The sequence below is a fragment of the Marmota flaviventris genome, chromosome 3 (genome assembly GCF_047511675.1).
Source record: "Marmota flaviventris isolate mMarFla1 chromosome 3, mMarFla1.hap1, whole genome shotgun sequence".
Taxonomy (NCBI): Eukaryota; Metazoa; Chordata; class Mammalia; order Rodentia; family Sciuridae; genus Marmota; species Marmota flaviventris.
In genome coordinates this window covers 113,202,428-113,346,606 of record NC_092500.1, presented here as the reverse complement: position 1 = coordinate 113,346,606, position 144,179 = coordinate 113,202,428, and the positions used below count along the sequence as shown (strand labels likewise).

The window sequence follows — 144,179 nt, the reverse complement described above, 5'->3', positions numbered from 1 at the left end:
ATCATACAGGCCTGGGGTTGTGACTCAGTGGTAGAGCTCTTATCTCACATGCAGGGGGCACTACGTTCAATCCTCAGCACCACATAAATAAATAAAATAAAAGTATTATGCTCATCTACAACTAAGAACAACAAAAAAAGTCTTTAAAAATGTATCATACATTTTTTTTTTACACTACAAAATACTTTAGAAATCTTAGAAAAGTTTGTGTAATTTTGATGGCCTCATTTCCTTGATTTGCTGTTTCCATCTTCAGCTATCATACAAAGGGGTTTTTTTGTTTGTTTGTTTTTGTTTTTGTTTTCCAATGTAACTTATCTATGTTGAAAGATTCTGGGTTTGTTTCACCAGAATAATTTTCTAACTTTTACTTTGATTTTATTATGTCCTTGATAAGTTAATAAAATAAAATTTCTCACTGAGGAGAGAGCTAAACTTTTTTACAGTTCCTGTCCCTTTCTAGGTTTATTCTTAAATGTCTCCTTCAAAGAGGAAAACAAGTGTTATTTCTCAAGCACCCATGGCTCTAAATTAAGGGCTCACACTGAACAGTGTTGGATTTTCACCTTCCTCAAATCAGTCCTAAAGGTGGAATAAAAGGCTTGGTGTGGTGGTGCATGCCTGTAATCCCAAGCTCCAGAGACTAAGGCATGAGGATAGCAAATTCAAAGCCAATCTCAGCAATTTAGGGAGGCTGTAAGCAATTCAGTGAGACCCTGTCTTAAGTAAACTATAAAAAAGGGCTGAAGATGTACATTAGTTGGTAAAGTGTCCCTGGGTTTAATTCCCAGTACCAACAAAGAAAAAAGGGTGTGGAATAAAACTAATGATAGCTGAGCTCATCAAGAAAGCCCATTGAAACATCACAAAATCTTTGTGACTCTACCTTATAAAAGCAGGTGCCAGAAACATCAGGCCTCTTTGATAGGATTACTGATGAATTGCTTGTGAATAAATGAGTGTTTTTTCAATGTTTATTTCCACATTGAAGTCAAAAGAAGCATTGTCTATAGCATACCTTTCCACCTTATCTGGTTTTGATTTCATGGAAGCTATTTTGCAATTCTAGAAAATATAGATATCTAATAGCAAGGCAAAATAACCCTCATCTATACACAGTTATATTCTGCTGTAGCCGACAGGTTCAGCTAAGATTCCTTTCCAACCATTGAAGAAGCTTATTTGAGCTCTATCTGGGATTCTGTTTTAACTTTTCTTTGCTTTATGTAAGTCTGTGCATTTTGACTTCTCCTTTGAGTCAGTTATAATCTGCCTAGTTTTCTCATTGATTCAGTGAAAATCCCTAGAAAGTGTTCATTTTATATCTGTTTGAAGGTCATGGTTTGATCTTTATAAAATATGTTTTCAAACAATGCATAGGATAAATGTTAATTAAAAACAAGGCAAACCTTAGGCTTTAGAGTTTAATTCTCACCCTTAACCTTGGTGGGAAATCCCTAGAGGGCATTAACTAGGTGGAAAATTCTAGAAGGAAAGATGGCTAGCTGGATTAACCCCCAACAGCTCTGCAGTCCTACTTCTATCTGCAGGGAATAACCCTTGGGCATGTCACTTTACTCCCTTCCACTGTACTCCTAGGTGTGGGGAGGTGACAATAATCCCTTCACCTCCTGGATTAAAGATGTTGTCAGTCATGAAAGTGTTATCATCATGCTTATGCAATGTGATCTGGACGAAGAAGCGGGTGGGCTTGTTCAGAATTGTTCTATTATTATTATTTTTTTTATGAGGCTTTATAACACATGAGTTGAAATGAGGGTTGCATGAGATTTAGACCAAGAGATGAAGATTTTTGCAAAAACTTTATATTGATGTAACAAAGACATATTCTGAATTGAACACACTTGCCAGGGGTGGTGGCACATACATGTAGTCCCAGCAGTTTGGAAGGCAGAGACAAGAGAATTTGAGTTCGAAGCCAGCCTCAGCAATTGTTAGACCATGACTCAAGAAAAGACCACTCACTCCAGTTAAAATCAAATTAAAGCAAGCTTTTTATTTTGACCGGCCAGGCTGCCTCTCCCAGCAAAAACCATGGGAACAAGACAGCAGCCACAGGTTTCTTGCAGCCAAGCTTTATAGCCCAGAAAGTTATACAAAGTGGGGATTACAGATAACAAAACTCTGAGGAGCATATCATAAATGTTAGTTTACATTTTTGCTGGCCCTGACATCAGAATTTATGAAAGTTATTAGAGCCTCAGAGAAGGTCCTTATCTGGCCAGGGAAGGCCAGGATTTGTGAGGCATCATTAAAGTTTCAGAGAGGGCTGCTATCTGTTCAGAGAGAGCCAGGCATGGGTGAGTTCAAGGCAGGGCAGGCATTCCAAGCAGGTTTAGAATTTGCAGTAATTTTTAGTGAAGCTGAAATTAGCTTTTTATGGCTTTGTGGCAAGAAGGCTCGCAATTTTAAGAGAAAATCAGGCTGGGTCTATCATTCCCCTCTTTTCTTTTTATTTTTTTCTCTATTATATAATTTTATTTTCTGAAATGATAGAAAAGAATAAGATCACTTAATATATGTTTATTATTGCCATTAAGATAAAATTTAAGGGTAATTTATGTTTCAAGAATTGAATCTTTGCTTTTCTTTCTGATTTGATTTCTGCCTTCTTATTGCTGTGTGTACTAAAAGCAAACTGGATTTCTTTCAATTCCTCAAGCACTCCATGACTTCAGCCTTTTTCCATGTCCTCTGTCTAGAAAGTTCTTGCCAGTCCCCATTATCCACAACAAAGTCTCAGGGATGTGGGGATGTGGCTCATTGGTAAATTACCCTTGTCTTAAATACCTAATACAAAAAGAAAGAAGGAAAGAAAACTAGCAGCTAAAGGATAGATTATACAATAGAGCAGAAGGATATTTAGATGTCCATTTGCAGAAAAAATAAGTTAGAAATATTTTTCTTTCTTCAAAACCACAGAAAAATTGTAAATGGAATAGAGATTATATCTTTAATAACATTTAAAAGTACTTGGAAAAAATAATGGAAAAAAATTTATAATTTTGAAGTGTGGAATCATAAGCATGTTGTAAACTCTAGAAGTCATAAAGGAAATTTTTGAGAAATTTGGCTACCTAATATTTGAATTTCCCGAGCAAAGACACCAAAAAAGATAGTTAAAGGGAGGTCTAGGGAAAACATTGCCAGCACCAATAAAAAGCATTTACATTAGTAATCAGAATATACAAAAAGGGGGGGGGGAAATAGAAGGGAAAAGTATTTGAGTAGGCAAATGCAACCCAATCTCACTTCTAAATAACAGCACCTAAATAAAACCAACAAGAAGATACCATTTTGTAGCATAGGTTGGTTTTAGTAAAAAAAAAAAAAAAAAAAAAAAAAAAAAAAAAAAAAAAAAAAAAAGTTGTGTTGGGGAATAGCGCTGTACACCTGGGTCTGTGACCTCAGGTCCTGCCCCTACAGAAGTATTTTATATAAATGACACCTCCTCCAGCAATATTCCAATGCAGACAGTGATGTCATAGTTGGGAGCGCACTGGCTCATCTGTGGTTTAGTGAGAGTTGAGGGCAGTGTTTGCCCTATGGACAAAAAATAAAGTTTCCCTCGTTCTGTGATTGCCCTGCCAGGAATCTAGTCTTTCCAGAATACATAAATATAGGGACTGGGAATGTGGTTCAGTGGTTGAGCACTTGCCCAGCACATGCAGCCCCTGGGTTCAATCCCCAGCACAGGGGAAAGAGAAAGAAAGAGAGAAAAGGAGAAAGAAAGAAAGAAGAGAGGGAGAAAGAGAGGGAGAAAAAAAGAAAAGAAACATGGTATATACAGCCACCCTCCCCCTCTAGCGCCTGCACTTCCTCAAGTGCACTGACCTCCAGTAGAAGGGAGCAAGAAGGTCTCAAAAGGAGTCCTCCACCAAAGCCCACTACTCCCAAATCCACAAGTGGTAAAACGCCCTAGTCATTGGCTACAAAAATCGCTTGTAAGGAGCGCCCTCTATTGTAGACACTATGAAAACTCAGAGTTACAGGCCCAGTGTTGTGGTGCTCTGACATCTAGTTTGTACACTAAGTTTCAGATTCATTAACTCCTCTTCCAGCGTCTAGTGTGAGAAACTCCTCCGATTTGAAAACAGATTTGTGCTTCCAAAGGGCAGGTATCCCGCTTTGTGGGAAGCAAATGAAGACTCTCTGGTTGTCTTTTTAGAAGACACAAGTAAGACCTGTGCGATCCATGGCAAACGTGAAGTAGTTATGCCAAATGAACTCCAAATAGCACTCTGACACATTGAGACCTTATGTAAGCACCTACTATGGGGCTGGATGTATGTGTAGCTGTGTGAAAGCCACCCATGCACGAGGCCCTGGATTTGATCCACAGCATCTCAAAAACAACAAACCAAACCACTCTTGGTAGGTCTGATGTTAAACATCCCCTCTGTCCCCATGGTGTCAAAAGGTGCCTCAGTGGATGATTATAAGTAGAAAACTAGGGGAGAGGAATCAGGTATTGGCAGCTTTTCCATTTTTATTTGTGTGTAGGTTTTTATATAAATGTTAAGCATGCAAAGCAGGAATGCAGATCAAAATGTTTCAGTGAACAACTTTTGGCGATTCAACTGTATAATGATTATAAAGGTCTGCTTTTTTTTCTTTTTCTTTTTTTTTCTTTTTTTTTTTTTTGACCATGGCAGCATTTAGATTTTTTTAAAAAAACTAAGTTAACTTCTTACTGACAGCCACTGAATGTCGTTTGTAGAATTGTGATCATATAGTGGATTTCACTCACTATGCCTTTCTGAGTTGTCCTACATGCTAGTGCAGATTTTTAACACTGTCCATCTTCTGGGCTGCTTTTATGAATTTGCTATTAAAATATAGGAGGCCAGGCACTGTGACACATGCTGGTAATCTCAAGTATTCCAGAGGTTGGGGCAAGGGATTGCAAGTTCAGGGGCAGACAACTCTGCAGCTAAGTGAGACCCTGTCTCAAAATAAAAACTTATAAAGGACTGGGGATATAGCTCAGTTATGGAATATCTCTGGGTTTAATCCCCAGTACCTAAATAAATAAATACATGAAACTGTTAAAATGATATATACACAAGTATGTTCTTGAAGCATGTTTTATATTGTGGAAAAAAGAAACAGTCCCTTTGTCCATAAATAGGGCACTGTCTGCATAAATAATGGTATACCCATCCACAGGATACTTTGCAGCTCCTACATGGAATAAAGTAGTTTTATGTGTACTCACTTTCATAAACTTTTTCCAAATTTTTAGTGATCTCCCAAGATTTGATGCTAGGACTGAGGTAGACATGAATTTAAAACCAAAATATTTATTATTTGATACCAGGTTTATATTTTTTCTCCATACATAGTAAGAATACAGGGAATATGTAGAGAGGAAATAGGAAGTGTCCACCATGCTATGGGAACTGAACTGGAATTATTGGGTAGAGGAAATTAGTGACAGGGAGGAGTTTGATGTTTTACATTTTATACTTTATTACTTTGTGCTCTAACATAACAAGAAATCAAAGTGTGTGTGTGTGTGTGTGTGTGTGTGTGTGTGTGTGTGTGTGTGTTTCTAATCTTAAATTCATAATATTAGGCAACCAATCCCTAAATTTGAGCTATAAGAAGTTTTGTGGATATAAGTATTCTTTGATAATTTCCCAATGAGCTAAACTACTGTGGAATGTCCAAGCAAGTAGGAGAAATTCAATGCCTTCTTTAAATAAACCCTTCCTTCTAGCCCAGCTCATCTGGGCATCATAATCCCCATGTAAGCTTTTTAAAAATTAGATTCTAGGGTCTGGGGTTGTTGCTCAATGGTGGAGTGCTTACCTAGCATGTGCAGTATGCTGAGTTCAATCAAATCCTAGGGATAGGATTTAGGGTTGTGAAATAAAACATATGGGAAGCCATTGGTTTTGCCTAGGCTCTGAAATAGAATAAACAGACCAAATCAACATGGAGTCCCATCCCAGTAGCTGAGTGCTATGGATCTCAAATGGCCCTAAAGGCCATGGGCTGCAGGTTGGGTTGCCAGGCTGTGGTACCACAGGGAGGTGGGAGAAACATCAGGAGGCAACTTCAGGTAGAAACACATTGGAGAGCATTAGGTCTTTGGGATTGTGTGCTTAAAGGGAAGGGCTAGGTTAGCCCTATCCTTAACTAGCCTTAACCTTAGCCATAATTCGAGTCAATCACTAACTCGGATCAGTAACACTGATCCTGACTCTGATGGTAACACTAACTCTATCTCTAATCATCACCCTAAACTTAAACCTAATCTACACACTATATTAAGACATAATGCTAAACCTAATACTAGTCCTAATCATAACCATAGTTCTAACATTACCTGTAGTCCTAAATAGCCCTAAACTAACTCAAAACCTAGACCTAATCAGAGCCCTAACCCTAGCTTTAACCCTAGCCCTAACCCTAGCCCTAACAATTAAACTAAACCTAACCATAAACCTAAACCTTGTTCTAACCTGAAATCTAACCCAAAACATAGCCCTAACCCTAACCATAATCCTAGCCCTATCCCTAGATCTAATCTAATCTACTACCCTAACCATAACCAAAACCAATTTCTAACCCTAGGCCCAACACTAACCATAGCCCTAACATAACCATAACCCTAGCCCTAACTGTGGCTATAATCTAATCTATTACCCTAAACATTACCTAAACCGAATTCTATCCCTAGGCCTACACCTAACCCTATCCTTAACCCTAAACCTGTCCATTACTCTAAATCTAATCTTAAATGTAAACCTAACCGTATCCATTATTCTAACCCTAACACTAACCCTAATCCTAATTTGAGCCCTCAGCTTAACCTTAACCTAACCCATACCCTAACCCTGGCTCTGACCCTAATAATACCCCTAGCTGTAAACCTGACCCTAACTTTCAACCTAACACTTACAATAGACCCGGTCATAATCCTTACCCCAAAACTATCCCTAAAGATAACCCTAGACCTAACATTAGCTCTATCTCTAATCCTAGCCCTAACCCTAACACAAATCCTAGCCCTAATCATATCTCTATGCCTACCCTTAATCCTAACCCTAACATTAACCCTTGCCCTATTCCTAATTTTATGCTTTGCCCTAGCCCTAAATGTAGCTATAACATCATACCTTACCCTAACCCTAATGCTAAACGTAACCCTAACCCTAAACCTAGGCCTAAACCTACCACTAACCATAGCTCTAAACTAGCACTAAATTAGCCCTAACCCTAAACCTAACACTATCCCTAGCCCTCAGACTAACTGTAACTCTCTCCCTAGCCCTATCCCTAGTTCTAAACTTATCCCTTACCAAAACCCACACCCTATCCCTATACCTAGCCCCAACCTTAGCCCTAACCTTCAGCCTAGCACTAAACCTTTATCTAACCCTAACCTTAAGCCTAAAGCTCACTATAACACTAAAACTAACCCTAATCCTAATTGGAAAACTATCCCTAACACTACCCTAGCCCTAAAACAAAATCGAGCCATAAGCCTAACCCTAACCCTTAACTAAACCAAACCCTAAACCTACACCTATTCCTAAACGTAGCCCTAATTTGAGTTCTAACCTTAACCCTAGAAGTAACCCTGACCATTATTCGGACCCTAACAGTAACCACAGCTCTAAACATTGACCTAACGCTAACCCTAGAACTAGCCCTAATTGGAATCCTAGTTCTTTCATTAGCTGTCGCCCTAATCCTAACACAAATCCTAGCCCTCTTTCAAGCCCTAAACCTAGGATTAACCCTAAACTTAACCTTAACCCAAATCCTAACTCTACCTCTAACCTTATCCCTTACCCTAAGCCAAAACCTTACCCTAATTCTATACTATTCCTAACCATAATCCTTAGTCTACACCAAAAACCTGTCTTTATTACTAGTCCTAACCCTAGCTCTCATTCTATCTCTAACCCTAACTCTAACCCTGAGCCTTATTCTGAACCTAACACTAAAGCTAGGTCTAAAACTGACCCTAACCCTAAAGTGAACCCTAACCCTACCCTACCAGTAAACTTATACCTAAACCTAACAGTAACATTAGCACTAGACCAAACCTAATACTAAATAGAGTCATAAATCTAGCCTTAGCCCTAAACAAATACCTAGCACTAGTCCTAACAATAACTGTTAACCTAATGTAAAGACTAACTCTATCCCTAGACCCAATGCTAGTCCTAAATCTAGCCCTCATCCTAAACCTAAACCTATCCCGAACAATGACCGTTACCCTAAAACAAACCCTATCACTAAATCTTAACCTAACCCCAAACCTAATCAAAACACCAGACTTATCCAAAACCCTAACACTAAAACTAGACATAACCATATCCCTAGCTCTTACATTACTCATAGCCCTAATGCTAGCCATAAACCTCAAACAAAACATAGCCCTTATGCTAGTCCTAATCCTAGCCTTTATTGTAAACCTAACCATCAGCCTAGACCTAACTATAACCCTAACCCTCGCCCTAACCCTAATTCTAGCTCAAACTCTAACCTTAATCTAAAAACAACCCTAACCCTAACCCTAACCCTAGCCTTGACTCTAACCCTAAACCTCATGCTACCGCTAATCCTAGCTCATATGCTAACACTTACCCCAAACCTAACCCTGAAACTAACCCTAGGCCTAACCCTAACCCTAGTCCTAATTCTAACTTTAATCATAGCCCTAACCTTAGCTCCAACCCTATCCATTATCCTAAAGATAAGCCTAAACCAAATGCTAACCACAGGGCTAACACTATCACTATTGCTAACACTAACCCTATTCATTACTCTAAACCTAACTTGAACCCTAAACTTAACCCTATCAATTACCCTAACCCAAACCCTAACACTATCCCTAATGATAATTCAAGCCTTAACCCTAAATCTTAACCTAAACCAAACCTTACCAAAACCCTGACCCTAATAATATACCTAGCTTTAAACCTGACCCTTATCTTAAACCTAGCCCATACACTAGACCTAGCCATATCCTAACCCTAAAACTAACTGGAACCATAAACCTACAACTGACATTAGCCCCAGGCCTAATCCTAGCCCTAACCCTAACACAAACACTAGTCCCCATCTTAGGCCTATTACTAGCCTTAACCCTAACCCAAACCCTAACTCTAGCCCTATCTCTAATTTTATCCCTCAACCTAAACCTGAACTTAGATATAACCCCGTCATTTCTCCTAACCCTATCACTAACTCTAACCCTAACACTAACCATATCTCTAACCCTAACCATAGACCTAACCCTAACACTAACCCTAGAACTAATCCTAGTCCTAATTTAGCCCTAACGCTAACTCTACCCCTTACCATGATCTAAGACTAACTCTAAATCTCCCCCTAGCCCTATTTATAGTTCTAGACCTATCCATTACAATAAACCTAATACAAGCCCTAAACTTAGCCCTAACCCTAGCCCTAGACCCTACCCTAGATCTAACCATAATTCTACATTTGACCCTAACCCTAAGCCTAATCCTCAACCTACCACTAGACCTAACACTATTGCTAATCCTAAAACTAGCCGTAACCGTAGCCTTATCCCTTAAACATTGTCCTAACTCTAAATGTTAACCTAAGCCAAACCCTAACCCTAAACCTCGCCATAACTTTCTAGCTCTAATTCATTAACTAGTCCTAAAATTAACCCTGACCCTGACTTATATTCTAACACAAAATTTAGTTCTAAATATCACACTAACCCTAAAGATAATGCTAACACTAGATCTAGACCAAATACTAACTATAATCGTAACCTTAGTTCTCATATTATCCATAGCCCTAACCATAGCCCTAAACCTAACAGAAAAACTAGCCTGAATCTGAGCCCTAACCCTAGCCCTAACCCTAACCCTAACCCTAACCCTAGCTCTAACTCTATCACTTAACCTAAGACAAACCCTATCTATAATGCTAACCTTAGTCCTAATCCTAATCCATAGCCTAAACCAAACCCTAACCCTACTAGTCCTAAACCTAGCTCTAATTCTAGCTCTAACACTAACTAAACCTTATCCTAACAAAAAACATAACCCTAACACTAAACCTAGCCATATCACTAACCCTGAAACTAGCCATAACCATAGGCCTAAACCTACCTCTAACTCTATGCATTACCCTAAAGATAACCCTAATGCTAACCCTTAACGTAAATCAAACCCTCACCCTACACCTAGCCCTAACCCTAACCCTAATTCAAGTCCCAATACTAAGCCTGACTCTGACCCTAACACTAACCCTAGCTCTACACATCACCCTATCTCTAAACCTAATCCTAACACTAGACTTTGCCCTAAACCTAACCCTAAAACTAGCCCTAATCATAATGCCAGTTCTTACATTAGCCATAGCCCTAAACCTAACCAAAAAAAGCTAGCCCTAATCCAAGCCCTTACCCTAGTTTTTACCTAACCCTAACACTGGCCTTAACCCTAACCCTTACCCTAGTCCTAAACCTAGCTCTAACCCTATTTTTTAAACTTAGTAAAACGCTCAACCTATTGCTACCCTAGTCCTAACCCTAATTCTATGCCTAGCCCAAACCCTAACTCTATTACTAGTCCTAACCCTAGCCCTCATTCTAGCTCTAAACTTAACCCAAATCTTAACCCTAACCCTTACCCTTATTCTGACCATAACATTAAACCTAGGTTTAAACCTGACCCTAACCCTTATCTAAAACCCAACACTATCTCTACCGGTAACCCTATACCTAAACCTAACACTAACAGTAGCCTTAGACCTAAACCTAATCCTAAATATAGGATAACCCTAGCCTTAGCCCTAACAATAACCTTTAACATAAACCAAACACTAACCCTACACCTAGACCTATCCCTAGTCCTCATTCTGGACCTAAACCTAAACCTAATCCTAACCTGAAAACTAACACTTACCCTAACAAAAATTCTAGCTCTAAACCTTCTCCTTACCCAAAAAATAAACCTAAAACTAGAAGAACTCTAAATCTAGCCATAACCATAACTCTAGATTTACATTACCCATATACCAAACACTAGCCCTAAACCTCACACAAAACCTAGCGAAAATTATAGCCCTAAACCTAACCCTAAGAGTAATTCTAACCATAAACCTAGCCCTAAACCTAACTCTAACTGTCAACCTAGCCCTAACCCTAGCTCAAACCCTAAACCTTTCTCTAAACATAACCCTAGCCCAAAACCTAGAACCTCACCCTAACCCTAGGCCTAATCCTAACAGTAACCATATCCCAAACCCTAACTCTAACTCTATCCATTACACTAACCATAACCCTAAAACTAATATTAACTCTAGCCCTACCCATAACCCTAATACTACCCTAACCCTGATTGTAAACCTAATCCTTGCCCTAGCCCTAAACCTAGCTCAATCCCTAACCCTTAAACTTAACCTAACCCTAACACTAACCCAAGGCCTAACACTAACCATAATCCCAGCCCTAATCCTAACCTTAAAACTAGCCCTAACCCTAGCTCAAACCCTACCCAATACCCTAACTGTAAAACTTAACCCTAATGATAACAGTACACCTAAAGCTAAACCTATCTTAACCCTAAAAACAAATCTAACCCTAGAACTAACAGGGAACCAAACCCTAACCCTAAACCCAAGCTAGCTCAAACCCTAAACCTAATCCTAAACCTAAACCTAACACTAACCTAAACCTAACCCTATCTTTAACCTGATATCTAAACCTACTACCCTAAACCTAATGATAACCCTAGCCCTAACCGTAACACTAACCATGACCATAACCCTAGACCAAACCCTAAATTAACCTTAGCCATAGCAAAAATCCTAGCTCAAATCCTAAACCATACCCTAAACCTAATCCTAACTGTAACCCTTGCCCTAAGCTGGACCCTAACACTAACTCTAGCCCTAATCCTAGCCATAACCCTAACCCTATGCCTAATCCTAAATCTATCACAAACCCTAACAATATCCATTACCTTAAACCTAACCTGAACACTAAACCTAACACTATCCATTACCCTATCTAATTCTAACCTTAATGCTAATTTGAGCCTTAACCCTAAACCTTAACCTAACCAAAACCTGAAGCCTGACCCTGACCCTAATACCCCACCTCTAAATCTAAATATATCACTTTAAATTGACCTAGCCATAAACCTAACCCTAAAAAATCCCTAACTATAAACCTAGACCTGACATTAGTCCTAGCCCTAATTCTTGCCCTAAACCTAATACAAAACCTAGCCCTAATCCTAGCATTAAATCTAGCATTAATCCTAAACCTAACCATAACCCTGGCCCTAACCCTAAAGCTAATAATAAAACTAGCCGTAACCCTAATCATAGCACTAAAACAAAACCGAGCAACAGGCCTAAATCTAAACCTAAACTAAAACCAAACCCTGGCAGTACACCTAGATCTAACCCTAGCCCTAATTCGAGTACTAATCATAACCTTAAAAATAACCCTTAACTTGACTCATATCCTAACACTCATCCTAGCTCTAAACACAACCGTAAACTTAAAATGAACCTTAACAGTAAGCCTATCCCTAATTTGAGTCTTAACCCTAACCCTAAAACTAACCCTGACCTGACTGATATCCTAACACTAACCCTAGCTTTAAATATCACCCTAAACTTAAACCTAACCCTAACACTTTACTGACCCATACCTCTAACCCTAAAGCTAACCATACTTTAACCCTAGTTCTTATATTAGCCATTGCCCTGACATTAGTCCTAGCCCTAGTCTTTAACCTCACACAAAAACTATCCCTAATCTGAGCCATAAAACTAGCTTTAACCCTAACCATAAACCAAACCCTAGCCCTAACCCTATCCCTTACCCTGAGCAAAACCTTAACCCTAACTGTAACCCTAGACATATCCCTAACCTTAGGCTAACCAAATCCTAACCCTATTAATAGTCCTAACCCTAGATCTCATTCTAGCTCTAACACTGTCCCAAAGCCAAACCCTAACACTAGCTCTAACCCTAACCATTACTCTAAATCTAAACTTATCCCTAATGATAACCCTATCCCTAACCTTAACTGAAAACTTAACCCAAACCATAAACCTAACCCTAGACCTAAACCTAAACCTAAACCTTGACATAGCCTTAAACCTAACTCAAACCCTAAAACTTATTCTAAAACCAACAGTAAACCTAGCCCAAAAAGTAAACTTAATCCTAAACCTAACCTTAACCATAAAGCTAACCTTATATCTAAACCAATCTATTAACCTAATTATAATCCTAACCCTAATGAAAACCCTAGCCCTAACCCTAAACCTCACCTTAACCATACCACTAAACCTAAATCTCGTCCTAGACCTAACCCTAGCTCAAAACCTAACCTTTACCCTAAATCTAACCTGAACCTTACCCTAAGCTATTGTTACTGGGCCCAACCCAAATCCTAACCTAACTCTAGCCCTAATCCTAACCTAACCCTACCCTAAACATAGCTCTAACCCTATATACTATCCTTATGAAAACCCTAATCTTAATGCTAACCCTAATCCTAACCCTAACGCTTTTGTTAACCCTAAAGCTCTCCATTGCCCTAAACCTACTCTGAAACCTAAACCTAACCAAATCTATTACCCTAACCCTAACCCTAACCCTAATGCTCATTTGAGCCCTATCACTAAATCTTAACCTAAAACAAACTGTAACACTGATCCTGAATCTAAAAATACACCTAACTCTAAACCTGACTCAAGCCCTAAGCCTAACAGTTAAACTAGACCTAAACACAAACCTAACCCTAAATATACCGCAAACTAAAAGACTAGACCTGACATTAGCCCTAGCACTAATTCTATACCTTACCCTGCAACAAACCCTAGCCCTCATCCTTGCCCTAAACCTAGCCTTAATCATAACCCTAACCCTACCCTAACCCTAGCCCTAACCCTAATTCTAAACCTCACCCTACTTCTAAACCTAGCTATAATGCCATACCTTACTCTATAATTAAATATAACACTAGCCCTAACACTGGGCCTAAGCTGAACACTAACCCTAGCCCTAATCCTAGCCCTAACTTAGCCGTATCCCTAAAACTAACCAAAACCCTAGGCCTAAGACTAACTCTAACTCTCACCCTAGCCCTAGCCCTAGCCCTAGTTCTAACCCTCTATGTTACCGTATCCATAACCCTAGCCCTAATCCTTGCCCTATAGTAAGACCTAGCCCTAATCCTAGATCTAACGTATACTCCCAATCTAACCCTAAACCAAAGCCTAAGCCTAACACTAACAATGGCCCTAACCCTAACACTAATTTTATAACTAGCCAAACCATAAACCTAGGACTAAAACAAAACTGAGCAACAGCCCTAACCCTAAACGTTAACTTAAAACAAACCATAACACTACACCTAGATGCTAACCCTAACCTTAGAAATTTATTCTGATCCTGACTCATATCCTAACACTGACCCTAGCTCTAAAGACCACCCTAAACTTAAACCAAACCCTAACAGTTACCCTAGCTCTAATTCAAGTCATAACCCTAAACTTAAAGCTAACCATTACCCTGACCGATATCCTAACAGTCAGCCTGGCTCTAAAGAGAGCCCTCACCTTAAACCAAACACTAACAGTAACCCTAACCCTTATTTGAGTCATAACCCTAACCCTAAAACTAACCCTGAAGCTGACTCATATCCTAACAATAACCCTAGCTCTAAATATATCCCTAAACTTAAACCTAAACCTAACACTAGACCTACCCCTACCCCTAACTCTAAAACTAAGCCTAATTGTAACCTTAGCTCTTACATTAGCCAATGCCAAAATCTAGCCCTAACCCTAACACAAAATCTAGTCCTAATCCAAGCTCTAGACATATATTTAACCCTAACCCTAACCCTAACTCTAGCCCTAACCCTAGATCTAAGGCTATCCCTTAAACTAAGAAAAACCCTAACCCTAATGGTAACCTTAGACCTATCTCTAATCCTTAGGCTAACAAAACCCTAACCCTATTAATAGTACTAAACCTAGCCATCATTCTAGCTCTAACCCTATCACAAAACCTAACGCTAACCCTGACCGTTATTCTGACCCTAAAACTAACCCTAGGTCTAAAACTGACCCTAACTCTAGACCAAACACTAACAGTGGCCCTAGACCTAAACCAAATCCTAAATCTAGCCTTAACTCTAGTGTTACACCTAAACAGAAATCTATCCCTAGCCCTAACAATAATCATTAACCTCACTCAAACACTAACCCTCCCCCTAGACCTAATTCTGGCAGTAACCCTAACTCTAACTCTAACCCAAACACTGGCATTGCCTTTAGAGTAAACCTATCTATAAATCTGAACCTACCTGAAAATCTAAACCTAACACTAGACCTAGCCATAACCTTAACCCTACAACTAGCCCTCAACATAACTTAGTTCTTAAATTACCCATATCCCTAACCCTAGACCTAAACTTAACACAAAACCTAGAGCTAATCCTAGGAGTAAACCAAGCCTTAAGCATAACCCTAACCCTAACCGTAGCCTTAACCCTAACCCTAACCTAACCCTCGCCTTCGTCCTAACCCTAGCCCAAAGCCTAAATATTACCTTAAACATAAACCTACATCTATCTATCAATCTAACACTAAAGCTATCCCTAATCCTAAACTTAACCCTAGCCCTAAACCTAGCTCTAAACCTACCCATTACTCTAAAACTAAACCTAATCTTATTGACAATACTAGGCTTAACCCTAAACTAAACCTAAACCTAACTGAAAAACTAACCCTAGACCTAACCTTAAACCTCACAATTGCCATAGACCTAACCCAAGCTCAAACCCTAACCCTTACTATGGACCTAAACAAAACCACAGCCCTAACTCTAAGCCTAAACCTCAATCTAATGTTAAACATAGCTCTAAATCTACAACTAATTCTATACATTACCCTAACCCTAACTTTATCCCTAATGATGTCCCTAGCCCTAATCCGAACTCTAACCCTATGAGTACTCTAATCTTATCCCTAGAAGTAACCCTAAACCCAACCCTCACCCTAGCCCTAACCCTAGCTCAAAAACTAACCCTTACGCTAAACCTAATCCTAAGCCTAACCCTAGTATTAACCCTAAACCTAAACCTAATTCAAGACCTATTCCTAACCATAAACCTAGCCTTAAACTTAGCTCTAACCCTATCCATTATACTAACCATAACCCTTACCCTAATATGAACCCTCAGCCTATCCTTACCCCTTTTGCTAACCCTAACCCTATCAATTACCCTAAACCTAATGTAAACTCTAACAAAACCCTCTCATTACCCTAACCCACACCCTAACACTAATTCAAGCACTAACCCTAAACCCTAACCTCAACCAAACTCTAACAATGACCCTGACCATAATAAATCTCCAGCTCTAAAGCTGACCCTTACCATAAACCTAACCCTTACAGTAGACTTAGTCATAAACCTAATCCTAAAACTATCCCCAACCATAAGCCTAGACCTGACATTAGTCATAGCCCTAATCCTAGCCCTTAAACCTCACAAACCCCAGCCCTTTCCTAGCCCTAAACCTAGCCTTAATCTTAACCCTAAAAATAACCTTAGGCCTAACTGGAAAACTAACCCTAGCCCTAATCTTAGCCCTAATTTAGTCTTTTTCCTAATCCTAGCCTTAACCCTAGTCCTAAGACTAACTCTAACTCTCAACCTACCCCATCCCTAATTCTAACACTATCTCTTACAGGAACCATAACCCTAGGCCTATCATTAGCTCTAGCCCTGACCTAGATCTAATTTTAACTTTAAATCAAACCCTAACCCTAAGCCTAACCCTAACCCTCACCCTAAGTCAAAATCTAACTTTAATCATAGCCCTAAAGTAAAAGTGAGCCATAGCCCTAAACATAACCCTTAACCTAAACCAAACCCTAACCCTAACCTTCTCTCTAATTCTAGATTTAAGTGAAAAACTAGAACTAACATTGACCCGGACTCTGACCATAATACTAACTGTAGTCTAAACATCACCCTAACACTATCCCTAAACGTAACACTAGACCTACCACTAAACTTAACCCTAAATTTAGCCCTAGTTGTAACCCTGGTACTTACATTAGCCTTACCCCTAACCTTAGCACTAACTTAACCTAAAACTTACCCCTAATCCAAGCCCTAAACCGAGTTTTAACCCTAACCCTAACCCTAGTCCTAATAAAAAAACATAACCCTAGCCCTAACCCTAACTCTAACCCTATCCTTTGCCGTAACCATAACCCTAGGACTAAACCTAACCCTATTCGTAATCCTAAACCTATGCATTATTCTAAACCAAACGTAAACCCTAATTATCACCATATCATTACACTAACAATAACCATGAGGCTAACTGAGCCCTAACTTTAAACCTTAACCTATCCCAAACTTCTAACCCAGACCTTGACCCTAATAATACCCCTAGCTCTAAACCTGACCCTAACTCTAAACCTAACCTTTACATTACATGTAGACATAAACCTAACCCTAAATCTATCTTTAATCATAACCCTAGATCTGATATTAACCCTAGCTCTATTCCTAGCCCTAAATCTAAAACAAAACATAGCCTTCATCCTTGCCCCAAACCTAGCCTTAATCATAACCCTAACCCTAACCATGACCCTAACCCTAATTCTAACCCTCACCCTATCTCTAAACCAAGCTATAATGCCATTAATTACCCTAAACTTAATCCTAACCCTAACCCTAACGCTAGGCCTAAGGTGAACACTAACCCTGGCCCTAATCCTTGCCCTAATTTAAATGTATCCCTTACACTAACCTTAACCCTAACGCTAAGACTAAATCTAAATCTCACACTAGCTCTATTCCTACTTATAACTCTATTCATTACCATAATCCTAACCCTAGTCTTAACCCTAGCCCTGAACCCAACCATAACTCTTGCCTCATCATTATTCCTAGTCCTAACCCTAGATCTAACCCTAACTCTAAATCTAACCCTAACCCTAACCCTAAGCCTAACATTAACACTAACCCAAACACTAATCATAAAACTAGCCCTAACCCTAACCATTGCAGTAAAACAAAACCAAGCAATAGCCCCAATCCTAATCCTTAACTTAAATCAAACCTTAACACTTTACCTAGACCTAACCTGAGCCCTAATTCGAGTCCTAAACTTAACCTTAATACTAACCCTAACTCTGACTCATATCCTAACATTCACCCTAGCTCAAAACACTACCCTAACCTTAAACTGAATCCTTACAGTAAACCTAGACTTAATTCCAGAACTACACCTAACCCTAAAACTAAACCTGACCCTGAATATTAACCTAACACTAACACTAGCTCTAAATTTCACCCTAACCTTAAACCTAATCCTAACACTAGATGTTTAACCCCTAACCATAACCCAAAAACTAACCCTAAAAACCCTAGTTCTTACATTAGCCATTGCTCTAACCCTAGGCATAACCCTAACACAAAAACTAGCCCTACTCCGAGCCCTAAACCTAGCTTTAACCCTAACCCAAGCCCTAACCCTAGCTCTAACCCTACCCTTACCCTATGCCAAACCCTAAATCTAATGCTAATCTTAATTCGTAAACCTAATCCTTAACCCAATCCAAACCCTAACCATATGACTGGTCCTAACCTAGTCCTCATTCTAGCTGTAACCATAACCAAAACCCTAATCCTAACCCTGACCCATATTCTGACCCTAACACTAATCATATGTCTAAACCGGAACCTAACCCTAATCCGAACCCTAACACTAGCCCTACTGGTAAACTTATATCTAAACTAGCCCTAAAACTAGCCCTAGTCCTAAACCTAATCCTAATCCATCCATAACTCTAGCAGTAGACCTAAAGGAAAACCTAGCCTTAGTCCTAACAATAACCCTTAGCCTATAGCCAAACACTAACCCTTTCCTAGACTTAACCCTAGTCCTAATTCTGGGTTTCACGTTAACTATAACCCTACACTGAACACTGACCCTGACACTAACACTAACCCTAGCTCTAAATATCACTCTAACCCTAAACCTAACCCTAAAACTATACTTAGCTCTAACATTAACCTTAAAAGTAGCCCTAATCATAACAAATTTCTTATATTTGCCATACTCCAAAACCTAGACCTAAACCAAGCTCTATTCTAGCTTTAAATCTAAAGCTAAACATAACCCTAACCTTAGCCCTAAACCTAAAACTAAGCCTAACACTAGACCTAATCCTAAGCATAACACTACCCCTATCACTAGCTCTAACCCTATCCATTACCCTAACTATAACCCTAACTCTTCCACTAACCCTAGGGCAAACAATAATACTATCCCTAACCCTAATCCTATCCATTACCCTACAACTAAACTGAATTCTAAACCTAAAACTATCATTAACCTCTCCCTAACTGTAATTATAACTCGAGCCTTAACCCTAAACCTTAACCTAAAAAAACCCTAACCTGACCCTGATGCTAAAAATTTCCCATAAATCTAACCCTGACCCTAACAAGAAACCTATCTCTTATAATAGACCTAGCTATAAACCTAACCCTAAAACTCTCCCTAACTGTAACTCTATACCTGTCATTAGCCCTAGCTCTAATCATAGTCCTAATCCTAGTCCTAATCCTAAAACAAACCTTAGCCAACATCCTAGCCATAATCCTCGCCTTAATCATAAATGTAACCCTAACAAGAACCCTAATTCTAATCATCACCCTGGTCCTAAAAGTAGCTATAATCCCATCCCTTAACCTAAACCTAAGCCTAGCCTTAACACAAACACTAACCCTAGCCCTAAACCCAGGCCTAATACTAACACTAACCATAGTCCTAATCCCAGCCCTAATTTAGCCTGATCCCTAACCCAATCCTAACCCTAGCCCTAAGACTAACTCAAACTCTCACCCTAGCCTTATACCTAGTTCTAACTCTATCCCTTACCATTACCTAGCCCTAAACTTATCCCTAATCTTAGCCCTATCCTTAGCCCTATCTCAAAGCCTAGATCTAAACCTAACTCTAAATCTAACCCTAAACCTAATCCTAAACCTCAAATTAAAACTAGTCCTAATCCCAACATTAATCCTGAAACTAGCCCTAACTCTACCCCTAGCCCTAAAACAAAACCAAATCATAACCCTATCCCTAACACTTAACCTATACCAAACCATAACCCTACACCTAGCCCTAATCCTATCTCTAATTCTAGTCCTAACCCTAACCTTAAAACTAATCTGGACCCTGACTCTGACCCTAACATTAAACCTAGCTCTAAACACCATCCTAACTCTAAACTTAACCCTAATACTAGACCTAGCCCTAACCCTTACCCTATCACTAGCTCTAATCATAATGCTACTTTGTACATTAGCCTTAGCCTTAAACCTAGCCCTAACCTAACACAAAACCTAGCCTTAATCTGTGTTCTTAACCTAGCATTTTTTAAATATTTATTTTTTAGTTTTTGGTGGACACAACATCTTTATTTTTTTGGTATGTGGTGCTGAGGATGGAACCCAGCGCCCTGCGCATGAAAGGCAAGCACACTACTTATTGAGCCACATCCCCAGCCCCTAAACCTAGCTTTAACCCTAAACATAAACCTAACCCCTAACCCAAAGAAAAGCACTAATCCAATACATAATCCTACTCCTAATATTAGGTCTAACCCTATCCATTAGCCTAATGATAACCCAACCCTTATGGTAACCCTATGACTAACCCTAACCCTATCCATTACACTAAACCACACCTAAACCCTAAACCTAACACTTTCATTACCTTAACCCTAACCCTAAAGATAATTCAATCCCTAAACCTAAACCCTAACCTAACCCAAACCCTCATCTTGATCCCGACACTAATAATAACCCTAGCTCTAAACTGACCCTTAGTATAGACCTAACCCCTACACTGGACCAACCATAAACCTACACTAAATCTATCCCTAAGTGTACTCTAGACCTGACATTAGCCCTAACCCTAATACTAGCCCTAACCCTAACATAAACATTAGCCCTCATCCTAGCCCTAAACCTAGATTTTATCATAATCCTAACTCTAATCCTAGCCCTAAACCTAATACTAACACTTGCCCTAGCCCTCAACCTAGCTAAATCCCAATCCCTTACTCTAAACATAACCCTAACTCTAACCCTAACCCCAGGCCTAAAACTAACACTAAAACTAGCCCTAATTTAGCCCTATCCCTAATCCTAACCCTAAGCCTAACTCTAGCCCTAAGACTAACTCTAACTCTCATACTAGCCCTATCACTAGTTCTAAGCCTATCCCTTACTATAATCCTAAACCTAACCCAAACCCAGGTCCTAACCCTTACCCTATGCTTAGCCCCAGCCCTAGCCATAGATGAAAAACTAACTCTAAATCTAACCCTAACCCAAAGCCTAAGCCTTACCATTATAAATACAGTTATATTTAGACTCTGTGTCTACAGATGTTGGTTTCAATTATTATTTAGAATATAGACATTAGTTTCATAAAAGGCATAGGATTTCTGGCAGTGTATGGAGAACTGAGGGTCAGGGGTAGGATGCTATGTTAAGGGGGAAAGGGTGAGAGTATGGAATTAATCTAACTTAGAAACTTTGGAGGAGAACTCTAACGAATAGACAGGGGTAATTTATGGAAGAATGTATAAATTCAAACTCCTTATCTGTATTCATTAAATTAACCTAAGTATAAATAGTAAAAGTTAGGAGGCTGAAATTGGGATAGAGGGAGAAAGAAAAAAAGAGAGGGAGAAAGAAAATAAGAGCAAATAAATGGGTGGTGAGGTGGGGCCTATGCAATTCCTCTATATTATACTATTCTGATGATTCAGTTCTTAAAGTCCAATTTCATGGATAGGTCTTGGTTTCACATATGTTGAGGTTGTGAGAGCCAGAGGGGGGAGGGTAGAGGAGAATGCACAAGAAGAGCAAGAAAAGAAAAGTAAGAAAGAAAAAAAATTCCCTCAGAACTCTGTTTTCTTTTCTTGCAGTAGGTGGAGTTTTCTATTCCTAGCTTGAATTTCTGTGCTCAGAGTGGTGGAGGTAGCCAGGGTAAGAGGTCTTGAGCTTCTAACTGGAGCTTCCCTACTCTTAGTCTCTGAATTGGAAACCAGGTGCCTATACAGTTGCTGATCCACATTGATAGCTACACCCCCCAAAAGTTTGTGAGAAAAATCTTGAGTTATCACAGCTGGAGTTAGGGGAGTTGGAAACGAGGTACCTGATAAGCTGTAGAACCAAGCTGGTAGCCACGCCCACCGATAGATGGCAAGATGGATTCCATATATTACCCATGTATGGTGTTTGGTGTGGTGGGTGGTTCTGAAGTGACCTTGTGCTGTGTCCAGAGATCGGTCTGATAACCCGCAAGCAAAGCCTCTGTGTTCTGTGCTACCCTCTGTCTGCACAGAGAGCGCCCATGAGGCTGAGACTGCTTTCTGCACCCAGAGCAACTGTGCAGCCCAGCCTTCCATCTGCACCAAGAGCACCCATGCGGCCCTAGTTTTCTTCAAATTTCTATGATACTTGGCAGATTCATCTTTTACTTAGCCTTACTATGCTCCACAGGTTTGGGACTTCTCGGTTCAATGGTTCGCTGTCAGGAACAGTTTGAATTTAAGGGTTCCCTTCATTATGGCTTCTTGATGTGAATGAAAATTGAGCTGGAAATCAAGCAGGGTAGGCAGAAGGTTCTTGAAACTTCACACAATCAGTTCTCAGTGGGCACTCTCTGGTTTCTTTCTTTAGAAGGTAGGCCAAAGATGAAGCATGCAAAAGCAACTGTATCCGAGAGCCCTTAAGGAGAAAACAGAGAAACATGTATATACTGAAATAAGTCTCCTCAAAATTTGATCATATTTCTTTGATACTGTGCAGTATTCTTAGTATACTCCCAATGTTTGGGCCTCCTAGGTAAAAGGGTTTGCTCTCAGGAGCAGTGTTAATTTTTATGTTTCACTTCATTTTGTCCTATAGGGGTGAATGGAAATGGATCTGGACTCAAACAGTGATTGTGCTAGCTGCATGAAACTTCACACACTCAATCAGTTCTCAGTGCACATTCTTTCATTTCTTTCTTTTGGTAGTAGCCCAAAGCTGAAGAAGAAAGAAACAGCTTTATCTGTGAGCACTTTAGGAGAAAGTTTTATTTATTTATTTTATATTTTTTGCATGGATTACTTTGATACTGTACAGGATTCATCCTTTTCCTAGTCTTATCCCAAACTAGGATCCCCAAGTTTGGGTTTTCAAGGTTTGCCAGTTCACTATCAGGAACAGTTTGAATTTTTAGGTTTCACTTTATTATAGCCTATATATGTGAATGAAAATGGACCTGGAAATCAAACAGAGTTAGTACTAGCTGCTTGAAATTTTACACACTCTATCAGTTCTCTGTGGGCACTCTCTGGTTGTTCCTTGTGAAATTACCTTAAACTGAAGCATGAAAAAATAACTTATCCAAGAGCACATTAGGAGAAAACAGGGAAATATGAACGTACTGAAATACCTTCCCCCAATTATTTGGTCAGATGGCTTTGATACTGCACAGGATTCATCTGTTAGCTTGATCGACTGGGCTCCCTTATTTGGGGATGACTATAATCAATGGTTCTCTAAACAAGTTAGGTTAGATTTAGTATTAGGTTAGGGCTAGTGTTACAGCTAGTGTTTGTTAGATTTAGTTTTCTTCAAATTTCTTTGATACTGGGCAGGATTCAGCTTTTATCTAGACTTACTATATTCTCTAGGTTTGGGCCTCTTGGGTCAACATTTGCTCTCTGGAACAGTTGTATCTTAACTTTTCATTTAATTTTGACCTATGCATGTAAATGGAATTGGAGCTGGAAATCCAACAGGGTTGGTGCTAGATACTTCAAACCTCACACACTCAATCAGTTTTCTATGGGCATTCTCTGTTTTATTCCTTCTAAAAGTAGCCCTAAGCTGAAGCATGAAAAGCAACTTTATGTAAGAGCTCTTTAGGAGAAAAAAGGGAAATATGCATGTACTTAACTACCTCTCCAATTATTTGGTCAGATTTCTTTGATAGTGTGAATGATTCATCCATTAGCCTACCCAACTTGGCTCCCCAAGTGTGGGACTTCTAGGATCAAAGGGACTCTAAACAGGTTAAGGTTAATGTTAGGGTTAGTTTTAGGATTAGACCTAGTGTTAAGGTAAGAGTTAGTTTTGTTTTCAAATTTCTATGATACTGTGAAGGATTCATCATTTTCCTATTTTGACTATACTCCAAATGTTTGGGCCTCCTACATAAAGGGTTTGCCCTCAGTAACAGTTTCACTTTTCATGTTTCTCTTCATTGCCCTATAGGGGTGAATTCAAATGAAGATGGAAATCAAACAGGGTTTGAGATAGCTGATTGAAACTTCAAATACTCCATCAATTTTCAGTGAGCATAATCTGGTGTTTTTGTGGAAGTAGCCCTAATATGAAGTAGAAAGAAACAGCTTTATCTCTGAGTGTTGTAGGAGCAAGCAGAATATCCATGTACTGAAAAAGCTTTGAAATTTTTTAGTCAGATTAATGTGATACTGTACAGGATTCATCCTTGACCAATCTTAGTAGGCTCCCCAAGTTTGGGACGGGACATCAAGGTTCAATGTTATAGTGTCAGGAACATTTTGAATTTTTAGGTTTCACTTCACTATGGCCTATAGGTGTGAATGGCAATGGAGCTGGAAATCAAACAGGGTTGTTGCTAGCTGTATGAAACTTAACACACTCAATCAGATCTCTGTGGGCACTCTTTGGTTTTTCTTTGTTAAAATACCTTAAGCTGAAGCATGAAAAACACAATTTATCCAAGAGCACTTTAAGAAAAAAACAGGGAAATATGAATGTACTGAAATACCTCACCCAATTTTTCATCAACTTTCTTTGATACTGCACAAAATTCATCTGTTAAGTTGTGCCGCTAGGCTCCCCAAGTTTGGGACTTCTACGATCATAGGTATTCTAAACAGGTTAGAATTAGGTTAGGGTTGGGTTAGATCTAGTGTTAGAGTTAGAGTGAATTTTGTTCAAATTAATTTGATACTTGGCATAATTCATCCTTTACATAGCCTTAATATTTTCCCCAGGTTTGGGCCTTCTCCCTTCAATGGTTTGCTGTCAGGAACAGTTTGTATGTTAAGGTTTCCTTAATTTTGACCTATATGTGTAAATGGAAATGGAGCTCAAAATCAAACAGTGTTGGTGCTCCCTGCTTGAAACTACACACACTCAATCAGTTATACGTGGGCACTCTTTGGTTTCTTCCTTGTGAAAATTTCCCAAAGCTGAATCATGCAAAAACAACTTTATCCAAGAGTACTGTAGGAGACGACAGGGAAATATACATGTACTGAAATACCTCCCCAAATTATTTGGTCAGATTTCCTTGATACTGCACAAGATTTATCTGTTAGCGTGCCCCACTTGGCTTTCATAATTTGGAACTTCTATGAAAAAAGGTTCTCTAAACAGATTAGGGTTAGTTTTATAGTTAGGGTAAGGGCTAGGTTTAAACTTAGTGTTGGGGTTAGAGTCAGTTTCGTTCATGTATCTTTGATACTGGGCAGGATTCATCTTACCTAGCCTCACAATATTCCCTGGTTTGTTCCTTCTCGGTTCAATGGTTTGATGTAAGGAACAGTTTGTATTTTAAGGTTTCACTTTATTTTGAACTATTTTGGTGAAGAAAAATGGAGCACAAAATCAAACAGGGTTGGTGCTAGCTGCTTGAAACTGCACACACTCAATCAGTTCTCTGTGGGCACTCTCTGGTTTGTTCCTTGCTAATATTGCCCTCAGCTGAAACATGCAAAGCAACTTTATTCCAGAGCACTTTTGAAGAAATCAAGAAAATATATATGTATTGAAGCACTTTCCCCAATTATTTGCTCAGATTTCTTTGATAGTGTGCAGGATTCATCTGTTTGCATACCCCACTAGGCTCCCTTCATTTGGGACTTCTATGATCAATGGTTCTCTAAACAGGCTAGGGTGAGCGGTAGGGTTACGATTAAGGATAGATTAAGAGCTAGTGTTAGGTTTACAGTAATTTTGTTCAAATTTCTTTGATAGTAGACAGGATTTATCATTTACCTAGTCTTACTATGTTCCCCAGGTTTGGGCCTTCTAGGTACACTTGTTTGCTGTCTGTATTTCAGGTTTTATTTTAAGATTTCACTTTGTTTTGACCTATATGGGTAAATGGAAATGGAGCTGGAAATCAAACAGGGTTTTTGCTTGCTGCTTGAAACTTCACACACTCAATCAGTTCTCTGTGAGGACGCTCTGGTTTTATCATTGTGGAAGTATCCCAAAGATGAAGCATGAAAAAACAACACAATGTAAGAGCATTTTAGGAGACAACAGGAAAATATGCATGTAAAGAACTACCTCCCCCAATCATTTGGTCAGATTTCTTTGATACTGGGCAGGATTCATCTGTTATCTTGCCCCACTAGGCACCTAAACTTTGAGACTTCTATGATCAAAGGTTCTCTATACATGTAGGGTTAGGCTTATGGTTAGAGTTAGGTCTAGTGTTATGGTTAGAGTTTGTCTTGTTCAAATTTCTTTGATACTGGGCAGGATATATTTATACTTAGCCTTACTATGTTCCCCAGGTTTTGGCCTTCTTGGTTCAATTCTTTGCTGACAGGAATCCTCAAAATTTGTGTTTTATGGATTCACTTAATTTTGACCTACATAGGTAAATGGACATGGAGCTGGAAATCAAACAGGGTTGGTGCTAACTGCTTGAAAATTCACACACTCAATCAGTTCTCTGTGGGCACTCTCTGGTGAAATTAGTAATAAGCTGAAGCATGCAATACAAATTTATCTGAGAACAATTTAGGAAAAAACAGGGAAATATGCATGTACTGAAATAGCTCCCTCAATTATTTTGTCAGATTTCTTTGAAACAGCCCATGATTCATCTGTAAGCTTACCCCTCTAGATTCCCCAATTTTGAAACTTCTATGATCAAAGATTCTCTAAACAGATTAAGTTTAGGGTTAGACTTATTTTTAGGACTAGGTTTAGTCCTAGTGTTAGGGTTAGAGTTAGTTCTTTTACAATTTCTATGATACTGGGTAGGATTCACCTTTTTTCCTATTTTTACTATACTTCAAATGTTTGGGTCTCCTATGTTAAAGGATTTTCTCTCAGGTACAGTTTCAATTTTCATGTTTCTCTTCTTTTTTGTCCTATGGGGTGAATGGAAATGAAGCTGGAAATCAAACAGGGTTTGTGCTAGTTGCTTGAAACTTCACACACTCAATCAGTTCTCAGTGAGCATTCTCTGGTTTGTTTCCTGTGAAGTATCCCTAAGCTGAAGTAGAAAGAAACAACTTTATCTCTGAGTGCTTTAGGAGCAAGCAAAATACACATGTACTGAAAGACCTTCAAATATTTTTGGTTTGATTACATTGATACTCTACAGGATTCATCCTTGACCAACCTTAGTAGGCTCCCCAAGGTTGGGCCATCAAGGGTCAATGGTTCAGTGTCAGGAACATTTTGAATTTTTAGTTTTCACTACATTATGGCCTCTAGGTGTGAATGAAAATGGAGCTGGAAATCAAACATAGTTGGTGCTAGCTGCATGAACCTTCACACACTCAATCACTTCACTGTGGGCATGCTCTAGTTTGTTCTTTGTGAAAGTACCTTAAGCTGAAGCATGAAAAACAATTTATCCAAAGCACTTTAGGAGAAAAGAGGAGAAATAAGCATGTACGGAAACATCTCCCCCAATTATTTGGTCAGATTTTTTTTTTTATACTGGGCAGGATTTATCTGTTACCTTTCCCTACTTGGCACCCCAAGTTTGGGACTTTTATGTTTAAGCTCTATAAACAGGAAAGGCTTAGTTTTAGGATTATGGTTAGGGCTATGGTTAGAACTAACGTCTGGGTTGGGGTTAGTTTTGTTAATTTTTTTTTGGTACCGGTGAGGATTCATCTTTTACCTAGCATTAACATGTTTCCCAGGTTGGACGTTCTCAGTTCAAGGTTCGCTGTCAGGAACAGTTTGTGTCTTAAGGTTTCAGTTTTTCTTGATTTCTATGGGTCAGCGTTAGGTTTAGGGGTGTGGCTCATTTTTGTTTTAAGGCTAGGGCTAGGGTCAGGGCTAGATTTTGAATTAATGTTAGGGTTAGGGCTAGTGTTAGGGTGAGGTTTAGGCTTAGGTTTAGGGTTACATTTAGAGTTAGGGTTAGATTCAGGGTTAGGGTTAGAGCTATGGTAAGTGCTATGGTAAGTGATAGGGTTAGAACTAGAGAAACGGCCAGGACGAGAGGTAGATTTAGATTTAGGAAGAGGCTTAGGGTTATGGTTAGTGTTAAAGGTAAATTAGGGCTAGGATTAGGGCTAGTGTTTGTGTTAGGGTTAGGACTAGGGGTAGAGCTACGTTTAGGATTAGCATTGGAGTTAGGATAAAGTTTAGGGGAATGGGTGGGGTATAGCTAGCTTTAGGGCTAGGGTGAGGGTTAGAATTAAGATTAGGGCTATGGTTAGTATTTGGGTTAGTATTAAGGCTAGGTTTAGGGCTAGGGTTTCTGTTAGGCTCAAGCTAGAATTAGGGCTAGGGCTAATGACAGGTCTAGGGTTATAGTTAAGGATAGTTATAGGGTTAGGTTATGGCTAGGTCTAGTATCAGAACTATGTTTAATGTAAGGGTCAGGTTTAGAGTTAGGGGTATTATTAGGGTTAGGGTCAGGGTTAGCATTTGATTTAGGCTAAAGTTTAGGGTTAGGGCTTAAATTAGTGTTAGCTTTAGGCTTAGGGTTAGTGTAATGGATAGGGTTAGGTTTAGGTTTCAGTTAAGATTTAGGGTAATGGATGGGTTAGGTTTAGCAATAGGGCTAAAATTAGCATTAGATTAGGGTTATGTTTAGTGTAATGGATAGATTTAGAGCTAGGGTTAGGGCTAGGTTATTGTTTAGATTAAGTCTAGGATTAGAATTAGGTTTAGGGATAGGGCTAGGGTTTTGTTTACAGTAAGTGTTAGGTTTAGGGCTAGGGTTATGTTTAGGTTAGGGTAAGAGTGTTTGAGTTAGGGTTAGTGCTAGGACGAGGGTTAGGATTACATTTAGATCTAGGGTTACATTTATGGTTAGGATTTGGTTTAGGGTTCGGGTAATGGCTAAAGTTTTCATTAGATTTAGGGTTAGGTTTAGGGTAAGGGATAATATTTGATTTAAGGATAGGGTTAGGATTAGAGTTATGCTAAGGGCTAAGTTTAGGTCTAGGATTATGACTATGTTTTGTGTTAGGTTTAGGGTTAGGGTTAGGACTAGGATTAAGGTTAGGCCTACTGTTAGGGGTAACATTAGGGTTAAAATAGGGTTAGGGCTAGGGTTATGTTTAGGGCTAGAGTTAGAATTAGGGTTATGGCTAGGTCCAGTGTTAGGACTAGGTTTTAGGTTAGGGTCAGGATTAGAGATAGGTAAATGTTAGGGTCAGAGTCAGTGTTTCAGATAGGATTAAGGTTAGGTTTAGAGAGAGAAATATGACAAGTGTTAGGTCTAGGGGTATGGTAAGTGTTTAGTTTAGGTTAGAGGTTATGGTTAGGGCTAGAGCTAGGATTTTGTTTAGGTCTAGGGTTAGAATTATAGCTATATTTAGGATTAGTTTTGGATCTAGATCTAGTGTTAGGGTTAGGTATAGGTATAGGGTTACTGATAGGGGTGGTGTTAGGGTTTGGTTTAGGGTTAGGTTCAGGTTTAGACCTAGGGTTACTGTTAGAATCAGAATAAGGGTCAGGGTTATGGTAAGAACTAGAATGAGGGTTAGGTTTAGGACTAGTAATACTGTTAGTGTTTTAGTTAGGCTAAGGATTAGGGTTAGGACTAGGGTTAGCATTTGTTTTGGGGTTTGGCTTAGGGTAAGGGCTAGGGTTAGAGCTAGGGTTAGGGCTAGGGTTAGGGTTAGGGTGAGGGCTAGTGTTATGGTTAAGATTAGTGTGTAAGCTAGGTTTAGGACTAGAATTAGGGGTAGGGTTTTTGTTAGGGTTAAGGCTAGGATTATGAAAATGACTAATGTATGAACTAGGGTTACTATTAGGGCTAGTTTTAGTGTTAGGGTTAAGGCTAGTTCTAACTTTAGGGTTAATTTAAGGTTAAGGTGATGTTTAGAGCTAAGATTAGTGTTAGGATCAGTGTCAGGGTCAAGGTTATTTTTAGATTTACGGTTAGGGCTAGGTGTAGGTTTATGGTTTGGTTTAAGTTAAGGGTTAGGTTTAGGGATATGGCTTGATTTTTTTATGGCTAGGGCTAGGGGTAAGGCAAGTTTTATGATTAGCATTATACTTAGGGCTAGTGTTAGGGTTTGGTTTAGGATTATGGTTATAATTAATTTTAGAGTTAGGTTTAAATTTAGAGTTAGGTTTAGATCTAGGATTGGGCTAGGGCTAAAGATAGAACTAGGGATAGGGCTAGGGCAAGAGTTAGAGTTAGTCTTAAGGCTAGGTTAGGGTTAGGATAGAACTTAATTAGGGTTAGCACTAGGCTTATTGTTAGTGTTAGGCCTAGGGTTAGGGCAAGGGTTATGGTTAGGTTTAAGATTATGGTTAGGTTTCGGGTTATGATTAGGTTTAGTGTAAGGGATGGAGTTCTAGCTAGGTTTAGGGCTAGGGCGAGGGTTAGAATTAGGGTTAAATCTCGGGTTATGGTTTGGGTTAGGATTAAGGCTAGGTTTAGGACTAGGATTACGGCTGTGGAAAACTTCAGGTCCAGCTTTACAGTTAAAGATAGATTTAGGGTTAGGTTTATGGCTACATCTAATGTAAGGTTTAAGGTTAGGGTCAGGTTTAGAGCTAAGAGTATTGTTTGGGTCAGGGACATGATTAGTGTTTGGGATAGGTTAAGGTTTAAATTTAGGGCTTGCATTATCATAGGATTAGGATTAGGGTAATGATATAGTTAGGTTTAGTTTTCAAGGTAAGTTTAGTGTAATGGATAGGGTTAGGATTAGGGATATGGTAAGGTTTAGGTCTAGGGTTAGCATTAGGGTTAAAATTATGGTTAGGGTAATGGATGGGGTTAGAGCTAGGGTTAGAGCTGAGGTTATGGTTATTATTAGTGCTAGGTTAAGGGTTAAGGTTAGGCTTAGGGTTAAAGCTCGGGTTAGGGCTCAGATTAGGCTAGGTTTTGGGTTAAGTTAGGGCTTGGGTTAGAGTTATGACTAATGTAAGTACTAGGGTTACAATTAGGGCTAGTTTTAGGGTTCGGATTAGGGCTAGGTCTAGTGTTATGTTTAGGGTTATTTTTAGGGTGACGTTTAAAGCTAGGGTTAGTGTTAGTGTCAGAATCAGTGTTAGGGTTAGTTCTAGGTTTCTGCTTAAAACTCGAATAAGGGCTAGGGTTAGGGCTAGGTGTAGGGTTAGAATTTCATTTAGGTTAAGGATTAGGGTTAGGGCTCAGTTTTGTATTAGGGCTAGGGCTAGAGTTAGGGCTAGTTTTAAGAGTAGCATTAGGGTTAGGATTAGGGTTATTGTTGGCTTTAGACTTAGGCTTTGCATTAGGGTTAGATTTAGAGTTAGGTTTATATTTAGGGTTAGGGCTAAGGCTAAGGAAATGGCTAGGGTTAGGCCTAGGGTTACGGCTAGGTTTAAGGTTCCAATAAGGGATAGGGTTAGAACTAGTTGTAGGGCTAGGGAGAGAGTTAGACTTAGTTTTAGGGCTAGGGTCAGGGTTAGGCTTAGGGATAGGATTAAGTTAGGGATAGTGTTGGTTTCATTAGGCCTAGGTTTAAAGTTACGGTTATGATTAAGGCTATGTTTAGGGCTAATATGGGCTAAGATTTGTGTTTGTGTTAGGTCTAGGATTATATCTAGGGCTACTGTCAGTTCTAGGGTTATGGTTATGGATAGTTTTAGAGTTAGGTTTTGGCTAGGTCTAATATAAGGATTAGTTTTAACCTAAACATTAATGCTAATTTGAGCCCTAAACCTAAACTCAAACCTAAAACAAACCCTAACCATGATCCTACCCTAATAATTCCCATAGCAGTAACCTGACAATTAACCCTAAACCTAACCCTTAAACTAGACCTAATCATAAATCCAATTATAAAACTGTCCTCTCCTCAACCGCAACCCCACATCTGACATTAGCTCTAGTCCTAATCCTAGCCCTAACCCTAACAAAACCACCAGCCCTTATCCTAGCCATAAACCTAGATTAATCCTAAACCTAACCCTAGCTCTAATCCCAATAATAACCCTAGCCCTAATCTTAGCCCTAATTTCACCCTATCCCTAAACCTTACACTAACCCTAGACCTAGGAATAAATCTCACTCTCACACTAGCCCTATCACTAGTTCTAACTCTATCCTTACCATAACCCTAACCCTAGCCCTAAACTTAATCCTAACCCTTTCTCTATCCATAGGCCAAGCAATAACCTTAGATTATAATCTATCTCTAAATCTAACCCTAAAACGAAGCCTAAGCCTTACCCTAACACTAGCCCTAACCCTAACACTAATTCTAAACCTAGCCCTAGCCCTAAAACAAAACCGAGCCATAAGCTCTATCCCTAACCCATAAACTAAACCAAACCCTAACTATACACCTACCCCTAATCCTAGCCCTAATTCAAGTTTTAAGCCAAACCCTAAAACTAACCCTGACAGTGACTCTGACACTAACACTAGCTCTAAACATCACCCTAATCCTGAAACTAACCCTAACACTAAACCTAGCCCTAATCTTAACCCTGAAATTAGCCCTAATCATTACCCTTGTACTTACATTAGCCATAATCCTAACCCTAGCACTGACTTAACCCAAATATTAGTCTTAATCAAAGCCCTAACCCGAGCTTTAACCTTAAACCTAACTGTAACCCTAGCCCTAGCCCTAGCCCTAATCATAACCATAACACTAGCTCTAACCCTATACATTACCATAACAATAACCCAAACCCTAATGCTAACCCTAGGGCTAAACCTAACCCTATCTCTAATCCTATACTTATTCATTTCCCTAAACCTAACCTGAACCCTAATTCTAAGCCTATCATACCCACACCCTTACCCTAACACTAATTTGATCCTTAATTTTAAATCTTAACCTATCCCAAACCCTAAACTAGACCTTCACCTTAATAATACTCCTAGCCCTAAACCTGAACCTAACCCTAAACCTAATCCTTACACTAGACGTACCCATAATCCTAGCCCTAAAACTATCTTTAAACATAATTCTAGACTTGAAATTAGCCATACTCCTAATCTTAGCCCTAACCCTAAAACAAACCCTAGCCCTCATCCTAGTCCTAAACCTAGCCTTAATCATAACCCTAATCCTAACCCTTATTCTAAACATAACCCTACCTCTAAACCTAGCTATAACACCATCCCTTACCCTAAACTAAATCCTAAATCTAACTCTAATTCTATGCTTAAACTGAACACTATCCATGGACCAAATCCTAACCCTAATTAAGCCTTATCCCTAAACCGAACCCTAACCTTAGCCTTAAGACTAACAATAATTCTCACACTAGCCCTATCGCTAGTTTAATCCTATCCCTTACCATAACCCTAACCCTAGCCCTAACCCTTTCCCAATCCTTAGTCCTTGACCTAACCCTAAGCCTAAGCCTCACACTAACACTAAACCTAATCTTAACACTAATCATAAAACTAGCCCTAACCCTACCACTAGCAGCAAAACAAAACCCAGTGATAGCCTTAACCCTAAACGTAAATTAAGCCAAACCCTAACACTACACCTAGACCTAACCATAGCCTTAATTTGAGTCCTAACCCTAACCTTAAAAGTATACCTGACACGGACTCATATGCTTAACTCACCCAAGCTCGAAACACCATCCTAAACTTAAAACAAAACTTAACAGTAACCCTAGCCCTTATTGGAGTCCTAACCCTAAACCTGACCCTGACTTATATCCTAAAACTAACCCTAGCTCTAAATATCACCCTAAACTTAAGTTTAACCCTAACACTAAAACTACCCCTAGTGCTAACCCTAACCCTAAAACTAACCCTAATTGTAACCCTAGTTCTTATATTACTGATTGCCTTAACCCTAGTCCTAACCCTAATACAAAACTTGACCTAATCCGAACCCTAAACCTAGCTTTAATTCTAATCCTACCCTAACCCTACCCCTAACCCTAGCTCTAACCCTATCCCTTACCCTCAGTGAAACCCTAACCCTAATAGTAAACCTAGACCTTTCCCTAATCCTTAGGCTAACAAAAATCCTAACCCTATTAATAGTCCTGACACTATCCCTCATTTTAGCTCTAATTCTATCCCAAATGCTTACGCTAACCCTGACCCTTATTCTGACCCTTACACAAACCCTAGGTCTAAAACTGACCCTAAACCTAGAGCAAACCCTTACACTGGCCATACCGCTAACTTATACCTCAACCTAACCCTAACCCTAGCCCTAAGACTAACTCTCTCACACTATGCCTACCCCTAGTTCTAAGCCTATCCATTACCATAACCCTACCCCTACCCCTAACCCTTGCCCTATTCTTTGTCCTAGCCCTACCCATAAATCTAACCCTATCCCTAAGTATAAGCCTAACACTAAAACTAGTCCTAACCCTAATGCTAATCAAAAAATAGCCCTAACCCTAACCCTATCAGTAAAACAAACTGAGAAATAGCCCTAACCATAAATCTTAATTTAAATGAAAACCTAACACTACACCTAGACCTAACCATACCCTTAATTCGAGTCCTAACCCTAAACTTAAGTCTAACCCTGACCCCAACTCATATCCATACACTCACCCTAGCTCTAAACATCCTACTAAACTAAAACTGAAAGCTAAAAGTAAAACTATTCCTAACTTGATTCTAACCCTAACCCTGACCCTAACTCATATCCTAACACTAACCCTAGCTCTAAATATCATCCTAACCTTAATCCTAACCTTAACATTAGACCTACCCCTAATCCTAACCATAAAGCTAAGCCTCATTGTAACCTTAGTTCTTACATTAGCCATTGCCCTAACATTAGCCCTAACCCTAACACAAAAACTAGCCCTAATCCAAGCCCTAAGCCTAGATTTAACCCTAACCCTAACTCTTAGCCCTAATCCTAGCTCTAAGGTTATCACTTACCCTATGAATAACCCTAACCATAATGGTAACCCTACACCTATCCCTAATCCTTAGGCTAACCAAAATCCTAACCTTATTAATAGTCCTGACCCTAGCCCTCATTCTAGCTCTAATTTTATCTCAAACCCAAACGCTAACCCTGACCTTTATCCTGACCCTAACACAAAGCCAAGTTCTAAACCTGACCTTAACACTAGACTAAAACCTAACACTAGTCCTGGACCTAAACCTAGTCCTAAATCTAGCCTTAACTCTAGCCCTAGACCTAAACAAAAACCTAGTCCTAGGCCTAACAATAACCCTTATCCTAACACAAACACTAACTCTACCCCTAGATCTAAACCTGGTCCTAATTCTGGCTCTAGCCCTAATTGAACTCTTACCCAAACACGGATTCTGCCTTTAACAGTATATCTACTTCTATATCTGACCCTAACTGAAAATCTAAAGGTTTAGGGTCAATATAATGGTCAGGGTTAACATTAGGGTTTGGGATCGGTTTAGAGCTATAGTGAGGGTAGGGTTATGACTATTAATAGTGTTAGGGTATTGGTTAGCTTAAGGATTAGGGATAGGTATAGGGTTACCATTACGGTTAGGGTTTTGCTTTGAATTAGGGATAGGCGTAGAGCTAGGGTTAGGGCTAGAATTAGGGTTAGGGTTAGGGTTAAATCTAGGTTTAGGGATCAGATTAGGGCTAATTTGTGTGTTAGGGGTAGGCTAATGTTATATCAATGGCTAATGTAAGAACTAGGGTTATAATTAGGATTAGCTGTAGGGTAGGTCTAGTGTTAGTGTTAGGTTTAATGTTAGGGTGATATTTATAGCTAGGGCTAGTATTAGGATATGATTCAAAGACAGTGTTAGTTTTAGGGTTAGGTTTAGGACTCAAATAAGGCCTAGGCTTACTGTTAGGGTTCAGTTTAAGGTAAGTGCGGTGTTTACAGCTAGAGTGACTGTTAGGATATGAGTCAACGTCAGGGTTAGTTTTAAGGTTACGGTAATGACTTGAATTAAGGCTAGAGTTACTGTTAGGGTTCTGTTTAAGTTTAAGGTGGTGTTTAGAGCTAGGGTGAGTGTTATGATATTAATCAGGGTCAGGGTTAGTTTAAGGTTATGATTAGGACTGGAATTAGGGCTAGGGTTATGTCTAGGTGTAGTGTTAGTGTTTGGTTTAAGGTTTAAGGTTAGGACTATTGCTCAGGTTTTTTTTTTTTTTTTTTTTTTGAGAGAGAGAGAGAGAGAGAATTTTAAATATTTATTTTATTTTATTTTTTTAGTTTTTGGTGGACACAACATCGTTTTTTTTTAATTTTATTTTTATTGGTGCTGAGCATCGAACCCAGCACCCAGCGAACGCACTATGGCTTGAGCCACATCCTCAGCCCCTATTGCTCAGTTTTGTTTTAGTCCTAGGTTTAGGGTTAGGGTTAGGGCTAGTGTTTGTGTTAGGCTTAGGCTTAGGGTTAGGTTAAGTTTTGGAGTCCATTAAAAAATAATTCATATTTTTTATTACTTGGAAAGGTGTTACATTATAGATCTTAAATGTTCCTTGATGGCTGTATGTTAAAGGCTAGTACCCAGCTGATGACACTATTGAGAAGTGGTAGTACCATTAATATTTGGGGCCTACCCCACATTTATGTAAAATTGAAATACACTAATAAAACCAAAAATTGGTTGGGCCTACTTGAAGGAAGTTGGATCATTGGAACTGTGCCCTTGAAGTGGACATAGGGACCCTGGTACCCTCCTTTCTTTCTCCTTGCTTCCTAGCTACCATGAGAAGACCATGTTTCTCTGCCACTTGCTTCTACCGTAATGTACCATTTTATCACAGTCTCAAAAGCATTGGTGCTCAGTAACCATGAATTAAATCCTCTGAAAACATGAGACAAAATAATTTTCCCCTTTTAAGGTGTTTATTTCAGGTATTTTGTCATAGCAATGCAAAGCTGACTAAAATAAAAGAAAATCATTTACAGGTCTGACTGCTCTACTAGTCTAAATTATAATTTGATCAGGTTATAAAGCTGTTTTGCTCAGAACATGCAAGTACCCATAGTCTTTCCAGGAACAGATTATGCATTGTCTAGCTGTATAAAATTTCTGCTTTGTTTTGTTTTGATTTTAGATGTGAAACTTCATGTTGGAAATTAATGGAATAAAATAAATAGATATTTGGCATGGCTGGGACTTCAATAAAATATTTGGAGTTAGGGTTAGATCTAGGGTTAGGGCTAGGTCTAAGGATAGGGCAAGGGTTATGGCTAGGTTTAGAATTATGGTAAACAATATGGATAGATCTAGGGATAAGGCTAGGCAAGAGTTAGAGTTAGTCTTAGGGCTACGGTTATGGTTAGTCTTAGGGATAGGGCTAAATCAGGGCAAGGATTAGAACTAGGGTTAGTGTTCAGTTTAGGACTAGCATTAGGGCTTGGGTTAGGGTTAAGTTTAGGGTAAGGGATGTGTTATAGCTAGGTGTAGAGGTAGAGTGAATGTTAGAATTAGGATAAGGGCTAGGGTTAGGGTTAGGGTTATGATCAAGGTTAAGTTTAGGGCTAGGATGAGGGCTAGGGTTTGTTTTAGGGTTAGGTCTAGAATTAGAGCTAGGGAAAATATCCTGTCTAGTGTTACAGTTAAAAGGAGATTTAGGATTAGGTCTATGTCTTAGTCTAGTGTAAGGTTTAGGTTAAGGGTAAGGGTCAGTTTTAGAGCTAGGGGTATTTTTAGGTTCAGGTAAGGGATATGGTTTGTATTAGTTTAAGATTTAGGGATAGGTCTCAAATGAGCATTAGGGTTAGAGTTAGGTTTAGGGTAATGGATAGGGTTAGGTTTAGAGTTCAGGGTAGGTTTAGGGTAATGGAGAGATTTAGGATTTGCAATAGGGTTAGGGTTAGGCCTAGGGTTAGCATTAGGAATAGGGTTATCATAAAGGTAATGTATAGGGTTAGGGTTAGGGTTAGGGTTAGGGCTACGTTTAGGGTTACTTTCAGGGATAAGGCTAGGGTTATGTTTAGGCCAAAGTTTAGGATTTGAGCTATGCTTAGGTCTAAGGTGAGGGTTAGGCTTAGGGTTAAGGCTAGGTTTAGGGTTAGGATTATGCTGACGGTAGGTTTAGACCTGGGATCAGGGGTAGATTTTGTGTTATGTTAAGGTCTAGTGTTAGTGCTATAGGTAATGTAAGATCTAGGGTTCTAATTAGGGCAAATTTTAGGGTTATGATAATGGCTAGGTCTAGTGTTAGGTTTAGATTTTGTTTTAGGGTCAGTTTTAGAGCTAGGTTTAGTGTTAGTGTCAGGGTCAGTGTTCAGATTAGAGTTAGGGTGAAAGCCGGAATTGGGAGTATGGTTAGGTCTAGGGGTAGTGCTATTGTTTGGTTTAGGTTATGGGTTATTGTTAGCACTAAGAGTAAGTTTTTCTTTAGGTCTAGGGTTAGAATGATTTCTATATTTAGGATTAGGTTTAGGTCTAGGGGTAGTGTTAGGGTTAGTTTTAGGTAAAAGTTTACTGGTAGGGCTAGTTTCAGGGTTCAGTTTAGGGTTAGGGTCAGGTTTAGACCTATAATTAGTGTAATTGTCAGAATAAGGGTGAAGGTTAGGGTTAGGTTTTGGATTAGGTTTAGAGCTAGAATGAGTGCTAGGGTTTGGATTACTAATAGGGTTAGTATTGATTTAGGTGAAGGATTATAATTAGGACTAGGATTAGCATTATGGATAGGGTTTGGCTTAGGCTAAGGGATAGGGTTAGAGCTAGGCTTAGAGCTTTGGTTAGGGTTAGGTATAGGGCTAGGGTTAAGTTAAGGTTAGGGTTAAATTTAGTTTTAGGGCACAGATTAGGGCTATTTTTGTTTGGGGGTTAGTGCTAGTGTTAGAACTATGGCTAATGTAAAAAATAGGGTTATTATTAGGGTTAGTTATAGGGTTAGGGTTTGGGTTAGGAATGGTGGTAGCATTAGCTTTATTGTTAGGGTGACATATAGAGCTAGGGTTAGTATTTGGATATGAATCAGGGTAAGGGATAGTTTTAGTCCCAGGACTCGAATTTGAGCTAAGGTTATGGCTAGTTGTAGGGTTAGGGTTTGGTTTAGTTTAGGTTTAGTGTTAGGGTAATGGCTTGGTTTAGTTTTAGGGCTAGGGCTAGTGTTAGGGTTAATTTTAGGATTAGCAGTAGTGTTCAGCTAGTGGTAGGGTGAGGTTTAGATATAAGGTTAGGGTTAGATTTAGAGTTATGGTTAGATGAAGGGTTAGGGATAAGGTTAGGGCTATGGTAACAGACAGGTTTAGAAATAGAAATAAGGCTAGGGTGAGAGAGTTATTCTTAGGGCTAGAGTTAGGGGTTTGCTTAGGGTTAAGGCTAAACTAGAGCTAGATTAGTGCTAGGTTTAGTTTTGAGGTTAGGCCTATGGTTAGGGCTAGAATTATGGTTAGTGTTAGTGTTAGGATTATGGTTAGTTTCAGGGGAAGGGATGAGGTTATGGATAGGTTCAGGGCTAGGGCAAGGGCTAAAATTAGGGATAGGAATAGGGTGAGTGTTCAGTTTAGGATTAAGGCTAGGTTTAGGGCTAGGATGATCGCTAGGTTTAGTGTTAAGTTTAGAGCTAGGTTTAGGGCTAGGGCTAATATTAGGTCGAGGGTTAAGTTTAGAAATAGTGTTAAATTTAGGCTTATGGCTAGGTCTAGTGGAAAATTAGGTTTAGGGTGAAGGTCAGGTTTAAAGATAGGTGTATTATTATGGTAAGAGTCTGGTTTAGGGTTTGGTTTAGGATAAGGTTTAGGATTAGGGCTCAAATTAGCATTAGGGTTAGGATTAAAGTAATGGATAGTGTTAGGTTTAGGATTCAGGTTAGTTTTAGAGTAACAAATAGGGTTAGTGTTAGTGATAGGATTAGGGTTAGGCCTAGGGTTAGCATTTGGTTTCGGCTTATGTTTAGGGTAAAGGATAGGGTTAGTGCTAGTGTTAGGGCTTGTGTTAACATTAGGATTTTGGTTAGGTTTAGAGATAGGCCTAGGATTATTGTTAGTGTTAGTTGTAGCAAAAGAGTTAGGGTTTGATCTAGCGTTAGGGCTAGGGTGAGGGTTAGGGTTAGAGTCAGGGCTATGGTTAGGGTTAGGGTTAGGGTTATGACTTGTGTTAGCATTATGGTTAGGGTTACGTTTAAGGTAATAGATAGCGACTGTGCTAGTATTTGTGCTATTGTTACAGTTAGGATTAGGGATAGGTTTAGGGTTAGGTTTAAGATTAGAGCTAAGGTTATGTTTAGGGTAAGGGTTAGAGTTTGAGTAGGGTTAGGGCCAGGGCAAATGTTAAGGTTAAGGTTAGATCTAGGGAAAGGATTAGGGTTATGCTTAGGTCCAGGTTTAAGACTTGGATTAGGGCTAGTTGTGTGTGAGGTTTAGGGCTAGTGTTAAATGTATGGGTAATGTAAGAGCTATTTTATGGTTATGTGTAGATTTAGGGTTTTTCTAGTGTTAGACTTAGATTTTGGGTTAGGATAATGTTTAGAGCTAGGGTTTGTGTTATGGTAAGTGTCAAGATTTAAGTCTAGGGTTACAGTTAGGGATAGATTTAGGTTTATGTTTACGGTTAGATCTAGTGCAAGGGTTAGATTTATGGTAAGGGTCAACTTTAGAGCTACATGTATTATTAAGGTCAGCATATGGCTTAGGGTTTGGTTTGTGTTAAGGTTTGGGTTTAGGGATTTAATTAGCGTTAGGGTTAGAATTAGGGTTAGGGTAATGAATAAGCTAAGGGTTCAGGTTAGTTTTAGGGTAATGGATAGGTTTAGGGATTGTGATAGGGTTAGGGATAAGCCTAGGGCTAGCATTAGGGTTAGGATTATGGTTAGGGTAATGGATAAGATTAGAGCTAGTGTTAGGGTTAGGGTTATGTTAGGATTAGGGCTAGGGTTAGGGTATTGGATAGAATTAGAACTATGGTTAGGGCTATGTTTAAGGTTAGGATTAGGGCTAGGTTTAGGTTAGGGTTTGGGATAGAGCTATGGTTATTTATAAAGTTTAGGCTTTGAGCTAGGGTTAGGTCTAAGGTAGGGTTATGGTTATGGTTAGGGTTAGGGTTAGTTTAGGGTTACAATTAGGGCTAGGTTTAGGCCTAGGATTAGGACAAGGTTTTGTGTTAGCTTAGGCCTAGGGTTAGGGCCATGGGTAGTTAGGAGCTAGGGTTATTATTAGGGCTAGATTTTGGGTTAGGGTTATGGCTAGGTGTAGTTTTAGGATTAGGTTTTGAGTTAGGGTGAGCTTTGGAGCTAGGTTTATGTTAGGGTCAGGGTCAGTGTTCAGGTAAGAGTTAGTGTTGGAGTTAGTGGCAGAATTAGGACTAAGGTTAGGTCTTGAAGTAGGGTTAGTGTTTGGTATATGTTAAGGGTGATTGTTAGGGCTAGCCCAAGGTTGTTGTCCAGGTCTAGGGCTAGAGTTATGGCTAGATTTAGGATTAGGTTTAGGTCTAGGACTAGTGTTAGGTTTAGGTTTAGGTGTAGAATTACCGGTAGGGCTAATGTTAGGTTTTGGGTTTAGGTTAGGGTCAGGTTTAGACCTACGGTTAGTGTTAGGTTAAGTATAAGTTTCAGGATTAGGATTAGGGTTGGGGTTATGGTTAAATCTTGAATGAGGGCTAGGATTAGGACTAGTAATAGGTTAGGTTTTGTTTAGTCTATGGATTAGGTTTAGGACTAGGGTTAGCATTAGGTTTAGGGTTTGGCTTAAGGTAACAAATAGGATAAGAGCTAGGGTTATGTCTAGGGTTAGGGATTGGCTTATGGCTAGGATTAGTGTTAGGGTTAAAACTGGGGTTAGTGCTCAGATTAAGGCCAGGTTTTGGATTAAGTTAGGGCTAGTGTTAGGCCTACAGCTAACATATGAACTAGGGTTATGATTACGGCCAGTTTTTGGGTTAGTGTATGGCTAGGTCAAGTGTTATGGTTAGGGTTAGTGTTAGCATGATGTTTATAGCTAGAGTTAGTGTTAGGGTCAGGGTCAGTGTTCAGGTTAGAGTGAGGGTTAGGGTTAAAGCCAGAATTATCACTAGGGATCTAGGTGTAGGGTTAGTGTTTGGGGTTAGTTTAAGTTATATCATTAGGGCTAGGGCTAGGTTTTTGTTTAGGTCTAGGGCTAGAGATGTGGCTAGATTTAGGATAAGGTTAAGGTCTAGGGATAGTGTTACGGTTAAGTTTAGGTATAGGTTTATTTCTAGTACTAGTGTTAGGGTTCCTTATAGGGTTAGGGTCAGGTTTAGACCTACGGTTACCATTAGGGTCAGAATAAGTGTCAGGTTTGAGTTATGGTTAGAGCTAGAATGAGGGCTAAGGTTAGGACTAGTAATAGGGTTAGGATTTGGGTTACACTAAGGATTAGGGTTAGGACTAGGGTTAGCATTAGGGTTAGGGTTGGCTAAGGGTAAGGGATAGGGTTAGACCTAGGGTTAGGGCTACATTTAGGGTAGGGTTAGGGCTACTGTTAGGATTAGGTTTTGGGTTAAACTAGGGTTAAGTTTCAGATTAGGGCTAGGTTTTGGTTATGGCCAATGTTAGCAGTAGAGTTACTATTTGGGCTAGTTATAAGATTAGGGTTAGGAATAGGTTTAGTGTTAGGGTTAGGTTAAATGTTACGGTGATGTTTAGAGCTAGGGTTAGTATTAGGGTCAAAATTACGGTCAGAGGCAGTTTTAGGGTTAGGGTTTGGACTTGAATTAGCGCTAGATTTAGGGCTAGCTGTAGAGTTAGGTTTTGGTTTAGTTTAAGCTTTAAAGTTAGGGCTATGGTTCAGTTTACTTTTAGGGCTAGGGCTATGTTTAGGGCTAGATTTAAGATTAGCATTAGGTTTAGGACTAGTTAGGGTTAGGTTTAGGCTTAGGTTTAGAGTTAGATTTAAAGTTAGGATTAGACCTAGGGTTAGGCCTACAACTAAGGATATGGCTACCGTTAGTACTATATTTATAGCTAGGATTAGGGTTATGGTAAAAATAGGGTTAGAACTAGGGATAGGGCTAGGACGAGGGTGAGAGTTAGTCTTAGAGCTTGGCTTAGGGTTTGGTTATGTATAGGGCTTAATTAGGGCTAGGAATAGGGCTAGGTTTACATTTATGTTAAGGCCTAGGGTTAGTTTTGGGATTAGGGTTACATTTAGTGTAAATGATGGGGTTAGAGCTAGGTTTAGGGCTAGGACAAAGGTTAGAATTAGGGTTAGGGTTAGGGTTTCATTAGAGTTATGATTAAGGCTAGGTTAAGATCTAGGGTGAAGGCTCAGATTTGTGTTTTAGTTAGGGCTAGGATTAGTGTGAGGGCGAATGTCAGTTCTAGGCTTATGGTTAAGGATAGTTTTAGGGTTAGGTTTATGGCTATGTTTAGTGTGTTAGATTTAGGGTAAGGGTCAAATTTAGATCTAGGGGTATTATTAGAGTCAGGGTCATATTTAGGGTTTTGTTTAGGTTAGGGTTTACGGTTAGGGCTCAAATTAGCATTAGGGTTTGGGTTAGGGTAATGATAGGGTTTGGTTTAGGATTCAGGTTAAGTTTAGCATAATGGATAGGGTTATAGTTAGGCATAGGGTTAGATTAAGGCCTAGGGTTAGCATTAGAATTAGGGCTGTGTTTAGAGTAATTGATAGGGTTAGAGCTAAATTTAGGGCTATGATTATGGATAGAATTTGGGCTAGGTTAGGGTTAGGGTAAGGGTTAGGGCTATGGTTTGTGTTAAGGTTAGGTCTAGGGTTAGAGCTAGGGCAAGTGTCAGGTCTATGGTTATGTTAGTGATAGTTTTAGGGTTAAGTTTATGTCTAGGTCTAGTATAAGGGTTAGGTTTAGGGATAGAGTCAGAGTTAGAGCTAGGTATATTTGTCAGAGTTAGGGTTTGTCTTAGGTTAAGGTTTAGAGTTAGGGCTCAAATTAGCATTAGGTTTAGGTTTAGGGTAATTATAGGATTAGGTTTAGGGTTCAGGCTAGGTTTAGGTTAATGAATAAGGTTAGGGTTACAATAAGGTTAGGGTTAGGCCAAGGGTCACCATTAGGTAAGGTTATGTTTAGTGTAATTGATAGGGTTAGAGGTAGCAATAAGGCTAGGGTTATGGTGAGGATTGTGGCTAGGATTAGGGTAAGGTTTAGGGCTAGGTTTTGGGTTAGGTTTAGGTTTAAAACTAGGGTTAAGGCTCAAATAAGATCTAGGTTTTGGGTTTGGTTAGGGCTAGGTTTAGGACTATGACTAATGTATGCACTACTGTTACAATTAGTGCTAGATTTAGAGTTAGGGTTGGTGTGAGGTTTAGAGCAAGGGTTATATTTAGGGTCAGTGTCATGGTCAGGGTTAATTTTAGTGTTAGGTTTAGGACTCGAATCAGGGCTAAAGTTAGTGCTAGGTGTAGGATTAGGTTTTGGTTTAGGTGAAGGGTAACGGTTAGGGCTATGGCTTAGTTTTCTTTTAGGGCTAGGGCTAGGGCTAGGGCTAGGATTAAGGCTAGATTTTGGATTAGTGTCTGGGTTAGGGCTAGTGTTAGAGTGAAGTTTCGGCTTAGGTTTAGGGTTAGATTTAGAGTTATGGTTGAACTAGTATTAGGGCTTGTGCTAGGGTTAGGGCTAGGGTTAGGGTTTGAAATAAAATATGATTAGAACTAGGGATATATCTAGGGTAAAAATTGATTATTCTTAGGAGTATGGTTAGGGTTAATGTTAGGGTTAGGGCTAAATTACGGCTAAGATAAGGGTTAGGGTTAGTGTTATGGTTAAGCCTAGGGATTGGGCTATGGTTAGGGTTAGCATATGGGTTAGTAAGATTAGGGGAATGGGTGGGGTTATAGCTACTCTTAGGTCTATGGTGAAGATTAGAATTAGGATTAGGCCTAGGATTTTGGTTCAGTTTAAGATTAAAGCTAGGATTAGGGCTAGGATAAGGGGTAGATTTTCTGATAGGGTTATGGCTAGGACTCGGGCTAGGGCTAATATCAGGTCTAGGGTTATGGTAAAGGATAGTTTTAGGGTTAGGTTATGATTAGGTCTAGTGTAAGGGTTAGGTTTAGGTTAAAGGTCAGCTTTAGAGCTAGGGATATTATTCGGGTTACGATCAGGGTCAGGGTTAGTATTTGGTTTACATTAAGGTTTAGAGTTAGGGCTCAAATTAGCATTAGGTTTAGGTTTAAAGTTAAGGTAATGGAAGGGTTTACTTTAGGTTTCATTTAAGGTTTAGGGCAATGTATGGGTTAGGTTTAGCAATACGGTTAGGGTTAGCATTAGGGTTAAGGTAATGTTTAGTGTAATGGCTAGTTTTAGAGTTATTGTTAGGGCTAGGTTATGGTTTGAATTAAGTCTAGGATTAGGGTTAGGTTTTGCAAAAGGTCTAGGGTTTGGTTTAGGGTAAGTGGTACGGTTAGAGTAAGTCTTAGTTTAGGGCTTGACATATGTTAGGTTAGGATAAGAGTTAGTGTTTGAGCTAGGGTTAGGGCTATTGTGAGGGTTAAGTTTAGGTTTAGTTCTAAGTTTAAGTTTATGATTAGAGTTATGTTTATTGTAAGAAATAGGGTTTTAATTAGGTTTAGGGTTAGGGGTAATGTTATGGTAATGGATATGGTTATCGCTAAAGTTTGGGCTAGGATTAAGGTTAGGATTAGGAATAGGATTAGGATTTAGAAAAGGGTTAGTGTTATGTTTATGGTAAGGGTTAGACTTTGAGCTAGGGTTAGGTCTAAGGTGAGATGTTGGATTAGAGTCAGAGTTAGGGTTAGGGCTAGACTTAGGTTTACACTTAGAGCTAAGTTTAGGCCTAGGATTAGGACTAGGTTTTTTGTTAGGTTTAGGGCTAGGGCTAGGACTATGGGTAATGTAAAAGCTAGGGTTATGTTTAGGGCTAGTTTTAGGTTTAGGGTTATGGCTAGGTCTAGTGTTAGGTCTAGGTTTTGGGTTAGTGTCAGGTTTACAGCTAGTTTAAGTGTTAGTAACAGGGTCAGTGTTCGAGATAGGGTTAGGGTTAGGGTTAGAGCCATAATTAGGACTAAGTTTAGGTCTAGAGATAGGGTAAGTGTTTGGTTTAGGTTAAGTTAGGGCTAGGGCTAAGGTTAAGGTTGTGGTTATTGTTAGGGCTAGTGCCAGGTTTTTGTTTAGGTCTAGAACTAGAGTTATAGCTATATTTAGGATTAGCTTGGCATCCAGTCCTAATGTTAGTCTTAGGTATAGGTATAGGGTTACCGGTATGTGTATTGTTAGGGTTTGGTTTAAGTTTAGGGTCAGGTTTATATCTAGGGGTACTGTTGGGTCAGATTAGGGTCAGAGTTAGGGTTAGAGCTGGAATGAGGGCTAAGGTTAAGACTAGTAATATGGTTAGAGTTTAAGTTAGGCTAAAAATTAGGGTTAGGACAAGGGTTATCATTTGGGTTTGGGTTTGGCTTAGGGTAAGGGATAGGGTTAGACCTAGTGTTAGGTCTAGGGTTAGGGTTAGGGTTATAGTTATTTTTGGGGTTAAGATTACAGTTAAAGAGAGGTTTAGGGCTCAGATCTTGGGTAGAATTTGTGTTAGGTTTAATGCTAGGGTTAGGAAAATGACTAATGTATGAACTAAGTTTAAAATTAAGACTAGTTTTATGGTTACAGTTAAGGCTAGGTCTAGTGTTAGGGTTAATTTAAGGTTAGGGTAATGATTAGAGCTAGGATTAGTGTTAGGGTCAGGGTCAGGGTTATTTTTAGAGTTAGGGTTAGGGCTAGGTATGAGGTTAGGTTTTGGTTTAGGTTAAGGGTTAGGGTTAGGGATATGACTTGGTTTTATTTTATGGCTAGGGCCAGGGGTAGGGCAAGTTTTAGGATTAGGGTTATGGTGAGAGGGAGTGTTAGGGTTTGGTTTAAGCTCATGTTACACTTAAATTTAGAGTTAGGCTTAGATTTAGAGTTAGGTTTAGATCTAGAGTAAGGACTAGGGCTAAGGATAGAAGTAGTGCTAGGGCTAGGGCAAGAGTTAGAGTTAGTCTTAGTTCTAGGATTAGTGTTAGGATAGTATTAAATTGGGGCTAGGATTAGTGCTAGGCCTAGTGTTAATGTTAATCCAACCAAGGGTTAGGGTGAGAGTTATGGTTAGGGTTAAGGTTATGGTTAGGTTTAGAGTAAGGGATGGGGTTATAGGTAGGTTTTGGGCTAGGGTGAAGGTTAGAATTAGGGTTAGGGCTTGGGTTATTGTTCGGGTTAGAATTAAGGCTATATTTAGGACTAGGATTATGGCTAGGGATAATTTCAGGTCTAGGGTTACGTTTAAATATAGTTTAGGGTTAGGTTTATGGCTACGTCTTATGTAAGTGTTAGGTTTAGGGTTAGGTTTGGGTTTAGAGCTAAGGGTATTATTAGTGTCATGATTGTGTTAGTGTTTTGGATAGGTAAAGGTTTAAAGTTAGAACTCGAATTAGCATTAGGGTTAGGATCAGAGTAATAATAGGGCTAGGTTTAGGTTTCAGGTTAGATTTAAGGTAATGGATAGGGTAAATATTAGGGTTAGGGTTAGGTTTAGGCCTAGGGTTAGCATTTGGGTTATGTTTATGGCTATAGTTATGGTAATGGATAGGGTTAGAGCTAGGATTACAGCTAGGGTTATGGTTACGATTAGTGATAGTGTTAGGTTTAAGTTTAGGGTTAAAGCTAGGGTTAGGGCTTGGAATATGGCTAGGTTTTTGGTTATGTTAGGGCTAGGGTTAGGGTTACAGCTAATGTATGTACCAGGGTTATGATTAGGGCTAATTTTAGGTTTAGGGTTAGGAAAAGCTCTAGTGTTAGGTTTAGATTTAGGGTTAGGGTGATGTTTAGAGCTAGGGTTAGTGTTAAGTTCAGAGTCAGGGTCAGGGTTAGTTTTAGGGTTTGGCTTAAAACTCGAATTGTGGCTAGGTTTAGGGCTAGGTGTAAGGTTAGGACTTGGATTATGTTAAGGATTAGGGTTAGGTCTATGGCTCAATTTTGTTTTATACCTAGGGCTAGGGTTAGGGCTAGTTTTAGGATTAGCCTTAGGTTTAGGGTTAAGGTTAGGTTAATGTTTAGGCTTATTGTTAGGGATAGATTTAGAGTTAGGGTTAGATCTAGGGTTACGGCCAAGGATATGAATACTTCTAGGGTTAGACCTATGTTTGGGATACGATGCGGCTTCCAGTAAATTATAGGGTTAGAACTAAGGTTAGGGCTAGGGTGAGAGTTAGAGTTAGTCTTTGGGCTAGGGTTAGGGTTAGGGTTAGGGATAGGGCTAAATTAGGGCTAAGATTAGGGCTAGGGTTATTGTTAGGTTTAGGCCTAGGTTTAGGGTTAGGGTTATAATTAAGGCTATGTTTAGGGCTGGGATAAGGGCTAGGGTTTATGCTAGGGTTAGGGCTATTATAATGCTAGGGCTAAAGTCAGGTCTAGGGTTATGGTCAGGGATAGTTTTAGGGTTAGATTTATGGCTAAGTCTAGTGTACGAGTTAGGTATAAGGTAATAATCAGGTTTAGAGCTAGGAGAATTATTAATGTAAGTGTCAGTGTTGGGCTTTGGTTTAGGTTTGAGTTTAGGTTTAGGGCTCGGATTAGCATTAGGGTTAGCATTACGGTAATGATAAGGTTTAGTTCAGGGTTCATGTTAGGTTTAGGGTAATTGACAGGTTTGGGGATAGTGATAGGGTTAGGGTTAGTCCTAGGGTTAGTATAGGGTAAGGGTAATGTTTAGGGTAATGGATACAGTTAGATTTAAGGTTAGGGCTATGGTTATGGTTAGTATTAGGTCTTAAGTTAGGGTCAGTTTGAGGGTTAGAACAAGGGTTAGGGTAAGGGTTATGTTTAGCATAAGGTTTAGGTTCTGAGCTATGGTTAGAGCTATGCTGGGAGTTATGTTAAGGGTTAGGTCTAGAGATAGGATTACTATAGGTTTTGGGTTAGAGTTAGGGCTAAGGTTAGACCTAGAATTACTTCTAGGGTCAGTATAGGGGTCAGGGTTAGGGTTAGAATTTGGGATAGTGTTAGAGCTAGAATGAGAACTAGGGTTAGGTTTTCGTTTAGCCTAAGGATTAGGGATAGGTTGAGGGTTACCCTTAGGTTTAGGGTTAAGCTTAGAGTAAGGGATTGGTTTAGAGCTAGGGTTAGGGCTATGGTTAGGGTTAGAGTTAGGGTTAAATATAGGTTTAGGGCTCATATTAGGGCTAGTTTTATGTTAAGGATAGGGATAGGATTAGGGCAACAGCTTATGTAAGAACTAGGGTTAAAAATTATGTTAGTTTTAGTGTTACAGATAGGTTTAGTGTTAGTGTTTGGTTTAAAGTTAGGGTGATATTTATAGCTAGTTTTTGTGTTAGGATAAGAGTCATGTCTGAGTTCATTTTAGGGTTAGGGAAAAGACTCAAATTATTTTTTAGGGTTTTTCTTAGCATTCGGTTTAAAGTGAGGGCGGTGTTTAGAGATAGGTTGAGTTTTAGGATATGAGTCAGGGTCAGTGTTAGTTTTAAAGTTAGGGTTAGAACTTGAATTAGGGCTAGGGATAGGTCTAGTTTTAGGGTTAGGGTTTGGTTTAAGTTAATATTTATGTTTAGGGCTATTGCTTGGTTTTGGTATAGTCCTAGAGTTAGGTTTAGGGCTAGTGTAATTGTTAAGCTAAGGCTTAAGGTTAGGGTTAGATTTGGAGTTAGGGTTAGATCAAGGGTTAGGGCTGGGACTAAGATAGAGCAAGGGTTTGGGATAGTGTTTGGGTTAGTGTGAGGGTTAGGCCTAGAGTTTGGGTTAGGATTGTATTTAAGGCTATGTTTATGGCTAGGATAAGGGCTAGAGTTTGTGTTAGGGTTAGGTCTAGAATTATGGCTAGGGCTAATGTAAGGTCTAGGGTTCCTGTTAGGGATAGATTTATGGAAAGTTTTATGGCTAGGTCTATTGTGAGGGTTAGGTATAAGGTAAGAGTCAGTTATAGTTAAGTTTATGGCTAGGGTTATTCTTAGGATTAGGTCTTGGGTTAGGGTTAGGGTCAGGGTTAGGATTAAGGCTAGGATTATGGCTCAGAGAAGGGTTTGTGTTAAGGCTAGGGAAAGGATTAAGGCTAGGGCTAATGTCAGGTCTAGCATTACAGTTAAGGGTAGTTGTAGGGTTTGGTTATGAATAGGTCTACTGTAAGAGTTATGTTTAGTGTAAAGGTCAGGTTTAGACCTAGGTGTATTATTATGGTCAGAATAAGGATTATGGATTGGTTTCAGTTAAGGTTTAGGGTTAATGCTCAAATTAGCATTAGGTTTAGGGTAATGGATATAGTTAGGTTTAGGGTTCAGGTTAGGTTTAGGGTTTTGAATAGCCTTAGTGATAGCTATACAATTAGGTTTTGTCCTATTGTTAGCATTTGGGTTAATCATATGTTCAGAGTAAAAGATAGGATTACAGCTAGGGTTAGGGCTAGATTTATGGTTAGGATTAGGGCTAGTGTTAGGGTTAGAGTTATGGTTAGGCCTAGGGTTAGGGTTAGGGTTAAGGTAAATGTTATGGCTGGAGCTGGATTTAGGGCTAGGGCAAGAGTTAGGGTTAGAACAGGTCTAGGGTAAAGGTTAGGGTTAGGGCTACGTTTAGCATTAGAATTAGGGTTAAAGTTATGGTATTGGATAGAGTTAGAGCTAGGGTTTGAGCAATAGTTACAGTTAAAATTAGGGTTAAAGTTAAGGTTAGGGATAGGGCTATGTTAATGTTTAGGGTCAGTATTAGGGCTCAGTTTAGAGGTAGTGTTAGGGTTAGAGTTCTTTGATACAATTCATGATTCATCTTTAACTAATCTTACTCTGTTTTTCAGGTTTAGGTCTTTTGGTTCAACTGTTTGGTGTCAGTAACAGTTAGTATTTTCCTTTTACTTCATTTTTCCTATATGAGTAAATGTAAATGGACTTGGAAATCAAACAGTGTTTAAACTAGGTGCTTGAAACTGCAAACACCCCCTCAATTCTGTGTGGAGATACTCTGGTATGTTCCTTGTGAGTGTAGGCCTAAGCTTAAGCATGCAAAAACAACTTTATCTGAGAGCCCGTTAGGAGAAAGCAGGGTATATGCATGCACTGAAATTCCTCCCATAATTATTTTTTCAGATTTGTTTGATACTGTGTAGGATTCATCATTTACCTTGCCCCACAAAGCTCTACAAGTGTGGGACTTCTAGGATCAATGGTTCTCTAATCAGGTTAGGTTTAGTGTGAGGTTTAGGTTTAGGCCTAGGGTTACATGTAGTATTAGGGTGAGAGTTAGTTTTGTACATATTTCTTTGATACTTGGAAGGAGTCATCTTTTACCCATCCTAATATGTTCCCCAGGTTTGGGCCTCCTCACTTCAATGGTTAACTAACAGGGACACTCTGTATTTTAAGGTTTCACTATATATTGACCTATATAAGTAAATAAAAATGGAGATTGAAATTAAACAGGGTTGGTGCTATCTGCTTGACACTTCAAACACTGAATTATTTATGTGTGGGAACTCTCTGGTTTGTTCCTTGTGAATGTAGCCCTTAGATGAAGATGGCAAAAACAACTTTATTCAAGAGCCCTTTAGCAGAAAACAGAGAAATATGCATAAACTTAAATACCACCTCAATTGTTTGGTAATATTTTCTTTGATTCTGCATGGGATTCATCTGATAGCTTAGTCCACTAGGCTCCCCAAGTGTGGGAGTTCTAGGATCAACAGTTATTCAAACAGATTAGGTTTTGTGTTAAGGTTAGTGTTAGGGCTAGTGTTAGAGCTAGTATTAAGGTTAGAGTTATTTTTTACTGGGCAGGATTCATTTTTCTCCTATCCTTACTATACTCCACATGTTTGGGCCTCCTAGGTTCAATGGTTCACTGTAAGGAACAATTTGTATATTAAAGTTTCAGTTCAATTTTTCCTATACAGGTAAATGGAAATGGAGCTGGAAATCAAACAACACTGGTGCTAGCTGCTTGAAACTTCACACTCCATCAGTTCTCTGCGATCAATCTCTGGTTTGTTCTTGTGAAAGTAGGCCAAAGCTGAAGCATATAAAAACAACTTTATACAAGAGTATTTTAGGAGATATCAGGGAAATATGCAGGTACTGATGTACTCCATCAACTATTTGGTCAGATTTCTTTGATACGGTGCAGCATTAGTCCCTTATATCTCCCCACTAGGCTGCCCAAGTTTGGGACTTCTATGGTCAAAAAAAAAGAGATATGGTTAGGGGAAGAGCTAGGGTTAGAGCTAGTGTTAGGGTTGGAGTTAGTTTTATTCAAAATTATTTGATACTTGGCAGGATTTGTCTTTACCTAGATTTACTCTGTTTCCCAGGTTTAGGCATTCCCAGTTCACATGTTCAATGTCAGGAAAAGTTTGCATTTTAAGATTTCACTTCATTTTGACCTCTACAGTAATGTTATTAGAGTTGAAAATCAAAGATGGTTTGTGCTAGCCACTTGAAAGTTCACACACTCCATCAGTTCTCTGTGGGGACTCTGGTATGTTCCTTGTAAAAGTAGGCCTATGCTTAATCATGCAAAAACAACTTAATCTGAGGGACCTTTAGAAGTAATCAGGAAAATATGCATGAAATAAAATACCTCCCACAATTATTTGGTCAGGTTTGTTTAATTTTGCATAGGATTCATCACTTAGCTTGTGTCATAAGGCTCCCCAAGTGTGGGAATTCTAAAATCAATTATTCTCTAATCAGGTTAGGGTTAATGTTAGGTTTATGGTTAGGGCTAGGGCTAGGGTTAGAAGTAATGTTAGGATGAGAGTTAGTTTCGTTCAAATTTCTTTGATACTGGGCAAGAGTCATCTTTCATCTAGCCTTAGTATGCTTCCAAGGTATGTTAGTCTCAATTCAATGGTTCACTATTATGAACACTTTGTATTTTAAGATTTCAATTCATTTTGACACCTATGGGTAAATGGAAATGTAGGTGAAAATAAAACACACATCCCTTCCCCTAAACCTAACCCTAAACCTAACCATAAACATAGCCCTAATTCTAGGCCCAAGCATAAACTAACCCTAGACCTATTCCTAGCCCTAATTTAGCCCTAACCCTAACCCTAACTCTAGCCCTAATACTAACTCTAACTATTGCCATAGCCCTATTCCTACTTCTAACCCTATCTCTTACCATAATCCAAACACTAGCACGAATCTTAGCTCTAACACTAGCCATAGTTTTAAACCTAGAATTAACGATAACTCTAAATCTACTCCTAAGCCTAAACTTACCCTATCAGTAGCAATAACACTAACACTAATCATAAAAACACCTTTATATTTAGCCTTAGCCCTAAAACCAAACCAAGCCATACCACTAACAGTAACCCGTACCCTAAACCAAATCCTATCTAGCCCTAAGCCTAGCCCTATTTTGAGTCCTATCCATAACCCTAAAATGAACCTTGACCCTAACTCTGACCCTAAAACTAACCCTAGTTCAAAACATCACCCTAAACCTAAACCTAATCCTAAAACTAGACTTACTCCTAAATGTAGCTCTAAAACTAGCCCTAATAATAACCTTAGTTTTAAAATTAGCAATATTCCTAAGAAGAGTCCTAACCTAACCCAAAACCAAGACAAAATCTAAGACCTAACTCTAGCTTTAACTCTAACTTGAACCCTAAACCAAGCCCTAACCCTTACTGGAAATATAACCCTAAATTAAATCCTTGCACTAAACCTAACCCTAACCCTAACACTAACCCTAACTCTAAACATAACCCTAGCCCTAACCCTTGCTCTAATCCTATCCATTACCCTAACCCTAACACTAAGCCTAATGTTAATCCTCAGCCTGACCCTATCACTATCCCTAACCCTAACCTATCCATTACCCTAAACCTAACCTTAACCCTAACCCTAACAATACCATTACCCTAAATCTAACCTTAATCTTAATGATAATTTGAGCACTAAACCTAAACATTAACCTAAAACCAAACCCTAACTCTGACCCTGACCGTAATAATACCCCTACCTCTAACCCTGACCCTAAACCTCATCCTAACCCTTATACTATACCTAGCCAAAAACCTATCCCTAACACTATCCCTAACCATAACCCTATACCTGACATTAGCCTTAGCACTAATGCTAACATAACCATAATACAATCCCTAGTCCTAATTCTAGGCCTATCACTACCTTTAATCCTAACCCTACACTTAACCCTATCTGTAACCCTAATTTTAACCCTCACCCTAGCCCTAAACCTAGCTGCAACATCATACATTACCCTTACCCTAACCCTACCCCTAACACTAGCTCTAACCCTATCCCTAACTGTAAGCAAAATTGTAACCCTAATGGTAACCCTATACCTACCCCTAATCCTTAGGCTTATCAAAGCCCTAACCCAAGAAATAGTCCTAACCCTAGCCCTCATTCTAGTTCTAACCCTATCCCAACCCCAACCCTAACTCTGACCCTTATTCTGACCATAACACTAACCCTAGGTCTAAACCTGACTCTAACCCAAGACCAAACCCTAACACTAGCCCTACCAGTAAACTTTTACCTAAATCTGACTCTATCACTAGCCCTAGACTTAAACCTAATCCTAAATCTAGCCTTAACTCTAGCCCTAGATGTAACCAAAACCTACCCTTGCCCTAACAATAACCCTTAACGTAATGCAAAGACTAACCCTACCAAAGACATCAACCTAGTCCTAATTCTGGCTTTAACCCTAACTCTAACTCTACCCTGAATATTGACCCTGCATTTAACAATAAGCTATATCTAAACCTGACTGTAACTGAAAACCTAAACCTAACACTTGACCTAGACATAACCCTAAACCTACAACTAGCCCTAATTATAATCCTAGCTCTTACATTACCCATAGACCTAACCTTATGCCTTAACCTAACACAAAACCTAGAGAGAATCCTAAGCCTAAACCTAGCCCTAAGAGTAACCCTAACACTAACCATAGCCCTAACCCTAAAATTATGCCTATCATTAAAACTAGCTCTAAACCTACACATTACCCTAACCATCAACCTAACCCTATTGAAAACCCTAGCAGTAACCCTAACCCTAACCATAACTGAAAAACTAACCCTACACCTAACCCTAAACTTAACACTTGCCATAGCCCTAAACCTAGCTCAAACTGTGATCCATTAAATAAACCTAAACATAACATTGCCTTCACAGTAACCATAAAGCTAAGCCTACATCTAAACATATCCATTACCTTAACCCTTATCCTAACCCTAATGATAACCCTAGCCTGAACCCTAACCCTAACCCTAAACCTACCATAATCCTATCACTAAATCTAACACTCAACCTAACCCTTGACTTAGCATTAGCCCTAACTCTAGCTCAAATCCTAACCCTTAACCTAAACATAACCCTAGGCCAAACCCTAACTCTAATCCTAGACCTAATCCTAACCATAACCATAGCCCAAACCCTAGATTAAACTCTATCCATTTCCCTAAACATAACCCTAAACCTAATACTAAAACAAGCCATAACCCTAACACTAACTCTATCCCCAGCCCTGATTGTCAGCCAAAGCCTCAACAAAGCCCCAACACTCAATCCCTGATTCTTCCCCTTAACCTAATCCTAGCTTAAACCCGAAACCTAACCAAAACCCTAACCCTAGCCCTAATCCTAATCTTAACCTTAGCCTTAACCCGAGCTTTAACTCCACCCATTACCCAAACTCTAACCATAAACCTCATGGTAACCCTAGACCTAACCCTAAAACTACTCTGCCACAGTCTGGCTGGGCACAATTCAGGAGCCACTTGTCAAAAGAAACGAACTTTATTTTTAGAACCACACACGCCAAACAAAACAGCTCCTCAGGAAAAACCTTCAGAGCCCAACTGCCACCACTGGCTTCCCACAAGCCTCTCAACCTCCCCCACTCCTCCTGCTCTTGAAGCCGATTAGCTGGGTCGCATGGATGGAGCCAAAAAAGTCCCCCAATGAGCAGCTCCGTAGTCTGAAAGGGTGGGGAAACAGCCCAATGAGCATCATCGCAGAGTAGCCAATCAGCTAGAAGTTGTTGGGGCTGCTGTGAGCCAATCATCAGCTGGCAGTCTGAAAGGGCAGGGAAACAGCTCAATAAGCATCACCGCAGAGGAGCCAATCAGCTAGAAGTTGCTGGGGCCGCTGTGAGCCAATCATCAGCTGGCAGTCTGAAAGTTTGCTGGGGCCCCTTTGGCTGTGGCTCTCAACATCTCCCCCTCTTTGTTTAAACAACAAGCATGTGGCTTAGGGACCATGACTGCCTTAGGTTGTCCAATAGTACATATGGTACTTACCCCTTATCGGATGAGCTGACCTCAAGGCGTCAGCCCCCTGTCTTAGGTTGGTACCATTGAAATTGGATCTTACTCGTCACTGACTACCAGTCCAGTATACAGCCACACCTGTGGATAGGAATTTGTACCATCGGGGGGGGTGGTGAGGTTCTTTGCCTCACCTCTTTTGGCCCCCAAAGTTTAGCTGAACGATCATGACAAGCAGAAGGGAGGAAGATACACCAAGCCAATTGACGGCTCCTATTGGAAAAATCGTACCACCGATGACATCATCAGCAAAAATACCCCAACACTACAACAAGTCGCTGCACCAACAGACAGTTCACAATGCATACAGGTGAGTTCACAATGCATAAAAGTGATACATAGTCCAGGCAAGTTCTGCAAGCAGTTCAGTGATGGCTATTGCAGAAGTTGTAGATTGGTTTTATCTTTGTCTTCACCGGCACTTGGATGAAGATAGGAATTCTGTCAAAATGGATCAAGGAGCTTGATATCAAATCAGAGACACACCGTCTGATAGAAGAAAAAGTTGGCTACGATCTACATACTGTGGGGTCGGGCTCCAAATTCCTCAATAGAACACCCATAGCACAAAACTTAATAACTAGAATCAACAAATGGGACTTACTCAAACTAAAAATTTTTCTCAGCAAAAGAAACAATAAGAGAGGTAAATAGGGAGCCTACATCCTGGGAACAAATCTTTACTCCTCACACTTCAGATAGAGCCCTAATATCCAGAGTATACAAAGAACTCAAAAAATTAGACAATAAAATAACAAACAACCCAATCAACAAATGGGCCAAGGACCTGAACAGACACTTCTCAGAGGAGGACATACAATCAATCAACAAGTACATGAAAAAATGCTCACCATCTCTAGCTGTCAGAGAAATGCAAATCAAAACCACCCTAAGATACCATCTCACTCCAGTAAGATTGGCAGCCATTATGAAGTCAAACAACAACAAGTGCTGGCGAGGATGTGGGGAAAAGGGTACACTTGTACATTGCTGGTGGGACTGCAAATTGATGCAGCCAATTTGGAAAGCAGTATGGAGATTTCTTGGAAAGCTGGGAATGGAGCCACCATTTGACCCAGCTATTCCCCTTCTCGGTCTATTCCCTAAAGACCTAAAAAGAGCATGCTACAGGGACACTGCTACATCGATGTTCATAGCAGCACAATTCACAATAGCAAGACTGTGGAACCAACCTAGATGCCCTTCAATAGACGAATGGATGAAAAAAATGTGGCATTTATACACAATGGAGTATTACTCTGCATTAAAAAATGACAAAATCATAGAATTTGCAGGGAAATGGATGGCATTAGAGCAGATTATGCTAAGTGAAGCTAGCCAATCCCTAAAAAACAAATGCCAAATGTCTTCTTTGATGTAAGGAGAGTAACTAAGAACAGAGTAGGGTCGAAGAGCATGAGAAGAAGATTAACATTTAACAGGGATGAGAGGTGGGAGGGAAAGGGAGAGAGAAGGGAAATTGCATGGAAATGGAAGGAGACCCTCAGGGTTATACAAAAGTACATACAAGAGGAAGTGAGGGGAAAGGGAAAAATAATACAAGGGGGACAAATGAATGACAGTAGAGGGGGCAGAGAGAGAAGAGGGGAGGGGAGGGGAGGGGGGATAGTAGAGGATAGGAAAGGCAGCAGAACACAACAGACACTAGTATGGCAATATGTAAATCAATGGACGTGTAACTGATGTGATTCTGCAATCTGTATATGGGGTAAAAATGGGAGCTCATAACCCACTTGAATCAAAGGGTGAAATATGATATATCAAGAACTATGTAATGTTTTGAATAACCAACAATAAATTTTTTTTTTTAAAAAATATAGGAATTCTGGCAATAATGGCTAAAGAAAAAATTATGTAACATTCCAGAAGGCACTAAAAGAAAACAATTTTCTTAACAATTTACATTATCTTGAAGAGAATTATTAAATATAATGAAAAGAAAAGGTGAAAGTAAACAAACAGATCTGTTAACCTCCTTTTTTGTTCACATATTAAAACAATCCTCACCAGTTGTTTACCCAATTTAAATTAAACCATTTAAATCATGTGAATGGATCCATGTTTTCATGAGCACTCATCATATATGATACATGGACATACGTACATACAAACATACAACATAAAACAAAAGTGTGTACACAACACATAACATAATAGTAAAGGCCTTATAACTTTTTACAGGTGAAATCTCCATTGCAATGTTTAGAAACTCTATAGTCAAAAAATAGAACTGATCAGCCAAACATTAACCTAGGTCTGTATGAGCTCAAAAAAAAAAAAAAAAAATAGAACTTCATGATGTGGGAAAGGGCAATAATAAAATAGATATTGAAAAAAGCATCCTGGTTCTGTTGTAGATGTAAGAATAGCCAAAGTGGAGTTTTGGATTTCAGCTGTTATGGATTTGAGCCAAATCATCTTCTTTTTGGTCTGTAGAAATCGCTTTAGTTAATCTTTCTGGAATCCAAATTGGCTGCTGTTCTCCCTGCTGAAACACATGAACAGACCCCCGACTCCAGACAATTACTGGGTCAGGACCTTTCCATTATCCTGTTAGAATATTCTTCCAAAGTACCTTGGGCTTATGTACATTTTTTGGACACCTATGCCTTTCCACAGCACTAAGCCCTGGTGAATCCAAATTTTAAAAGTTTAGAGTAAAAAGGGTTATTTTAAGTTTATCTTTGGGGAATATATACCCCTTCCCAATTCCTTCTTTTTGCTTTAATAAGTACATTTTAATAGTTTGATGAGCTATTTCAACTATGTCTTGTCCCTGTGGATTGTATGGGATTCCTGTTATATGAGTAATGCCAAATGTTGAGCAAAATTGTTTAAAAGAGGTAGAAGTATAACCAGGAGCATTATCTGTTTTTAACTGTTTTGGAACACCCACAGTGGCAAAATTTTGTAAGCAATGAGCTATAACATCTTTAGTTTTTTCTCTGGCATGAAGAGAGCCCATCAAAAACCCGGAAGAAGTATCAACTGTAACATGTAAATATTTTAATTTTCCAAATCTGGCAAGTGTGTGACGTCCATCTGCCAAATATGGTTAGGTATCAATCCTCTAGGATTGACTCCAAGATTAACTTGTGGTAAAAAGGTCACACAATTTTGACATTGTTTTATTATTTGTCTGGCTTGTTCCTTAGTTATTTTAAAACGCTTTTGTAAAGTATTAGCATTGACATGGAACTTTTTATGAAAATTTGTAGCTTCTTCTAGTGCAGAGAAAAAATGTATGTCATGTGTAGTTTTATCTGCTAAATCATTGCCCAAACTAAGGGCTCCAGGCAATCATGTATGTGCCCTGATATGTCCTATAAAGAATGGATCTTTTCTGTCTGAGATTAGACTTTGTACAGTGGAAAGCAAAGAGAAAACTGTAGAGGAAGGGGAAATCCTACCAGCATCTTCAAGGAATACTATTGCATTAACTATATACTGACTATCCGAAAATAAATTAAATACAGAATCTTTAAACATCACAAAAGCTTGTAATGCTGCATTAAGCTCTACCTTTTGAGCTGATTGTTTGGGTACTAAAAATGTAAAAGTTTGATCAGGTGTAACTATTGCTGCTGTACCATTATTTGACCCATCTGTGAATATATTTGGAGCATTCATGATAGGTGTTTTTCTTGTCATTTTTGGAAAAATTACAGGATGCTATGACCAAAAAGACAATAAAGGATTAGATGGTAAGTGGTTATCAAATGAAACATTAGATTTGTACATGATTATTGACCAAGTATTTAACTCATTAGCTAACTCATCAATTTGATTCATAGTATATGGAGTAATAATTTTATTGGGAGAAATTCCAAACACTCCCTTTGCTGCTTTTATTCCTTTGAGTATTAATTGTCCTACAGCCTCAGGATACCTAGTAAGAATAGTGTTAGGAGATAAATGTATCCATAATAATGGACCTTCTTGCCAAAATACTCCTGTACTCCTTTTTTGTTTGTAGTACAATAAATAATAAAGACAAACTTATATCAATTCTATCCAAATGCATATTTTCCATATATGTTTCAATGATTTTTAATGACATTCTTGCTTCAGGCATTAACATTCGGGGTGAATTTGGATCCGATGGACCTTTTAGGATATCAAATAAAGGTCCCAACTCTCCTGTTGGTATACCTAGATAAGGCCTTATCCAATTTATGTCTCCTAATAACTTTTGAAAGTCGTTAAGTGATTTCAGTTGATCTACTAGTATTTTAATTTTTGGTGGACGGACCATGGTTGAGGATAATAGAACTCCTAAATAATTAATAGGAAAATGTAATTTTAATTTATCTATTGCTATCTCTAGATTATATTTTTAATAAGTTTGTAAGTGTGGCATAACATTCTAGCAATGTGTTTTTATTTTTGTGTGCTAATAATACATCATCCATATAGTGAAATATTTGTAGTTCAGGATTTTGATTTCTAAGTGGCTGGATTACTTTGTTAACATACATTTGACACATAGTTGGGCTGTTAGCCATCCCTTGAGGGAGTACTTTCCATTCATATCTCTGATCAGGACCTTCATGATTTAGTGCAGGGATAGTAAATGCAAAATGTGGACTATCCTCAGGATGAATTGGAATTAAAAAAAAAAAACAAAAAACAATCTTTAATATCTATAACTAAAACATACCAGGTTTTTGGCAAAGCAGACAATTGAGGAATCCCTGATTGAGCAGATCCCATAATAACCATCTCATTATTAATGGCTCTTAAATCTTGCAATAATCTCCATTTACCAGATTTCTTTTTGATGACAAAAATGGGAGTATTATGGGGAGATACAGAAGGTTGTATATGTCCTTCCGCTAATTGTTGTTTGACCAGGTCATGGGCTGCTTGTATGTTTTCTTTAGTCAGGGGCCACTGAGGAACCCCTACTGGTCTTTCTGATTTCCAAGTAATTTTTATTGTCTCAGTGGCCCTTTCTGAAAATCCAACCCATGTCTGTCTGTTCCTTGATCTATTTGTATTGGTGCTGCTATACCTTGTTCTTGTTTTTCTAATCTTTTTTTTTTCCTTTCCTAAAACCTTGTCTAGCCATAGTAGTGGGTGCATTTTGATTAATGTTATTTGTTAATGTCAAACCTAATTGATCCAGGACATCTCGTCCCCATAAATTTACGGGAAGATGATCCAATACTTATGGCTGTATAGTTCCTTCACATCCTTCAGGATCCTTCCAATCTAATACAATTGCACTTCTATGGGGATTAGTCACCACTCTGAGTCCTCGAAGCATTTGAGTGGCTTGTTGTAATGGCCAATGTTTTGGCCATTCTTGATGAGAGATGATGCTAAGGTCTGCACCTGTATCCAGTAGCCCATTATATTCATGTCCTTGAATATTTAGTTTTAGCATGGGGCTAGAATCTAAATTTAAAGAAAGCATAGCCCAATCTACACCTGTGGAGCCTAATCCCTTGGACCTCTTTCTATAGTCCGACTGGAAAGTTTATCATGTAGGCTGGGTATTATTAGTAACTGTGCTATTCTATCTCCTGGTGAAATTACTGATATAGCCTTTGGAGAACTGGCTATAATTTTTATTTCACCTTCATAATCGGGATCAATTACCCCAGGACTTATCATAAGTCGTTTTAGAGTAGAAGTGCTGTGTCCCAATAATAAGTCTACTGTTCCTTTGGGAAGAGGTCCTTTTACCCCTGTGGGAATGATTTGACCTCCCATCTCTGGAGTTAGTACTGCTCTGGGGGAGGCACAGATGTCCAACCCTGTGCTCCCTCTGGTTTGTCTGATGTGGGATCTGATGGACAATGTGTCCTGGGCACTACCCTGATGGGGTTGCTGGGTTCCTCCAGTGCTCCGTATATTTGTGGTTTTGGGCCCCGGAGCATTGGGCCCCCCTGTCCATTTTTTGGCAATGGAGCCCTATGCCTTTCTCCATGATATTGTGGATAAACACCTGGTCCTTGTTCGTTTTTTGATAGTGGAGTCCCTCTATGGTGGTTTGAGAACGGCATTCATTAGCCCAATGTCTCCCTCTACGGCATCATGGGCAAATACCCAGTATTCTACTCCTTTGATACCTAGTTTTGTTAAACCCTCCTCCTATGGGGCAATTCCTTTTAAAATGTTCTGTTTGTTCACAATTGTAGCATGTTCTTGGCCTGGCATCTAAAGCCTGTTTTACTGCAGCTGCCACGATTTGCCCTTGTTCATTAAGGTCTCTGGCATCTAAAGCCTGTTTTACTGCAGCTGCCATGACTTGCCCTTGTTCACTAATGTCTCTACATAATTTAATAAATGTGTTTAAATCTTCAGGTTTCCATAGTCTAATGACTTCTCTGCACCAACAATTCGCTTGCTCATAAGCCAGTTGTTTTATTAATGGCATTGCTTGTTCTGTATTCCCAAAAACTCTGGTAGCTGTTTGAATAAGCCTATCTACAAATTCAGCGTAAGATTCATTAGCTCCTTGTATTACCTTAGATAATTGACCTTGTAAACCTCCATGCCCTTGTAATGTCTTCCATGCCCTAACCGCATCTGCAGCAATTTGTGTGTATACACCAGGATCATATGCAATTTGTTGCTGCTGATCCTCATAAGGTCCCTTTCCTAACAACATATTTAGATTTCTCTTAGGATAACCAGCTGCTGCATTTTGCCTAGCCGTCTCCTTGCAAAATTCCTCATTGGCAACCTTCCATAACAGGTATTGTCCTCCATTTAGCACAGCTTTACACATATTAGCCCAATCTGCTGGCGTCATGTTCAAGTTGTTAATGGATTCGACCATGTTTACAGTGAAGGGTGCTTGAGGACCATAGGTTGTTACAGCCTCTTTTAGCTGCTTCACTTTTTTGAAATTTAAAGCATGGTGAATTCGCTGCCCTCCTGCCTCAAATACAGGGCATGTTAATATTTGAGATCCTGTCTCAGGATCCCAACTATCAACTGCGGGGTTTGGGAGCCTAACAGCATTTGGAGGTAGTGCTGTTGGTTGGACACTTATGCCCTTTGGTGATAGAAAGGTGTTAGTAGCAGTCTCCTGTAGAGGTGGCGCTGTTGGTTGGACACTTACACCCTCTGGTGATAGAAAGGTGTTAGTAGCAGTCTCCTGTTGTAACTTTTCCCCTGATGGCTTTTTCTGCTCTAAGCTTTCTTCCTCTATCTGATGAGCTCGAGAGACCTTCTCTTTTACTTGAATCTTTTCCTCTGTCTGACTAACTTGAGAGACCTTCTCTTTTACTTGAATCTTTTCCTCTGTCTGACTAACTTGAGAGACCTTCTCTTTTACTTGAATCAATATGTCTTCTCCTTCCTCTACCATTGTCTGAACTGAAGGTTTTGGACTAAGCAAACAAGATACGAACGTCCACAATGGCAATGGTCCAACTGGCAGAGTCCCTGGGCTTTTCTTTTCTATTCTTTTTAAATCTTCACCATGATGGTTTCATTGTGATATATTCAACAACTCCTCTTTAAAAAGCAATGGGCTACATTTTTGTATTGTATCAATGTATGCCCTGACTGCTCTTGATTTTACTGGGATGCCTCCTTCCTCTAACAATTTACTTAACACTCTTTCAGTTTGTTTTTTACTAATTTCTGATCCCATATTTCTACTATAATACAACCCAACAAGATGACGCCAAACAAAACTGAGACAGAATGAAATAAAAATGGAACAACAAAAAATCATTATAGCCTTTCTATCCTCCTGACATGTGCATCCGTCCTTTCTCCCTATCTGTTCCTCAGATGTAAATAGTTTTTCCTCAGATGTGAGCATTTTTTCTTCCATCTCACTCATTTCCAGGGACAGGCATCTTAAAACAAAAGTGAAGCAAAACAAAAGAAGAATCTCAAAATGGCTACCCATCCTCTCTCCCTGCCCTGAGGGAGCAGTTTATCTTATCACTTATCCTCAGTCATTCCCCGTGCAGCCCATCAAATGCCGCAGTCTGGCTGGGCACAATTCAGGAGCCACTTGTCAAAAGAAACAAACTTTATTTTTAGAACCACACACGCCAAACAAAATAGCTCCTCAGGAAAAACCTTCAGAGCCCAACTGCTACCACCAGCTTCCCACAAGCCTCTTAACCTCCCCCACTCCTCCTGCTCTTGAGGCCGATTGGCTGGGTCGTTTGGGCAGAGCCAAAACAAGTTCTCCAATGAGCAGCTCCGTAGTCTGAAAGGGTGGGAAACAGCCCAATGAGCATCACCGCAGAGGAGCCAATCAGCTAGAAGTTGCTGGGGCTGCTGTGAGCCAATCATCAGCTGGCAGTCTGAAAGTTTGCTGGGGCCCCTTCGGCTGTGGCTCTCAAAACTACTCCAACCCTAATCTTATACTTAACTCTAGACCTAATCATAAACCTAACAATTACTATAGTCCTAACGCTAGCTCAAACCCTAACAGTTATGCTAAACCTAACAGTATCCCTAGTTCTAAACCTAAACCTAATCCTAACCAAGCATCTAACCCTGTCCACTACCATTATACTATTGACAACTCTAACCCTAACCCTAATACTAACCCTAATCCTAGACCTAATTCTAAACCTAACCCTAGCCTTAGCACTAACCCTAGCTCAAATCCTAATCCATACCCTAAACCTAACCCTAGCCCTCATCCTACCCTAAACCTAGCCTTTATCCTAACCCAAACCCCAACTCTAGCCCTATCCCTAATTTTATAGCTCACCCTAGTTCTGAACCTTGCTATTACCCCATATCTTCCCCTAAATCTAACCCTAACTCTAACCCTAGACTAATCCCAGACCTAACTGATCCTAGCCTTAATTTAGCCCTAACCCTAACCCTAACATTAGCACTAAGAATAACTCTAAATTTCACCCTAGCCTTATACTTAGATCTACCCCTATCCCTTGCCATAACCCTAACACTTACCTAAATTTAGCCCTAACACTAGCCCTAGCTCTAACCCTAGATCTAACCATAACTCTAAATCTAAACCTATCCCTAAGCCTAAACCTCACAATACCACTAGCCCTAACACTATCGTTAACCCTAAAACTAGCCCTACCCAAGCCCTAGACTAAAACAAAACTGAGCCATAGCCCTAATGCTAATCCTAACCTAATTGTAACCCTATACCTGACATTAGCCCTAGTTGTAATTCTTGCCCAAACCTTAACACAAAACCTAACCATACACTTAGCCTTAACCCTATCTCTAATTCGAGTATTATCCCTAACTCTAAAACTAATACTAACCCTTACTCTGACCCTGACAATAACCATACCTCAAATCATCACCCTAAAGCTGAACTTAACCCTAATACTAGACCTAGCCCTAACCCTAATCATAAAACTAGCCCTAATCATAACCCTAGTTCTTACATTAGCCATAGCCCTAACCCTAGCCCTAGCTAATCTAAAATTTAACCCTAATCTGAACCTAACCCTAGCTTTAACCCTAAACCTAACCCTAAACCTGTCCTTAATCCTATCCATAACCATAGCCTAAATCTAGCTCTAATACTATTCATTAGCTTACCCTAACTCTATCTGTAATGCTAACCCTAGGATAACCTTAACCCTATCCATAACCCTAAACCTATTTATTACCTTAAACCAAACCTGAACCCTATAGCTAACCATATCCATTACCCTAGCGCTAAATCTAAACCTAAAGCTAATTTGAGCCCTAAACCTAAACCTCAACCTAAACAAACCCTGACCCTGACCCAAACTCTAAAAATACTCTTGATCTAAAACAGACCCTAACACTCAACCTAAACCATTCACTATACATAGCCATAAACCTAACACTAAAACTATCCCTAACCATAAGCCTAGAGCTAGATTTAATGCTATCCCTATCACTAACAAAAACCATAGCCCTAATCCTGGCCCTAAACCTAGGTTTAATCATAACTCTAACTCTAACATTAGCCCTAACCATCAATTTACCCTTTACCCTAGGCCAAAACCTAGCTATAACATCATACCATACCCTAACCCTAATCCTAAACTTGGCCCTAAACCAAGACCTACCCCTAATACTAACCCTAGCTCTAATCCTAGCCCTAATTTAGCCCTAACCCTAAACCTAATCATATCCCTAGCCCTAAGACTAACTCTAACTCTCGCAATAGACCTATCCCTAGTTCTAACCTTATCCCTTAAAATAACCAAAAGCCTAGCCCTAACACTAGCCCAAGCCTAGCCCTAAACTTAACCCTAGCCCTATATATAAATTTAACACCAACTCTAAATCTAACCCTAACGTTAAACCTAAACCACACCCTAAAACTTGCCTTAACCCTAATGCTAATTTGAAAACTAGCCATAACCCTAGCCACAGCCCTCAAACGAAAATAAACTATACCCCTAATCCTAACCCTTACCATTAACCAAATCCTAACGCTACACCTAGTCCTAACACTATCCCGACAACTAATACTGACCCTGACTCTGGCCCTAAAACTAACCCAACTCAAAATATAACCTTAACCCTAAAGATAAACAAAATATTAGACCTAGCAATACCCATAACCATAAAACTAGCCCGAATTGTAAAGCCAATTTTTAAATTAGCCATAGCATTAAATCTAACTCAAAACCTAATCTTAATCTGAGACCTAACCCTAGCTTTAATCCAAACAATAAATATAACCCTAGCCCTAACCCTTAACAAACCTAACCCTAACCCTAGCTCTAACCCTATCCCTTACCCTAAGCAAAACCCTCACAATAATACTACCCTAGTTCTAACCCTAATCCTTAGCCTACCCCAAACCGTAACTCTATTACTAGTCCTAACCCTAGGCCTCATTTTATCTCTAACCCTATCTGAAAGCCTAAGCCTAACCCTGACCCTGATTCTGACCCTAACACTAACCCTAGGTCTAATCCTGACCCTAACTCTAAACCAAACCATAACACAAGCCTTACTGGTAAACCTATACCTAACCTAACCTAACCATAATTCTACTACTAGAACTAAACTTAATCCTAAATATAGCCATAACTCTAGCCCTAGCCCTAAAAAATCCTAGCCCTAGCCCTAACAATAACTATTAACCTAACACAAAGATTAACCCTACCCCTAGACCTAACCCTGCTTTTAATTCTGGCCCTAACCCTAAACCCAATGCTAACCTGAATACTGACCCTTAACCTAACACAAACCCTATCTCTAAACCTTACAATAACCCAAAACATAACCCTGACTATAAACCTATCCATAACCCTAACCGTAAACTTAGCCATAATCATAAACCAGGCTCTTTCATTACCCATAGCCCTAATGAGAGCCATAAATCTAACCCAAAACCTAGCCCTAACCCTAGCCACACGGGTAAACCTAACCAAAACCTTAGACCAAATCCTAACCATAACACTTGCCTTAGTCCTAACCCTAGCTCAAACTCTAACCCTTACCCTAAACGTAACTCTAGCCCTAACCCTAACCCTAAACCTAGCCCTAATCTTAACTGCCACCATAGCCCATATCTTAGATCTAACTTTATCAACTACCTTAAATACAGCCCTGAACCTAATGCTAATTCTAACCCTAACCCAAACCCTAACCCTAACCCTAACCATAGGCCCGACTCTAACCCTAAATTTCACATTAGCTTTAACCCTAGCTCAAACCCTAACACTTACTATAAACCTAACCTTAACACTAACACCAACCGTATGCCTAACCCTAATTATAGCCCTAATCCTAAGCTTAACCCAGCCCTAACACTAGCACTAACCCTATCAATTATACTAATCATAAGCCTAACCCAAAGGCTAACTTTAGCCAAAACCCTAACCCTACACTAACATTAGTGTAAACCTAATCTGAATCCTAAACCTAACCCTAACCCTAACCATTACTCTAACCCTAAACCTCACCCTAACCCTAACCATACAACTAGCACTAATTGTAAAGCCAATTTTTAAACCTAATGCTGATTTGAAGCCTAACCCCAAATTTTTACTCAAACAAAACCCTAACCAGACTCTGCACCTAATAATACACCTAGCTCTGAATCTGGCCCCTACACTAAACCTAAGCCTTACACTAGACCTAGCCATAAACCTAAACCTAACACTATTCCTAACCATAACAATAGACCTGACATTAGCCCTAGCCCTATTCCTAGCCCAAACCCTAACACAAACACTAACCCTTATCCTATCCCTAATCCTAGCCTACGTCCTATCCAAATTTTCACCTTAACCCTATCCTGAATTTTCAAGCTTGTCCTAGCCATGAACCTAGTTACAACCCCATCACTTCCCCTACAACTATCACTAAACCTAACACTAACACTAACCCTAAACCTAGCCCTAACCATAGACCTAACTCTAACACTGACCCAAACACTAATCCAAGCCATAATTTAGTGCTAACCCTAACCCTACACTAGGCCTAAGACTAACTCTCTCCCTAGCTCTATTTGTATTCTAACCCAATGCTTTACCATTACCCTCAGAGTAGACCTAACCTTAGCCCTAACCCTAGCCCCTAGCCATAGCCCTAACCATAGATCTAAACATAACTCTAAATCTAACCCTAAACTTAAGCCTAAACCTCACCATACCACTAGCCCTAACACTATTGCTAATCCTAAAACTAGGCCTAACCCTAGCCCTAGCCCTAGCCCTAAAACAAAACTGAGCTAGTGCTCTAACCCAAAACCTTACCCTATAGCAAATCCTACCCTTATAACTAGCCATAATCCTAGTGGTAATTGGAGTCCTAGGCCTAAAACTAACCCTGAACCTGACTCTTATCTAAACACTAACCCTAGCTCTAAATATCACCCCAACCCTAAAGCTAATGCTAACATCATTCCTGGCCGAAACCTTAACCCTAAAACTAACCCTAATTGTAACCCTAGTTCTGACATTGGCCATAGTCCTATCCCTAACAAAAAGAGTACTAATCCAAGCCCTAACACTAGATTTAACCCTAACACTAATCCTAATATTAGCTCTAAACCTAACCCTATACATAGACCTAACCCTAGCTCTAACCCTATCACTTAACCTAAGCCAAACCCTGTCCATAATGATAACCTTAGTCCTCATCCTAATCCTGAGATAAACCCAAACACTAACCCTATTACTAGTCCTAGCCCTAGCCCTCATTCTAGCTCTAACCCTAACCAAAAATCTAACTCTAAAATTCACACATATTATGACCCTAACGAAAATTATAGGTATAAATCTAAACTTAACCCTAAACTGAACCCTAACACTAGCCCTATAGGTAACCTCATACTAAACCAAATTTAACACTAGCCCTAGACCTAAATGTAATCCTAAATCTAGCAATAACTCTAGCCCTAGACCTAAACAAAAGCTTAGACCTATACCTAACAATAAATCTTAACCTAATCCAAACACAAACCCTAACCCTATACTTAATCTTGGTCTAAATCTGGCTTTCACCCTAACTCTAACTCTAACTTGAACACTAACCCTGACACTAACACTAAACCTAGTTCTAAACTTGACAATAAACCAAAATCTACACATTACACTAGACCTAGCCATAACCCTTACCCTACAACTAGCTGTAATTAGAACCTAGATTGTATATTACCCATAGCACTAACACTAGGCCTAAACCTAACACTAAACCTAACTTAAATCCAAGGTGTAAACCTACCCTAAGGATAACCGTCAACCTACCCTAGCTCTAAGCCTAACCATAACCCTCACCTTAGTCCTAATGCTAGCTCACACCCTAACACTTAGCCTAAACATAAACCTAGCCCTAACTCTACCCATAACCCTAACACTAGCCCTAATTCTAACCTTAACCCTAGCTCTAACCCTAGCCATAACCTAAACTCTAATGTTAAATGTAATGATAATCCTAGCTCTAACCCTAACCAAAACCCTAACACAAAACATAAACCTAACAATAGACTTAACCCTAAACCTAACCCTTGCTTTAGCCCTAACCCTAACTCAAACCCTAATCTTTACCCTAAACCCACAGTAAACCCAGCCCTAAAACTAAACTTAACCCTAAACCTAACCTTAACACTAAAGCTAACCTTACATCTAACCCAATGAAAACCATAGCCCTAAACTTAAAGCTAACCCTGACTATAACTATAAGCCTAAACCTAGACCTAACACTAAACCTAACACTCACCATAGACTAATCCTAGCTTAAAACCTAAACTTTACCCTAAACCCTAAACGTAACCCTAACCCTACCCTAAGATAGTGTTACTAGCCCTAACCCAAAACCTAACCCTAACTCTAGACCTAATCTTAACAATAACCTTAGCCCTAACCCTAGCTCTAACCATATACATTATCCTTATGACAACCCTAATACTAATGCTAATCCTAGGCCTAACCATTTTTCTAACCTGAAACTTCTCCATTACCCTAAACCTACCCTGAACACTAAACCTAACCCTATTTATTACTCCTACCATAATCCTAATGCTCATTTGAGCCCTATCTTTAAACATTAACCTAAAACAAACCCTAACCCTGATCCTGACCCTAAAAATACACATAGCTTTAAACCTGACCCTTACCCTAAGCCTAACAAACTAGACCTAGACATAGCCTAACCCTAAGTCTACCCCTTAATGTAACACTAGACCTGACATTAGCCCTAGCCCTGATTCTAGATCTAACACTACAACAAACATTAGCCTTTATTCTACCCCTAAACCTAGCCTTAATCATAACCCTAACCCTAACCCTAGCCTTTACTCTAATTCTAACCCTCACTCAAACTCTAAACCTTGCTATAAAACATCCCTTACCCTAAACATAATCATAACCCTAGTCCTAATGCTAGGTTTATGCTGAACACTAACCCTAACCCTAATCCTAGACCTAATTTAGCCCTATTCCTAAAACTAACCATAACCCTAGCCCTAAGACTAACTCTAACTCTCACACTAGACCTATCCCTAGTTCTAACTCTACCCTTTACCATAACCCTAATCCTAGCCCAAAACCTAGACATAACCCTTGCCATAACCCTTGCCTTATCTTTATTCCAAGTCCTAACCCGAGATCTAAACCTGACTTTAAATCTGACAGTAAACCTATGCCTAAGCCTAACCTTAACACTAGCCCTAATTTTAACACTAATCAAAAAACTAACTCTAACCCTATCCCTACAGTAACATAAAACCGAGCAATAGTCCTAACACTAAACCTTAACATACACCAAACCCTAGCACTATACCTAGACTTAACTCTAGCCCTAATTCGAGTCCTAACTTTAAGTTTAATACTAACCCTGAATCTGACTCATATCATAACACTAACCCCAGCTCTAAACACCACCCTAACTTTAAACTGAACACTTACAATAACCCTAGCCTTATTTCGAGTTCTAACCCTAACCCTAAAACTAACCCTGAGCCTCACTATTAACCTAACACTAACACTCACTCTAAATATCACCCTAACCTTAAACCTAATCCTGACACTAGAGGTTTAACCCCTAGCGATAACCCAAAAATTAACCCTAAATGTAAACCTAGTTCTTACATTAGCTGTTGCTCTAACCCTAGCCCTAACCCTTAGACAAAAACTATCCCTAATCGGAGACCTTGACCTAGCTTTAACCCTAACCCTTGCCCAAATCCTAGCCCTAAACCTAGCTCTAACTTTTCCCTTTATCCTAAGCAAAACCCTAACCCTAATGCTGACCCTAATCTTTACCTAACCCAAACCCTAACCTTATTACTAGTCCTAACCCTAACACTCATTCTAGCTCTAACCATAACCAGACCATTCTTCTGACCCTAACACTAATGTTAGGTCTAAACCTAAACCTAACCCTAAAACGGACCCTAACACTAGCCCAAACAGTAACTTCATACATAAACCTAACCCTAACACTAGCCCTAGACTAAACCTAATAGTAAGTCTAGTGATAACTCTAGCCCTAGACCTAAAGAAAAACTTATTCCTATCCCTAAAAGTAACCCTTAACCGAATCCAAACACTAACCCTATCTCTATACGTAACCTTGTCATAATTCTGGCTTTCACCCTAAACCTAACTCTAACCTGAACACTGTTCCTGACACTAAAACTAAACCAAGCTCTAAACCTGACAATCAACCAAATCCTAAACTTAACACTAGACCTAACCACAACCCTTACCCTACAACTAGCTGTAATTAGAACCCTGGATCTTACATTACCCAAAGCACTAACCCTAAGCCTAAACCTAACACAAAACCTAGCCCTAATCAAAACTGAGCTATTTACCCCTAATCCTAACCCTTAAACTAAACCAAATCCTAACACTACACCTAAACTTCACACTATCCCTACAACTAATACTGACCCTGACTCTGACTGTACAACTAAATATCATCTTAACCCTAATCGTAACTCAAACACTCGACCTAGCCCTAACCCTAACCATAAAACAAGCCCAAATTCAAAAGCCAGTTCTTACATTAGCCATAGCCTTAACCCTAACATAAAACCTATACCTAATCTGAGCTCTAAACCAAGGTTTAACCTAAACCCTAAATCTAACCCTAGCCCTAATCCTAACAAAAACCCTAACCCCAGCTCTAACCCTTTCCCTTACCCTAAGCAAAACTCTCACCCTAATGCTATCCTAGATTTAACATTAATCCTTACCCTATTCCAAACCCTAACCCTATTACTAGTCCTAATACTAGCCCTCATTCTATTTCTAACCCTATACCAAAGCCTAAGCCTAATTCTGACCCTTATTCTGACCCTAACACTAACCCTAGGTCTAATCCTGACCCTAACTCTAAAATGAGCCCTAACAATAGCCCTACCGGTTAACCTATACCTAACCTAACCATAATACTAGCACTAGACCTAAACTTAATCCTAAATATAGCCATAACTCTACCCCTAGCCCTAAAAAATCATAGCCCTAGCCCTAAAAATAACCATTAACCTAACACAAAGACTAATCCTACCCCTAGAACTAACCCTAGTTCTAATTCTGGCCCTAATCCTAACCCCAATGCTAACCCAAACACTGACTTTTATCCGAACAGAAACCCTAGGTCTAAACCTTATCCTAACTCCAAAATCTATCCCTAACTATAGAGCTATCCATAACCCTAAATCTAAAATTAGGCATAAACATAAACCATGCTCTTTCATTACCCATAACCCTAATGCTAGCCATAAATCTCACGCAAATCCTACCCAATCCCTAGAGCAAACCCTAACGCTTGCCCTAGCACTAAAGCTAGCTCATATTCTAACCCTTACCATAAAAATAACACTAGCCCTAACCCTTACCTTAACCCTAGCACTAATCCTAATTATAACCATAGCCCAAATCTTAGATCTAACTTACCTTAAATAAAACCTAAAATTACCTTAAATAAAACCCTGAACCTAATGCTAATCCTAGCCCTAACCAAAACCCTAACCCTAACCATACCCCTGACTCTAACCTTAACCCTCACCTTAGCCCTAACCCTAGCTCAACACCTAACACTTACCCTAAACCTAACCCCAACACTAACACTAATCCTATGCCTAACCCTAACTCTAGCCCTAATCCTAAACTTAATCCAAGCCCTAACACTACCACTATCCCTATCCATTATCCTAAACATAAGTCTAATTCAAATGCTAAACTTAAGCAAAACCCTAACTTTATGCCAAACCCTAACCCTACCCTTACACTAACCCTAAACATTACTTTAAACTTAATCTGAATCCTAAATCTAACCTTTTCAATTATTCTAATCATAAAACTCACCCTAACCTGTACCATAAAACTAACCCTATTTGTAATGCCAGTTCTTAACCCTAATGCTAATTTGAGCCCTAACCCTAAACCTTAACCCAAACCAAACACTAACACCACTCTGAACCTAAAAATACACCTAGCTCTAAACCTGACCCCTACACTAACCCTAAAACTTTCACTAGACCTACCGTAAACCCAACCCTAACATTATCTCTAACCATAACCCTAGACCTGACATTAGCCCTAGCCCTAATCCTAGCCCTAACCCTAACACAAACCTAGCCCTAATTCTAGCTCTAAATCAAGCCTTAATCTTAACCCCAAACCTCACCTTAGCCCTATCCTGAATTTGAAAGCTCATCCTAGCCCTGAACCTAGCGATAAACCTATCAATTCCCCTAAAACTAACTCTAAACCTAACACTAACAGTAACCCTAACCCTATCACTAACCATAGACCTAACCCTAAGACTGACCCAAATGCTAATCCTAGCCCTAATTTAGCCCTAACCAAAAACCCTACCCCTAACCCTAGCCCTAAGAATCACCCTCATCCTAGCTCTATTTCTATTTGTAACCCTAGCCCTAACCTTATCCCTAACCCTAGCCATAGCACCAACCCTAGATCTAACTATAACTCTAAATCTAACCCTAAATTTAAGACTAAACCTCACCATAACACTAGAACTAACACTATTGCTAATCCTAAAACTAGCCCTAACCATAGCCATAGCACTAAAACAAAATGGAGCCATTGCTCGAAACCTAAACCTTACCCTATAGCAAACCCTACCCCTAAAACTAGCTATATCCCTTGCTATAATTTGAGTCCTAGGGCTAAAACTAACCCTGAAGTTGACTCTTTTCCAAACACTAAACCTAGCTCATGCTAACACCATTCCTAGCCAAAACCCTAACCCTAAAACTAACCCTAATGACAACCCTAGTTCTTACATTGGCCATAGCCCTAAACATAGCACTAACCCAAGCCCTAACACTAGATTTAACCCTAACCATAATCCTAATCTGAGCCCTAAACCTAACCCTAAATGTAGACCTAACCCTAGCTCTAACCCTATCCATAACCTAAGCCAAACCCTATCCATATTGCTAACCCTAGTCCTAATGCTAATACTTTGCCTAAACAAAACACTAGCTCTATTACTGGTCCTAACCCTAGCCTTCATTCTAGCTCTAACCCTAACCCAAAACCCAACTCTATACTTCACCCTTATTCTTACCCTAACACTTAATATAGGTCTAAACCTGACCCTAATCCTAAACCAAAACCTGAAACTAGCCCTACAGATAAACTTATACCTAAACCTAACACTAACACTAGCCCTAAACCTAAACCTAATCCTAAAACTAGTGATAACTCCAGCTCTAGACCTAAACAAAAGCTTAGTCCTATTCCTAACAATAATCCTTAACCTAATCCAAACACTAACCCTACCCCTATACCTAACCTTGTTCTAATTTTCTCTTTCAACCTAACCCTAACTCTAACCTGGACACTGACCCTGACCCTAACACTAAACCTAGCTCTAAACCTGACAATAAACCAATATCTAAACTTAAAACTAGACTTAGCCATAACCCTTACCCTACAACTAGCCATAATTAGAACCCTAAATCTTACATTATGCATAGCACTAACCATAGGCCTCAACCTAACACAACACCTAGCCCTAATCCGAGGTCTAAACCTACCCTAAGCATAACCCTCACCCTAACCCTAGCTCTAACGCTAACCCTAACCCTCATCTTAGTCCTAACCCTAGCTTACAGCCTAACCCTTAGCCTAAACATAACCCTAGCCCTATCCACATCCATAAACCTAACCCTAGCCCTAATCCTAACCTTAACACTAGCTCTAAACCTAGCTCTATTCCTAACCATTACCATAAATCTAATGCTAAATTTAATGATAAAATTGCCCTAAACCTAACAAAACCCTAACACAAAACATAAACCTAACCCTAGACCTAACACTAAACCTATCCCTTGCTTTAGCCCTAAATCTAACTCAAAACCTAACCCTTACTATAAACCCAAAAAACCCAGCTTTAAAACTAAACCCTAAACTTAAGCTTGACCATAAAGGTAACCTTACACCTAACTCAATCTATTACTCTAAACCTAACCCTAATCATAACCATAGATCTAACACTAAATCTAACCCTCACCCTAGGACTAACCAAGCTCAAAACTGAACCTTTACAGTAAACATAAGGGTAACCTACCCTAAGCTAGGGTTACTAGCCCTAACCCAAATCCTAACCCTAACTCTAGTCCTAATCTTAACCCTAAACTTAGCCCTAAACCTAGCTCTAACCATATACATTATCCTTATGATAATCCTAATCCTAATGCTAACCCTAGGCCTAAGCCTAAATGTATTGCTATTCTGAAACCTTTCCATTACCCTAAACCTAACCTGAATCTTAAACCTAAACCTATCCGTTACCCTAAGACTAACCCTAATGCTCATTTGAGTCCTATCCCTAAACCTTAACCTAAAACAAACCTAAAACCTGATCCTGATCCTAAAAATACACCTAGCTCAAAACTTGACCCTTACACTCAGCCTAACACTTACACTAGAGCTAAACACAAACCTAACCCTAAATCTACACCTAACTGTAACACTAGACCTGACATTATCCCAAGCCCTAATTGTAGAGCTAACCCTACAACAAACACTAGCCCTCATCCTAGCCAAAATCCAAGCCTTATTTATAACCTTAACACTTACTTTAGCCCTAACTCTAATTCTAACCCTCACCCTACCTCTAAATCTAGCTATAACAACATCCCTTACCATAAACATAACCATAATCCTAGTCCTAATGCTAGATCTAATCTGAACACTATCCCTAGCCCTAATCCTAGCCTTAATTTAGCCCTATTCTTAAAACTAACCATAACCCTAACCCTCACTCTAGATCTATCCCTATTTCTAAACATATTGGTTACCATAACCCAAACCCAAGCCCTAACCCTTGCCCTATTCTTAAAACTAACCCTAAACCTAGATCTAATGATAACCCCAAGTCTAAACCTAACCTTAAGACTAACACTAACACTAGCATTAACCCTAATGCTAATTATATAACTAGTGCTAACTCTAAACCTAGGACTAAAACAAAACCAAGCAATAACCTAAGAATAAACATTGACTTAAACCAAACCCTAACAGTACACCTAGACCTAATCTAGCCTAATTTGAGTCCTAACTCTAATCATAAAATTTACCCTGACCCTGAATCATATCTTAGCACTCACCCTAGCTCTAAACACCACCCTAAACTTAAAAGAAACCATAAGTGTAACCCTAGCGCTTATTTGAGTCCTAATCCTAACCCTAAAATTAACCCTGACCCTGATTCTGACCATTACTCTAACCTTAGCACTAACTTAATCCAAAACCTAGCCCTATTCTGAGCCATAACCCGAGTTTGAAACCTAATTTTAACCCTAAACCTAGACCTAATCATAACCATAAACCTAGCTCTAATCCTAGCTCTAACCCTATCCATTACCATAACCATAACCCTAATCCTAATGCTGACCCTAGGCCTAAACCTACCACAATCCCTAATTCTAAACCTACCCATTAACTTAAACCAAACTTAAACCCTAAACCTCACCCTATCATTATCCAAACACTAACCCTAATGCTAATTTGAGCCCTAACTTTAAACCTTATCCTATCACAAACCCTAACCCAGACCTTGATCCTAAAAATACCTGTAGATCTAAACCTGACCTTAACCATAAACCTAACCCTTACACTACAGGTAGCCATAAAATAACACTAAAAGTATCTTTAAATAAACCATAGGCCTGATATTAGCCCTAGCCCTAATCCTAACCCTAAACAAAAAACAAACAAAGAAACAAACAAAAAAAAAAAAACTGTAGCCCTCTTCCTAATCCTAAACCAAGCCTTAATCATAACCCTAACCCGAACACTAATTCTAACCCTCATCCTCTCTCTAAACCTAGCTATAGCATGATCATTTTCCCTAAACTTAACCCTAACCTTAAACTTAATGCTAAGCCTAAGCTGAACAATAACCCTAGCCCTAATTCTAGCCCTAATTTAAACCTATCCCTAATCTTAACTCTAACCTTAGCCCTCAGAATAACTCTAACTCTCACACTAGTCCTATCCCTAGTTCCAACCCTATCTCTTACTGTAACCCTAACCCTAGTCTTAAATCTAAACATAACTCTAGCCATAACCCTTGCCTTATCTTTATTCCTAGTTCTAACCCAAGATCTAAAACTAACACTAAACCTAAGCCTAAGCCTAACATTAACACAAGCCCTAACCCTAACACTAATCATAAAAGTATCTCTAACCCTAACCCTAGCAGTAAAACAAAACCGAGCAATAGTCCTAACACTAAACCTTAACTTAAACCAAACCCTAGCACTACACATAGACTTAACCCTATCCCTAATTCAAGTCCTAACCTTTACGTTAATACTAATCCTGACTCCGACTCATATCCTAACACTCACCCTTGCTCTAAACACCACCCTAACTTTAAACCAAACCCTTACAGTAACCATAGCCTTATTTCCAAGTCCTAAACCTAACCCTAAAATTAACTCTAACCCTCACTATTAACCTATCACTAACACTCGCTCTAAATATCACATTAACCTTAAACCTAATGTTAACACTAGAAGTTTAACCCATAACCATAACCCCAAAATTAACCATAATTATAACCCTAGTTCTTACATTAGCCATTTCTCTAACCCTAGCCCTAAACCTAACACAAAACTAGCCCTAATCTGAGCCCCAAAACTACCTTTAACCCTAACCCTTGCCCTAATCCAAGCCCTAACACTAGCTCTAACCCTATCCCTTACCCCAAGGCAAACCCTAAACTTAATGCTAACCATAGTCCTTAACCTAACCCAAACACTAAGCCTATTACTAGTCCTAACCCTAGCACTCATTCTAGCTCTAACAATAACTCAAACCCTAACCCTAACCCTGACCCTTATTCTGACCATAACAATAATCATAGGTCTAAACCTGAAGCTAACAATCAAACAAACCCTAACACTAGCACTACTGGTAAACTTATTCCTAAACCTAACCCTATCACTAACCCTAGACTAAACCTAATCCTAAATCTAGCCATAACTAGAACCTTAGACCTAAAGAAAAACCTAGACCTAGCCCTAAAAATACCCGTAGCCTAAGCCAAACACTAACCCTTTCCCTAGACCTAACCCTAGAACTAATTATGGTTTTAACTCTAACCATAACCATAACCTGAACACTGACCCTGACACTAACACTAACCCTAGCATAAACATCAACCTAACCCTAAACCTAACCCTAAAAGTATACCTAGCCCTAATATTAATCCTAAATTTAGCCCAAGTCATAATAAATTCTTACATTAGCTGTTGCCCTAACCTATCACAAAACCTAGCCCTAATCCAATCCCTACCCTAGCTTTAACTCTAAAGCTAATTCTAAAACCAACCATAGTCCTAACCCTAATCCTAAAACTCACCCTATCATTATCCTAATACTAACCCTAAACGTAGACCTAATCCTTAGCATAATCCTAGCCCTAACTCTAGCTCTAACCTATCCATTACCCTAATGATAACACTAACCCTATGCTAACCCTAGGCCAAACACTAAACCTGTATCTAACCCTAACCCTATCCATTACCCTACACTTAACCTGAACCCTAAACCTAAAACTATCGTTACCCTATCCTTAAAAATAATGGTAATTTGAGCCCTATCCCTAAACCTTAACCTAACAAAAACCCTAAACCTGACCCTATACCTAATAATACCCCTAGCATTCAACCTGACCATAACCATAAACCTAACCCTTACAAGAGACCTAGCTATAAACTTAATATTAAACTATCCCTAACTGTAAGCCTAGACCTGACATTTGCCCTAGTTCTAATCCTAGTCCTAACAATAACACAAATCTTAGCCCACATCCTAGCCATAAACCTCGCCTTAATCATAAACCTAACCCTAACTCTAACCTTAATTCTCACCCTCACCCTCACCCTAACCCTAAAAATAGCTATAATCCCATCCCTTACCCTAAACCTAAACTTAACCCTAAACCTAACACTAACCCTACCCTAAACCTAAAACTAAACTTAACACTAACCCTAGCCCTAATCCCAAGCCTAATTGAGCCCTATCCCCAACTCTAACCCTAACCCTTGTCCTAAGACTAACTCTAACTCTTGTCCTAGCCCTATACTGAGTTCTAACCCTATCCATTGCCATCACCCTAAACCTACCCCTAAACTTAGCACTAACCCTAGGCCTATCCTTACCCTAGCTCAAACCCTAGATCTAAACTACTTTAAATCTAACCTCATACATAAGCCTAAACCTCAAACTAACACACTAGACCTAACTCTAACACTAATCATAAAACAAGCCCTAACCCTATCCCTAGGCCTAAAATAAAGCCGAGTCATAGCCCTGACACTAATTCTTAACTTAAACCAAACCTAAGCTTACACCTAACCCAAACCTATCTATAATTTTAGTCCTAACCGTAACCTGAAAACTAATCTGGACCCTGACTCTGACCCCAACACTAAACCTAACTCTAAACATCATTATAACCATAATCCTAACCCTAACAATAGACCTAGACATTACTCTAATCTTACTCTAACCCTATAACTAGCACTAATCATAACCCTACTTCATACATTACCCGTAGCCTTAACCCTAGCCATACACTAACCCAAAACCTAGCCTTAATCCGAGTATTAAACATAGCTTTAACCCTAAACTTAAATGTAACCCTAACCCAAACATAAGCCCTAATCCTATACATAATCCTAGCCTAATCTTAGGTCTAACCCTATCCATTGCCCTAATGATAATCATAAACCTTATTCTAATGCTAGGCCTAAACCTAACCCTATCCATTACACTAAACCACATCTAAACCCTAAACCTAACCCTGTAATTACCCTAAACCTAAACATAATGCTAATTTGAGCCCTAAACCTAAACCCTAACCTAACCCAAATCCTAATTCTGAACGTGACCCTAATAATAACCCTAGATCTAAACCTTACCCTTACCCTAAACCTAACCCTTACACTGGAACAAGCCATAAACCTAACACTGAATCTATCCCTAACTGTAACCGTAGACCTGACATTAGCCCTACCCCTAATATTAGCCCTTACACTAACACAAACACTAGCCTTCATCCTAGCTCTAAACCTAGCCTTAATCATAACCCTAACCCTAACCCTAGCCCTAACCCTAATACTAACCCTCGCCCTAGCCCTCAACCTAGCTATAACCTATTCCCTTACCCTACATGTAACCCTAATGCTAACCCTAACCTGAGGCCTAAACCTAACACTAACCCTAGCCCTAATGTAGCCCTATCCCAAAACTTAACCCTAACCCTAGACCCAAGACTAACTGTAACTCTCACACTAGCCCTAACACTATTTCTAACCCTATCCCTTACCATAACCCTAAATCTAGCACTAACACTAGTCCTAACCCTTGCCCTCTCCTTAGCCCTAGCCCTAAGCATAGATCAAATCCTAACTCTAAATCTAACCCTAACCCGAAGCCTAAGTCTAACAATTATAAATACATTTGTATTTAGACTCTATGTCTGAAGATGTTGGCTTCAATTATTATTTAGAATATAGTCATTAGTTTCATAAAAGGCATACCATTTCTGGTGGTATATAGAGAACTGAGAGTCAGGGGTAGGATGCTATGTTAAGGGGAAAAGGAGTGAGGGTATGAGATTAATCTATCTTAGCAAATTGAAGTAGAACTGTAATGAATAGACAGGGGTAATTTATGGAAGAATGTATAAATTCAAATTCCTTATTTGTATTCATAAAATCACCCTATGTATAAATATTAAGAGTAAGGAGGTTGAAAGTGAAATGGAGGAAGAAAAAAGGAGAAACAAATAACAAGGAAAGAAAGAGAGGGAGAAAGAAAATAAGAGAAAAAGAAGGGAGGAGAGGTCAGGCCTAAAAATTTCCTCTATATTATAATATTCTGGTGATTAAGTTTTTTTTTTTTTTTTTTTAAGAGAGGGAGGGAGGGAGAGAGAAAGAGAGAGAGAGAGAGAGAGAGAGAGAGAGAGAGAGAGAGAGAGAGAGAGAGAGAGAGAGAGAATTTTTTTAAATATTTATTTTTTAGTTTTTGGAGGACACAACATCTTTATTTGTATGTGGTGCTGAGGATTTAACCCAGCACCAGATTCAGTTCTTAAAGTCCAATTTCATGCAAAGTCCTTGGTTTCACATATGTTCATATGTTGTGCTTGTGAGGACAAGAGGGGGAAGAATAGAGGAGAATGGATGAGAAGAGTGAGAAAAGAAAAGTAAGAATGAAATTAAAAGTATCTCAGAACTCTGTTTTCTTTTCTTGCAGTAGTTGGTGTTGTCTATCCCTAGTTAAAGTCTCTGTGCTCTGAGTGATGGAGGTAGACAGTGTGAGAGTGTTTGAGTTTCTACTGGAGCCTCCTTATTCTTAGTTTCTGAGTTGGATACCAGGTGCCTGTACAGTTGCTGTTCCACATTGATAGCTATGCCCCACCAAAAGCTTGTGAGAAAATCTTGAGTTATCACAGCTGGAGGTAGGGGAGTTGGAAACCGGGTACCTGAGCAGCCACAGAACTGAGCTGGTAGCCATGCACACTGAAAGATGGTGAGTAAGGTTTTGCAAGATGGATTCCATCTGTTACCTGTGTAGGGTGTTTGGTGTATTGGGTGGTTTTGGGGTGACCTTGTGCCAAGTCCAGAGCTTGGTCTGGTGACCTGCAAGAAAAGCCTCTGTGTTCTGTGCTGCCTACCTTCTATGCTGAGAGGGCCCACCCAGCTGAGACTTTCCTCTGAGCCCAGAACCCACAGGAGGCCGAGACTTTCATCTGAGCCTTGAGTGAACACACAGCAGAGACTTCTGTCTGCACCAAGAGCAACCACGTGGCGGAGCCTTCTGTCTGTACTGAGAGTGCCCGCGTGGCCCTAGTTTTCTTCAAATTTCTATGATACTGGGCAAGATACATCTTTTACTTAGCTTTACTATGCTCCACATGTTTGGGCCTTGATGGTTCAATGGTTTGCTCTCAGGAACAGTTTGTATTTTAAGGTTTCCCTTCATTATGGCTTATTGATGTAAATAAAAATTGAGTTGTAAATCAATCAGGGTTGGTAGGAGGTGCTTGAAACTTCACACAATCAGCTCTCAGTGGGCACTCTCTGGTTTCTTTCTTTTGATGGTAGGATAAAGATGAAGCATGCAAAAACAACTGTATCTGAGAGCCCTTAAGGAGAAAACAGAGAAATATGCATGTACTGAAATAAGTCTCCCAATGATTTGATCATATTTCTTTGATACTGCACAGTATTCATCTTTTAGCTTTCCCCACTAGGCTCCCCAAGTTTGGGACTTCTAGGATCATTTGTTCTCTATACAGGTAAGGGATAGGGTTAGGGTTAGTTTTAGAGCTAGTGTTAGAGTTTTCTTTGTTCAATATTTTTAGATACTGTGCTGGATTCAACTTTTCCCTAACCTTTCTATGTTCCCCAGGTTTGTGCCTTCTGAGTTCAGTGGTTTGCTGTCTGGAACAGTTTGTATTTTAAGGTTTCACTTCATTTTGACCTGTATGGATAAATGGAAATGGAGCTAGAAATCAAACATCTTTGGTGTTAGCTGCTTGAAACTTCATGCACTCAATCAGTTCTCAGTGTGCATTTTCTGGTTTGTTTCTCTTGGAAGTAGCCCTATGCTGAAATAGAAAGAAATAGCTTCATCTGTGAGTGCTTTAGGAGCAAGCTTCAAAATTTTTTGATCAAATTACTTTGATTATGTACAGGATTCTTTCTTTACCTAGCCTTAGTAGGATCCCTAATTTGGGGCCTTTAGTTTCAAAGGTTCACTGTCAGGAACAGTTTGAATTTTTAGGTATCACTTCATTATGCCCTATAGGTGTGAATGACAATGAAGCTGGAAATAAAAAAAAAAGGTTTGGTCCTAGCTGCTTGGTATTTCAAACACTCAATTAGTTCTCTGTGGGCACTCTCTGCTATCTTTCTATTGAATATAGGCCAAAGGAGAAGCATGTAAAAACAACTTTATCTAAGAGCACTTTAGGGGACAACAGGGAATAAGCATGTAATGAATTACTGCCCATAATTATTTGTTCAGATTTCTTGATACTGTGCCTAATTCATCTCTTATCTTGCCCCACTAGGCTTCACAACTTTGGGACATCTATGATCAAAAGTTATCTAAACAGGTTACGATTAACATTACGGTTAGAGTTAGGGCTAAGTTTAGACCTAGTGTCATATTTAGAGTTAGTTTTGTTTAAATTTCTTGATACTGGACAGGGTTCATCTTTTACCCAGCCTTAATATGTTCCCTAAGTTTGGGCCTTCTCAGTTCAATGGTTCTCTGACAGTAAAAGTTTGTATTTTGAGGTTTCACTTCGTTTTGACCTATATGGTAAACGGAAATGGAGCTCAATATTCAAATAGCTTTGGTGCTAGCTGCTTCAAAATTCACACATGAAATCAGTTCTCTCTGTGCTCTCTCTGATTTCTTCCTTGTGAAAGTAGCCTAAGCTGAAGCATACAAAAACAACTTTATCCAAAAGCACTTTAGAATAAAACAGGAGACTATTCATGGACTGAACTACCTCAACCAATTATTTGATCAAACATTTTTGATCCTGCACTGTAATCATCTTTTACTTTGCCCCACTAGGCTCCCCAACTTTGGGCATTATATAACCAAAGGCTCTCTAAACAGAATAGGGTTAGTGTTAGGACCAGGGTTATAGATAGGTTAAGATTAGAGTTACTTTTGTTCAAATATCTTTGATACTGGGCAGGATTCATCTTTGACCTAGCCTTACTTTGTTCCCCAGGTTTGGGCCTTCTTGGTTCAGCAGATTGCTGTCAGGAATAGTTTGTATTTTAAGGTTTCACTCTATGTTGACCTATATGGGTAAATGGAAATGGAGCTGGAAATCAAACAGAGTTGATGCTAGCTGCTAAAACTTCACACATTGAATCAGTTCTCTGAGGGCACTCTCTGTTTTCTTCCTTGTGAAAGTTTCCCCAAGCTGAAGCATGCAAAGAAACGTTATCAGACTGCACTTTAGGAGGAAAGAGGGCAATATAAATATATGGAAATACTTCACCCAGTTACTTAGACAGATGTTGAAATTTCACACACTTAATCAGTTGGAGCTAAAATGAGGGCTAGAGTTAGGACTAGTAATATGTTTAGGGTTTAAGTTAGGCTAAGGATTAGGGTTAGGACTAGGGTTAGCATTTGGGTAATGTTTTGGCTTAGGGTAAAGGCTAGGGTTAGGGTTAGGGTTAGGGCTAGTGTTAGGGTTAAGATTAGGGTTAAAGCTAGGATTAGGGATCAGATTAAGTGTAGGATATTTGTTAGGGCTAGGGATAGCATTATGAAAATGACTAATGTATGAACTAGGATTGCGATTAGGGCTAGTTTTAGTGTTAGGGTTAAGGCGAGGTCTCAAGTTAGGGTTAATTTAATGTTAGGGTGATGTTTAGAGCTAGGATTAATGTTAGGGTCAGTATCAGGGTCAGGGTTAGTTTTAGAGTTAGGATTAGGGCTAGGTGTAAGGTTAAGGTTTGGTTTAGGTTAAGGGTTAGGGTCAGGGATATAACTAGGTTTTCTTTTTTAGCTAGGGCTAGGGATAGGGCAAGTTTTAGGATTAGCATTAATGTTAGAGCTAGTGTTACAGTTCGGTTTAGGTTTATGGTTATGGTTATGGTTAAATTTAGAGTTAGGTTTAGATTTAAAGTTAGGTTTAGATCTAACGTTAGGGCTAGGGCTAAGGATAAAACTAGGGCTAGGGCAATAGTTAGATTTAATCTTAGGGCTAGGGTTAGGGTTACGATAGAACTGAATTAGGGCTAGCATTAGCCTTAGGCTTAGTGTTAGTGTTAGGCCTAGGGTTAGGGCTAGAGTTAGGGTTAGGTTTAGGGTTAGGCTTAGGTTTAGAGTTATGGTAAGGTTTAGGGTTATTTTTAGGTTTAGGATAAGGGATGGGGTTTTAGCTAGGTTTAGGTCTAGGGTGAGGGTAAGCATTAGGGTTAAAGTGCAGGCTATGATTTGGGTTAGGATTAAGGCTAGGTTTAGGGCTAGGATTAGGGCTAGGGCTAATTTCAAGTTCAACATTACAGTTAAACATAGATTTAGGGTTAGGTTTATGGCTATGTCTAGTGTAAGGGTTAGATATAGGGTAAGGTTCAGGTTTAGAGCTAAGGATATTATTAGGGTAAGGGTTACGATTAGTGTTTGTGATAGGTTAAGTTTTAAATTGAGGGCTTGAATTAGCATAAGTTTAGGATTAGGGTAATGATAGGGTTAGGTTTACGTATCAGGTTAGATTTAGGGTAATGGATAGGGTTAAGATTAGGGATAAGGTTAGGTTTAGGCCTAGGTTTAGCATTAGGGTTAGGGTTATGGTTAGGGTAATGGATGGTTAGATATCTAGGGTTAGGGCTAGGGTTATGGTTAGTATTAATGCTAGGGTTAGGGTTAAGGTTAAGTTTAGGGTTAAAGCTCGGGTTACAGCTTGGTTTAGGGCTAGGTTTTGTGTTAAGTTAGGGCTAGGGTTAGGGTCATGCCTAATGTAAGTAATATGGTTCCAATTAGGGCTAGTTTTAGGATTAGGGTTAGGGTTAGGGCTAGGGCTATGGTTAAAGGTAATGTTAGGGTCAGAGTTAGTTTTGTTCAAATTTCTTTGATACTGTGCAGGATTCGACATTTATCTAGTCTTAGTATGCTCCCAAATTTTGGGCCTTCTCAAATCAATGGTTCATTATCATGAACACTTTGTATTTTAAGGTTTCACTTCATTTTGACCTACAAGGGTAAATGGAAATGGAGGTGGAAATCAAACAGTCATCCCTTCCCCTATACCTAACCCTAACCCTAGCCCTAAGACTAACCCTAACTCTCGTCCTAGCCCTATTCCTAGTTCTAATCCTATACCTGACCATAACCCAAACATGAGTCCTAACCTTAGCAATAACCCTAGCCATAGCCCAAACCCTAGAATTAAACATAACTCTGAATCTACCCCTAGGCATAAACTTACACTATCAATAACTATAACACTAACGCTATTTGTAAAACAACCCTTTACTTTAGCCTTATCCCTAAAACAAAACCAAACCATAGCACTAACTTCAACCTTAACCTAAACCAAATCCTAATACTACGTCTACCCTTAGCCTACCCCTAATTCGAGTTCTAATCCTAACCCTGAAACAAACCCTGATTCTGACTCTGACCCTAAAACATACCATAGTTCAAAACATCTCCCTAAACCTAAACCTAATCCTAAAGCTAGACTTAGCCATAGTGGTAACTCTAAAACAAGCCCTAATCATTACCTTAGTTTTTACATTAGCCTTATCCCGAACAAGAGCCCTAAGGTAACCCAAAACCTAGCCCCAATCCAAGACCCAACCCTAGATTAAACCCTAATTCTAATCCTAAACCTAGCCCTAACTCTTACCCTAAACCTAACCCTAACTTTAATCCTTGCACTAACTCTAAACCTAACCCTAAACCTAGTCCTAACCTAACCATAACCATATTCCTAACCCCAGCTCTAACCCTATCCATTACCCTAATCCTAACCCTAACCCTAATGCTAACCCTGTCCTAACTCTAGCACTATACCTAACTCTAACCTATCCATTACAATAAACATAACCTGAACCCTAAATATAACCATATCCATTACCCTAACTATAACTTTAACCCTAATGCTAATTCAAGCCCTAACACTCATCCTTAACCTAAACCAAACCCTAACCATGACCCTGACCCTAATAATACCCTACATCTAAAGCTGATCCTAACCCTCATTCTAACTGTTACGCTATACCTAGCCATAAACCTATCCCTAAAACTATCCCTAACCATAACCCTAGATATGCTATTAAACCTAGTCCTAATGCTAGCCCTAACCCTAACACAATCTGTAGCCCTAATATTAGTCCTAACACTGGCTTTAATCCTAACCCTAAACTTAACCCTAGCCCAAACCTAATTTTAACCCTCGCCTTAGCCCTAAACCTAGCTGTAACATCATACCTTACCCTACCCTAATGCTAATGCTAATCCTAGACCTAAACCAGAACGAACCCTAACACTAACCCTAGCACTAATCTTAGCCCTAATTTAGCCCTAACCTTAACTGTAACTCTAACACTAACCCTGAGACTAACTTCGACTCTCACCCTATTTCTATTAATAGTTCTAAACCTATCACTTATCATAAACAAAAACCTAGCCCTAACCCTAGCCCAAACCTGAGACCTAACTTTTGCCTTAGCCCTAACACTAGATCTAAATCTAACTCTAAATCTAACCCTAACCCTAAGCCTAAATCTCACCCTAACACTAGCCATAAACCTAACACTAATCCTAAAACTAGCCCTAACCCTAGACTTAATGCTAACCCTAGGCCAAACCCTAACTGCAATGCAATCCTTAAACCTATCCATTACCCTAACCTTAACCCTTAACCTAACCTAACCATAGCTCAATCCCTAAACATTACCTTAAAACTAACCCTAATCATAACCCTAACCTCACCCTATCCAATACCCTGAACCTAATGATAACCCTAGCCCTAACAGTAACAGTAATCCAGACTTTAACTGTAACTGTAACTTATTTCTAATCCTAAACCTAACACTCACCCTAGTGCAAACTAACTCTAGTTCAAACCCTAAACCGTACCCAACCCCTAACCCTGCCCCTATCCCTAGGCCTCACCCTAACCCTAACTCTATTACTAATACTAACCCTAACCCTAGCCCTAAAACAAGCTCCAACCCTATCCATTAACTTAATCATAACCCTTATCCTAATGTTAACTCTAGGCCTAACCCTATCAATTACTCTAAACCTAACCTTAACCCTAAACCTAACAGTCTCATTACCTTAACCCTAACCTAATGCTAATTCAATCCCTAACCCTAATTCCTAACCTAAACTAAACCCCAAATCTGAACCTAACCCTAATTATACACCTATTTCTAATGCTGACCCTTATCCTAAATCTTACCCTTACACTAGACCTAGCAATAAACCTAACCATAAAACTGTACCTAAATATAACCCTAGACCTTACACTAGCCCCAGCCCTAAATCTTGCCATAATCCTAAAACAAACCCTAGCCCTATCCTAGCCCTAAACCTAGCATTATTAATAACTAAAAACATAACCCTAGCCCTAAACAGTATTCTAATTTTCTACCTAGCCTTAAACCTAGCTATAAACCCCATTCCTTCCCCTAAACCTAACCCTATCCCTAAACCTAAACCTAAGCCTAAAACTAGCCTTAACCCAAACAAAGACCCTAGACTTAATCCTAGCCCTAATTTAGCCCAAAACCTAACCTAACCCTAGCCCTAACACTAACTCTTGCCCTAGCCCTATTCCTAGTTCTAACCCTATTTTTTATCATACCCCTAACAGTTGCCCTAACCTTAGCCCTAACCTTAGCACTAGCCTTAATCCTACATTTAACCCTAACTCTAAATCTAACCCAAAATCTATGCCTAAATATCTCACTTACACATGCTGTAACACTAATACTTATTCTAAAACTAGCTTTAACCTAGCCCTAGCCCTTCAATAAAAAAGAACCATAGCCCTAATCCCAACCCTTAACCTAAACCAAATCCTAACTCTACACATAGTCCTAGAACTAGCTCGAATATGAGTCCTATAATTAACCCTGACCTTGATTCTGACCCTAACACTAAACCAAGCTCTCAAGATAACTATACCTAAATCTGACCCTAACACTAGACCTAGCCTTAACCCTAACCCTAAAACTAGCCCTAATCATAACCCTAGTTCTTACATTAGCTGTAGCCCTAACCCTATCCCTAACCTAACCCCAAACCTAGCCCTAATCAGTGACCTAACACTAGCTTTAACCCTAACTATAACCCTTACCCTAGCCAAAACACTTACTCTAAAACAAACCCTAACCCCCAAACTTGCCCTAACCCTAAACCTTGCCCTAGCCTTAATCCTAACCATAACCCTATCCCTAACCCTATCTGTAACCCTATCCATTGCCCTAACCCTAACCATACCCTCATGCTAACTCGAGGATAACTCTAAACCTATTCCTAAACCTAAACCTATCTATTACCCTAAACCTAACCTGAACCCTAAACCTAACCATATCCATAACCCTAATGCTAACCCTAAAGCTAATTTGAGCCCTAAAGTTAGTCATTAACATAAACCAAACCATAACCCTTAATCTGACCCTAATAATACACCTAGCTCTAAGCCATACCCTAAACCTTAACCTAACCCTTACACTACACCTAGCCATAATACTAAACCTAAATCTATTCCTAAAACCTACCCTAGACCTGACATTAGCCCTAGCACTAATGCTAGCCCTTACCCTAACACAAAACTTAGCCCTAATCCTAGCCTTAAATTTAGCCTTAATCCTAACGCTAAACCTAGCCCTATCCCTAACCCTATCCATGGTCCTAGCCCTAGCATTATACCTATCACTTACACTAAGTCAAACCTTCACCCTATTGCTAACCTAGTTCTAACCCTAATCCTTAGTCTACCCCAAACCATAACTCTATTACTAGTCCTAAACCTAGCCCTCATTCTAGCTCTACAATTAACCCAAATGCTAACCCTAACCATGACCATTATTCTGACCCTAACACTAACCCTAGGTTTAAACCTGATCCTACCCCTAAATCGAAACCTAACACTAGCCCTACCAGTACACCTAAACCTAAATATAACACTAACACTAGCCCTATACCTAAATTTAATCCTAAATATAGCTGTAAAACTAGCCCTTAACCTAACAATAACCCTTAACCTAACCCAAACACTAACTCAACCTAGACTTAACCCTAGTCCTAATTATGGCCCTAACCTAAAACTAACCTTAACCCAAACACTGACCCTTACCCTAACACAAACCCTATCTCTAAATCTTATGCTAACCCCAAAACTAACCCTAACACTAGATTAACCATAAAACTAGCCATAACCATAACCCTAGCTCTTAGATTACCCATAAACCTAACACTGGCAATAAATCTCACACAAAACCTAGCCCTAATTTTAGCACTAAATCTAACCCTAAGCATAACCCTAACCCTAAATCTAGCCCTAACCCTAAACCTAACCCTTGTCCTAGCCCTAATCCAAGCTCAAACCCTAAACCTTACCATGAACATAACTCTAGCTCAAACCCTAAACGTCACCCTAACCCTAGTTCTTTCTCTATTCATTACCCTAACCATAACACTAAACCTAATGCTAACCCTAGCCCTATCACTAACCCTAACCCTACCCTAGCCCTGACTTTAAACATAACCTTCACCGTAGCCCTAAACCTGGCTCTTAACCTAAACATAACACTAACCCAAGGCTTATCTATAACCCTAACCCTAGCCCTAATCCTAACCTTAACCCTAGCCCTAACACTAGATCAAACACTACCCATTACCCTAACCCTAAACCTAACCCGAATTCTTACCCTTGACCAAAACATAAACCTATCCTAACCCTAAACATAAACCTAACCCTAAAACTAACTGTAAACCTAACCCTAACCGTAACCCTAGCTCAAACCCTGACCATATCCTAAACCTATCCCTACCCTAACCCTAAAACTAACCCTAACTCTAACCTGACATCTAACCCTATCAATTACCCTAACACTAATATTAACCCTAACCCTACTCTAACACTAACCATAACCAAACCCTAAACCTAACCCTAGCCCTAGCATTAACATTAGCTCAAACCCTAAACTGTACCCTTGTCTGAATCCTAACCTTAATCCTAGCCCTAACCTTGACCATAACCCTAACTCTAGTCCTAATCCTAACCATAACCCTAGCACTAATCCTAGATCTAACTCCATAAATTACCCTAATGATAACCTTAACCCTAAAGCTAACCCTTGGGCTAGCCCTAAATCTATCACAAAACCTACCCATATCCATTACCCTAAATCTAAACTGAACCCTAAACCTAACCCTTATCAATTACCCTATACCTAAATCTAAGCTTAGTGTTAATTCGAGCCCTAAACCTGAACCTTATCTTAATCCAAACCCCAAATCTGACCCTGACACTAATAATACCCCTAGCTCTAAACCTGACCCTTTCCCTAAACCTAACCCTTAAACTAGACCTAGCCATAAACCTGATCCCTAACTGTAACCCTAGACCTGATATTAGCCCTAGCTCTAATTCTTGCCCTAAACTTAACACAAAACACAGACCTAATCCTAGTTTTAAAACTAGCCTTAATCCTAATCCAAACCATAATCCAAGCCCTAACCCTAATGCTAATTGTAAAACTAGACCTAACCCTAACCCTAGAACTAAAACAAAACCAAGCAATGGCCAAAATCTAAACCTTAACTTAAACCAAATTCTAACACTACACCTAGACCAAACCATAGCCCTAATTCGAATCCTAATTCTAACCTTAAAAATAACCCTTACTCTGACTCATATCCTAACACTCACCCTATCTCTAAACAACCCTAAATTTAAACCAAACCCTTACAGTAACCCTAGCCTTAATTCGATTTCTAACCCTAAACCTAAAAATAACCTTGAACATGACTCATATCCTAACACTAAACATAGCTATAAATATCACCCTAACCCTGAAGCTAGAACTACCCATACACTTAACCCTAAAACTAACCATAATTGTAACCCTAGTTCTTACATTAGCCATTGGCCTAAACTTAGCCTTAAACCTAACCCTAAATCTAGCCCTAATCCAAAACCTAAAACTAATTAAATGTTCACCCTAACCCTAAACCTAAACCTAACAATAGCTCAAAGCCTAACCCTTACCCTTAACATAGACCTAGACCTATACCTAATTCTAACCCTAAACCTAAACTTAGCCCTAACCCTAAACTTAACCCTACAAAAACTTAGCTCTAAACCTATCCATTACCCTAACCCTAACACTAAACCTATTGATAACCAAAGCCCGAACCCGAACACTAACCCTAACTGGAAAACTACCCCTAGACATAACCCTAAATGTAACACTCGCCATAGTCCTAATCCTAGCTCAAACCCTAACCCTTACCAAAAACCTAAACATAACCATAGCCCTATCCCTAAACATAAACTGAAACCTGACCCTAACCATAAACCTATATCTATCTGTATTCATTATCCTAAGCCTAACCTTAATGAAAACCCAAACCCTAATCCTAACCCTAACCCTATCATAATCCTATCCCTAGACCTAACCCTAAAACCTTAGCCTCACGCTAGCCCTAAACCTAGCTCAATACCTAACCTTTATGCTAAACATAACCCTAGCCCTAACCCTAGTTCTAATACTAAACCTAACCCTAACTCAAGACCTATTCCTAACCATAACCCTAGCTCTAAACTTAGCTCTAACCCTATCTATTACCCTAAATATAACTCTTACCCAAATGCTAACCCTAGGCCATGCCCTAACCCTATCACTAACCCAAACCCTATGAATTACCCTAAACCTAACCTCAACCTTAAACCAAACCCTATCATTACCCTAACCCTAACCCTACTGATATTTTGAGCCCTAAACCTAAATCCTAACCTAAACCAAACCCTAACCTTGACCCTAACCCTAATAATTCCCCTAGCTCTAAACTTGACCTTACTATAAACCTAACGCTTACACTAGATATAGCCATAAATCTAAACCTAAACCTATCATTACCCATAAACATAGACCTGATGTAAGCCCTAGCCCTAATTTTAGCCTTAACACTAAATCAAAAGCTAGCCCTCATCCTAGCCCTAAACCTAGCCTTAATCATAACCTTAACATTAACCCTACCCCTAACCCTAAATCTAACTCTCAACCTAACTCTAAACCTAGCTACATGGCCATCCTTCATCCTACACTTAACCCTAACCCTAAACCTAACCCTAATGATAGGCCTAAGCTGAACACTAACCCTAGCCCTAATCCTAGATGTAATATAATCCTGTCCCTAACCCTAACCCTAACCCTAAGACTAAATCTAACTCTCTAATTTAACCCTATCCCTAACCCTAACACTAACTCTATCAGTAGATCTAAACCTATTAATTACCATAAACCTAACACTAGCCCTAACCCTAAGACTAACCCTTGCCTTTCCCTTAATTCTAGCCCTAACCTTAGATCTAATCCTAACTCTAAATGTAACCCTAACACTAAACCTATGCCTAAACCTAACACTAGACTTAACCCTAATGCTAATCATAAAAGTAGCTGTAACCCTAACCCTAGGACTAAAACAAAACTGAGCAGTAGCCCTAACCCTAAACCTTAACTTAAACCAAACCCTAACACTACAACTAGAGCTAACCCTAGCCCTATTTAGAGTCCTAACCATAACCTTAAACTAACCCTGATCATGACTCATATCCTAACACTCACACAGGCTCTAAACACCACTCTAAACTTAAACCAAACCCTAACAGTAACCTTAGCCCATATTTGAGTCCTAACCCTAACTCTAAGACTAACTCTAACCCTGACTCTTATCCTAATACTGACGTTAGCTTTAAATATCAACATAATCTTAAGACTAACCCTAAAACTAGAGGTCTAACCCCTAACACTAACCCTAAATAGAACGCTAATTTTAACCCTGAATATTACATTAGCCATTGCCCTCATCTTAGCCCTAAACCTAACAGAAAAACTAGCCCTAACTGAGCCCTAAATCCACCTTTAACCCTAACCCAAATGCTACCCCTAATACTAGCTCTAACCCTATCCCTAACCATAAGCAAAATGCTAATCCTAATGGTAACCCTAGACCTATCCCTAATCCTAAGTTTAACAAAATCCCTAACAAAATTACTAGTCCTAAACCTAGCCCTCACTCTTGCTCTAACCCTATTCCAAACCCTAACCCTAACTCTAACCCTGAACCTTATTCTGACCATAAAGTGTTATGGTCAGAATAACCCTAGGTCTAAACCTGACCCTAACTCTAGACAAAACATTAACACTAGCCCTATCAATACTTACACCTAAACCTAACCCTATAATGAGCCATAGACTTAAACATGATTCTCAATGTATATTAACTCTAGCCCTAGACCTAAAAATAACCCCTAGTCCTAGCCCTAACAATAACCCTTAACCTAACACAAAGACTAAACCTAATCCTAGACATAAACCTAATCATAATTCTGGCTTAAACCTTAACTCTAACTCTAACCTGAACACTGACCCTGCATTTAACACTAAACCTATCTCTAAACCTGACCCTAACTGAAACCTAAACCTAACACTAGACCTAGCTATAACCCTAACTGTACAACTACCCCTAATTATAACGCTATCTCTTACATTACCAATAACCCTAACCTTACACCTTAACCTAACACAAAATGTAGAGCGAATCCTAGGCCTAAACCTAGTTCTAAGTGTAACCCTAACCCTAACCCTAGCCCTAATGCTAATCCTAACCCTAGCCTTAGTCCTAACCATAGCTCAATGTCTAATCCTTACCTTAAATAAAAACTTAGACCCATCTCTAACTCTGAACCTAAACCTAGCCCTAATTCTAACCTTAACTCTATCACTAAACCTAGCTGTAAACCTAACCATTACCCTAACCTTAATCCTTACCCCATTAATAGTCCTAACTGTAGCCCTCACTCTAGCTCTAACCCTATCCCAAACCCTAATCCTAACCCTGACCCTTATTCTGACCCTAAAGTTAACCCTAGGTCTAAACCTTACCCTAACCCTAGACCAAACCCTAAGACTAACTCTAGACCTAAAACTAATTCTAAATCTAGCCTTAACTCTAGCCCTAGACCTAAACAAAAACCTAGCCCTAACAATAACCCTTAACCTAACCCAAAAACTACCCATAGACTTATACTTAGGCCTAATTCTGACTCTAACCCTAATTCTAACTCTAAACCGAACACTGTCCCTGCCTTTAACAGTAAATCTACATCTAAACCTGACCTGACCCTATAGGGATAGAATTATGTTTAGGATTATTGCTAGAGTTAGGGTTATTTTAGCATTAAAGTTATATAAAATATAAACCTAACACTAGACCTAGTCATAACCCTAACCTAAAACTAGCCCTAATCATAACCCTAGCTCTTATATTATCCATAGCCCTATCCTTATGCCTTAACCTAACAAAAAACATTAGAGCAAATCCTAGGCCTAAACCTAGCCCTAGGCCTCCCCCTAACCCTAACTCTAGCCCTAACACTAAACCTAACCCTAGCCTTAGACCTAAACCTAGCTTGAAGCCTAACCCTTACCCTAAATATAAACTTAGACCTATTCCTAACTCTAAAACTAACCCTAGCCCTAACCTTAATCCTTGCTTATACCTAGCTCTAAACCACCCATTACCCTAACCCTATTGATAATCTTAGCAGTAAACCTAACCGTAACCCTAACAAAAAAAAAAAAAAAAACTAATCCTAGACTTAACCCTAAACCTAACACTTGCCATAGCACTAACCCTAGTTCAAACCCAAACCCATACCATAAACTTAAATATAATCATAGCCTTAACCCTAACCCAAAAACTAAAACTTCCCCTACCCTACACCTAAACCTATATCTAACCATGTCTATTACCCCAACCCTAATCCTACCCTAATGATAACCCTAGCCATAACCCTAACCCTAACCCTAGACCTACTGTAATCCTATCCCTAGACCTAATGCTGAACCTAAACCTTGACCTAGCCCCAGCCTTGACTCTAGCTCAAACCCTCACCCTTAATCTAAACAAAACCTAGCCCAAACCCAAACCCTAATCCTAGGCCTAATCTTAACCGTTACCATACCCCAATCCCTACCTCTAACTCTATCCATAATCCTAACTATAACCCTAATATTAAAGCTAATCCTAGTCCTAACTCTTACCCTAACTCTATCCCTAGCCCTGATTCTAACCCGAACCCTCAACCATAGCCCTAACCCTTATGCAATACCTGACCCTTACCCTTAACTTAACCATAAGACTTACCCTAAGCCTAAGCCTAACACCAACCCTATCTCTAATCCTAAACTTATCCCTAGCCTTAACCCTAGCTCTAACCTCACTCATTACCCTAACCCTAAACATAAACCTCCTGATAACTATAGCCCTAACAATAAACCTAAACCTAGACCTAAACTTAAACATAATCCTTGCCGTAGTCCTAACCTTAGCTCAAATCCTAAGCATACCCTAAATCGAACCCTAACCCTAGTCCTAAACCTAACCCTAAACCTAAACCAAAATCTAACCCTGTCCATTCCCCTAAACCTAATAATAACCTAGACCTAACCATAATACTAAACCTAACCATAACCATAACATTAACCCTAGCCCTAACCCTAAACCTAACACTAGTCTTAGCACTAACCCTAGCTCAAACCCTGAAGCACACCCTAAACCTAATCCTAACCCTAACTTTAACGATAAAATAACCCTAACTCTAGCGATAATCCTAAACATAATTCTATCCCGAACAGTACCTCTAATTCTATCAATTACCCTAACAATAACCATAACCCTAATGCTAACCCTAGGCCTAAACCTAACCCTATCCATTACCATAAACCTAACCTGAACCCTAAACTTAACCGGAAGCATAAACCTAACCCTATCCATTACCCTAACACTTACTCTAACAATAATGCTAATTTGAATCCTAAACCTAAACATTAACCTACCCAAACCCAAAACCTATCCCTGATCATTTTAATACCCTTAGATCTAATCTTACCTGAATCTTACCCTAAACCTAACTCTGACACTAGACCTAGCAATAAAATTTACCCTAAAACTATCCTTAAGAGTAACCCTAGACATGATATTAACCCTAGCCCTAATAATTGCCATAACCCTAACACAAATGCTAGCCCTCATCCTAGCCCTTAACCTAGCCTTGATCCTAACATGTACCCTAACTTAGCCCTATCCGTAATTTTATCCCTTGCCCTAGTTTGAACCAAGCTATAACCCCATCCCTTCCCCTAAACCCAACCCTAACCCTAACTCTACAACTAACAGTAGACCTGATCCTAGCCCTAATTTAGCCCTAACCCTAACACTAACACTAGCACTGAGACTAACTCCAATTCTCAACCTAGCCCTATTTCTTGATCTAACCCTATCCATTACCATAACCCTAACACTTGCCCTAACCTTAGCCCTAACCCTAGCCCTAGCCCTAACCCTAAATGTAACCATAATTCTAAATCTAACCGTAAACCTAACCCTAAAACTAACACTAACATTAGTCCTAACACTAACCCTAATCCTAAAACTTGCCCTATCCTAGTCTTAGCCCTAAAATAAAACTGAGCCATAGCACTAACCCTAATCTTTAACCTAAACCAAAACTTAACCAAAAACCTAGCCCTAACCCTAGCCCTAATTCCAGTCCTACCCTAGTCCTAAAACGAACCATGATCCTGACTCTGACCCTATAACTAACCCTACCTCTAACATCACCCTAAAAATAAACCTAACCCTAAAACTAGACATAGCACTAAACCTAACCCTAAAAGTAGCCCTAATCATAACCCTTGTTCTTACATTAGCTGTAGCCTTAACCGTAGCCCTCACCTAACCCAAAACATAGCCCTAATCCGAGCCCTACACCTTGTTTTAACCCTAACCCTAACACTGGCCATAGCCCTAAACATTGCCCTAAACCTAACCTTAACCCTAAACCTAAACCTAGCCTTAATCCTAACCATAATCCTACACCTAAACCTAGCTCTAATTCTATCCATTACCCTAACCCGAACCCTAACCCTAATGCTAACTCTAGGATAACCCTAACCCTATCACTAACACAAAATTTATCAATTACCCTAAACCTAACCTGAACCCTAATCATAACCATATCAATTATCCTAAACTTAGAACTAATCTTAAAGCTAATTAGAGCCCAAACCCTTAACCTTAACCTAACCAAACAATAACCGTTACCATGAAGCTAATAATAACCCTATCTCTAAAACTGACCCTAAACCTCAACCTAACACTTATTATAGAATTAGCCATAAACCTCACCCTAAAGCTAACCATAACTATAAACAGACCTGACATTAGCCCTAACCCTAATCCTAGACCTTACCCTAACACAAAACCTAGCCCTAATCCTAGTGCTTAACCTAGCGTAATCCTAACCCTATCCCTAAACCTATCCCTAAAACTAGGCCTAGCCCAAACACTAATCCTAGTGCTAATCCTAGTACTAATTTTGACCTAACCCTAACCCTAGCCCTAAGACTAACTCTAACTCTCACTATAGTCCTACTCCTAGTTTTAAACCAATCTCTTAAAATATCCCAAACCCTAGTCCTAAACCTAGCCCCAACCCTAGCCCTAACTTTAGCCCTAGCCCTAAACCTAGATCTAATCCTAACTCTAAATGTAACTCTAACTCTAAGCCTAAACCTCATTCTAACACTAGCCCTATGCGTAATGCTAATTGGAAAACTTGCCCTAACCCTAGCCCTAGCACTTAAATAAAAATGAGTCATAGGCTTAACGGTAAGCCTTACCCTAAATCAAACCCTAACCCTATACCTAGTCCTAACCTTAGCACTAATTAATGGCCTAATCCTAACTCAAGAACTTACACTGACCCTGACTTGAACCCTAACACTAACCCTAGTTCTAAAGATCACCCTAGCCCTAAACATCACCCTAACCCTAAATCTAAAAATAAAATAACCCTAATTGGAACTCTAGTTCTTAAATTATCCATGGCCCTGCCCTAAAGAAACCCTAGCCCTAATCTGAGACCTAAACCTACTTTGAAACCTAAACCTAACCTTAACCCTAGCCCTATCATTAACCCTAATACTATCCCTAACCCTAGCTCTAAACCTGTCCCTTACCCTAAGCCAAACCCTAACCCTAATGCTTCCCTAGTCCTTACCCTAATCCTTAGCCTACCCCAAACCATAACTCTAATACTAATCCTAACCCTAGCACTCATTCTAGCTCTAACCATAATCCAAACTCTAACCCTAACCCTGACCCTTATTCTGACCATAACTCTAATGCTAGTTTTAAACTTGACCCTAACCCTAAACTGAACCCTAACATTAGCCCTACGGGTAACCCTATACATAAACCTAACCCTAACACTAGACCTAGAAAAAAGCCTAATCCTAAATCTACCTATAACTCAAGCACTAGCCTTAAACAAAACCTAGCCCTAGGCCTAAAAATAACCCTTAACCTAACCCAAACACTTACCCTACCCCTAGATGTAAACCTAGCCCTAATTCTGGCCCTAACCTTAAACCTAAACTGAACCTGAAAAATGACCCTTACCCTAACACAAACCTAGCTCTAAACTTTATGTTAACCCCAAATATAGCCATAAACCTAACACTAGACCTAGCCATAACCCTAACCCTAGCTCTCTCACTACCCATAGCCCTAATGCTAGCCATAAACCTCAAACAAAACCTAGCACTAATCCTAGCCCTAACCCTAGCTCTAAGCCTAACACTAACCCTAACCTTAGACCTAACCCTAAACCTAACCCTAAACCTTGCCCTAGACCCAAACCTAGATAAAACACTAAACTTTACCATAAATATAACCCTAGCCCTAACCCTAACCCTAATGCTAATCCTAGTCCTAATCCTAACCTAACCAAGGCCAAACCCTAGCTCTAAATCTATCCATTACCCTAAACATAAACCTAATCCTAATGCTAATCTAGCACTAAACTTAACCTTAACCCTAAACCTAGACCTGACAATAACCCTAACCCTCACCCTGGCCCTAACCATAGGTCAAACACCAACACTTACCCTAAACCTAACTCTAACACTAACCCTAGGCCTAACCCTAACCTTAAATTTAACCCTAGACCTAATTCTAACCATAAACCTAGCCCTAAGCCTATCCATTAACTTAAACATAAGCCTAAACCAAATGCTAACCCTAGGCCTAGCCCTAAACCTATCACTAACACTAACCCTATCCATTACCTAAACCTAACCTGAACATTAATCCTAACCCTATCAATTACTCCAACCATAACCCTAACCCTAATGCTAATTCAAGCCCAAACCTAAACCATAACCCAAACCAAACTCTGAAAAAGTCACTGACTGTAATAATACACCTAGCTCTAAACCTGACCCTTACCCTAAACCTAACCCTTACACTAGACATAGATATAAAACTAACCATAACACTATCCCTAACCAAATCATAGACCTGACATTAGCATTCTACCTAATTCTTGCCCTAAACATAACAAAAACCCTCAACCTAGCCCTAAACCTATGCTTAATCCTAATCTGAACCCTAACCCTAGCCCAATCCCTAATTTCAACCCTTGCCCTAGTTCTGAACCTAGGTATAATCACATCCCTTTCCCTAACCCTAACCCTAACCCTAACTATCACTAACCCTATCCCTACCCCTAACACTAGCCCTAACCATAACAGTAAACCTAGCTCTAATCCTAGCCCCATTTTATCACTAAATGTAAACCTTACTCTAACCCTAACCCTAAGACAAACTCTAACTCTTGAGATATACCTATTTCTAGTACTAACCTTATCTGTTACCATAACCCTAATACTAGCCCTAACCTTAGCCCTAACCCTAGATCTAACCATAATTATAAATCTAAACCTTACCCAAAGCCTAAACCTCACCCTACCACTAGCCCTAACACTATCGATAATCCAAAATCTAGAGCCAACCCAAGCCCTACACCTAAAACAAAACCGAGCCATAGCCCTAATGCTAACCCTAACCTAACTGTAACCGTATACCTGAAATTATCCCTAGTCCTAATTCTTGTTCTAACCCTAATGCAAAACCTAACCCTACACCTACCCTTAAACCTAGCGCTAATTCAAATGTTATCCTTAACCCTAAAACTGACACTGACCCTGACTCTGACCCTATCACTTACCATATCTCAAATCATCACCCTAAAACTAAACCTAATACTAACACTAGACCTAGCCCTAACTCTAACCCTAAATCTATCCCTAATTGTATATTAGTTGTTACATTAGCCATACCCTATCTTAGCCAAAGCCTAATCTAAAACCTAACCCTAATCCGAGCCCTAACCCTAGCTATAACCCTAACCCTAACACTAAACCTAATCCTAACCCGAGCCTTAATCCTAACCATAACCCTAGCCCTAATCCTATCCATTACCTTAACCCTAATGCGAACCCTAATGCTAACCCTAGGATAACCCAAACCCTATCCATAACTCTAACACTATTATCTAAACCTAACCTGAACCCTAAACTTAACCATATCCATTACCCTAACCCTAAAACTACCCCTAATTCTAATTTGAGCCCTAATGCTAAAACTTAACCGAAACAAACACTAACCCTTTTCCTTACCCTAATAATACCCCTATCTATAACTGAAGCTAACACTTAACCTAACCTTTACCACTATACCTAACCATAAACTTAACCCTAAAACTATCCCTAATAATAACACTAGACCTGACCTTAGCTCTAGTTCCAAATGCTAGCCTTAACCATAACAAAAACCATAGCCCTAAACCTGGCCATAAAATTAGGCTTAATCCTAACACTAACCTGAACACTTGCCATAACCCTAAATTGAACCTTCAACTTAGGCCTAAACCTAGCTATAACATCATACCATACCCTAACCCTAATCCTAAACCTAGCCCTAAATGAAGGCCTAGCCCTAATTCTAACCCTAGCTCTAATCCTATCCCTAATTTAGCCCTAATCCTAAACCTAACCATATCCCTAGCCCTAAGACTAACTCTAACACTTGCCCTAGCCCTAGCCCTAGACCTAGTTCTAAATCCATCCCTTTCTATAAGCCAAACCTAGCCCTAACCGTAGCCCTAACCTAGACCTAAATTTAGGCCTAGCCATAACCTAGATCTAACCCTAACTCTAAATCTAACCCTAACCTTACACCTAAACCTCACCCTAACACTAGCCCTAACCCTATTACTAAATTGAAAACTTGCCCTAACCTAGCCATAGCCCTCAAACAAAACTGAGCTATATCCATAATCCTAACCCTTAACCTAAACCAAATCCTAATGCTACACCTATCCCTAAATGTAACCCTACAACTAATATTGACTCTGACTCTGAACCTAAAACTAACCCTAGCTCTAAATATAACCCTAAACCTAAACCTAACACAAACACTAGACCTAGCCCTAACGCTAACCAGAAAACTAGCCCTAATCATATAACCAGTTCTTACATTAGCCATAGCCCTAAACCTAACACAAAACCTAGCCCTAATCTGAGCCCTAACTCTAGCTTTAACCCTAGTCCTAACCCTAACCCTAACACTAGTTCTAAACCTATAACTTACCCTAAGCCAAACTCTGACCCTAATGCTACCCTACTTCTAACCCTAATCTGTACCCTACCTCAAACACTAACTCTATTACTAGTCCTAACCCTAGACCTCATTCTATCTCTAACCCTAACCCAAAGCCTAAGCTTAACCTTGACCCTTATACTGAGCCTAACACTAACCCTAGGACTAACTCTGACCCTAAACCTAAACCGAACCCTAACACTAGCCCTACCGGTAAACCTTTACCTAAACCTAACCATAATACTAGCACTAGACCTAAACTTAATCCTAAATATAGCTATAACATAGCCCTATCCCTAAACAAAAACCTAGCCCTACCCCTAACAATAACCGTTAACCTAACATTAAACCAACACAACCCCTAGACCTAACCCTAGTTGTAATTCTGTCCCTAACACTAAATCCAATACTAACCTGAACATTGACCCTTATCCTAACATCTAAACCTTATCCTAACCCAAATCCTAACCCTAACACAGGATTTATCCATAACCCTAAACCTCAAATTAGCCATTAACATAACCCTAGATCTTACATTACCCATAGCCCTAATGCTAGCCATAAACGTCACATAAAACCTAGCCCTAAACCTAGCCCTAAGCATAACCCTAACATTAACCTAGCACAAACCCTACCCTATGGCTTGCCTTAGCCCTTACCATAGCTCAAACTCTAACCCTTACTGTAAGCATAACCCTAGCCCTAACACTTACTTTAATCCTAGCCCGAATCATAACTGTAACCATAGCCCAATTTCTAGATCTAACTTTATTCATTACTTTAAACATAAGGCTGACCCTTATGTTAACACTAGTCCTAAACCTAACCCTTACCCTAACCATAGCTGTGACTCTTACCCTAACACTCACACTAGACCTAACACTTGCTCAAAACCTAACACTTACCCTAAACCTAACTCTTACACTAACCCTAAGCCTAAACCTAATCCTGTCCTTAATCCTAACCTTAACTGAAGCCCTAACTCTAGCACTAACCCTATCCATTACCCTAAACATAAGCCTAACCCAAATGCTAATACTAGGTCTAACCCTAACCCTATCCCTAACATCAACCCTATAAATTATTCTAAACCTAAACTGAGCCCTAAACCTAACCCTATCCATTACTCTAACCAGAACCCTAATTCTAATGCTAATTCTAGCCCTAACCATAAACCTTAACCCAAACCAACCCTAACCTGGACTCTGACCAAATAATACAACTAGCTGTAAACGGACCCCTACACTAATCCTAACCCTTACATTAGACCTAGCCATAAACCAAACCCTAAAACTATTCCTAATTGTAACCCTAGACCTGATATTAGCTCTAGGCCTATTCTTAGCCCTAACCCTAACACAAGCCCTAGCCCTCATCCTAGCCCTAAACCTAGCCTTAATCCTAACCATACCCCTCACCCTAGCCCTTTCTCTAATTTTAACCCTTGCCCTAGCCCTGAACCTAGCTACATAACCTCATCCTTGCTCCTAAAACTAACCCTAACACTAGCCCTAATCATAGGCCTAACCCTAATACTAATCCTAGAGCTAATCCTAGCCCTAATTTAGCCCTAACCTTAACCCTACCCTAACTACAGCCCAAAGACTAACTGTAACTCTCAACCTAGACCTATTTCTCTTTCTAACCCTATTCGTTACTGTAACCCTCAAACTAGCCCTAACCTTAGCCCTAACCATAGCCATAGCCCTAACCCTAGATCTAACCATAATGCTAAATCTGACCTTTAACCTAAACCTCATTCTACAACTAGCCCTAACACTATTGCTAATCATAAAAATTGTCGTAACCCTAGCCCTAGCCCAAAAACAAAACTGAGCCATTTCTCTTACCCTAAACCTTACCGTTTACCAAAACCTACCACTATAACTAGTCATAACCCAAGCTCTAGCCCTAATTTTAATGTTAACCCTAGCCCTAACCCTAGCTCTAACCCTAGCAATTACCTTAACTTTAACCCTAATGATAACCCTAGCCCTAACCCTAACCAAAACCCTAACACAAACCATAAACCTAACCCTAGACATAACCCTAAACCTAACCCTAGCTGTAGCCCTAACCCTATCTCAAACCCTAACCCTTATCCTAACCCCAAAAGTAAACCTAGCCCTAAATCTAACCTCAACAGTAAAGCTAACCTTACATTTAACCCAATGTATTACCCTAAACCTAACCCTAACCCTAATGGAAAACCATAGCCCTAAACGTAAACTAACCCTGACTATAACCATAAGACTAAACCTAGACCTAACACTAAACCTAACACTCACCATGGACTAATCCTAGCTTAAAACCTAAACTTTACCCTAAACCTAACCCTAACCCTACCCTAAGATAGGGTTACTAGCCCTATCCCAAACACTAACCCTAACTCTAGACCTAATCTTAACAATAAACTTAGCCCTAACCTTAGCTCTAACCCTATACATTATCCTTATGATAACCCTAATTCTAATGCTAACCCTAGGCCTAATCCTAACCATTTTGCTAACCTGAAACTTCTCCATTACCCTAAACCTACCCTGAACCCTAAACCTAACCCTATCCATTACTCTTACCCTTACCCTAATGATCATTTGAGCCCTATCTTTAAACATTAACCTAAAACAAACCCTAACCCTGATCCTGACCCTAAAAATATGCATAGCTTTAAACCTGACCATTACACTAAGCCTAACACACTAGACCTAGACACAAACCTAACCCTAAATCTACCACTAACTGTAACACTAGACCTGACATTAGCCTTAGCCCTAATTCTAGAACTAAACCTACAACAAATCCTAGCACTCATTCTAGTCCTAAACCTTTCCTTAATTATATCCCTAACCCTAACCCTAATTCTAACCCTCACCCTATCTCTAAACCTATATATAACGCCATCCCTTACCCTCAAGATAACCATAACCCTAGTCCTAATGCTAGGCCTAAGCTGAACACTAACCATACCCCTAATCCTAGCCCGAATGTAGCCCTATCCCTAAAACTAACCATAACCCTAGCTCTAAGACTAACTCTAACTCTCATCCTAGCCCAATCCCTATTTCGAAACCTACCCATTACCATAATTCTAACCCTAGCTCAAACCCTTGCCCTATCCTTAGACCTAGCCCGAACCCTAGATCTACTGCTAACTCCAAATCTAACCCCAACGCTAAGCATAGCCTAACACTAACAGTAGTCTTAACCCTAATGATAATCATATAACTAGTGCTAACCCTAAACCTAGGAATAAAACCAAACTGAATAATACCCCTAACCCTAAACCTTAAATAAAATCAAACCCTAACACTACACCTTGACCTAACCCTGGACCTAATTCGAGTCCTAACTCTAACCTTAAAACTTACCCTGGGGCTGGGGATGTATCAAAAGCAGTAGCACGCTCGCCTGGCATGCGTGCAGCCCGGGTTCGATCCTCAGCAACACATAAAAACAAATATTTTGTGTTTGCCGAAATCTAAAAAAATAAATATTAAAAATTCTCTCTCTCTCTCTCTCTCTCTCTCTCTCTCTCTCTCTCTCTCTTTAAAAGAACTTACCCTGACTCTGAATCATATCCTAACAGTCACCTTAGCTCTGAACACCATGCTAAACTTAAACGAAATCCTAACAGTAACCCTAGCCCTAATTCAAGTCATAACCCTAATGTTAAAACTAACCCTGACCCTGACTCATATTCTAACAGTCACCCTAGTTCTAAACACCACCCTCACCTTAAATCAAACCCTAACAGTAACCCTAGCACGTATATGAGTCCTGACACTAACCCTAAAACTAACTCTGATTCTTACTCATATCCTAACAATAACCCTAGCTCTAAATATTAGCCCAATCTTAAACCTAAGCCTTACACTACACCTACCCCTAACCCTAACCCTAAAACTACCCCTAATTGTAACCCTAGTTCTTACATTAGCCATTGAATTTACCCTAACACAAAAACTAGCCCTAATCTGAGTCCAACACCTAGATTTAACCCTTACCCTAAGCCTAACCATGGCACTAACCCTAGCTCTAAGTCTATCACTTACCCTAAGCCAAACACTAACCCTAATGGTAACCCTAGGCCTATCCCTAATCTTTAGGCTAACCAAAACCTTAACCCTATTAATAGTCCTCAACTTAGTCATCACTCTAGCTCTATAACTATCCCAAATCCTAATACTAACCCTGATCCTTATTCTGACCCTAACACTACACATAGGTCTCAACCTGACCCTAACCCGAGACCAAACACTAGACCTAAACATAATCCTAAATCTAGCCTTAATTCTAGCCCTAGACCTAAACAAAAACCTAGCCTTAGCCCTAAAAATAACTGTGAACCTAACCCAAACACTAACCCTACCCCTAGACCTAAAGCTAGTCCTAATTCTGGCTGTAACCCTAACTCTAACTCTTACCTGAACACTGACCCTGCCTTTATAGTAAACCTATCTCTAAATCTTGCTTACCCTAAAATCAAAACCTAACACTATACCTAGCCATACCCTAACCCTAAAACTAGCCCTAAATATAACCCTACTAGGCCTAAACCTAACACAAAACCTAGAGCTAATCCTAGGCCTAAATCTAGCCTTAAGAATAACCCTAATCCTAATCCTATCCCTAACCCTAACCTAACCCTCAATTTAGTCCTAATTCTAGCTCAAAGCCTAACTTTTACCCTAAACATAAACCTACATCTATCCCTAAAATTAACCCTAACCCTAGTCCTAATCCTAATCTTAACCCTAGCCATAAAAATAGATCTAAACATACCCATTACCCTAAACCTAACCCTAATCCTACAGATAACCCTAGGCCTAAACTTAATGCTATAACTAACCAGAAAACTAACCCTAGAACTAACCCACAACCTCACAATTGCCATAAACTTAACCCTAGCTCAAACCCTAACCCTTATCATGAACCTAAACATAACCATAGCTCTAATCCTAAGCCTAAACCTCTATCTAACCCTAACCATAACCCTAAACCTACATCTAAACCTATCCATTACTTAACCTTAAACCTACCCCTAATAATGACCAAGCCCTAATCATAACTCTAACCCCAACCATACTATAATCTTATCCCTACACCTAACCCTAAACCTAACCCTCACCCTAGGCATTACCCTAGCTCAAAACTTAACCCTTATGCTAAACATGACCATAACCCTAACCCTAATTTTAACCCTAACCCTAAGCATAACTCAAGACCTATTTCTAACCATAAAACTAGCCCTAAACTTAGCCCTAAACTATCCATTATACCAACCCTAACCCTTACCCTAATGTGAACCCTAGACCTAAACCTAACCCTAACAATTAGCTAAACCTAACCTGAACATTAAACAAAACGCTATTATTATCCTAACCCACACCCAAATGCTAACTTGAGCCCTAACCATATACCCTAATTTTAACAAAACTCTAATTCTGACCCTGAGCCTAATAAATCTCCTAGCTCTAAAGCTGACCCTTACCCTAAACCTAACACTTACACTAGACATAGCCATAACCCTAATCCTAAAACTATCCCCAACTGTAAGCCTAGACCTGATATTAGCCCTAGCCCTAATCCTAGCCAGAAAACTTAACACAACTCACAGCCCTTATCATAGCACTAAACATACACTTACTCCTAACCCTAACCATAACACTAGCCCTAACCCTAACACTAACCCTAGCCCTAATCTTAGCCCTAATTTAGCCCTATTTCTAACTCTAGCCCTAAACCTAGCCCTAAGACAAACTCTTACTCTCACCCTAGCCCCATCCCTAGTTATAACCCAATCTCTTACCAGAACCCTAATCCTAGCCCTAATCCTAGTTCTATCCTTAGCCCTAGCCCTAAGCTAGATCTAACTTTAACTCTAAATGTAACCCTAACCCTAAGCTTAACCCTAACACTAACCCTAACGCTAAATCTAACTTTAACCTAAGGCTAAACCTAAACCTAACACTAGCCCTAAACCTAATGCTAATCCTAAAACTAGCCCTAACCCTAACCCTAGCCCTAAAACAAAACTGAACCCTAGCCCTAACCCTAACCCTTAACCTAAACTAAACCCTAACACCACCCCTAACCTTAGCCCTAATTTGAGTTTTAATCCAAACCCTAAAACTAACCCTGACCTTGACTCTGACAATAACACTAACCCTAGCTCTAAAGATAACCCTAAACCTAACACTAGACATAGCCCTAACCCTAACCATACCACTAACTTAACACAAAACCTAGCCCTAATCTGAGCCATAACCCCAGTTTAAACCCCAATCCTCACCCTAACCCTAGCCCTAATAATAAACATAACTCTAGCCCTATCGCTAGCTCTAACCCTATCCATTGCCATAACCATAACCCTAACCCTAATGCTAACCCAAGTCCTAAACCTAAACCTATCCTTAATCCTAACCCTATCCATTACCTTAAACCAAACCTAGACCACAAACCTCACCCTAACAGTAACCTAACATTAACCCTAATGCTAATTTGAGCCCTAACTTTAAAACTTAACTTATCCCGAACCCTAACCCAAACCCTGACTCTAAAATACTCCTATCTCTAAACCTGACCCTAACCCTAAATCTAACCCTTACACTGCATGTAGCCATAAACCTAACACTAAAACTCTTTAATCATAACCCAAGAGCTGATATTAGCCCCAGCCCTAATCCTAGCCCTAACCCTAAAACAAACCCTAACCCTCAGCCTAGCCCTACACCTAGCCCTAATCATAACTCTAACCTTAACCATAGCCCTAACCTAATTCTAAGCCTAACCCTCTCACTAAACCTAGCTATAACACCATCCCTTACCCTAAACTTAATCCTAACCCTAACCCTAACTATAGACCTAAGCTGTACACTAACCCTAGCCCTAATCCTAGCCCTAATTTAACTCTATCAATAATTCTAATGCTAACCATAGTCCGCAGACTAACTACAACTCTCATACTAACCCTATCCCTAGTTCTAATCCTATCCCTTACCTTAACCCTAACCCTAGCCCTAAAAATAGCCATAACCCTAGCCATAATACTTGCCTAATCCTTATTCCTAGTCATAACCCTATATCTAACTCTAACTCTAACACTATCCCTAAGCCTAAGCCTAACATTAATACTAGCCCTAACCCTAACACTAATCATAGAACTAGCCCTAACTCTAACCTAGTATTAAATCAAAACTGAGAAATAGCCCTAACACTAAACCTTAACTTAAACCAAACACTAGCACTACACCTAGACCTAACCCTAACCCTAATTTGAGTCCTAAACTTAACTTTAATACTAACCCTGAATTTGACTCGTATTCTAACAATCACCCTAGCTCTAAACACCACCTTAACGTTAAAGTAAACAATTAAAGTAACCCTAGCCTTATTTCAAGTCCTAACCCTAACCCTAAAACTAACCCTGAACCTGACTATTAACCTAACACTAACACTACCTCTGAATATCACCTTAACCTTAAAACTAATTCTAACACTAAAGGTTTAACACCTAACCATAATCCAAAAATTAACCCTAATTGTAAACCTAGTTTTTACATTAGCCATTGCATTAAACCCAGCCCTAACCCTACCAAAAAATCTAGCCCTAATCTGAGCCCTAAGCCTAGCTTTAACTCTAAACTTTGCCCTAAACCTAGCCCTAACCCTAGCTCTAACCCTATCCCTTACCATAAGCCAAACCCTAACCCTAAACCTAACCCTAATCCTTAACCAAACCCAAACCCTTATGTCACTAGTCCTAACCTAGCCCTCATTCTAGCTCTAACCATAACCCAAACCCTATCCCTAACTCTGTCCTTTATTCTGACCCTAACCTAAATCAAATTGTAAATTTAAACCTGAACCTAACCCTAAACCAAACCATAACAGTTGTCCTTCTGGTGAACTTATACCTAAACCTAACCCTAACACTAACCCTAGACCTAAATCTAATCCTAAATCTAGACATAACTCGAACCCTAGACCTAAAGTAAAACCTAGACCTAGCCCTAACAATAACTCTAAGCCTAAGCCAAACACTACCTCTTCCCCTAGACATAACCCGAGTCCTAATTCCGGCTTTAACCCTAACCATAACCCTAACTTGAACACTGACCCTGACACTAAAACTATCCGTAGCTCTAAACAACACACTAACCCTAAACCTAACCCTAAAACTTTACCTAGCCCTATCATTATCCCTAAATCAAGACTGAATCATAATATTAGCTGTAGCCCTAACCTATCAGAAAACCTAGCCCTAATACAAGCCCTACCCAAGGTTTAACCATAAACCTAAACCTAATCATAATCATAGCCCTAACCCTAACCCTAAGCCTAAACCTAGACCTAATCCTTAGCATAACCCTAGCCCTAAACCTAGCTGTAACCTATGCATTACCCTAATGATAACCCTAACATTTATGATAACCCTAGGCCAAACCCTAATCCTATCTCTAATCCTAACACTATTCATTACCCTACACTTAACCTGAACCCTAAACCTACAACTATCATTACCCCTATCCTTAACAATAATGCTAATTCAAGCCCTAAACCTAAACCTTAACCTAACAAAAACCCTAAACCTGACCCTAACCCTAATAATACACCTAGCTCTAAACCTAACCCTAACCATAAACCTAACCATTACAATAGACCTAGCTATAAACCTAACCCTAAATCTATCCCTAAATGTGACCCTAGACCTGAAATTAGCCCTTCCTCTAATTCTAGTCCTAATCCTAACAAAACCTTAGCCCACATCCTAGCCATAAACTTCACCTTAATCATAAAACTAACCCTAACCCTAACCCTAACCCTAATTCTAACCCTCACCCTAGCCCTAAACCTAGCTATAATCCCAACCCTTAAACTAAATCTAACCCTAACCCTAACCCTAAACCTAACACTAACTAGCCCTAAACCTATGCCTAACCCTAACACTAAACCTAGCCCTCATCCCTGCCCTAATTTAGTCCTATCCCTAACCCTAACCCTAACCCTTACCCTAAGACTAACTCTAACTCTTGCCATAGACCTACACTGAGTTGTAACCCAATCCTTTATCATCACCCTAAACCTAGCCCTAAACTTAGCCCTAACCCTAGCCCTATCCTTAGCCCTAGATCAAACCCTAGCTCTAAACCTAACTCTAAATCTAACCCTAAACCTTGCCACAGTCTGCCTTGGCACAAAATAACCGGGAGGTCACAAGCCACTTGTAGGTTCAAAAAGGAACTAGTTTATTGACCGAACCCCATGGGAACTCTCCAAAACTCCCTGGAAACTCCGCGAGAACCAACGGGAACTCAAAAGCAGTGGGCACCCGAGGTAGCAGGATCCGCCTTATTGCCAGACAGCAGAGGTTTATATACACAACTGAATACACATCTTGTTTCAATTTAGCATCATTCAGTTACACCAATCAGTCATTATCTTAATAATTATACACAGCTAAACTTAATTATCATCATCTTAATGGCTCCTGGTGTTACTTCTCAACCACTCCTTCTTCAAAATGCCAGGCACCATCTTGACTTGGTTGTGGCTCTCAACATCACCTAAGCCTAAACCACACACTAACACTAGCCCTAACCCTAACACTGATCCTAAAATTACCCCTAAACCTACCCTTAGCCCCAAATCAAAACCGAGTAATACCCTAACCTTAACCCTTAACCTAAACCAAACCCTAACCTTACACCTAGCCCTAAACCTATCTCTAATTCTAGTCCTAAGTCAAACCTGAAAAGTATTCCGGACACTGACTCTGACCCTAATACTAACTCTAGCTCTAAATATCATCATAAACATAAAACTAACCCTAACACTTGATCTAGCCCTAACCCTAACCGTATAACTATGCTAATCATACCCGTAATTTGTACATTTACCGTAGCCTCAACTCTAGCCCTAACCTAAACCAAAACCTAGCCTTAATTCGAGTCCTAAACCTAGCTTTAACCCTAAACTTAAACCTAACCATAACCCAAACAAAAGCCCTAATCCTATACATACCCTAGCCCTAATCTTAAGTCTAATCCTATCCTTTACCCTAATGATAACCCTAAACCTTATGCTAAACATTAGGCTTAACCTTACCCCATCCATTACACTAAACCACATCTAAACATTGAACTTAACCCTGTCATTATCCAAACCCTAATCCTAATGCTAATTCGAGCCCTAAACCTAACCTCTAACCTCAAACAAACCCTAATCTTGACCCTGACCCTAATAATAACCCTAGATCTAAACCTGACCCTTACCCTAAACCTAACCCTTACATTACACCAAGCTATAAACGTAACACTAAGTCTATCCCTAACTGTAACCATAGACCTGGCATTAGCCCAAACCCTAATACTAGCCCTAAACCTAACAAAAAAACTAGCCCTCATTCTAGCCCTAAGCCTAGCCATAATCATAACCCTAACCCTAACACTAATATTAAACCTTGCCCTAGACCTCAACCAACAATAACCCATTCTTTTACCCTAAACATAACCCTAACTCTAAACCTAAACTGTGGTCTAAACCTAACACTAACCCTAGCCCTAATTTAGCCCTATCCCTAACAATAACCTTAGCCAAAGCCATAAGACTAACTCTAACTCTCACACTAGCCCTATCACTAGTTCTAAACCTATACCTTACCATAACCTTAACCTTAGCCCTAACCCTAGTCCTAACCCTTGCCCTATGCTTAGGCCTAGACCTAACCATAGATCAAATCCTAACTCTAAATCTAACCATAACCCAAAGCCTTATCCTAACAATTATAAATACATTTATATTTAGACACTATGTCTACAGATGTTGGCTTCAATTATTATTTAGAATATAGTCATTAGTTTTATAAAAGGCATACCATTTCATATAATGAACAGAGGGCCAGGTGTAGGATGCTATTATAAGTAGGAAAGGATTGAGGGTATGAGATTAATCCATCTTAGCAAATTGGAGGAGAACTGTAATGAATAGACAGGGGTAATTTATGGAAGAATATATAAATTCAAATTCCTTATCTGTATTCGTAAAAGTACCCTATGTATAAATAGTAAAAGTAAGGAGGTTGAAAGTGGGATAGAGGGAGGAAAAAAAGAAGAATAAAATAAAGAAAGTAAGGGAGAATGAAAATGAGAAAATAAAGGGGGGTGAGGAGGGCCTATGCAATTCCTCTATATTAAACTATTCTGGTGATTCAGTTCTTAAACTCCAGTTTCATGCAATGTTCTTGGTTTCACGTGTGTAGAGATTGTGAGGACCAGAGGGAGAAGGGTAGAGAAGAATGGTTTAGAAGCGCAAGAATAGAAAAGTCTCTTAGAACTCTGTTTTCTTGCAGTAGGTAGAGTTGTCTATTCCTAGCATGAGTGTCTGTGCTAAGGGTGGTGGAGGTAGCCAGTTTGAGAGGGCTTGAGCTTCTACCTGGAGCCTCCCTTCTCTTAGTCTCTGAGTTGTAAACCAGGTACCTGTACAGTTGCTGTTCCACATCGATAGCTATGCCTCTCAAAAGCTTGTGAGAAAAATCTTGAGTTATCACAGCTGGAGGTAGGGGAGTTGGAATCCTGGTACCCGAGCAGCCACAGAACTGAGCTGGTAGCCATGGCAACTGATAGATGGTGAGTAAGGTTTTCCAAAATGCATTGCATCTGTTACATGTGTAGGGTGTTTGGTAAAGTGGTTGGTTCTGGGGTGAAGTTTGGCCGTGTCCAGAGCTTGGTCTGGTCACCCGCAAGCAAAGCTTCTGTGTTCTGTGCTACCTACACTCTGCACTGAGAGCACCTGCATGGCAAAGACTTCCATCTGAGCCATGAGCGAACCCGCGGCCAAGACATCTGTGTGTGCCAAGAGCTCACAGGAGGCTGAGACTTTAATCTGAGCCAAGAGCACATGCGCAACTGAGACATCTGTCTGGGCCTAGAGCTCAAGTACAGCCGAGACTTCCGAATGAGCCGAGAGCAACCACACAGCCGAGCCTTCCATCTGCACATCCAGTGTAGCCCTAGTTTTCTTCAAATTTGTATGATATTGGGCAAGATTCATCTTTTACTTATCCTTACTATGCTCCACAGGTTTGGGTCTTCTCAGTTCAATGGTTCGCTGTCAGGAACATTTTTTATTTTAAGATTTTCCTTCATTATGGCTTATTGATGTGAATGAAAATTGAGGTGGAAATCAAACAGGATTGATAGGTGGTGCTTGAAACTTCACACAATCAGTTCTCAGTGGGCACTCTCTGTTGTTGTTTTTTTTTTTTTTGTTTGTTTGTTTTTTTTTTTTTCTTTTGAAGGTAGGCCAAAGATTAAGCATGCAAAAGAAACTGTATCTGAGAGCCCTTAAGGAGAAAACAGAGAAATATGTATGTATTGAAATAAGGCTCCCAATAATTTCATCAGATTTCTTTGATACTGTGCAGTAATCATCTTTAACTTGCCGCACTAGGCTCCCCAAGTTGGGAATGTCTGGGATCAATGGTTTTCTATACAGGTAAATGTTAGGGTTATGCTTAGGGTTAGGGTTAGGTTTAGAGCGCTAGTGTTATGGTTATTTTTCTTCAAATTTCTTTGATAATAGGCTGGATTCATCTTGTCCCTAGTCTTACTGTGCTCCCCAGGTTTGGACCTTCTGGGTTCAGTGGTTTGCTGTCAGGAACAGTTTGTATTTTAAGGTTTCACTTCATTTTGACCTATATGGGTAAATGAAAATAGAGCTTGAAATCAAACATAGTTGGTTAGAAAGTTTGCTTGAAACTTCACACACTCAATCAGTTCTCAGTATGCATTTGCTGGTTTGTTTCTTTTGGAAGTAGCCCTATGCTGAAATAGAAAGAAATAGCTTCATCTGTAAGTGCTTTAGGAGCAAGCTTCAATATTTTTTTTTTTTGTTGAATCACTTTGATACTGTACAGGATTCATCCTTTGCCTAGCCTTAGTAGGATCCCCAATTTGGGGCCTGTAAGTTCAATGGTTCACTGTCAGGAAGAGTTTCAATTTTTAGGTGTCACTTCATTATGCCCTATAAGTGTGAATGGACAATGAAGATGGAAATCAAACAGGGTTGGTACTAGCTGCTTGATACATCACACACTCAATTAGTTCTCTGAGAGCACTCTGATTTCTTTCTGTTGAATATAGGCCAAAGGAGAAGCATGTGAAAACAACTTTATCCGAGAGCACATTAGGAGACAACAGGGAAATAAGCATGTAATGAACTACCTCCCGCAATTATTTGGTCAAATTTCTTTGATACTGTGCATGATTAATCTCTTAGCTTGCCCCACTAGGCTTCACAACTTTGGGACTTCTATGATCAAAGGTTATCTTAACAGGTTAGTGTTAACTTTACAGTTATGGTTAGGGCTAGGTTTAGACCTAGTGTAAGGATTAGAGTTAGTTTTGTTCAAATTTGTTGATACTGGGCAGGATTCATATTTTACCTAGCCTTACTATGTTCCCCAGGTGTGGGACTTCTCAGTTCAATAGTTTGCTGACAGTAACACTTTGTATTTTGAGGTTTCACTTCATTTTGACCTATATATTAAAGGGAAAAGGAGCTCGAAATCAAAGAGAGTTGGTGCTAGCTGATTGAAACATCACACACTCAATCAGTTCTCTGTATGCACTCTCTGGTTTGTTCCTTGTGAATGTAACACTAAGCTGAAGTATGCAAAGCAACTTTATCTGAGAGTACTTCGGGGAAAACAGGAAACTAGGCATGTATTGAACTATCTCCCCCAGTTATTTGGTCAGATTTCTTATATGCTGCACAGGATTCAACTATTAGCTTTCCCCAATAGGCTCCCACATTTGGGACATCTAGGATCAATGATTTTCTAGGGTTAGGTTTAGAATTAGGGTTAGGACTAGCTTTAGAGCTAATGTTAGGGTTAGAGTTTGTTCAAATTTTTTTGATAATTGGAAGGATTTATCTTTTACCTAGCCTTATTTTGTGCCCCAGTTTTGGGCCTTATTTGTTCAATGTTTCTCTGTCGGGAATAGATTGTTTTTATTGTCTCACTTCATTTTGAGCTATATGGGTAAATGCAAATGGAGCTAGAAATCAGGGGGTTGGTGCTAGCTGGTTGAAACTTCACATACTCAATCAGTTGTCTTGGGCACTCTCTGGTTTCTTCCTTGTGAGTGTAGCTGTAAGATGAAGCATGCAAAACAAATTTATCCAAAGTCTCTTTAGAAGAAAACAGGGCAATATGTATGTAGTGAAATACCTAACCCAATTATTTTGTTAAATTTCTTTGATACTGTGCAGAATTCATCTATAACCTTGCCCCACTAGTCTCCCCAAGTTTGAGACTTTTATGATCAAAGGTGCTCTTAACAGGTTAGGGTTATGGTTATGGTTAGAGTTAGGGCAAAGATTAGAGCTAGTGTTAGGATTAGAGTTAGTTTTTTTCAGTTGTTTTTTTTTTTGATACTGGACAGGATTCATCTTTTTCCTATTCTTAATATACTCCCCATGTTTGGGCCTCCTAGGTAACAGGAGTTGCTCTCAGTAGCAGTTTTAATTTTCTTGTTTCACTTCATTTTTCCCTATAGGGGTGAAAGGAAATGGACCTGGAACTATGAAAGTGTTTGTGCTAGCTGCTTGAAACTTCACATACTCAATCAGTTCTCAGTGCCCATTCTCTTATTTGTTTCTTGTAGAAGTAGCCCAAAGCTGAAGTAGAAATAAACAGCTTTATCTGTGAGCACGTTAGGAGCAAGCTTCAACTTTTTTCCCCCTTGGATTGCTTTGCTACTGTACAGATTCATCCTTTTCCTAGCCTTAGAAGGATTCCCAAGTTTGGGGCTTCAAGGTTTGCCAGTTCACTCTCAGGAACAGTTTGAATTTTTAGATTTCACTTTATTATGGTCTATATATGTGAATGAAAATGGAGCTGGAAATCTAACAGGGTTAGTACTAGTTGCTTGAAACTTCACACACTGAATCACCTCTCTGTGGGCACTCTCTGGTTTGTTCCTTGTGAAAGTACCATAAAGTGAAGCATGAAAAAATTATTTATCCAAGAGCACATTAGGAGAAAACAGGGAAATATGAATGTACTGAAATACCTCCCCCAATTACTTGGTCAGGTTTCTTTGATACTTTCAGGTTTCATCTGTCAGCTTGCCCCACTAGGCTCCTTTATTTGGGGGCTACTATGATCAATGGTTCTCTAAACAGGTTAGATAAGGTTTAGAATTAGTTTAGGGCTAGGATTACAGCTAGTATTTTGTTAGATTTCATTTATTTTCAAATTTCTTTGATACTGGGCAGGATTCAGCTTTTGCATAACCTTACTATATTCTCTAGGTTTGGGCCTCTTGGGTCAAAAGTTGACTATCTGGAACAGTTTTTACTTTAAGTTTTCACTTCATTTTGGTCTATATGGTTAAATGGAAATGGAGCTGGAAATCAAACAGGGTTGCTTCCTGCTACTTCAAACCTCAAACACTCAATCAGTTCTCTATGGGCTTTCTATGGTTTATTCTTTGTGAAAGTAGCCCTAAGCTGAAGCATACAAAGCAACTTTATGTGAGAGCACATTAGGAGAAAACAGGGAAATATGCATGTACTGAACTACCTCACCCAATTATTTGATACTGTGCAGGATTCATCTCTTAGCTTGCCCCACTAGGCTCCCCAAGTGGGGGATTTCTAGTATCAAAGGGACTCTAAACAGGTTAAGGTTAGTGTTAAGGTTAGTGTTAGGACCAGTATTAGGAATAGTGTTAGAGTCAGAGTTAGTTTTCTTAAACTTTATATGATACTGTGCAGGATTAATCATTTTCCTATTTGACTATTCTCCAAATGTTTGGGCCTCCTACATGAAAGTTTTGCTTTCAGGAACAGTTTCAATTTTCATGTTTCTCTTCTTTTTGCCCTATAGGGGTGAATGGAAATGGAGCTAGAAATTGAACAGGGTTTGTGCTAGCTGCTTGAAACTTCACACACTCCATCAATTTTCAGTGAGCATAATCTGGTGTTTCCTGTGGAAGTATCCCCAAGCTGAAGTAGAAAGAAACAGCTTTATCTCTGAGTTCTTTAGGAGCAAGCAGAATACCCATGTACTGAAAGAGCTTCAAATTTATTTGATTGTATAAATTTGATACTGTACATGATTCATCCTTGACCTAGCTTAGTAGGCTCCCTAAGTTTGGGAGTTCAAAGTTCAATGGTTCAGTGACAGGAACAGTTTGAATTTTTAGGTTTCACTTCATTATGGCCTACAGGTATGAATTAAAATGGAGGTGGAAATCCAACAGGGTTGGTGCTAGCTTCATTAAACTTCACACACTCAATCACTTCTCTGTGGGCATGCTCTGCTTTGTTCCTTGTGAAAGTACCTTAAGTTGAAGCATGAAAGAATAATTTATCCAATATCACTTTAAGAGAAAGCAGGGAAATATGAATGTAATGAAACACGTCCCCCAATTATTTCATCAGATGGCTTTGATACTGTGCAAAATTCATGTGTTATCTTATACCCCTAGGCTCCCCAAGTTTGGGACTTCTATGATCATAGGTACTCTAAACCGTTTAGAATTAGGTTAGGGCTAGGGTTAGATCTAGTGTTAGAATAAGAGTGAGTTTTGTTCAAATTCATTTGAAACTTTGCAGAATTAGTCTTTTACCTAGCCTTACTATTACTTACAATTTATCCAAGAGTACTTTAGGAGAAAACAGGGAAATATGAATGTATTGAAATACCTCCCCCAATTATTTCATCAGATTTCTTTGATACTGCTAAGGATTCTTCTATTAGCTTGCTAAACTGGGCTCCCCAAATTTGGGACTTGTATTATCAATCTCTATAAACAGAAGAGGCTTAGTTTTATGATTAGGGTTAGGGCTAAGGTTAGAACTAATGTTAGGTTTAGAGTTAGTTCTGTTCAAAATTCTTTGATACTGCACACGATTCCTCTTTTACCTGGCCTTCCTATTTTCCCCTGTTTTGGGCCTTCTCGGTTCAATGGTTTGCTGTTAGGAACAGTTTGTATTTTAAAATTTTTCTTTATATTGTCCTATTGGGTAAATGAAAATGGAGCTGGAAATCAAAAAGTGATGGTGCTAGCTGCTTGAAACTTTATACACTCAATCAGTTATCTGTGGGCCTTCTCTGGTTTCTTTGTAGTGAAAGTTTTCCAAAGCTGAAACATGCAAAATAACATTATCTAAGAGCACTTTAGGAAAACACAGGGAAATATGCATATGCTGAACTACCTCTCCCAATTATTTGGTCAGATTTTTTGATACTGGGCAGGATTCATCTGTTAGATTCCCCTACTAGGCTCCCCCAAGTTTGGAAATTTTATGTTCAAATGTTTTCTATACATGTTAATGTTAGGGTTAGGGTTAGGGTTAGGGTTAAGGTTAGGGTTAGGGTTAGAACTATGGTTAGAGTTAGTGTTAGGATTAGAGTTAGTTTTATTCAAATTTCTTTGATACTTGGAAGGATTCATCTTTAACTAACCTTACTATGCTTGGCAGTTTTGAGCCTTCTCATTTCAATTGTTCGCTGTCATGAACAGTTTCTATTTTAAGGTTTCAATTCATTTTGACCTATATGGGTAAATGAATTTGGAGTTAGAAATCAAACAGTGTTGGTGCTAGCTGCTTGAAACTTTATACACTCAATCAGTTCTCTGTGGGCACTCTCTGGTTTGTTTCTTGTGAATGTAGCCCTAAGCTGAAGTATACAAAGCAAGTTTATCTGACAGTACTTTAGGAGTAAAGAGAAAAATATGAATATACTGAAATACCTCCCCCCAATTATTTGGTCATATTTCTTTGATACTGCAAAGGATTCATCTGTTAGCTTGCCCCACTAGGATCCACAATTTTGGGACTTCTATTATCATAGGTTCTTTAAACAGTTTAGGGTTAGTGTCAGGGATAGCATCAGATCTAGGATTAGAGTTACAGTTAGATTTGTTCAAATTTATTTTAATTGGGCAATATTCATATTTTTCTTATCTTCTTATGTACCCAAGGTTTGAACTTTCTCAATTCAATTTTTCACTGTTAGAAACAGTGTATATTTTAAGGGTTCACTTCATTTTGACCTCTATAAATAAATGGAAATGTAGTTCCAAATCAAACAGTGTAGGTGCTAGCTGCTTGAAATTTCACATACTCAATCAATTCTCTGTCTGTACTTTCTGATTTCTTCCTTGTGAAACTATTCCAATGCTGAAGCATGCAAAAACAACTTTATCCGAGAGCCCTTTAGGAGACAACAGGAAAATATGCATGTAGTTTACTTCCTCCCCCTATCATTTCTTCTAGCGTAGGGTAAGTGTTAGGTCTAGGGGTAGGGTAATTGTTTGGTTTAGGTTAAGGATTATTTTTTAGGGCTAGGGCTGTGTTTTTGTTTAGGTCTAGGGCTAGAGTTATAGCTATATTTAGGATTAGCTTTGGGTCTAGGTTTAATGTTAGGGTTAGGTATAGTTATAGGTTTACCAGTAGGGCTACTATTAGGGTTTGGTTTAGGGTTAGAATCAGGTTTAGACCTAGAGTTACTGTTAGGGTCATAATAAGGGTCCAGTTTAGGGTTAGAGATAGAATTAGGGCTATGGTTAAGACTAGTAATATGCTTAGAGTTTAAGTTAGGCTAAGCATTAGAGCTAAGGTTAGGGTTATGTTTAGACTAAGGGATGTGTTATAGCTAGGTTCAAAGGTAGGGTGAGGTTTAGAATTAGGGTTAGGGCTAGGGTTAGGGTTAGAGTTAGGGTTATGATTAAGGCTAGGTATAGGGCTAGAATGAGGGCTAGGTTTTGTTGTAAGTTTAGGTCTAGAATTAGATCTAGGGCTAATGTCAGGTCTAGTTTTACAGTTAGGTGCAAATTTAGGATTACGTTTATGTCTTGGTCTAGTGTAAGGGTTAGGTTTAGGGTAAGGGTCAGTTTTAGAGCTAGGTAGATTTATAGGGTCAGGGTCAGGGTTAGGGTTTGTTTTACGTTAAGGTTTGGGGATAGGGCTCAAATGAGCATAAAGGTTAGATTTAGGGTTAGGGTAATGAATAGGGTTAGGTTTAGGGTCAAGGGTTGGTTTAGGGTAATGGAGAGGTTTAGAGTTAGCAATAGGGTTGGAGTTAGGTCTAGGGTTAGCATTATGATTAGGGTTATTATAAAGGTAGTGTATGGGTTAAAGCTAGGGTTAGGTCTAGGTTTATTGTTATGATTAAGGCTAGAGTAAAGGTTAGGTTTTGGATTAGGGCTAGAAATTCTAGCTTAGGGTAGGGTTAGGGTTAGGTTTAGGGTAAAGTTTAGGTTTGGAGCTAGGGTTAATCCTAAGGTGATGGTTAGCTTTAGTGTTTTTCTATGGTTAGGGTTATGGTTAATGTCCGGGTTAGGTTTAGAGTTAGTGCTAGGGTTTTCATTAGGGTTAGGGTTATATTTAGGACAATAGATTGGGTTAGATGTGAGGTTAGTTTTAGGGTTATTTTTAGTTTTAGGGCTAGATTTACTACTGGATTTAGGGTAAGGTTTAGGATTTGAGTTAGGGTTAGTGCTACGGCAAGGGTTAGGTTAAGGGTTAGGTCTAGGGTTAGATTTATCGTTTGGATTTGGGTTTCGGTTAGGGTAAGGGCTAGGGTTATCATTAGGGTTAGGATTAGAGTTATTGTTATGGCTAGGGTTAGGGGTACAGTTAAGGTTAAGATTAGGGTTAGGGTTAGGGACAGGGCTAGGGTTATGTTTAGGCTAAGGGTTAGGATTTGAGCTAGTGTTAGGTCTAAATTTTGGGTTAGAGTGAGGGTTAAGAGTAGGGTTAAGGTTAAGGTTATTCTTAGGATAGGTTTAGGCTTCGAATTAGGGCTAGGTTTTGTGTTAGGTTTAGGCCTTGGGTTAGTGCTATAGGTAATGTAATATCTAGGATTCTCATTAGGGTAGTATTTCGGTTAGGGTTTTGGCTAAATCTAGTGTTAGGTTGAGATTTCTTTTTAGGGTTAAGTTTAGAGCTAGATTTATTGTTCATGTTAGGTCAGTGTTCAGGTTAGAGTTAGGATTAGGATGAAAGCAAGAATTAGGACTAGGTTTAGGTTTAGGGGTAGTGTTAGTGTTTGGTTTAGGTTAAAGATTATTTTTAGGGCTAGGACTAAGTTTTTGTTTAGTTCTAGAGCTAGAGTTATCACTAGATTTAAGATTAGGTTTAGGTCTAGGGCTAGTGTTGGGCTTAGGTTTAGGTAAAAGTTCACTCATAGGGATTTTTGAGGGTTCAGTTTAGGGTAAGGGTCAGGTTTAAATTTGTAATTAGTGTTAGCGTAAGAATAAGAGTGAAAGATAGAGTTAGGTTTTGGGTTAGGGTTAGAGCTACAATAAGGGCTATGGGTAGGACTAGTACTAGTGTTATGGTGTTGTTTAGGCTATGGATAAGGATTAGGAATAGGGTAAGCATTATGGATAGGATTTGGCTTAGGGTAAGGGATAGGGTTAGAGCTAGTGTTAGGGCTAGGGTTAGATTTAGGGTTAGGGCTAGTGTTAGGGTTAGGGTTAGATTTAATCTAGTGTTAGGGCTCAGATTATGGCTATTTTTGTGTTAGGGTTAGGGCTACAGTTAGGCTATGGCTAATGTAAAAACTAGGGTTATGATTAGTGTTAGTTTTAGGGGTAGGGATTGGGCTAGGTCTAGTGTTAACATTAGCTTTATGTTTACGGAGATATTTAGAGCTAGGGTTAGTGTTTGGATAAGAGTCTGGTCAGGGTTAGTTTTAGGCTAGTACTCAAATTAGAGCTAGTGTTATGGCTAGTTGTAGGGTTAGGTTTAGGTGTAGGTTTAGGGCAATGGATCGGTTTTGTTTTAGGGCTAGGTGAGAGTTTGAACTAGTTGTAGGTTTAGCGATATTGTTCAGCTAGTGGTAGAGTTAGGTGTAGGCTTAAGATTAGGGTTAAATTTAGAGTTATGGTTAGATCTAGGGTTAGGGCTATAGCTAGGGTTAGGGCTAATGTTAAGGTTATGGTAATGGATAGGTTTAGAAATAGAAATAGGTCTAGGATTAGAGTTAGATTTAGTCTTAGGGCTAGGATTAGGGGTTCGGTTAGGGTTAGTGCTATATTAGCCCTAGGATTAGCATTAGTATTAGTGTTATGTTTAGTCCTACGGTTAGGATTAGGGTTAGGGTTAATGTTATTGTTAGCATTAATTTTAGGGATAAAGATGGGGTTATAGCTAGTTTCAGGGCTAGATTGAGGATTAAAATTAGGGATTGGGATAGGATGACGTTTCAGATTAGGATTAAGGCTCAGTTTAGGACTAGTATGAGGGCTAGGATTTATGTTAGGGTTAGGTCTAGGTAGAATTAGGGCTAGGACTAATGTCAGTTCCAGGGTTATGGTTAGGGATAGTGTTAGGTTAGGTTTATATCCAGGTCTAGTGTAAGGGTTAGGTTTATGGTTAGGGTCAGGTTTAGAGCTAGGTGTATTATCAGGGTCAGAGTCTGGTTTAGGGTTTGGTTAGGTTAAGATTTAGGGTTAGGGCTCGAATTAGTGTTATGGTTAGGTTTAGGATTAGAGTAATGGATAGGGTTAGGATTAGGGTTCAGGTTAGGTTTAGAGTAATGCATAATGTTAGTGTGAGTGATAGGGTTAATGTTAGGCCTAGGGTTAGCATTTGGGTTAGGCTTATGTTTAGGGTAATGAATATAGTTAGTGCTAATGTTAGGGCTTGCATTAAGGTTAGCATTTTGGCTAAGGTTACTGTCAGGTTTAGTTTTAGTGAAAGTGTTATGGTTTGAGCTAGTGTTAGGTTTAGGTGAGGTTAAGCATTAGAATCAAGGCTACAGTTAGGTTTAGGGGTATAATTATGGCTTGGGTTAGCATTAGGATCAGGGTTATGTTTAAGGTAATGGATACAGTTAGAGCTGGGATTTGGGCTATGGTTACAGTTAGGATTAGGTCTAGGTTTAGGGTTAGATTTAGGGTTAGGGCTAGGGTTATGTTTAGAGTAAGGTTTAGAGTTTAGGTTAGGGTTAGGGCTAGGGCAAGCATTTGGGTTAGGCTTCGTGCTAGGGCTAGTGTTAGGGTTACGCTTAGGGCTAGGTTTAGGGCTAGGTTTACTGCTAGGTTTTGTTTGAGGTTTATGGCTAGCATTAGGGCTATGGGTAATGTAAGAGCTAGGGTTATGTTTATGACTAGTTTTAGGGTTAGGGTTATGGATAAGTCTATTGTTATGGTTAGGTTTTTGGTTAGGATAAGGTTTGTAGCTAGGGTTTGTGTTAGGGTAAGGGTCAGTTTTGGGGTTAGCATTTGGTTTATGGTTAGGGCCAGAATTAGAACTAGGGTAAAGTCTAGCGGCAGGGTTAGTCTTTGTGTTAGATTAATGGTTATTGTTAGGCCTAGAGCTAGGTTTTTGTTTAGGGCTAGGGCTAGATTTCTGGCTCTATTTAGGATTAAGTTTAGGTCTAGTGGTAGTGTTACGGTTATGTTTATTTATAAGTTTAATGGTAGGGCTAGTGTTAGGTTTCAGTTTAGGGTTAGGGTCAGGCTTAGACCTAGTGTTAGGGTCAGAATAAGGGTCATGGATAGGCTTATGGTTTAGGTTAATGTTAGAGATAGATTGAGGCCTAGGTTAAACATAGTAACAGAGTTAGTGTTTGGGTTAAGCTAAGGATTAGGGTTAAGACTCGGGTAGCATTATCTTGAGGGTTTGGCTTATGGTAAGTGATAGATTTAGAGCTAGGGTTAGGGTTATGTTTAGGGCTAGGGTTAGTGTTAGGGTTAGGGTTAAAGCTAGGGTTGGGCTAATATTAGGGCTAGGTTTTTGTTAGGGTTAGGGCTATGGCTAATGAAAGAACTGGCATTACAATTAGGGCTAGTTTTAGGGTTAGGTTTAGGTCTAGGTCTAGTGTTTGGGTTAGGGTTAGGTTTAGAGTTGGTTTAGGTTTAGTTTAGAACTAGGGTTTGTTTTATGGTAAGAGTCATGGTCAATATTAGTTGGAGGGTTAAGGTTGGGACTTGAAATAGGGCTAGGGTTAGGGCTAGGTTTATCATTAGAATTTGGTTTAGGTTATGGGTTAGGATTAGGGCTATATCTCAGTTTATTTTGAGATCTATGGCTAAGGTTAACTAGTTTTCAAATTACCATTAGGGTAAGGACTAGTTTTAGGGTGAGGTTTAGGTTTAGGATTAGGGTTAGATTTAGAATTAGGGTTAGATCTAGGTTTAGGGCTAGGGCTAAGTTTAGGGCTATGTTTGGGCTAGGTTTAGGGCTAGGCTATGGGCTATGGTAAGGGATAGTGTAATAACTAGGAATAGGGCTAGGGCGAGAGTTAGAGTTAGTCTTAGGGCTAGGGATATGGTTAGGTTTAGCATTAGGGCTATATTAGTTCTAGGATTAGAGCTAGGGTTAGTATTAGTGTTAGGCCTTGGTTTGGGGCTAGAATTAGGATTAGGATGAGGGTATGGTATGATGTTATATTTAGGTTAGGGCTAGGGTGCCAGTTAAATTTAGGGTTATGGCTAGTGTTAGGGTTAGGGTTAGGATTAAGGCTAGATTTGGGGACAATATTAGGGCTACATTTTTTTGTTAGAGTTAGGGCTAGCATTAGGGCTAGGGCTAATTTCAGGACTAGGGTTATTATGATTAGGGATAGTTTAAGGGTTAGGTTTATGGCTAGGTATAGTGTAAGGGTTAGGTTGAGGGATAGGGTCAGTTATAGAAGTAGGGTCCTATTAGTGTCATGGTCAAGGTTAGGGTTTGTTTAGGTTAAGGTTTAAGGTTAGGGCTAAATTAGAGCTAGGATCAGGTTGATGATTAGTGTAAGTGTTAAGTCTAGGTTTAGGGTTAGGTTTAGATTTAGGGGAAAGGATGGGGTTATAGCTAGGTTCAGAACTATGGTGAGGGATAAAATTAGGGATATACCTAGAGTTATGGTTTGGGTTAGGATCAAGGCTAGGTTTAGGGCTAGAATGAGGGCTAGTGTCTGTGTTAGGATTAAGGCAAGAATTAAGGCTAGGGCTAATATCAGGTCTAGGTTTATGGTTAAAAATAGTTTTAGGGTAATGTTTATGGCTAGATCTAGTGTCAGAGTTTGGTTTAAGGTAAGGTTCAGATTCAGAGCTAGGGGTAACATAATAGTGTTACATATTGTGTTTGTTTTAGGTTAAGGGTTAGAATGAGGGCTCAACTTAGCATTAGAGTTAGAGTAGGTTTAGGGTAATTGATAGGGTTAGGTTTAGGCTTCTGGCATGGGTTAGGGTTAGGGTTAGGTTTAGGGTTAGGTCAAAGGTTAGTTTTCTGGTTACAGTTAGGGTTAGAGTTATGGCTAGGGTTATCAATAGGTTTAGGGTTAGGGTTAGGGTAATTGGTAGGTTTAGAGCTGGGTTTAGTGATAGGGTTAAGATTAGGTTTAGGGCTAGGTTTAGGGTTAAATTTAGGGATAGGTCTAAGTTTATATTTAGGGTAAGAGTTAGGCTTTGAGTAAGGTGTAGGACTAAGGCTAGGGTTAGTGTAAGGGTTAGGGCTAGGGTTACGGTTAGTGTTATGCTTAGGGCTAGGTTTAGGCCTAGGATTCGCTCTAGGTTTTGTGTTAGTTTAAGGTGTAGGATTAGGGCTATGGGTAATGCAAGAACTAGTATTATGATTAGCGCTAGTTGTAGTGTTAGTGTTATGTATAGGTCTAGTGTTGGATTTAGTTTTTTGGTTAGAGTCAGGTTTAGAGATAGCTTAGTGTTAAATACAGGGTCAGTGTTCTGGTTAGAGTTAGAGTTAAGGTTAAAGCCAGAATTAGGACTAGGTTTTTGTCTAGGGGTATGTTTAGTCTTTGCGTTAGGTTAAGAGTTATTATTGTTAGGGGATAGGGGTAGGTTTTTGTTTAGGTCTTGGTTTAGAGTTAAGGCTAGATTTAGGATTAATTTTAGGTCTAAGGCTAGTTGTAGGGTCATGTTTAGGTACAAGATTACTGGTAGGGATAGTGTTAGATTTTGGTCTAGTTTTAGGGTCAGTTTTAGACTTAGGGTTAGTGTTATGGTCAGAATAAGGGTCAGGGTTAGGGTTAGTGTTTGGGTTAGGGTTAGAGCTAGAATGATGGATAGGGTAAGGACTTTGTATAGGGATAGGGTTTTGAATGACCTAAGGATTAGGAATAGGTCTAGGGTTACCATTAGAGTTAGGGTTTTGCTTAGGTTTAGGGATAGAGTTAGAGCAAGTGTTAGGGGTAGGGGTATGGTTAGGATTAAGGTTAAAGGTATGTTTAGGGCTAGTTTTTTTTGTTTGTTTGTTTGTTTTTTGTTTTTTTGTTTTTTGTTTTTTTTTTCTTTTTTTTAGCATTAGGGCTAGGGCTAGGGCAATGGGTAATATAAGAACCAGAGTTACAATTAGGGTTAGCTTTATGGTTAGGGTTAAGGGTAGTTCTAGTGTTAGGGTTAATTTTAAGGTTAGGATGAGTTTAGAGCTAGGGTTATTGTTAGGATAGGATTCAGGGACAGGGTTAGTTTTACGGTTAGGGTTAGGACTCTAATTAGAGTTAGGTTTACAGTTAGGTTTTGGTTTAAGGTTAGAGTGTTGTTTAGACCTAAGGTGAGTGTTAGGATAAGAATCAGGGTCAGGATTAGTTTTAAGGTTAGGGTTAGGAATCGAATTAGGGCTAGGATTAGTTCTAGGTATAGTTTAGCGTTTGGTTTATGTTAAGATTTAGGGTTAGGTCTATTGCTCGGTTTATTTATTTTTTTATTTCTAGGGTTAGGGTTAGGGCTAGTTTTATGATAAGTATTAGGGTTAGGGCTAATGTTATTGTTAGGCTTAGGCTTATGGTTAGGGATACATTTAGAGTTAGGTTTAGATCTAGGGTTAGGCTATTACTAATGATAGGGCAAGTGTGAGGGCTATGGTTAGAGTCATTGTAAGGGATAGGGTTAGAACTATGATCGGGCTAGTGTGAGAGATAAAGTTTTTCTAAGGGATAGGATTAGGATTCAGGTTTGGGATAGGATTAAATTAGGTCTAGGATTATGGCTAGGGTTAGTGTTCAGCTTAGGCCTAGCAATAGGTTTATGGTCATGGTTATGTTTAGGATAAGAGATGCTGTTATATCTAGGTTTAGAGGTAGGGTGGGGGTTAATGTAGGGTTAGGGCTAGGGTTAGGCTTAGGGTTATGATTAAGGCTAGGTTTAGGGCTAGGATGAGGGCTAGTGTTTGTTTTAAGTTTAGGGCTAGGATTATGACTAGAGCTAATATCAGGTCTAGCGTTATGGTTAAAGATAGTGTTAGGGTCAGGTTTATGGCTACATCTAGTGTAAGGGTTAGGTTTAGGGTAAGGTTCAGGTTTTGAGCTAGGGGAATTTTTAGGGTTAGGGTCAAGTTTAGGGTTTGGTTTAGGTTAGGATTTAGGTTTAAGGATCGAATTAGCATTAGGGTTAGTTTTAGGGTAATGATAAGGTTTGGTTTAGGGTTCTGGTTAGGTTTAGGGTAATTGATAGGGTTAGGATTATCCATAAGGTTAGGTTTAGGCTTAGGGTTAACATTAAGTTTTGGGTTATCATTAGGGGCATGGGTAGGATTATAGCTTATGTTAGAACTAGAGTTATGGTTACAAATAGATCTTGAGTTATGGTTAGGTTTCAGTTTGTAACTAGGGTTAGGTTTATGGTTATATTTAGTGTAAGGATTAAGTTTTGAGCTACTTTAGGGCAAGGGCAAGGGTTAGATGTAGGGTTATGTCTATGATAGGATTATGGTAGGGTTAGTGTTAGTTTTAGGATTAGGGCTAGTGTTATCATTAAGGGGTTTAGGGTTAGGGTAATGGATAGGGTTAGATATAGGGTTAGGGTTAGGGTTAGATTTTGGTTTAGGGTTAGGATTAGGGCTATGGTTATGTTTAGGTTTATGGTTAGGTTTAGGATTTGAGCTAGGGTTAGGGCTATGCTGAGTGTTACATTTAGGATTATGTCTAGGGTCAGTTTTCCATTTAGGGTTAGGTTTAGAGTAGGGTTGGGCTAGGATTTTCAATAATATTAGTGTAAAGGTCAGGCGAGCGTCAGAGGAAGAGACCATCAAGAGACTGTCTCATGCAACAGCAAAGGGTTTATTGGTGGTCCAGCATGCTGGGGCTCAGAGCTCACTTGAATAGAGCAAAGAGCCCTGAGAACAGCTTAAGCAGAGCTTATATACTTTCCTTGGAGAGGGCAGGGAGGGAAGTTACATTCTGCAGTTTGGCAGTTGGGGACAGCACATTCTGGGAACAAGATTAGCAAACAGTTCACAGTTGGGGACAGCCCATTCTGGGAACAAGATTAGCAAACAGTTCTTAAGATTTCAACAGTGTTTTGTTAAGCATACAGAAAAACGGAGTGACAAGTACCTATTTTATTAAACTTTCATTCTCCACTTCTTCTTCTGGCTACTTTTATTCATAAAAGTGATCATTGGGGGGTGTCACATTCTATGTCTACTAGTGGGGTATATTGTTGTCTGATTACCATAAGTTTAATTGTCCAATTTGAGCTTGGAGAAAGGAAACTACACGGTTGAGCAAGCAAGGTCCTACAGTTAGCAATAATATGAGGATTATTAATGGACCGGCCAGGGCTGATAAAAGCGTGGTTAACCAGGGGGACTGTGTGAACCAAGACTCATACCACCCTTTTGGGGCTTCTCTCTCTTGCTGATGCTCTTCAAGGCATCTTCTTAATTTACTCATAGATTCATTAACCACTCCAGTATGGTTGGCATAAAAACAACATTCTTCCCTCAATGCAGCACAAAGGCCCTCTTCTCTCATGAAGAGGAGGTCTAACCCTCGCCTGTTCTGTAAAACAACTTCAGAGAGAGAGGTTAAAGATTCCTGCAAAGCTGTGATGGAGGTTTCTAATATCTTTAAGTTTTGGTCCATTGCTGTTTCTATTTGGGTCATTTGTTGTGTCTCACGGACCAGGGCAGTGGTTCCTGTGCCCACCCCTGCAGCAACTCCCATTCCTAATAGGATGACTAAAGTGAGGAATACAGGTTCCCGGCAGAACCGGGTTGTATGCCCCCCTATTTGATCGTCAAACGAACCTGCATCATGATAGAGCACTCTGGGAAACATCTGCATCATTACACAATAATTTACAGAGCTGTTAAATACCTGGGCTGAAATGCAAGGAGTTAACCCTGTGTCACATGCCCACCAGATTCCATTTTCAGGGGTAAGGAAACCCTGTGTGGTGCTAATTTTTTTTATCTGGGTACATAAGTGTTGTTTACTTTTAGGTGGGGACCCTATATATAAGCCTGCCCCGGTTATTTCTGGGAGGGTTAACTTAGGATTTTCACCCCAATTACAGGAGGAACTCTGCGCTTTTACTGCATAAGTCCCGTCAATTGCTATCCCTTCATAGTAAGGAGGAGCAGTGGAGAGACAGAGCCAACAAGACTGAGTGAGGTCTGGTTGCATGAAATTCAGTACCGCAAAGGTTCCTTCAATTAGCCCCCAGGGGGAGGGGTTGACTTCACTCTGGATTGGGGAAGTAAACGAAGGTGAAACTTGAGAAGTATGGGAAGGGACCCTAGTAGATTTAGGTTCGGGAGGTCCATGAGGCCTAATTTCTGACTTAAGGGGATTGGGCCCTATGGCTAAGGGAATTTCTTTTCTTTCAAACCGGATAGTGAACCAAAGGCCAAAATCATATCCTGTGGTGTAAAATCACATTCCATAGGTTTTTCCTGAAAGCCATGTCCAGACATTTCGGTTTCTTCCTTTGGAGGTGAAGGTTATATTTAGGGGGTTACATAGGCTACTTGTGTTACATGGAGTAGGGTCAGCTAATCCAGAAGTCCCCACTTGGGGGTGCCATTTAAATGGGAGACATTGTTTGGGACTTAACTTAGTATTATTTCTTCCTACCCAAATCAGACTATCAGGGGAGTTTGGGTTCCACCAGGCAGCCCCTGTATACTCACATCCCCATGACTTACAGAAGAAGTTGGTTTCTCCCCCACACAGCCGTGACTCTTTGTGGCTTCGATAGTCCTCCGGGCAAACATAGTAATCTAGGCTAGCCAACCTGCATCTGGCTTGCGTGTCTCTACATCCATAATGTTTGTTTCCATTATCTATGGTACAAAAGGGATTTAATGAAATTTTAGTGGGATCATCTTCATCAGGGATATCCCAATAGGAAAGACCCATATCCAACTGACAAATGTCTGGGTAGAGAGATGGCCACCAGGTCCCTAAGGGGGCTGTATGTGAGATTGACCATACTTCCTGTCCAGTAGGATTTGTGATTAGCCATCGCTGCTGAATGGGCTGATGAGGGTTAGGACTACTGGTGGTCAAGGGGAGAGTCCATAGCCCTATCCACATGGCAAATATGCAATTTGAGAGGGTTACCAGTCTTTTCCAGTTTCCAGCCAGAGTCTGGACAGGGCACAGGCTTGAGATGAGAGGCATGGATCCAGGAAGTGATTCCGTCTACTTTTACCGCTGTAGGTGTTATAATTAGCACCTGGTATGGTCCTTTCCAGTGGGGTTCCAGGGATGACACCTGATGTCGTCTTATGTAGATGAAGTCTCCCACTTGATATCGGTGTGGAGTCCCTTCGTCCCCAGGTTGGTAGGCAGTGGCCAGCTGTTTCCACAGGTATCGCTGGGTTCTTTCAAGAACTTTAAGTCTGTCAAGCAAGGGGGTGTGAAAGGAATTGTTACGTCTTAGAGTTGGGGTTAGGTCCCTTACTGGAGGAGGGGCACCATAGAGAATTTCATAGGGGGTGAGGTTACACAAAGAAACAGAGGGAGTATTTCTTGCATGAAACAGTGCATAAGGCAGGAGCATAGTCCAATCTTTTATGTCAGTCTCTAAGCTTAATTTCGTTAAGGTCTCTTTAATGGTTCTATTCATTCTTTCTACTTGTCCTGAGCTCTGTGGTCTATAAGCACAATGTAACTTCCAATTAATCCCCAGGGTCCTGGTTAACTCCTGACTTACCTGCCACGAATGCCAGTCCATTATCAGACCCTATTACCTTAGGCAGGCCATATCTTGGAAAAATATCTTCCAGGATCTTTTTGACCACCATTTGCACCCTTTCTTTTTTTGTGGGGAAGGCTTCAATCCATCCTGAAAATCTATCTACAAAGATTAGGAGATATTTAAGTCCATACCTTGTTGGCTTAATTTCAGTAAAGTCCATTTCCCAGAATTGTCCTGGTCTGGTTCCTCGTAGGTGCTTTCCTGCAGGAAGCTTGGAAGGGTAAGCATTAAGCAATTGACAGACCCGACAGGCTTTTGTTACCAGTTCAGCTATTTCCTTTCGCTGTGAGTCAGTTAGTGGAAAACTCTGTTCTTGATCCTTCAGGAATGCCTGCAGTTTCTTTGAACCAAGGTGAGTGAGTTGATGTACATTTTTAACATAGTGTAGGGCTTTCTGAAATTGCAGGCTGGGCTCAGTGAAATCAAGGAGTTCAGTGTCAGTGTCCTTAGATGTTAAGTTGTCGGGGTGCTCCGATGTAGTTAAATCTCCTGACTTATGTTCCCCCAGTGTGGAAAGTGTTAGCATGGTTACTCTGTTTAGGGCTGCCAATTTAGCCTCTTCATCTGTCCTGTTCCCGACTGCTATGGGATCGTTTCCTTTCTGGTGTCATGGACAGTGCACTATAGCTAGTTCTCTAGGGCTTTGCACTGCTGAGAGGAGGTGGAGGATCTCATCTCTGTTTTTTATTTCCTTTCCCGCCGAGGTTAATAGTCCCCTTTGCTGGTAGATAGCCCCATGTATATGAGCGGTAGTGAAGGCATAGCGGCTATCTGTGTATATAGTGGCCTTTTTGCCTGCCGCTAGCTTTAATGCCTTCGTGAGGGTGATCATCTCTGCCTTTTGAGCTGATGTTCCCTCCGGGAGGCTAGAGGACCAGATGACTTTAGTTCCACTAACTATTGCTGCCCCAGCTCGCTGCTTACTGTCCTGGAGGAAGCTACTGCCATCAGTAAACCATATGACCTCAGGGTGGGGCAGTGGCTGATCCTTTAAATCCCGTTGTATACTGGTTTCTTCTGCCAGTATATGTTGACAGTCATGAGTGACGGGTCCTGATGATTGTTCAGGGAGTAGTGTAGCCAGGTTAAGCGGGGCGGGGGGTCCCAGCGTTATTCTGTCCTTGTCAAGCAACAGGCTCTGATAGTGTGTTATCCTAGAGTTTGATAGCCATCTGTCTGGTGGCTGGCGGATGATGCTCTCTAGGGCATGGGGGGCTATAATTGTTAGCTTCTGCCCCAGCATTAACTTATCAGCATCCTTGATTAGTAGGGCAGCCACTGCTATAGCTTTTAGGCAATGGGGCTATCCACCAGCCACTGGGTCCAGCTTTTTAGACAAGTAGGCTATAGGCCTTTTCCAGGGTCCTAGAGTCTGAGTGAGCACTCCTCGTGCTATTCCTTTCTTTTCAACAATGTAGAGAGTAAAGGGTTTTTCTACATCTGAGAGTGCTAAGGCCAGAGCAGATAGTAGCGCCCTCTTGATGTTATCAAAAGCTTGCTGGTGCTCAGGGGTCCATTGGAATTGGGTATCTCCCTTTAACAGCGGGTACAAAGGAGCAGCTAAGGACGCAAACCCAGGTATCCATAACCTGCAAAAGCCAGCAGTCCCAAGAAACTCTCTGAGTTGCCTCCTGTTAGATGGGGGTGGTATTTGCACAACAGTTTGTTTTCTGGGCTCAGTGAGCCATCGTTTACTGCCCCTGAGGGAATAGCCCAGGAAGATTACTTCTTGCTGGCAAATTTGGGCCTTTTTGGCAGAAGCTCTATACCCGAGTTGAGCAAGCTCGGATAATAGTGCTTGGGTCCCAGACTCACAGTTTTCCTTGGTGTTAGCTGCCAGTAGCAGGTCATCCACATATTGAAGCAGGGTGACTTTGGGTTGTGTAGTTCTGAAGTTGTTGAGATCTTTGTGGAGGGCTTCATCAAAGAGAGTGGGGGAGTTTTGGAACCCCTGTGGGAGTCTAGTCCAAGTTAGTTGACCAGACATTCCAGTTTCTGGGTCTACCCACTCAAAAGCAAACAGCAACTGACTATCTTTATGCAGAGGCAAGCAAAAGAAAGCATCTTTTGAGTCCAGAACAGTATACCATTTTCGCTCAGGGTTCAGAGTACTGAGCAGATTGTATGGATTAGGTACTGTGGAGTGAATGTCCTCCACCCTGTTGTTGATCTCTCTTAAGTCTTGTATGGGGCGATAGTCCCCGGTTCCTGGCTTTTTTATTGGTAGCAGGGGAGTGTTCCAGGCTGATTGACAGGGCCTTAGGACCCCTAAGGCCAGATAATTCTGAATATGGGGCCTTATCCCATCTTTAGCTTCTTTTCTCAGAGGATATTGTTTGACATTAATTGGGGAGGCTGAGGTTTTTAACTCCACTGTTATTGGAGATTGTTTCACGGCTAGGCCTAACACAGCAGTTTCTGCCCAGGCATCTGGGTAATCTGTTATCCATTTCTGGGGTAGCTTGCTGGTTTGATCAGCCTTGGGGGGTGTAAAGAGTTGATATTCATCTTCGACAGACATAGTTAAAGCCGTGACTATAGGAGTTTTTACTGAAGGATTTAGAAATTCCATTTGGGGGCCTTCAGGGTTAAAAGTTATTTTGGCCCAGAGCTTGGTGAGCAGATCTCTGCCCATCAATGGGGCCGGGCATTCTGGGATCACTAGGAAAGAGTGATGGACTTTTCCTTTCCCCAGGTCCATGGTCCTCTTAGTTGTCCAAGCCCAATATTTACTGTCATTAGCCCCTTGAATTAGAGACCTTTTATTTGATAGAGGGCCCAATGGGGCCTTAAGGGCTGAGTATATTGCCCCTGTATCCACCTCAAAGTTTACTGGGGTCCCCTCCACTTCAAAAGTTACCCTGAGCTCGGGGAGGGGATCCGAGCCCCGACTTTCCTAGTCATCCTCCAGAGTTAGAATGGCTGGCTGGCATGGCTCTCTCTTTCTAGGGCACCCTTTGGCCCAGTGTCCTTTTTCTTTACAGTAGGCACATTGATCTGAGGCCAGAGGTGGCTTTTGGTGTGGGCCCAGGTATCGCTTCCTGTCTCCCTGTTTCTTAATTTCTGGCCTATTTGTTGTTGTGACCAGTACCTTAGTCAATGCCTTAGTCTGTCTTTTGCTTCTCTCATCCTCCCTTTGCTCCTTTTCTTTCTCCCTCATTTGTTCTTTCTTTTCCTCAGTTTCTCTCTTATAGTATAACTTCTCAGCTTCTCTGACCAAATCTCTCAAAGTCATATCTTGTAATCCATCTAAGCATTGTAACTTTCTTTTAATATCCAGGGCAGCTTGCCCAATAAAGGCCATCATGACAGATGCCTTTTGATCCTCTGCCTGAGGATCGAAAGCAGTATATCTCCTATATGTCTCCATAATTCTCTCTAGAAACATAGAGGGAGATTCATCAGGCCCTTGAATAATCTCTCTTACCTTGGCCAAATTAGTTGGTTGCCTAGCGGCTGCTCGGAGACCCACTATTAGAGCCTGGCGATAAGTGGACAGATGCTCCTTACCTTCAAAGCTGTTGGGGTCCCAGTTGGGTCGGTTCAAGGGGATGTCGGCTTCGATTATGTTGGGAAGTTGTGTCGGTCTCCCATCTGGTCCGAGGATATTTTTCCTAGCTTCCAGGAGGATTCTCTCTCTTTCCTCTGTCATGAAGAGAGTGCCTAGGAGTTGTTGGCAGTCATCCCAAGTAGGCTGGTGTGAAAACATCAATGACTCAATCAGACCTGTGAGCTGGGTGGGGTCCTCGGAAAAAGGGGGATTGTTATTTTTCCAGTTATATAGGTCTGAAGAGGAGAAAGGCCAATACTGGTAGGTTTGCATTTCTCCTCCATGGCCATCATCTATCATTGGCCCATAAGGACAGAGGGGGAGTATCACGGGGGCTTTAGGGTTTTTAATCATTCGTCGCGGCGAGTTCCTTTAGCCGGGTTAGCTTCCTCCAGGGGAGGAGGGGCTCTGTGTGCTGCGGGGAAGTCATCTGGAGGGCGCTGGGCCAGCTCAGCCTCCTCCAATGGTGGAGAGGCTGAGTCAGCAGCAGGGGAATCACTTAGAGGGTGTTGGGGGTTGGGGGCCGAGGGCAGGAGATAAGGAGGGGGAGGAGAGTCCAGTAGAGTCAAATCTTGAGACTCAGGGAGAACAGAGGGTTGAGGAGGAGGAGGAGCAGAGGGTTTGAGAGATAGAATTGTGCGGGAAGGAATAGGAGCGGGGGCAGGGACAAGGAAGGGCTTCACCCATGGAGGAGGAGATTTGCAGAGGTCTTGCCAAGTTAAGATATATGGCTGTTGATCTGGATGGCTATGTGGCCCTGGCTGAAAGACAATATCTCTGACTTTTTGAATTAGTGGGGAGTAGAAAGATCCTCCTGGGGGCCATCCGACTCCAAAGGTGGGCCATTCTGAGGCACAGAGAGTCTGCCAGGTCTGACATTTTACTGAAAAAGAAAGATTCTGAGCCCTTAAGCGGACTTCAGTCCAGTGATCAAGGGTCAGGGACAGAGGGGTTGAAGTGCTCTGTCCCATAATGAAAGATACACAAACAGTGAAAGCAACGTCACACGACACAGATAAGACAAGACAATAAAGACAGGCAATGGACGTCCAACACTGAGACCAGGACTGAGTAGCTGGCAAAACCCGATGGGCTGGCAATACCGAATCAGAAACAAAATATCACTGAGTCGAGGAGACTATTGTTCCTCGATTTCCTGAGTCCTCTGGAGCATCCCCCAGGGACGTGGCCTGTGGCTCTGTGACACGTCTGTCAGCCACCATTGGAGAGAGCTCATGCTCTTCACCGACAGCCATTTTGCTAGCCCTAACCTGAAACCTGAAACCAGAAACCTGGAACCTGAAACCAGAAACCTGGAACCTGAAGCCAGAAACCTGAAACCAGAAACCGGAAACCTGAAACCTGGAACCTGTAACCAGAAACCTGAAACCTGGAACCAGAAACCTGAAACAAACCTGGAACCAGAAACCAGAAAGCAGAAACCAGAAAGAGGTGCCTTACTTACCCCGAGAGGAGCCTGTTGGGGGTCTTTCATCTGCCGCTGCCGGATCTCGCTAGGGCCACCAGATGTAAAGGTCGGGCGAGCATCGGAGGAAGAGACCACCAAGAGACTGTCTCATGCAACAGCAAAGGGTTTATTGGGGGTCCAGCATGCTGGGGCTCAGAGCTCACTTGAATAGAGCAAAGAGCCCTGAGAACAGCTTAAGCAGAGCTTATATACTTTCCTTGGAGAGGGCAGGGAGGGAAGTTACATTCTGCAGTTTGGCAGTTGGAGACAGCACATTCTGGGAACAAGATTAGCAAACAGTTCACAGTTGGGGACAGCCCATTCTGGGAACAAGATTAGCAAACAGTTCTTAAGATTTCAACAGTGTTTTGTTAAGCATACAGAAAAATGGAGTGACAAGTACCTATTTTATTAACCTTTCAATTAGTTTTCAGGTTAGTGTAATTGGTAGGTTTTGAGCTAGGTTTAGGGCTATGGGTACGTTTAGGATTAGGTCAAGGGTTAGGGTTAGAGTTAGGGATAGGTCTAGGTTTATGTTTAGGGCGAGGGCTAGGGATAGGTTAGGGCTAGGGTTAGGGTTACTGTTACGCTTAGGGCTAGGTTTAGGCCTCGGCTTAGCTCTATGTTTAGTGTTAACTTAAGGCTCGGGTTAGGACTATGGGTAATTTAAGAACTAGGGTTATGATTAGGACTTGTTTTAGTGTTAAGTTAAGGCTGGGTCTAGATTAAGATTAGGTTTTGATTAGGGTCAGGTTTAGAGGTACGTTTAGTGTTAAAGGGAGGGTCAGTGTTCAGGTTAGAGATAAAGTTAGGGTTAAAGCCAGAATTAGGACTAGGCTTAGGTCTAGGGTATGGTTATTGATTAAGGTCAGGTTTAGAGGTACGTTTAGTGTTAAAGGAAAGGTCAGTGTTCAGTTTAGAGTTAAAGTTAGGGTTAAAGACAGAATTAGGACAAGGTTTAGGTCTAGGATATGGTTATTGATTGGGTTAGGTTAAGTGTTATTATTAGGGCTAGGGCTCGGTTTTGGTTTAGGTCTAGAGCTAGAATTAAGGCTATATTAAGGATTAGGTTTAGGTTTAGGGCTAAAGGTAGGGTTAGGTTTAGTTATAAATTTACCAGTAGGGCAGTGGGGGATTGAGGGTTAAGGGCCAGGTTTAGACCTCAGGTTTGTGTTATGGTCAAAATATGGGTCAGGATTAGGGTTAGGGTTTGCAATAGTGTGAGGGCTATAATGAGATATAGGGTTAGTTCTATTAATAGGCTTAGGATTTCTTTAGCCTAAGGATTAGGAATCGGTCTAGGGTTACCATTAGGGTTAGGGTTTTGCTTTGAGTAAGAGATAGTGTTCGAGCTAGGTTTAGGGCTGGGTTAGGGTTAGGGTTAGGGTTAAAGCTAGGTTTAGGGCTAGATTTTGTGTTAGGTTTAAGGCTAGGGTTAAGAAATTGGCTAGTATAAGAACGAGGTTTATAATTAGGGTTAGTTCTAGGGTTAGGCTTAGGGGTAGGTAAAGTGTTAGGATTAGGTTTATGGTTAGGGTGATATTTATAGCTAGGTTTAGTGTTAGGATATGAGTCAGGTCAGGGTTAGTTTTAGCGTTAGGGTTAGGACTCAAATTAGGTCTAGGATTACTCTTAGGATTTGGTTTAAGTTTGGGTGCTGTTTAGAGTTAGAATGAGTGTTAGAATATGAGTCAGGATGAGGGTTATTTTTAAGGTTAGAATTAGAACTCGAATTAGGGCTAGGGTTAGGTCTAGGTGGAGTGCTAGTTTTTGGTTTAAGTTAAGGTTTAGAGTTACGCCTGTTGCTCAGTTTTATTTTAGTGCTATGGTTATGATTAAGGCTAGTTTTTTGATTAGCATTACGTTTAGGGCTAGGGTGAGGGTTCAGGCTAGGATTAGGGCTAGGGTTTGTGTTGGGTTTAGGGCAAGATTTAGGGCTAGGGCTAATACCAGGTCTAGGTACAGTTAGGTATAGTTTTAGTGTTAGGTTTATGGCTAGGTGGAATTTAAGTGTTAATTTTAGAAAAAGGGTCAGGTTTAGAGCTAGGGGTATTATTAGGGTCAGGGACAGGTTTTGGGTTTGGGTTAGGTTAAGGTTTAGGTTTAGGCTTGAATTAGCATTAAGGGTAGAGTTAGGGTTATGGTAATTGATAGGGTTAGATTTAGTGTTCAGGTTAGGCTTAGGGTTAGGGTTTGCAATAGGTTTAGGGCTAGGCCTAAGGTTAGCATTAGGGTTATGGTTATCATTAGGGTAATTTATAGGGTTAGACCTAGGGTTAGGGCTAGGGTTTTGTTTAGGATTTGGGCTAGAGTTAAGATTAGGGTCAGGGTGAGTGTGAGGGTTAGGTTGAGGATTAGGTTTGGTGTACAGTTTAGGTTTTGAACTAGGGTTAGTTCTAGGGCTAAATTTTTTAGGGTTTCATCTAGGGTTATGGTTATGGTTAGTGTTAGGGTTAGTGTTAGTGTTAGGGTTAGGGTTATCATTAGGCTTAGGGTAATTGATAGGGTTAGATGTCAGGTTAGAGTTAGGGTTAGGTTTAGAGTCAGAGTTAGTATTAGGTTTACGATAAGGGTTAGGGTTTGAGCTAAGGATAGGGTTAGGGTTACGGATAGCTTTATGATTAGTTCTAGGGTTAGGTTTATGTTTAGGGTTAGGGTAAGTTTAGGTTTAGGTCTAGGGCTATTATTACGTTATATTTAAGGTTAGTGTAAAGGGTAGGGTTCGAGCTAGGGTTATGGTTAGGGTAAGGTTTGGATTAGGGCTAGGGTTAGGGTTAGGATTAGGCATTGGGTTAGTGTTAGTGTTAGGTTAAGGGTAAGAGTTAGAGATTGACTAAAGTTAGGGATAGGGCAAGGGTTAGGGTTACAGCCAGGTCTAGGGTAGGGTTAGTGATAGGGTTAACATTAGGTTTAAGGTTATGGTTAGGGTAATGGATAAAGTTAGATCTAGGGTTTGGGATATGGTTATGGTTAGGATTAGGGCTAGGGTTAGGGTGAGGTTTAGGGTTTGGGCTAGGGTTAAGTTTAGGGTAAGATTTAGAGTTTCAGCGTGGTTTATGGCTAGGGTGTGGGTTAGATTTAGGGTGAGGGCTAGGTTTAGGGTGAGGGCTAAGCTTAGAATTAGGTTTAGGGCTATTATTAGGGCTAGGTTTTGTGTGAGATTTAGGGCTAGTGTTAGGTGTATGGGTAATGTAAGAGCTAGGGTTATGGTTATCACTACATTTAGGGTTTGTCTAGTGTTAGGGTTCGTTTTTGGGTTAGGATAAGGTTTAGAGCTAGGGTTTGTGATAGGGTAATTGTCAGTGTTTGGATTAGGGTTAGGTTTAGGGTCAGGTCCAGAATGAGGCCTAGGGTTAGGTCTAGGGTTAGGGTTATTTTTTGGTTTGAGTTAAGGGTTATTTTTGGGCTAGGTCTACGGTTACAGCTATATTTAGGATTAGGTTTAGGTCTAGAGCTAGTGTTAGTGTTAGTTTTAGGTATAGGGTTACCAGTAGGGCTAGTGTTATGTTTTGGATAATGGTTATGGTCAGGCTTAAACATAGGTTTAGTGATAGGGTTAGCATAAGGGTCAGGGTTATGGTCAGATTTTGGGTTAAGTTAATATCTAGAATGAGGGCTAGGGTTAGGTCTAGTAATAGAGTTAGGGTTTGATGTAGGCATAGGATTAGGGTTAGGACTAGGGCAGCAATAGTGTGAGGGTTGGACTCAGTGTAAGGGACAGGGTTAGAGATAGGATTAGGTCTAGGGACAGGGTTAGGTTTAGGGCCAGGGTTAGAGATAGGATTAGGTCTAGGGATAGGGTTAGGTTTAGGGCCAGGGTTAGGGTTATGGTTAAATCTAGGGTTAGGGCTTAGATTAATACTATGTTTTGTGTTAGGTTTAGGCCTATGGCTAATGTAAGACCTAGCATTATGATTAGGGCTATTTTTAGGGTTAGGTTTATGTGAGGTCTAGTGTTATGATTAGGTAAGGCTAAGGTTAGGGCAATGGCTAAGGTAAAAACTAGGATTGTAATTAGGGTTAATTTTAGGGTTAGGGTTAGGGGTATGTTTAGTGTTATGTTTAGGTTTAAAGTTAGGGTGATATTTAGAGATAGGGTTAGTGTTAGGATAGGAGTCAGGGTCAGATTAGTTTTAGGGATATAGTTAAGACTCGAATTAGGGCTAGGGTAACTGTTAGGGCTTGGTTTAATTTGAAGGCATTTTTTATAGCTAGGCTGAGTGTTAGGATATTAGTCAGGGTCAGGATTAGTTTTAAGGTTAGGTTTAGGACTCGAATTGGGGCCAGGTTTAGTTCTAGGTGTAGTGTTTGGGTTTGGTTTAAAGTAAGGTTTAGGCTTTTGCTTTTTTTTTTTTTTTTTTGGTTTACTGCTATGGTTAGGGTTAGGGCTAGTTGTACTATTATACTTAGGGTTAGGGCTAGTGTTAGTGCTACACATAGTCTTAGATTTAGAGTTAGGGTTAGATCTAGTGTTAGGGCTAGGACTAAGGATAAGGCAAGGATAAGGGTTATGGTATGGAATAGGGTTAGAACTAGAGCAAGGGCTAGGGTAGAGTTAGAGTTAATCTTAGGGCTAGGGTTAGGGTTAGGCTTAGAGATAGGGCTAAGTTAGGGCTAGGATTTGGGCTACATTTAGTGTTTACCTTAAGCCTAGAATTAGGGTTAAGGGGTAAGGTGAGCATTATAATTAGAGTTAGGGGTAGGGTTAGGGTTAGGGTTATGATTAAGGCTAGGTTTGGGGCTAAGATTAGGGCTAGCATTTGTTTTATGATTAGGGCTAGGATTAAGTCTAGGGCTAATTTAAGGTCCAGAATTATGGTTAAAGATAGTTTTAAGGTTAGGATTTTGGCTTTGTCTAAGTTAAGGTTTAGGTTTAGTGTTATGGTCAAGTTTAGAGCTAGGGGTATTATTAGGTTCAATGTCTGATTTAGGGTTTGGGATATATTAAGGTTTAAAGTTAGGGCTCAAATTAGTGTTAGGGTTAGTTTTTAGGATAATAATAGGGTTAGGTTTAGTGTTCAGGCTGGGTTTAGGGCAATGGATAGAGTTAGGATTAGAAATAGGGTTAGGTTTATGCCTAGGGTTAGCATTAGAGGTAGGGTTAGGGTTATGGTAATGGACAGAGTTAGAGATCGGTTTAGGGTTAGGGTTATGGTTACAATTAGGGCTAGGGTTAGGGTTATGATTAGGGTTAAAGCTAGGGTTTGGGCTCAGATTAGGGCTAGGTTTTTTGTTAAGTTAGGGCTAGGGATATGGTTATGACTAATATAAGTACTAGGATGATGATTAGGGATAGTTTTAGGGTTTTAGGGCCAGGGTTAGTGTTAGGATTTGGTTTAGGGTTAGGGTGATGGTTAGAGCTAGTAGTGTTAGGGTCATTGTCAGATTCGGGTTTAGTTTTAGGGTTTGGCTTACAACTAAAATTAGGTATAGGGTTAAGGCTAGGTGTAGGGTTAGGGTTTGGTTTAGGTTAAAGTTTAGGGTTATAGCTATGGCTTGTTTTGTTTTAGAGCTAGGGCTATGGTTAGGGCTAGTTTTACTATTAGTG

The 144,179-nt window shown here is 39.9% G+C and overlaps 1 protein-coding gene across 9 annotated transcripts; it reads right to left on the bottom strand.

Moving 5' to 3' along the window:
- Positions 1–22,786: 22,786 nt before the first annotated feature.
- On the bottom strand, positions 22,787–138,877 carry LOC139705235 (uncharacterized). 9 transcript variants are annotated; one of them, XR_011707135.1, is made up of 7 exons: positions 138,629–138,877; positions 137,124–137,307; positions 133,745–133,814; positions 132,974–133,254; positions 132,556–132,693; positions 121,139–121,227; positions 22,787–22,832 (listed from the first exon to the last, which is right to left on the bottom strand). XR_011707135.1 is itself a non-coding variant. In XM_071610259.1 (6 exons), the coding sequence occupies exons 1-6, from the start codon at positions 138,656–138,658 to the stop codon at positions 116,331–116,333; spliced, it is 726 nt and encodes a 241-aa protein (XP_071466360.1). In that variant the 5' UTR covers positions 138,659–138,877; the 3' UTR covers positions 115,764–116,330. The 9 variants fall into 9 exon arrangements, 4 of the variants coding, with proteins under 4 accessions (XP_071466360.1, XP_071466359.1, XP_071466358.1 ...); XR_011707131.1 differs by lacking the exon at positions 22,787–22,832 and adding an exon at positions 115,764–116,353; XR_011707132.1 differs by lacking the exon at positions 22,787–22,832 and adding an exon at positions 115,764–116,002.
- Positions 138,878–144,179: the final 5,302 nt, after the last annotated feature.

What these genes read in the sequence shown, in the direction of transcription:
- LOC139705235 (XM_071610256.1), bottom strand. Translation starts at nt 138,658, where the DNA reads ATGAAAGACCCCCAACAGGCTCCTCTCGGG. An exon ending in ACTGAAATTAAGCCAACAAG is followed by an intron (nt 133,255 to 133,744) that starts GTATGGACTTAA and finishes CTTGCTTGACAG; the next exon opens with ACTTAAAGTTCTTGAAAGAA. An exon ending in CTGGAAACTGGAAAAGACTG is followed by an intron (nt 132,694 to 132,973) that starts GTAACCCTCTCA and finishes TTTGTACCATAG; the next exon opens with ATAATGGAAACAAACATTAT.